At 37.6% G+C, this 138,302-nt stretch overlaps 1 protein-coding gene and 2 long non-coding RNA genes across 3 annotated transcripts; 2 read left to right on the top strand and 1 right to left on the bottom strand.

Annotated features, from left to right (window-relative positions):
• The first annotated feature begins 423 nt into the window (after positions 1-423).
• LOC125326623 lies at positions 424-13,085 on the top strand. Its single transcript, XR_007203911.1, has 3 exons — positions 424-1,210; positions 4,770-4,872; positions 6,734-13,085. It is a non-coding gene; the product is annotated as an uncharacterized LOC125326623 (long non-coding RNA).
• Positions 13,086-17,278: 4,193 nt separating this feature from the next.
• On the bottom strand, positions 17,279-63,204 carry LOC125325865. The gene is made up of 5 exons (XR_007203589.1): positions 62,956-63,204; positions 61,043-61,317; positions 25,720-25,899; positions 23,352-23,608; positions 17,279-21,798 (listed from the first exon to the last, which is right to left on the bottom strand). It is a non-coding gene; the product is annotated as an uncharacterized LOC125325865 (long non-coding RNA).
• Positions 62,624-127,256, top strand: GABRA2 (gamma-aminobutyric acid type A receptor subunit alpha2). The gene is made up of 10 exons (XM_048303373.1): positions 62,624-62,642; positions 63,251-63,336; positions 65,880-65,995; positions 88,453-88,520; positions 101,029-101,249; positions 103,560-103,642; positions 106,489-106,632; positions 107,439-107,591; positions 115,922-116,124; positions 120,159-127,256. The coding sequence occupies exons 2-10, from the start codon at positions 63,269-63,271 to the stop codon at positions 120,465-120,467; spliced, it is 1,365 nt and encodes a 454-aa protein (XP_048159330.1). The 5' UTR covers positions 62,624-62,642; positions 63,251-63,268; the 3' UTR covers positions 120,468-127,256.
• Positions 127,257-138,302: the final 11,046 nt, after the last annotated feature.

The following is a 138,302-nucleotide window of genomic DNA, read 5'->3' as shown; positions in this document are numbered from 1 at the left end:
GTGCAGAATTTGTAGTTCAGCAGAGTATCTGTACTGCTTAGACACATCTTACACACAGTGGTAGATACAGTGTAGATGGTACCTACATACAACTAAATGCCATTGTAAAGGAGGAGTCTTTCAGAGCCTTCTCTTTTGTGCCCTGAGCAGCCTTGCTGCTGATGTGGCTGAGCTGCTGGGTACCGACCATATGCATATGGGATATGACCATACTCTGAAGCCTCTGTAAGATCCTCAGGTCACTCCACCTCTCTACCTCTGATGAAAGCACCCTCACAGGCATGTACTCTAAGTGCCCAAAGACTTATGAGGGATCAATAAAAGCCTTGAGTCCTATGGAAGTGCCTTTCATATTAGTTGTTGTGTCTGTAGATTTTTCCATGATCATCCAGTGTTTATTTTAATTGTAATTCAAAAGGTAAGCAGTGGGAAGCAGGCAGAAGTACCTTCCTGGCTCTGCAGAGTTCCTGAAAGGATAACTCTGAGAGGTGTGACTTGCTGGTGTTGAACATTTTCTTAACTCTCAGTTTTAGTTGTTACGACACATTCAACACCTCTATTCAGTCTTCCAGGCAAAGCATGCAAAAAAAAGGTATTGGATAATCTCTATATTTTACAGCAAGTAACATCTAAATTGGACACTAGAGTGAATAGACCCTGGTTTGTTGGCAGGGTATTACCTTTTTCCCCAAATGTAATGTCTGATTTGCAAACACAACTCTGAAAGAAAAGCTGCAATTGTAATTAAATAAAATAGCATGAAAGCAAAGTGTAACACAAGTATGTAAAACAGGAACACTTGACATTGTTTTTGTTCTTTAAATTCTTCCCAAAGATGTCATAACCCGTCAGACTGCGGCCATTTGTCTGATTTGAAAATCTTTCCTTTCAACAAAAAGTGAAATGTTTCCATGGAGATCAGCCAGAGATAGCCAAATGACGAACTTCTTGGCTGTACTTTCAGTTTGGTTTCTATGGTTTCCAGACAAGGAGGGGATAATGTGAAGTCACTGAGCTTTCTTTCTTTCTTTCATTCTGTCATTCTGTCATTCTTTCATTCTTTCTTTCGTTCTCTCTCCTTCTTTCTCTCCCCCATCTTATTTTTCTGCAGGTTAAAGGTTATTGTAAAACAAATTGTGTGGGCCCACAACAAGCCCACAACAAGCAAGGGTCATCATTGTCATCTTGGTCCTTGAAAAGCCTTACATAGGTCAGTTCTGCAGTTTTACAATTGTCCTTATTCTAAGATAAAGAAATAAAGTGATAAGACTTTCTTAGCATTCTGAGCAAAGTCATAGGGAAAATAAGTTTATAATGACTACATTTACCTTGACTGTGGACACAATGAGAAAATGGTAGCAGGATTAACACCACACACTTATTTTAAAATATTTTTATTGTTATTTCATAACAATGAAATACTGCATCTTGAAAATATCTGAAGGCCTTCAGAATAAGAAATACTGCAGGTCTCACTAGCAATACTAAACAGAATGGAAAAATTTAGGTATTAGAATAGTAAGCAGGGTAGCTAATGGATTTCTATACAGTGTCAAGAGAATTCCATAAAGCAAAAGAAAATTGTCACCTTGACATCTAAATTATCATTTTTCCTCTCACTCTGCATGCTAAAATTGTTTTCTTCAAAAAGGGTCACATGGATGTTTGGAAATGGTAAATCCATCCTTTCCACGCTACTTCACAGAATGTTACAAAGCACATATTCCTTCTTCATAGATCCAAAATGTATTTTTCTCTCCATCCCACTTCACTGTTTCTTCCTTTCCCAAGAACAATAATACAAATTTATTTCCACTTTTTCTCAATTTTTTATGAGGGCTAATTAAATTCTCTCCTAACACCTCTGCCATGTTTCTGAGAAGACAGCTTCTGTCTGTTGCCACCAAATGCATCCTTCTTTTTCTGGCTCCCTTGCAGAAGCAAATTTATGGTATTGTAGAAAGAGTCATAAGTAAGAATGAAGAAAACAAGATGTGATGCTGTTGCTATTTGGAACTCCCTGAAGTAAGGACTGAGTGAAGCTTGATGACTTATAAAGGCTCTTGTATCTGCCCCACTTACTCTGCAAATTTAAGCGTTCTTGCTGCCTCCAGGCAAGAAACTGATGAAAAATTAAGTATGTCACACAACCTGTTGTGATGCCTAAACCAATTCTTTTCAAAACAAACAAACAAACAAAAAAGAGTAAAGAGTAGGACCTAATTTTACAATTCAAACTACCTCCTTTCCATAGAAACGCCTGGTTAAAGAATTGAAAAAGCTGGCAGTGGCCCAACAACTTTGTGGTTCTAAATTTAAAAAAAATTTAAAAAGGTAAAAAACCCCTAGATAAAATACATATGGCACAATACATATTGAAAATAAGACCACAGAATATTATTCAGACATAAAATCTATTCTTTCTAAAAGCTTTGAAAAGTATTTGAAATCTCTGCAGAAAACAGATGGTTCATGCTAGCAGAATATGAGAAAGAGACCAGAAGACATCACCAGCCTGACCCACAGTAACTTAGCGAGGGGGCTACAATACCTTAAACATGTGTGGGGCAATAGAAGGTGGCAGGTGCCGCTGCTTACCCAGCAATTGATTCCTGGGCACAGTGTTCCCTGTTCTGCTGGTGAAATGAGAAGAAGAGATGGGAATAAGCCTTGTAAAAATGGCTCAGGGAAGGGTTGTCCCTTCCACTTATTGCAGTCTCCCCCTAAATAGTCTTGTGTATGACTACAAGACTGCAAACAGCAGCAAGAAGATAAAACAAGCAGTGGGAATCTGGTACAACGGTTGTCTCAAATACCCGGAGGTGAGATGCAGTTTGCAGAATCATCGCTAGGGGAATCATGCTGAAATTGGTCTGTGTGGTACAGGATCTGATTAATACAAACATCTAAAGTATTCATCCTTTTCTTCAAGATCACTGTATAAAAGGAATTTTTTAGGTAATGAAATTTAATTGTTACCTTGATTAAGTAATAACAAAATTAGTTCACTGATATGCATCTATAAAGCATAACAAAACAGAGTTTTCATCTATGCAACAATTTCTAATTGTGTGCAATACGAAGTAGAACTTATTACTGGCTTGCAGAACACCATCTTAACTCTTGTAGAAAAGATTCTCCATGATGGAAAATATTTTCCTGGAGGGTATAGACTGCATGTTGTTTAGTGGATTAGCTTTAAGTGAAGACTGTGCATTGTGTTAACCTTTGACATTACTCTTCTTTCCTTTAGTTATATAACCTGTTGAGAATGATAGATAATTTTCATATTTTTTGCTCATCAAACCAGTATTAGTTGAGATATGGTCCATGTGCCAGATGCACTTCATAGCAAAATTCCTCCCTTCTACAGCGTGATTCTGTTGCCATTGCCTTTGTGCATCTAAGAACTGTCTCCTGTCTTTGTGTCTGGGAAGGGCTCACAGATCCAAAATACTGTGGTGTCAATCAGAAGCTGCTCTGATTTCACAGAATTACAGAATTGCTAAGGTTGGAAATTACCTTTAAGATCACCTAGTCCAACAGTAAACCTAACATTGTGAAGTCCAACACTAAACTATGTCCCCGAGTGTCACATCTATATGTCTTTTGAATACCTCTAGGGATGGTGACTCAACCTCTTCCCTGGCCAGCCTGTTCCAATGCTTGACAACACTTTTGGGAAGGAATTTTCCCTAACAATCAGTATAAACCTCCTCTGGAACAACTTGAGGCTTCTTACTATTTTCCTGTCACTTCTTACTTGGGAGAAGAGACCAACTCCCACCTGGCTACAATCTCCTATCAAGAACTTGTAGAGTGTGATAACATCCCTGAGCCTCCTTTGCTCCCGGCTAAACAACCCCAGGTCCCACAGTCACTCCTCATCAGTCTTGTGCTCCAGACCCTTCACCAGCTCCATTGCCCTTCTCTGGACTCACTGCAGCACCTCAGTGTCCTTCTTGTAGTGAGGGGCCTGAACTGGACGCAGGATTTGAGGTGTGGCCTCACCAGTGCCGAGCACAGGGGGACAATCACTGCCCTGGTCCTGCTGGCCACAAAATTTCTGATACAGGCCAGGATGCCATTGACCTTCTTGGCCACCTGGGCACCCACTGGCTCATGTTTTACCACTGTCAACCAGCACCCTCAGGTCCTTTCTGCTGGCAGCTTTCCAGGTCTCTGCAGCAGTTTCTCTGCTGTGACCAGTCATATACCCCCTGTGTGAAAAGCAATGCTTCTTTTCAACATGTGCCAGATGTGCAACCTGCAACACCCATGACCTGCAAGGACGAATAGAGGAGCTAGCTGTTCTGCCTGCTCCCCCACTCCACAGTCCCATGACTGATGCTGCCACACAGCAAGGATGTGACTGCACTTTGACTGGGTACTGGATGTGCAAATAATCGTGACAGGAGAGGGGGATGCAGCTTCCAGTGCAGCAGAAATAGATCTATGGCCACCCTCTGGCTGCAAGTGTAGGTGTCACTTCCCTCCTCTGCACATTTTTGATAAGTTGAAATAGAATTGCATACCATAAATTATCTTCAACAATCCATATCTCCATAGTCATACCTTTCTGCAGTGATCTCTGTTGCTTAGAAAAGGAGAATAAATTAACAAGCATGAGGGCTTTTACCTCTGATTGCAGCCCCGGGCTATCTCCCTGTTATCAGAACTTCACAGGAGAACTGTTGGTTTTCACCCTTCTGAGGAAATCTTTTCCACTTTATCTCATGACTCTCTTTTGCCTCTTTTCATCTTGGCAGAAAGTCCTCCCCAACCTGAAGCTTAGCTAAACATGCTTGGAGATGACTGAAAGAATACTTGAGTGCTATTCTGCCAGGGTAAAAACAAGGAAGGAGTTCTGTGGTGAGTCTGAATATTTGGCTTTTGCATGAAAGACTGGGGAAAAAAAAGCTTCAAGAAAACAAGCCTGATGTCATCTAGCTAAATTTAAAGACAAGGTGATGTTAACTACATGATTTTGAAATCCCCAAAGGAATTCTGAGAGAGATTGTGACCAGTGAAGTCAGAAGAGCCCATAAAGCAAGTGGATGATACAGGCTTCAATCCATGGTGAACTAGGTTTATCTTAAAGAGGCAAAGAAAAAGTCTAAAAAAAAAAAAAAAAAAAAAAAAGAAGAGAGAGAGAGAAAAGAGTTCTTAAACCTGCTGGGAGAGCTGGGTGATGTGCTGAAGCATTTCCACCTTGTCCAGCACATACATTCCCCAACCTTGACCACAAAATGAAAATGTTAGATCCCTCCATGAGTGTAGCCATCTGCTTCAAGCTCAACTTATCATAACACCTAACAAGCATACTATGACACTGTTGATTAGAAGCCAGAATTTAATGTTGGCACTCATAGCACTTTCTGCTGTAGACATACAGCAGACTGAAAGAACTCTAATGTATATGAATGGCACTACCCCTGTTGCTGACATTAGGACTGATTTTAGGCATCCAGAAGCGATGCTGCAGACTTTGCATTTTAACTCAGTCAATATCTGTGCAAGAAATTGCTAATTGCTCCAGAACTTGGGAGGCCTTAAGCAGAAATAAAAGATCAGCTGCTGAAAAGAATAGCAAAATATTTTTCTTCTTTTGCAAAATTACTTCTTGAAAGTATATAGCATGGTGCAGGAAATTAAAGGTCTTGAATTCAGTGTTCTGAGTCCTTTTAATATTGAAATTGAACAATGATGTTCAAGATTCTTAGTCTGAATGCTTTGAAGAAGGTATCTTTTCCTCTTTTACTGGATATTATCTGTTCAGGATATTATATTGAAACATCCTTTGTGTGAAAAAAATTATTAATGATCTGCTTTAATAGTTTTGTAGCATAAATATTTACATTTATGAGCAGATATATCAAATATCATAGTAAAAAGTGTCTCCCTAGCAGTCCCATCGCAGCATCTCCATTTGTATGGCAGCAGCAAGGCTCAGTCATATTCCCATTTCACACATCCTTCAGAGATCACCAGATCCCTTGGCCAGTTTTCATAATCTGTCTGACTCCGTGAATTTACAACATGCTGGACTGCAAAGAGATGATTTAATGTGAAGGTTTTCACTCTAAGAGCATGAGAAATGAATGAAAGGAAAAACAGACAGGAAAAAGGAACGTTAATGAATGATATGGTGGGGGGGGGGGGGAGGGGGGGAGAGAGAGGGGGGTGTCCTGTGTGGAGAGTGAGGAAATGTTATTTGTGATTAAAGAGACATTCTGTGAACAGAAAAAGTATTATCTTGAAAAGTATATTTTTGAATAGAGGAAGTGACAAAACAGGAAGCTAAAAATTTGGTCCAGACAAAAAAAAGAGTCACATTGAGTGCAAGGGGGGTGGGGAGACGCAGTAATTTTGAGACACTCCTGAAAGACTCATCTTTTCTAGGGAGAAGTTTTTTTTAATGCACATTCAAATTTTCATGTAATATAAGTTGCATCTTTCTACTAAACACACAAACTGGTCAAACTGTGTAGTGGGCTATTCCAAAGTCTCACCGCTTGCGAGTTAAAACTTGTGGTTTAATTTGTTGCAAAGGGCATCCTGACCTGGTTCGACTATTGCTTTCTCTCATTGCTATACACCATTTTAGGACTTCCACCCACACCAGTAAAGTTTCAAGTGGGAACTTTATTTCAGTTCCTGTTATTGACCGGTTCCAAATGTACTGCAAACATTTTACTGAAGGGCCATCTGCATACTTCTGCTTTGTTGCCAGCGTGCACCGAGCCATTCCGTGATGGGCCGAGGCTGTTAACACCTGCTGCGTGCACTCTGTTGGAAAGCTGGTCCTGTGTTCCCGCCGGGAGTATGTTCCTCGCGCGGCGCTCGGGAGAGACGGAGCTTCTTGCTGCCATCTATTGATAGCACGGCGGAAGGGTCAGGAGCCGCCGCGCCCCGGCCGCCTGCTTCACAGCGCCTCTGAGCTCCGTCTGCAGCCGTAACGAGGCGGTGCTATTCTCAGTGGTTGAATAAGCAGAAAATGGTTTGAATTTGATGCAGGGCGAGCGAGGCTTCTGCATAACCCAATCTCAGCCCCGGGTCACGGGGTATGAGAGTTCAGTGCCTCAGAAATGGGGAGAGAAGGGAGAAAGGTCTCTGGGGCTTCGCCAGAACCAATTTCACAGCGAATTGGAGTAAGAGTTAAAATAACTGACACAGAGATCATAATACTTGTAAAGCAATGATTGCTAGACAGTTTGGAAGTACGAAAATCACTTTCCAGGGCTGTACAAAAGGCAGGGGACCACAAGAGCTCGCTCGGAGACAGCCAAGAGGAGCGCGCAGGAGCAGTGACACAGCCAGCCACGGCACGATGTGACAGGGACATCTTCCTGGACATCTTCCATTGTAGCGTTGTGACGGGCTCCGTAGCTTCATTGACCATGGATAGTGTGCAGGGTTTCTGAAAACTGAGAGGGAATTATGGAACCAGAGGTCTTTAATATTGGATATTCACACCAGTAGGTGGGGAAACTGAGTCAAAAGACCCAGAATGCCTGCGTTGTGGAAGTGTGTATTTTGGTTTTTGTGCAAACACCTTTGTGATTATTGGTGTTTAATTCCCTGAATTGATCTCAGTTTTGTTTCCATATGGCTTTTGTTTCATACAATGATTTTCATACACAGGAAGATTCTGCCTGCAGGTTTCTGTCATTTTTCTATATGTTTCAGGGAATGGCTACAAGCTGTTTGTCCTTTGAGTAGAAGGAATCAAGAGATATTTTATCCTTACTATCTTTGCTCACAAATACCCACTAAGAGTAAAGTGCCACCAAACGAAGTTTAATGATGTTGTACAAACATTATATGTGAGCTGCTTGCTGTTAACTTAATATTCATATAAAAATGCTAAAATTAGAAAGATAATATGGAATAGATGAAAGGAAAAACTCTACCTTTAAAAATTAACCTAAAACCAACACACTGAGGTGTACTTGAGCCAAGTGTGGTTTTCTGTCTTACAGAGGTTTTTAGTATTTTTTTTCTGTTGTTAATGTAATTAAAGATAATTAAAAGATCCTCAACAACTGCAGTCTAGATCTGAAAAGCTAGCATATTAATGCCATTTTAATTTTTTCACAGGTCATTGGGGTAAAGCAATATTGGATATTGCACAGATTATCTTTGTGTTGTGTTTACTGTCAAAGTGGAATGCATGTAGGAAAAAATATCTCTCTCAGAAATAACCTAGGCTTTATTTCTAGTAAAATATAATTAATAGAGAAGAGTAATAGTATTAGTGTTTGCTTATTAAAATCATACGATTCCTCAAAGGCTGTGATCTTCCCCTCAGGACATTCATAACTTCTTCATTGAACCAAGCCTGCTGCTGAAGACAACACTTGGCCGAAACATAGTTGCTGATACTCACGATGCATAGTCTGGTCTGCGTGTGTGCCTGATCTCACAGAGCATCAAACCCTGGCCACCAGAACAAACACAGCCTCTGAGTCAGTGTTGCTGCTCTCATGCAAATGTGTGAGTGCTCTTTGGTAGAGGTGGGAGGGCGCAGTTAGCGCCGGCTCAGAGATGGCCAGGCTTTGTGGCCGCTTCGCCTAATGCCTCATATCCTTGTTTGCTGGCTGTCTTCACACTTGCATACTTCCAACTCATACTGCTGGGGACCTGGCCCACTCTCCTGTTCCAAACACGTTGTGTAGGCATGCCATGTCCTCTTTACTGGGAGACACCTAGGCTGCCTCTGACCAGGTGAAATGAGCAAGGTGCTGCTGAGGTATCTCCTTTTTTGCTGTCATTCCAAGCCTAGCAGGAATAAATTGCTCATGATGATCTGCCTCTCACTGTCCACTCCCAGTGTCACCTTTACCATCTGCCTCCCCAATTTCATAGCTCCTCGTTCAAGTGAGTCAATCCACAAAACATTTCACTTGGGTCCATTTGGTTAGAATCAGAGAGAACAAGTATCTACTATACAGTAATTAAGAGAAATAATATTTTTAAGATTGCTTTTTCATCAGTCTTTTCAGTTAAACCCAGCTAAGCTCCTTCCCAAAGAAGAACTGTTTCTGGAAAGCAGGTAATAAGAATGAAAGAAATCAAAAAGAGCATGTGTTTTTCAAAAAATGTGCTCTAGTTGTTGTCAGTGACAACCTGAAGGGTTGGAAACCATTTTGCGGAGAACAACAGAATGGGAAGGTTGTGCCGAGAGAACTGAAACCCATGGAGAGGTTTTGCAAAATAAATATCATAGGGAGAATGTCAAATTGTTTTTTTAATGATGTATTTTTCCACTGAGAATCTATACATGAGCTTAAGGAACAATGTCAAGATGATGATGTTTAATGCTGGAATTACATGTTCCTACTAATATCTGGATTCCTTTTGATGTTGATAAGATTACTGAAAGAATGCTACATTCAGTTCTGAAGTCTAAAACAAAAAAGTATTGAAGAAGATTGAGAAAAGAAAAAAAAAGAGTGAGGGAACAATTAGGAAACAGGCCTTTAATTAGTTCCTAAAGATGCTCAGTCTGTTTAAATTATCAAGGAGAAATTTAAGTGCTGAAAAATCTATTTATAACTGTGAGAACAAACTTTGATAAGAGATGTTCAGTATCTGACTTGTGAAAGAAGAAACATTTAAACTTGAAATTTAAAAGTGAAGCTTCTTATTAAAAAGTAACCAGCCATTGCAATGGCTTGTCAGAGTTGAGCAGGTTCCTCAGCTCTAGAAAGTTTCTGGTGGTGTTTGGACACTTATTTAGATATTTGTTGTGTTTGTATTACATACTTGTTTAGTTTGGCTTTTGTTTTTGTTTTTACTATTAACATTACCTATCAGCATTTTACTGTCAGTCCTTAATGTTGAGCCAAACTTATAAAAATGTAGTACTATTTCAAGATATCAGAAGGTGGTACTGCCCTACTGCTATGTGCTCTCTGCTGAATTTGCAGAAGCTTCTGATAGCTTTTGGTGGCCTTTGTTGAATTTTTTTTAGACTAGGCACCATACTGCCTGACCATACAAGCGTCATAGATCCACAACACTGGACTCTCTGAGAGCTACAGGACTAGAAATTTTATCCATGAACTAATTGGAGATGAGAGAAGTAGTATTTGACATTCAATGTGTGTGTGTGCTCATGTTTTTCATTTGATCCTCATTAATCATTACATGTAGCTCACACTTACACACTGGTTATTTCATCTGCCATAAATCCCTGAGATATGAAGGGGGTGGTCAGTGTTGTGTAACAGGCTATTCCAGATAAGAACTACTTTGTACCAGGTGAATTTTAGCTGAAGTCAGTGCAGAGAGCAGAGGACAGGTCATAAAAATGTATATTCAGTGTTGCTAATGCAGTGGAGGTGTAACTGCTTTCACCTCAGGAGTAGGAAAGCTCTTGGGACATCTTTTGAATGTTAATTTTTATACCATCTTTCTTAGGGATCTATCTTACCTATTCATCAGGGTGAAGTGGTATCTTTATTTTCCTCTCTGCAGTTGCCACAACATGGAGCAGGAGCAGGGAAATATAATTCAAATTTGTTTGGAACAGAATTTTGCAAAAATGAGAGGAAAAAACATTTCCTGTAAGACAAATTTTGAAACCTAACCAGAAATACTTCATTTTGATTATTTAGAATTTTTAATTATTCTTTGACTTTTTCAATTACAGCATCTTAAAGAAAAGTATTTCCAAGTGTGAGTTTATCCCAAACTTACAGATGGCCTTCACTCATTGTACATAATCCCAGTTTTATTTATGTTTTATTTTTAAAAATATATTTATTTGTCAAACTATCTATTTTTTAAAACATAGATGATTCTTAAGCAGTTTTTAACTACAATTAAGAACAAACTTTCAAAAAGTTATGAATTGTTACACCATCATATACAGCATTTTACCAGTTATAGTCAAAGTTTCATGCAATCATATGAAAGCTTGAAGGCTTGCTTTTTAGAGTAAACATATCTGCAGGTAAAGCTGTAAAATAAGTGAGGACATTTGATGTTACAGCAACAAGAAAATTTTTCCTATTTTGGTAACACACAAGTTACACTGTTTTTATTTGACAAGTATATTTCTGCAGTTAATACTTGAACTCTTTTGTCTCTTTTTCAGACAAAAAGATGGATATGATAAACCTCTATGCACTTTCAGCTCATAATATCTCATGATTGGCTCATAATATCTTACCATTGGCATCACTTCTGTTTTTGTGGTTGCTGTCTGCTCAATATACTTCTTTTATACAGTATACTTCTTTTATACAGGCAGATCCCCTTCTAAAGCATAAGCATGAGTCAATGTTTTTGACAAGTTATCTCTGTAAGCTGCTGCTACCTGTACAGGAGTGATGTGTCCTGTATAGCGAGAAGACACTCCTGTTGTATTGTTTGGGTTTCGAACAAATAGTTTTTAGATTTATAGCCATTTCTAGAATGGTTAAAAGGAAACATCTACCTAATGCTGCATACTTGAGATGATTCATAGTGCCCCATTGTATACGTTCTTGTGTTTATTTAAAAACCTTGTTTAGAAAAGCACAGGATGTGAAGCAATGCAAAATTTCCAAAGCTTCCTTCTAGAATCACTTGCATTCCTTTAGATTGAGTACACTTGGGTTCAGAGCTAAGAGGGTGGCTTCCCTTTGGCTTATGATAGTAAAAACCAGATTGCATATTGATTTCCTGGACTTAAGTATTTCATGTCACCAAGAAAGCAATCAAAATATAAACACATGAGAAATTGCTCTTTGAATGTTAAGGTGATGAAATTCATTGGAAAGTTTCTCGCAATGCAATGTTAAGGCAAAATCAGGATCAAAATAATGGAAGTTATATGAACAAAATGATCAGTTTTGGTATCAATATTGAAGTATGTTGATTGATTGTATACTTCCAGAAAATAAAACATTTTTTATTTACTACTGACTCCTTGATTGGTATTTATCACTAATACCGAATATGAAAAATGGGATAAATATTGTCACCTATAACAAGATAAAATCAAAAATTTACCTCAGGAAAATACAATGTCCTTATTTAAGCAGGAAAGTCTGATTTATGCATCTTTTTCCTCATAGTTTTTTCTTATTTTGTGTGCATGTATGTGTGTGCACTACTCCTGCAGCAAATCAAAAAGTGTAAGATTAAGAGGGTGGTATGTCTTAGAGAGGCTATCTGAATTATTTTAAGATTATTATGCATCTGTTCAAAGTCCACAGACAATGGAGAAGCTATTCATGTGCAAGTTGTAAAATTATGTTTATTATCATAAAAACAGAGATACTTTTGGTTTTCTGGTTTCATTGCTTGTGAATACCTTAAAGTTGATCTAAAGGCTCTGAAATTTTTCCTGAATTATTTTTATGTCACTTTGACATAATTTGACCTATTTTGAACTATTAAATGTGACTTATGAATCAAATGACTTGCCCACTGGATTTCATTGTTCATAAAATGCACATTTTTTAAAGTGTTCTCCAAGTTGCTTTCTATTCAGCTTAAAGTTTGGATGTTTTTTGCCTTCTCCTAACACCAACGCTTAGTGTTATGACCAATAGCTTTACATGCCAGGTGAGCATCTCTCCAAAACCAGGTGCCTGCCATGGAAAGGCAGTGCTAGGAAGGTACGGAGGTCCTGGGGCTCTGTGGGAGCTATAACAATTAGCTGCAGGCACATGTGATGTGTGTGATTTTCGCCAGGCAACAGCACCAAACAACTTGTTACTTTTTCACATGCTATGTCTTTGCAGCACACATGCAACAATATGAAGTACTTCATTACCTGCTTTAAACTGAGATGTTTTTCTACATGGTAATACTTCTGTTTACTGCATCTGGTGGGCTAATAAAATGCTCATTCCTCAAAAACCACTGGCCTATGGAACTACACAATGCTTATTCTGTAGGAAGAACTGGAAAACAACCGGCCCAGTTGTGCCAACATCTACCAATTCACCAGGCAGTCAGGGATGACTTTGGGGTCATTGACCACCAGGGACCACCAAAGAGACTCCCAGAACAGAAGACTGGATGTGTAAAGGGGAGAGAAAATAGGTTAACAATTTTGGGGAAATGATTATCATGTGTATGTTTATTCTGGGAAAATCAATGAACATGTATGTAACGTACAGTACATGAACAGGAGTTCTTCTCTACTCAGCATGCATGATTTTTGGGGGGGATATCCCCTTGTGCATCTGGCTGAATAAAGAATGACTTCTTCTTAATGCTACATTGTGTTAAGGAGTATTTTCATTTTTGTTGATTTTTGGTAACACTTCCTTTCATTGCTGCAGTTAGAAAACCTAAGTAAGTAACAGAAGAGATTGAATATGGCAATTTTAAACAGCCAAATAATCCATTACTGAAGTTAATGTGAAGGTTTTTTCTTCCATTGCACCAATTTATGCTGACAGAGTTGCCTTGGTAGAATATTATGCTTTTATACACAAGAGTCAGATCTGTCCCAGAGGTTTCAAAGTGAATATGTCTGCCAGACAGGAACCATAAAGTGTGCCAGAAGTCTGAGAGCAAATTAAGACAAATGTTCTTTATATCCTTTGTGATTATAAGGATTAGCTGTATGTAAGGTTTCCTTTATCTCTTTATCTCTCATATTGCCTTGATGAGTGTTATATGGGTTAGCAAACCAGCAGAGTGTCAGAGGAACTGTGCTCTGTTGGTAAGTTTTAAGTGAAACACGTACTGTGGTTGTTGCTGTTGGTATCCTGCCTCTCATTTGTGTTGAGGTGAAATGAAGCAACCAAGAGAGCTTAGAATTCTCTGATTGCCTGATTCTGGAAGAGGACACTTCTGCTTCATGCCAGGAGATACCAACACTTTTGGGTGCTGTGTGTGGGTGGGTTTTTTGGTCTGTCTCTGGGAAAAGTGGGGAAAAGTGGGGAAAAAAAGTGGGGAAAAGTGCATGAAGCTTCCTTATAGAGACTGGTCCAAAGCAATCTGAAGACCTGTGAGCACATCTGTGATGAAACACACCACTCTGAGACACTTATAAACTCTTGGAAAGAGTGGCAGAATAGGAAGTTACACTAGGTAATAATCTGTTGTACTTAAAGGAGAGGTAATTATTTATATTGCATAAATGCAATAGAATATATTGTAAGTGTTAATCATAGACATGGCTGATGAAATTGTGTAAAGGAATAATCAAATATCCATGGTTACTTTGGCTAAAAATCATGTGAACATATTTTGATACATCTGAGGAATTAGAGACCTTCATTTAGAGACATAGCTATCATTAAATGTTTATTATAAATAATAATACAGATGCAAGTGGTTCAAGAGCCAGCCCTGCTCTGAAGCAGAGTAATATCTCCATCATGTAGGGTGTGGTAGGTAGGTTGCCAATTGTAGCAAAGGGAATTGTGAGACATTTATCAATGAAAATTAAACATCTCAAATCTACATGTTTTGATAGCATATACTTGGACCTTTAAAGGCACTCATTACGTGTATTTTTTTTTTTACTCCAAACTATGTTTCTTCACCCAGCAACCCATGAGGATGTTGAAACAATACAGCTGGGTGATATTAAAAAAACCCCACCAAACAAAACTCCACCTTCCTCCCTCCCAAACACAGCATTCAGTAATACCTGTGACTTGACCACGAAGAAAGCAAAACATACAATTGCTGAGAACATTATACTAATCTCCACCAGCGAGCCACCAAACCAGAAAGCATTTCCTGATCCACTCCTATCTCCATCAAAACCCAGGGGATGTAAGCTGAAGTTAGAAATCTCCAGTTTCAAAGCAGAAGGCACCTTCATATGAGGATAATTCAGTATTTCAAAAGAGGGGCACTGGAGATATGACACTGCACCAATTTCTGATACCTTAAAATGGATGCAAAATATTTCCTACAATGGTTTTATGTATTCTATTTCTCTCTCTCTTTTTTTTGTTTTAAAAAAAAGGATGCACAACTAAAATCTGTATTTCACTTAGGATGTTTTTAACATTTTCAGCTACGTAAAAGAGAGAGCTGGATATGAGCTGGCAATTGTGCACTTGCAGCCTAGAAAATCAACCATGACCTGGGCTGCATCCAAAGCAGCGTGGTGAGCAGGTCAAGAAAAGTGATTCTGCCCCTCTGCTTTGCTCCAATGAGACCCCACCTGCAGTGCTGTATCCAGCACTGTCCCCAGCACAGGAAGGACATGGACCTGTTGGAGTAAGCCCAGAGGAGGCCACCAAGATGATGAGAGGGATGGAGAACCTCTCCTATGAGGAGATGTTGAGAGAATTGGGATTGTTCAGCCTGGAGAAGGGAAGGCTTTGGAGTTACCTAATTGCAGCCTTCCAGTACCTGAAAGGAGCCTACGAGAAAGATGGAGGGGGATTTTTAAAAGGGCATGTAGTGACAGGACAAGAAGGAACGGCTTTAAACTGAAATAGAGTAGGTTTAGATTAGATATCAAAAAGAAATTTTTTTACTCAGAGAGTAGCAAAACACTCAAACACGTTTCCCAGAGAAGTTGTGGATGCCCCATCTCTGGAAGTGTCCAAGCATCTGGGATGCTGCCTTCCCTAGGTTTGGCTGGCAGGGATTTTCTCTTGAAACTGAAGGTAGTAGTGGGGCTTCTGTAAATGATTTTGGATGTTTCATTATTTCCTTGCCTTGGGCATTGTTGTCTTGTTTCTTGTCTGTAAAAAATCGGTTTATTTATTCATCTAAGAACTGTAAAACTTCTGTATAAATCAAGTGACGAGTCTCTGTCTAGGTGTGTCTGCAGGAAATTACAATGATCCATGAGAGTGGTTACCCAATCTTTAAACCCTCATACATCACTGTGAAGCATTAGATTTACTTGTAGCCTACATGCAAGTCATAAAGAAATGAAGAATGTGTGCATTTTGTTGTTTAGTAAGCTGTAGATCAGCAGTAATAGGAAGGCCAGACAGATGAATGGAGGTAAAGTAGTGCCTTTCTCTTTGTTTAAGCTCTGTAAACATGGCATGAAATTGGAGCTTTCTTTCTCTCTTTTGTTTAGTCACTTATATTTTAATTGGCTGGCCGCTTTCTGCCCCCATTTCATTTTTTCTTTATTACCCTCTTCACCATTGCAAGAGATTGCTTCATAGATAACTAGACCAAGATTGCTGTTGGTAAGAAAGGACTTTCTTTCAAATACTTTCAAATACACCTGTTAGTATTCTTAGAGAGCAAAGAAAAGTGGCATCCATAAACAAATTTCTTTCTTTTTGTTACATTTTGTAGAAAAAACCAGTATTGAGTCATCTTTGAACCTAAGGGCTTTGTCTTTAAATTAGGTGTAGTGTGTCTGAGGGAAGACATTTGGAAATATTTATTGCCTGAGAGACAAGAAAAATAGGAGAAGTGGTGATCTAGTCAAGAGTAGAAAACATAAATCATAGGAGTTTGGCTTTTCTTTTCCTCAATGAAATAAGAGCAACCAGACAGTCTTATTGTTAGTCTTTGAATAAACTACCTCTGAGTGCCAGTGTTCTAGGTAGTCCTGTAAAAACTACTGTGGCTTGAAAAATGTGTGGAAATACTCCATGAGTGTTTGTGCATCTCATTTGACACAGAATAGAAAGCTATCCCAGAATGACTTCATATTAATTGCTGCTATTGTTCCAGTTAAGAAAGGTGCATACAAAAAAAGGGCTTGTCATTATAACAAAATATTCTCCATTCTCATTACTTTCATTGCTCAATGAAGTACGTTAAATTTGTGATTTTTTTCTGTTGAAGGTGGTATTTGACATACTAAATTATGCAACTGATCTTTGGGTGGTGTGATTAAGTGTTTTGTAAAAATAAGTCTGCCAAGCTACTTTACCTTTCATGCCTGTTCAGATATATTTTAATTTAGGTACAGCTAAAGATAAAAGCTTGATGACATAAACTTCAAGTGATTGATGCATGTATTTATTTATATTCCTGGATTACTGATCAAGGGCAGTTAATTACTAAATCCAAAAGTCCTGCCTAATTTGAGTCTGAAAATCTAAAACATGTTGTGACAGCAAGTTCTACCCTCTGCTGTGTCTCACTGTGTGGCTGGAGCTCTCAGGTGTACAGACACTGTGCAAGGGGCTGGAGACCCTTCATAAAGATGTATACTTTAACTAGGAGAGAATGAAAGAAATTTTTCAGTCATTTTGGAAGAAACCTAAGAGAGGAGCGAAGCTAGGACTTTTTTGTGAAACACACAGCGTTCTTGGTTCTCCAGTGACTTGGGCAATAAATAATATTTTGCTTTAACTATTTACTTATGTGCTTATTTTAAAATACATAATACATTTAAAAATATATATAATATATATATTAAGTATATGCTTATGTGTTTATTTTTAAATATTATACATAGACATCTTTTATGACGCCAGTATTACTGGTGGTAATTTAACTAGTAGTACAGCCTGCGAGGTTATGGGAAGAATACCATTGTGGTATCACAGTACAAGGTCAGAATGATTGATTAAGAAGCCTGTATGACTGAATTCTTGATACAATGACATTAGTGGTATGAATTTGGTTTTGGTGCTCCTAGATGGGTAGAGCCTATTCTGCAAAGTGATTGTTTTCATGAGGAGACTTCACGTTAGGCAAAATGGCTACTCCTGTGAAACTCAGTACAGCAAAGCTCCAATTTTCCCTGAAGTGCTGCAGAGTTCCATCAGAACTGCCTGGTTCTTTTCACCAGAACAGTTAATTTTAAATAAAATGTCTGTTATAAATATTTATTCATTTTTTTCTCCTTCTAAACACCAAAAAGGGAATCCAGACGAAAAATATGCTAAACTAACATCAAGAGTCTGATTAAATTTGGAAGATGCAGAGGTAGGACTCAACAAAACAATTCTTATTTTTGTGCTGAGTTATTTTGCATTGTTTAGTTTGCAATGTTCCTTTCCTGATAGACTGTAACAGCTGCCAAAGCATAACTTTAATGAGGTAAAGACTGGTTTAGCCTTGACTGTAAATGGTTCGTATGTTATGCATCCCTGCATTAGCTGTATCCTTGAGAAGCATCCTTTCACGTAAAAGAGGTTTAGAGAATAGAATGAGAAAGAACAGACTATAAAATGAACATGTTAACAGGAATTTAAATTTTAACCTCCACTGTTGTGCTGGTATTATGCTTGATGGAAAGTTACACTTGAGCATGCTCACTGCAGAAGTAGTTTTTGACTAAACAGGACTTTTGTATGAAAATAGGTGCTTTCCCCAGGAGGAGAGACTGACCTACAAAGGACAGCTAAAGAATGAAGCACACAAATTTTCCTGAAAAAGCTAAAGCAGTGTTTCCAAACTTTGACCAAAATATTGAGATTATTATATTCTCTTCACCTTTGTGTAAAATCTAACATTCTGGTTATGGCTACAGGTACAAAGTGAATTCATAGATTCACTGGAAGACTTAAGAATGAACTACAATAATGCATATACGTCATTAGAAACTAGGTAGCAATGAATTGAGTCAGAAGGGACTGCTGCGCGCAATATTTTGTGCATTGCTCAGAGAAGCAGTTGGAGGGCAGATCAGATTTGGTAGTGAAAAGCTGGAAACGCTCTGAGTAATGAAGCTATACATCACGAGGATAAAGTATGTTGTATGAGTACTGACTTAGTGAATGGCTCTAGACTACGAAATTTGCTTCTGCAGAAGCTTGCTTCAGTACAAATGTATAGAGAAGTCAGCTAAACCTTTCCAGATATCTCAGGGTTTGTTCATCTTGTTAGATGAGCAAAAAAATTTATCACTTCCCTGAAGTTGAATGGGCTCTGACTCAGCAAATTATCTTGGATCCAAAAGCCATTTGAATATTGTAATCAGGCTATGCTTAAATTCATAGCCTTTTTGCCTCATCTTCTTTCCCACCAGAAATTTTTCTGGGAATTTTTTTTTATTGTTCTTGAAGTCAGCCCTGCCTGTCATTCATTCTTTTGTAGGAAGGGCAGCAAAAATCTCTGTGTGTCTTTACAAATAGCAGGAATTTGTCCCTTGGGACAAACTGTAGTCATGACTTTAAACTTGAAGCTGAAATTATGCTAAATGCTACCCAGGAATCATGGCACTGTTGATGTTGTAAAGATAAGTGAAATTGGCTATTTTCTGTAATGGCCCCTTTTGCAATTTAAACTTAGTAGGAAATATTTAATCCTTACCGAAGATAATAAAAGACTTTAATTTCTTTTCAGAAAAAAAAACCTATCAGGTGATGTTTGTCCATTGTATACAACTTAAAATGACAAGTCACAGACTAGAACATCCTTCTAGTTGAAAGTAAGTGGTATTGATGTTTCTCTGAGAGGAGATTAATCTAGATGATTTCCTGGGGTCTCTTTTAGTCCCTCATGTTCACAGTTCCTAGATGCTGACAACAAGGAAACATTCAATCAGTTCAACATGAAGCTAAGTAAAAAATACTTACAATTTTTTTGCAATGCATAATTAAACTCTATCACATATTGCCCCAAGATATCATTGCAGACAGATGGCAAACAGGAGCCCAAAAAGTCTTAAAATTTTATATCTCTTCACAGTATTTACAGTTGCGCTAGAAGTGGGAATTATAGAAGGGATATAAACATTCATACTTCTGCTGTTTATCAGATGGGAATATGAAATAAAATTGGTTAGTGTCAAATTTTCTTATTTTAGAAAACCATACATTTTTGTGTATGAGACAAATTGTCAGGATCTGTGTGCTAAATTCTGTGCTGTTTAATTGAGTAAATGGCTTTTGCCTGGCAAAGGCCTATGGAATTCAGCCCAGTTATGTCTTTTCTATGTGAGTCCTTTTTCATGCAGTGCTGTGTGCTGCAAATTAGGAGGCATTAGTACAACAATGCAAGTCCCAAAAATTTTACTGTTTTCATGGAAAATTATGTCTCTTGCCCATCATTAACCAGCAAACAGTGGCTCCCATTCAGTATTTTATACACCACTGAATAGTTTGACATGTCTTTAAACAGCCATTTTAGCAGTTTAGTTTTAAAAGATTCTGTGTTGCTGACAGAGCAATTGAACAGCTGGCTGACTGGCTGTACTTTGAGCACTAGTGTAGTTAGAGCACAGCTTTAGTGAAGTAAATAATAAAAAAATACTAACTGTTAAGTCTTGTTTGTGATAGAATGAAGAGTGTGTTCCCATAAGTTTGGGAAGACAGAGATTTGGAGTTCTGTGATACTAAAGCAGAACTAGCATTCATAGAAGATCTAAAAATTTTTTTCTGTGATGAATGCTTTGAAAAATCTGTTCAGAATGTTGCTAATTTACACTACTGGAATGAACAAATTTAGAGGTGATTTGTATGTACACTATTCATAGCACATCTGAGTGCTGCATATGCTGAGCACCAAATTCCACCAAAGACATCAGTGCACTGCTCCTAGATGAGACTCTGCATTAAGGAAAAGACACTCTGCTGAAAGAATGATTATTGTTGAGAGAATATGTGCAGACAAACCGGATGGGCAAAGAATAGATTTTCAACCCAGGGCTTATTGGAAAGAAAAAAAGGAGTCAGCTGTTTCTTAATATCTAATATTGTAACAGAATATACAAGTATTGTACTAATAACTTTATATTTTCTGAAGTGTGTAATAATTTCAATGACTTTAATGTGTTGCCAATGTTTAAGCTGACTTAATTGGTATAATCTTTTTAAATCTTTCAGAGCTATTCCATCAACTTAGTGACTATTCCATGAATCAGTCAGGGAATGTGGAAAATACACCTAGGTTTTGGAGGAGAAAACTTCCACTGTAATTTCAGAAATTCTCTTCAGATCTTGGGAGCTGTTTCTGAGTCCTTTTTTGGTTTTTTCCAGTATCATATTTTATTTGGATTTCTTTTTTTAATTATTATTTGTGGTAGGTAACCTAAAAGGAGCAGAAATGCAAGGATGACATATGCCTCATTGTGTATATGATGACATATGACCAAAATCTGGTTAGAAAGCAAAAAAGTGCTCTGGAGGGCTCTAAACAGGCAATAATATAAATATTTTTAAAGTGGAGGAAAAGCAGAAGTTCGTGTTGCTCTTTCAAGCTTCTGTAGGAATACATCAGCTGTAGAAAAAAATGGCTCATCTTCAGTGGTTTTTAGTCCAGAGAGAGCTGTCAATCACCTTGACTCCCTTGAGCTACCCACTGCGGAGTCAATAACAGCAGTTGCCAGTGTTGTTGCCTATAATTTGAGGACCCAAATGGCTTTGGTTTGAAATTAATTTATAGAGTTTTGCAATTTTTTTTTTCAGAAACATTCCCTTCTTCTGGTTTGATGTCAGTTGAGAGGAAAGAGGAAAACACTGTGCACATACACATACTGAGGTGCACAGGTCTCCACAAAACCACACCCAGCAAAACCTTCTGTAGCTTTCTGTCTGGGACATCATCTCTACTAGATGTGCCAACATAGCATGAAATTGTCTTTCACAAATAGAGCAACTGGTTACTCTGAGAAGTTTGGTGAAAGCAGAGTGAGACAAACAGCAGAGAAGAAAGGGAATTTTCGGGAGGGTCAGGAAAAGCATTCAAAGTAAGAAGAAATCAAAGTGTACCTTCAGGGCTGGAAAACATTTTAGCTATTCTAGAAAACACTTTGGCTTCCTGCTGCTTGATTTCTCACCAATAACACAAAATCTCACACTCTCCTTGAAGACTGGAGACTCAGCAAGAGCCTCTTTTCCTTAGCTTGTTCAGGCACCCACACTTCTGCCCATGGCCCCAAGCACAATAGAATTGGACATGCTCCTCTTCCCATAGGGGTGCTGAACATGTGGCTCTGGATCCTGCTTTTGAAACCTGCTTAAAGAGAAATGCAACAGGAAGGAGACTTGTTTTAGTAACTGGCAGTGCAGAAGGAATGAAGGAGTTGTCATTTATTATTAGCTATTTTAATCATAAAAATTGCCTATAGCAATCACCAGTCTTCTGGCTGGAATAATCCCTGTGTGATGGGTTTGGTTCATTCGTCTATACCTCCATGCATGAATAAAGTGCTGTGCTATGTTCAGTGGTGTTTACATAGCACTGGCATTCTGGGATGAATGTAGCCAGAAAAATATTATAGGTATTTCTGAAAGAACCAAGCATTTTCTTTTGAAATTGATGTGTTCAGTGCTTTGAAGTCCCTTGAGAACATGACTGGGATAAATTCGTCATCATTAGATTGTGGGGCACCTTTGACAACTGCAGCAAGAAACCACACTAAACTTGAACTGAGATTTTCTAAGCTCACAGGGCGAAGTTTAGGTCTGGTGTAGCCAGTGTCTGTATTTACAAATACAAATACTTTGGCTTTGTATGTCTTACTTGCTAGTACTTCCTAAAAAAAATGTAATATCTTTAAAGAACTTGGTCCATCACTAGTTTGTATTGATCATCTGTAGGCAAAGAAGGGTGTTTTTTGTAGACATATGTAGTTAAAAATAATAAGATTCACAACATTGCACAGTACCTGATGCCAGATAGTTTCACTGTTGGATTTATATGGGTATATTAGTACTGATAATTCAGTGCTATTAGATCCACTTGCATAAAGAGCCATTAGTACTAAGAAGTAATAATTAAAGTACTCAACAACTGAATTATTTTTATTATGAGAGGAGAAAGAAAATGTGTTATTACTACAGATGCTAAGAGGTTAATACTTGTAGTAAGGCAGCTCTGCACAGCTTTGTGAAAAGAGTGGAGAATTTTTTCCCTAGAGGGAACAGGAAAACTGTCTAATAATTCTATTCTTTAAATTTGCTGATGGCTATGCATAGTTAATGAAGTTAAATCAGTAAGAATTTTCCTTCTATTCAGGAGAAATAAAGCTCATAACATAATAAGTGCTTGACATATTGCTGGCTGAAAAATGTCCAAGAGATTTAGACCCATCTTCCCACATGTAGTAGGATTTAATAGCTTGTTCCAAAGTACCTTTTCTAGTTAATTATTTCAAAAATATACTCTTTTTAACAAAAAAAGAATTAAAATTGTATTTGAGCTTAAAATTATAAGGATTATTTGTTTTGCATAAAGAAATAAAGTTGGAAGAGCCATTTTCCATACAGAATTTGATAATTATTCCAGGAATGTAGGAATCTTTACAAAAAATGCTTAAAATTCTTAGTTAATTATATACTAACTGGCTAACATCCTGATTTTCAAGAATGGCAAGAAAGACGACACTAGAAACTACAGGCCTGTCAGTCTCAATTCAGTGCTTGGTAAAATCATGAAAAAGATTATTCAGGGAGGTATTGAAAACACCTCTGGACAATGCAGTCATTGATCTCAGCCTACAGGGCTTCATGAGGGCAAAGTTCTACTTTTCCAACCTGATTTCCTTTTACAACAGGCTAACCCACCTAGTTATCGATGAAATCCAGTAGATACAATCTTTCTGGACTTCAGCAAAGCCATTGATGCTGTGTCTCACGGTGTCCTTGTGGACAGAACATCCATCCCAGAGCTGAATAACCGCGTTACGTGACAGCTGAGCAACTGGCTCACAGCTTGGGCACAGAGAGTTATAGTGAGTGGTTGGTGTCTGGTCATTCGTGGGGTTCCACAGGGCCCCATCCTCAGCCCAGTGCTCTTCAACATCTTCATTAACAGCTTGGATCTAGGACTCAAAGGAATACTAAGTAAGTTTGCTGATGACACTAATTTGGGAAGCACTGTTGACTCCCTCAAGGGCATAGAGGCCCTGCAGAGAGACCTGGACAAATTAGAGAGATGGGCAATCACCAATCATATAAAGTTTAACAAGGGCAAGTGCTAGATTCTGCGCCTGAGATGGGACAACCCTGACGTGCCTACAGACTGGGGAATGAGAGGCTGGAGAGCAGAAAGGGATCTTGGTGTTGCGGTGGCTAAGTCTCACTTTACACCCCCTTAGTCGCCTTAAAAGTGGTCTCTCCTTACAACACTGTGCTAGGAAGTTCTCCCTTTGTCTAGATTCTGCTGGTCACTGGCCCTCTCCCCCTCCCATCCCTTTTCCCATTGGCTCCTGTTACGTCATTCAACCTTGCCTCTGCCCCCTAGCCCTCAGACTATTGGTTTTGGATGCTCTGCCTGCCTTTGGGAGTTTTCGGGATAAAACGGGCACGGGCTTTTGGTTTGGTTGTTCTTTCTTGCCTCTGCTCCCTTTGGGTGTGTTGCCGTTAAACGCCTCAGAATGCATGCAGAGAACCCCTCTTGCCTCTTTGTCTCCGGTTCGTGCACAGACTGTGTGAGGGGCTGTTTGCAACCGCCTGCAAAGGTGAGACTGTGTGCATGTGTAGGTGCTGGCAGAGTGCCGCCTGAGCGGTCCACGAGGGACCCAGTAGGGACAAATGTGGCACCGATCCACTGAAGCCGTCTTCCATATCTGGGGGTCCTGGTTGATGCCAGGTTGAATATGAATCAGCAGTGCCCTGGCAGCCCGGAGGGCCAACCATGTCCTGGGGTGCATCAGGCACAGCATCGCCAGCTGGGCAAGGGAGGGGATTGTCCTGCTCTGCTCTGCGCTGGGGCAGCCTCACCTTGAATATTGTGTGCAGTTTTGGGTGCCACAATGTAAAAAAGACATTAAGCTATTGGGGAGCATCCAAAGGAGGGCAGCAAGGATGATGAAGGGTCTGGAGGGAAAACCTTATGAAGAGTGGCTGACGTCACTTTCTTTGTTCAGCCTGAAGAAGAGAAGACTGAGGAGAGATCTCATTGCAGTCTACAACTTCCTCATGAAAGGAAGAGGAGGAGGGGCAGGAACTGATCTCTTCACTCGTGATAAGTGATAGGACTCAAGGAAATGGCATGAAGCTGAGTCAAGGGAGGTTTAGGCTGGATATTAGGAAAAGGTTCTTCACCCAGAGGATGGTTGGGCACTGGAACCAACTCTGTCAGGCTTGGTGCTGTGGCCACCCAGAGAAGTGGTCACAGCACCAAGGGTGACAGAGCTCAAGAAGTGTTTGACAATGCTGCCAGGCACATGGTGTGACTCTTGGGGATGGTTCTGTGCAGGGCCAGGAGCTGGACTTGATGATTCTTGTGGGTCCCTTCCAACACAGCCTATTTTGTGATTCTATGTCTATAAATTATATCTTGTGTTTTTTTCTAATTTGAAATACATCAATGTATCTAAGTTGTCATCTATTTTAAACTAAGGCAACATGTGCTTTAATACTTTCAGAAACCTTACTAGTTGACTATGTCAAACTATCAAAAGAATTGGCAGAATAAGTGGAGATAATGATCCCTGTAAATGACCTTGAACTGTGGAGCCATAAATAGACCATAAATGCCATTTTCAAAATATGACATGAAATTTTATTCTCATTATACAGTATGCATGTAACTCCTAAAAGTGAGTCAAGCAGAGATGATACATTCCCAGACTATACCAGCTTTACCATGAGAACAGAATGGGAAGTGAATTATAGTTTCTTCAGTTATAATATCTTAATAAGATATATATGACGAACTGATTTATATGTGAAAAACTTAAAATGCTGACTTGTTCCAGTTGAGCTGCCACACTTCATGTTTTCACATTTATTGTTTTCACATAAACTGGTAACACTTTCAGTAATCCCTACTGAATCCCTTTAATTGCTACATGGAAGAAAAACAGAAATGTTACTTCAGAAAAAACTGATAAAGCACTACACTTTGATTCAGATTCAGATCAGGTAGGGACAATGAAATTTGTATAATGACCATGTAATTGAACTTTGTTCTGGTAACATACAGTACCTGGCAGGAAAATGCTGTCTGTATCCTTGTGATGTGTGGTACACAAAGGCTGTCCCTTTGTGGCTGCTTTTTGAAGCCCTCAGAATAGCCACAAGGAGTAAACTTTTTTTTTTAACTTTTGCTGCTAGGTCTATACAACTTTGGTCCAGTGGATATTTCCAGGCTCTTTTCTTGTTTATCCTAAAATATAAAGAGAAATAGAGGTGCTGAATTGCTTGGAACATCTGCGCAAAACTTGAAGGGACTGCAACAGAGGGGTACGAGGAAGGCTGCATATGAGTGTAACATGAACAAGAATAGGAAAAAGGGAAATGGCAGTTGTTTTCTTTCTGGACAGCAACTGTGGGAAGGCAGATAATTCAGGTGCAATCTATAGGAGTAACTTAACAGAAACCAACAAAAAAATTCTGGTTTTGATGTCTCGGTTCCTCAAAAATTACTAAAAGCTGTGGGAAGCAAGTTATTGCAATTTGTATCTTGTATCTTTCCCTGAGTTCAACACTAGTGAAATAAGTTTCCTTCAAATATATTAGGTCGATTAATGATTTCCTGCTCTAAGTTTATACAAATAAAAAATCACTGACAATTTTAAGTATGAATTGACTCAAATCCTAATATAATTTTAATTTGAAATGTGAGTTTCAGCACCCAGTAACTTGTTTCCTTGCCAACAGTAACTATGATCTCTCCCTTACAGCTTGTGTGTCTGTGTATAGAAACACAATATAAGTCTTCAGTAACAAAGCAATAAAGAAATCAAAATGGATAGACAATCAAATTATACTCCACTTTGAACATAGCTGAAGCAATCTCCTCTTATGCATCAGGCTTTGATTATAACTCTAATTCCTTCTTCACATAGTCTGCCTCCTATATTAATGTGTCAATTCAAGTACTCTTTACTCTTGTCCTACATTTGATTAAAAAAGAAAAAAATCACATCTGGGCTATATAATTTTAGAATAGGCTCCATTAGTAATGGTGACCTTGGCTGACCTTATTTTTTGTTTTAGAAATGTGCATATCACATAGTCAAATGAGCTAAAGACCCATTTTCTAATAGAAATGAGAACGTAATGGTAGTGAAAAGAGAGTGAGCCTGATCTGAAATCAGTGTGTAACATTCAATCATACAAGAGGGTAGGGAGAACAGGAGGCATGGATAATCCAGTAGATGTGGTTAGCGGCATGCAATATTCAAAAACTTCTCTCCAAGTAGTATGGATAAAGTATCTTCTCTTACCCCACTTCCCCTTACCTTGCAATATATAGGAAATAATGTGTAGCTCAGTATAATGATCAGACTGTATATAGGGGAGAATTTATATACATAAATTTTGTGCCAAACCTGCACAACTTTATGGTTCCAGCATGGTAAAAGTTGCACTGGGACATACAGTCTGGTATACCTGTATATTTCCTGATTTAGACCCCTGAAATCTTGAGCTTTCCATTCCAGGATGCTAATGATCATAAAAGGTATTTTGTACACAAATTCAAATAATTGCTTTCATGATCCTCAGAAAATAAATACTATCCACACATGTGAAGGTGGAGAGGCACATCTTCAAAAGCCGTGAGAAAGATTTTGTCTGCAGATGTTTATAGAGGAATAGTTGAGGGGGTTGTTTTTGTTTTCATCTTCTAAAGAGTCTAATCAGACTTACATGGCTTAGAAATAAGAAGTCCCAACAAGTCCAAAACAGATGTCAGGTCCCAGTTTTCCCAACCATTCAGCTTCTGTTATTCATTGCTGTAGTGTGTGGATTCCTCTGGGATTTAGGCCACCAAAACATGTTTCTTTACTGATGGCTGGGAGCCCTCCATGCACTGAAAAAGTGCTGCCTTTTTTCCTTTTTGAGTAACTTTAACCTTAGCAAGAAATTAGTTCATTAATAAATGAAGAGGAGTGAATTAATTATGAATTGAAAATGGCAAAGATTGAGATTCTCTGCAAGATTTCTTTGTCGTATATGCACACACAAACTAGAAATAAGGGGAGGTCATACAGAAATAATTTCAGGGCAGGACAAGGGAGCAAGTGAGAAAACAATTGAAGAAACAGAGCCTGGGGGATTTTCCGCTCTGGAGAATTTATGGCATTCAGTTTTGGGGTGAATACTTAACCTGTCACTTGCTTGAAAATGGGAGAAAGCACACCTGGTGGTACTGATTAGTAATTTGGGAGTAGAGAAGAAAGGGGTAGAGGTGGCAAGATAATCATGAGCCTTCCATAAATTTAACTTCTGCTTCTAGAAGCATAATAGAATTATAGCAAAAACCATCTCTCTACACATATAAAACCATTTTGAGCAGGAAGTATCATGATTCTTATAAAAGTTGCTTTTTATCAGGCATGTTTTGAATTGTTCTTTTGAAAGTACAGTAGAAAATCAGTGGCTGTACAGACTGCAGCAGATGAAATAAAATATCTTTGGATTTAATTTCAGAGTTTAATCTCATTCTATGAAATCAGCTGACAAAAATTAATTTGCATTTACTTGAAAAGAGTAATAGCATATGTTCCATAAACAGAGCTGAAGGACTACCAGATGTATTAAAAATAACAATATATCAAACAATATAGCTATTTAATGACCTGTTTTAGGGACTAATAATTTAGCAGCATAAGTAACGTATTTCTTATGGAAATGGTAAAACATAACCATGAGTTCCAAACATCCAAAGTAAATCGTAGAGAAAACATTGATTTAGAGTCAAGAGTCTTGATATACAGGCAAAAAAAAAAAAAAAAAGAATGTGACAATATGGAAAGATGTCTGTTAAAATGGGTGAAATAATTTTGTAATTACTATAGACGCAGAAAAATTTAACTTATCCCTCTCAAGATTGTCCTTAAAAAGGAAAAAAAATGCACAGGTGAATGAAAGAAAACCTGTCCGGAAACAGTTTTCTCTATTTTGCAATTTTGGCCTTAGTGTTTGTATTATTATGTTAATTCCACAGTCTTCAGAGAGCTTTTTTTCCCAGAAGTGGAATGCCTTGAAAAAATATCTTTGGAGGGAACTGTGAAGTTTCCCTCCTCCAAACCATCTTAATTAAAGATTTCATCAGAGAATCTGTCCTTACGTGGTTATAGATGAATCAGGCTTTGCTGGAGAGTGAATTACCAGATACATCATCAGCTTAAGGTGAAGAAGAGCAACAGAAATAGATGGAGTGACATATGGGAAAAGATAAAATGGCATTAAAAAATGCATAGCTTAGCTTCAGAAATGACTTCATCTGTGATGGGCTTTGACAATAGTTTGCAGCTATTGGGAAAAGTGTGAAATAAAAAGAAGGAAAAAAATTGTGTGAAACTTAGAGTATTTTTGTTTACACCAAGATTGAATTCAGCCATATGTTTTCTGTAGAGGTGGCTGTACATTCCTTTCAGCCTATATCCACTAGATATTTCAACAGTTTGTGCTCTGTGAATAAAGAGGGTATACAGACCTAATATTTCCCCAGCTCTTTGCCATCCATATCTCTTCCCAGATCACATTTTTATAGGTTTTGGAAGATTACTGTCTTCATTCAACAGATAGGAAGGCTTCCAGTGTGACTGCAGGAGCATACAGGTACCCCAGTGCAGGCTTGTGCATCACCTGCAGAGCCCATTGGAAAGCCATGCCAAGAATATGATGGTATACTGGAAGGAGTTTAATTGCCTAAATTGGCTTATAAAAGTTTACACCAGAAGGATGTGACAGGGCACGGAATTGAACCTTCTTGACTCCTCACTTCCCATATTGATGTGTCATATTTCCTCCCTCTCTTTAGTTAGACGTGGTTTTATGGGGAGATTGGCATGGTAGGAAATACTGCTGTGGTGTGAAAGGAATCCTATCCTATGAACAGAAACACCACTCAATTCAGCCCTTTTACAAACAGGAATAGGTGAGCAGTTAGTCTGAGGTGGTAAGTAATCCTATTCCTATGACGATACCTCATTTTCTCCAAAAGGAACACAGATGTTTTAGCACCTGGAAGTCTCTTCATTTCATTGTGAATGCTGCACTAAACTGCATGAGGCTGTGGTCAAAACTCAATTAGTTTCAAATAATGTCTGCAATGTGGCCAAAATCTTCCTGCAGCTTTACCTTCAGGCTTCCCTTCTTCCTGCTTTTTCCTCTCAATACTTATAATTTTGTTGGGATGTGAGACTGGTTGTTGTTTTCTTCTCAGTGGTGCCAGGTGGTCACTTTTCCATCGTGGCAGTTTTAGTTAAGAGTCGGCTTCCTGGTAGCTGGATGTCTTTCCCCATTAGTTGGCTGTTGCTTGTTAATGATTGAGCTGCTGCTTCATGTTTACCACTTTCTTTTCACAGCTCTCATCTTGTTTCATCAGTTGACATGCCAGTAGACTCCCTGACAACATCAAGTATCTCCTTGTGCTACCTCCCCTCCTCTTGCTGCTTCTTCTCTTTCCTGTGCCTGGCATTCTGGTTGTTGTTCATTGGGTTTATTGTTTGGAACAAAAATCTGCATATCTTTGCTGCTTTTACTTCTGAGTTTTTATTGAGCTATTACTTTATGTTCTGTTGTATTGTTGGCCTTAAGATCTAGAATTGTACTATAGATAGGTGGGCTATTTGGAATTTTTGTTGCATATTTATTGTACATAGTAAGGCAGTGGATAATTCTGGGTACGCCATGGTGGTTAAATCATGGATGTTTTATTTGTGCAAATGATTTGGACATTTTTTGAGTTTCTGTTCCTAACCAGCTCTCTGTGAATTTTATTTGTTAATGGTGTTAACAAAGACTTGAGACTGGACTTTGCCATCTATTTCAGAAATGCAATACAGGTAACATAATTAAGCCTCTTTCTAAGGAAGCAAGATCTGTTTTAAATTGAAAGATATAGGTTAATTAGCATGGAATTTAGATCAGAGACACTGCACAGCAAGACTTTGTTTTTCAAATTCTGATCTTCAGAAGTCAATATGTATCTCTATTGACCATGCCAATGAACGACTGAATGGTGTGTTTTACAAAATCAGACTTTAAAGTAGGCCGCTACTAGTGTCAAATCTTTTAGAGGAAGAATTGAAGCCAGAGTATTTACCTCAGTGGAGAGCATTAGTCATGCATTAATGGGCTTCTCTAAAATTTTGTATCTGTGTCACACAGTTCCATTTTTGTCAAAAAGGGCTCTCTGCTTGCCCTCTGTTTGCAAGGAAGGTGTCCTAAAACTATGACTGCTTCATGTATGCTTATAATTATTTCTGTTCTGAGGAACAGAATAACTCTTAGGCCACTAAAAAGCTTTTGCCTTTACATGCATTGACCATGTTTTTGAGATGAAATGATAGCAGCATGAGAGAAAATGTCCTGGGATATAGTGATTTTATTTTATTTTATTTTGTTTTGTTTTTTAGAATTTCATGAATACTGTATGTGTACTTTATTGTATTGCCACTATGTATAGCATTAATATGACAGCAATAGCTTATACTAAGTTATTACAAAACCCTGGGTTACAAGGGGTCTGCAGTAGCACTGTCTCCAGTGCTTTCCTGATCACCAGCACATGACTAAAAGGTTAAAATCATGTGACATGTGACATCCAAAACCAGCTGGTGGGACTTGGATGATGAAGCCATCTTTGATTGTCTGAGCTTCAGTTTTGAATTAGGCACTAAGCCAGAAGGAACCTTCTGACTTATGCTAGGAGCCAGGGTGTTTTTTATCTTGAGTCGGTGGGTACTAGCCCATGACTTGGGCATTGGATAGTTGTGTCCCTCTCACCTTTTTGTGTCCCTTTTCATGATTCAGACTGCTTGGCTCTTCCCAGCCTATGCAGAATAAAATGTCAGCTATTCTTTTGTGCTGTTCCAGAGCTTTACCAAGACTCAGGCGCTGTCAGAGCTGTCTGCAGTCATTTGTGTGGGAGGTGTGTGAGGGGACTTACGCATTAACTGTGCTGAAATAATTACTGTATTTGACTTGACTAATAAGTGGTATTTTTTGCCAAAAAAAAATTCTGGACAAGGGATAGAAGAGTGTTTTACTCATTTAACTCTGTACTCAATAATTCCACAACGATGAAAATATAAAATGCTTTGATGAAAAGAAGCAATTACTTCTAAAAGATGTAGGAAGCACTATTTAGGAAATAGGCACCATTTGTTATGATTTTTTTGCGCAAAGTTTAAACTCAGAATACTGAAGTCTTTGGAGAATAAAATGTTAAGTAATTCTGCAGTCTTATTTTTTTTTAGATGCTGCAGTTTCCCTGTGTTGCCATGGTAACATACTTTCTGTATAATTGCCGGGCTGCCTTACAGTGATGCAAATAAGCAAAGAAGTTGTCACATGGAATGACCTAGGCTTATATTTGAGTGGAGATTTACTGCCCACAGAGCAGCAATAACACCAAAGATATCTGTCACCTGCAGGATAAGGAATTACATGTCGCTGAAGTGCTGCTGAAACAAATGGCAGTGGATGTGAAGTGCTGGGACTTGCTGTTACGCAGGAGGACTAGAAGCCCTCCCCCAAGCCTACTCCTGCTGAGATTATTTTTTCTTGTGCTTTACATGAGTGGAGGATCAGAACTTTTACAGCTAACACCAGCCCTAAGCATGTTATTTAGGAATTTAATTTGTCTTGGAGATACAAGAAGTCTGGAGCAAAGAGCTTTGCAAAGAAAGAGTTACAGCTCTTACCAGAAAAATCTGGCCTCTTCTCTGAGATGAATTAGTACTGGGATCCAAAGAACTCCTCTCAAAAAGGGATGAAAAAAAGGGGAAAATTGTGGGAGAGGGAGGAGAAAGGGGAAACCAAAGGGGAACAAAGGCATTAACAAGTTTTCCTTAGTTTCTATTTGATGAAGGCAGCATTTACATCTTGCACTCTTCTTCAGGACACTTTTGATGTAAACCACAAATCCCAGTGGTTCCTGGGAATACCCCTTTACAGGAATCCCTCTCTTGGCCAAGCTTTCTGCCCTCAGTCCTCACTATATTGTGATGTTTTGCTCCATAAGGAAGAAAGAGCTGGGGTAATATCTGGTAATATCTTAGTGATGAGCCCTGGGCATTTCTGACAAGCAATCTGAGAGTGCTCATCACCACATTCAGCTCAGGCTAAAAATAAGTTTCTTAAAATACAAGTTTTAAAACATAAAAGTCAGAAAAAAAATTAAAACCCCCAAACCAATAAGCCACCAAAAAGTGCGGTTCTGCATCAGTCTTGGCACTGTAAGAATTCCCTAGTTGCTCCAAATTACCCATTTTTAGGACACAGTAAGTACCTCAGATGTTCTGTATACTTTTGCTCAGAGGTTTTCCTCTCTTGTTGGACCTCTTTGTTCCTTTGTTAAGTATGGATTCTGCTAAAGCTCCCTTTTTCACTGCCTCAGCATCTCTGCTAGGATAGGTGCTGGGGGATTACCCTATTTTGTTGGGGTTTTTAGCAGTTTTTTCTGTAAGACGTTCTTTTGGTCTTTGTTAAAACCATATTGTCCCTAGAGTGAGTTTCTCTCCTTGTGCTCACTTGACTTCCTTCTTGGTTTTCTTATGCATGGCTGTGAACTTCCTCTCTTGTGAGGCTAATTGAACAATAGTGGTAAAAATGATGTTTTCTTATCCCTTGCTACCAGGGGTTAGGTTTATTTTCTCTTTCCGTCCAAATTTGCCTCTAATTATTTATAGTTGTAGCGACCTCACACAGATATTTCCACCGTGTTCCTTAATTAGTCTTCCTGGCTTCGGGCTCTTTCTTCAAATTATTTTAAGGCTGTAAGAGAACTTTATCTTCCTAGATTAGGAGGAGGATTCATCGTTCATGCACAACAGAGTGTCTGTGACTTCAAACGTCACATTAGCTTCTTTCTCAGAGACCATATGTGACAAAACAGTAAAAATAAAAAATCTGACATCTCCTGGTTTCTGTTTGTCTGGGAAAAGTCTTATCATTGAAATATGTATCATTGTGAATTGTGAGTTATTATGGATACATCATGACTGTTTTCTCCCTATGAAAGCAGACGTAGAATAAAAAAATAGAAGTGTAAACTAGGGGAGCTATTCTACATAAAACTACAGGATAGATTCAAATTGCTCGTAGCCCACAGCCTCATGGGAAGCACAATGATGTTTTTTCCCCTTTCTTTTTCCCCCTTTCTTTTTTTTTTTCTTTGAGGAGAAAAGTATGGTAATTGAATAGCTGTATTTCAAATCATGATTGGATTTCAAGAGTAACTTTTTGCTTTCACAGTATGGTTGGTCTTCGTACTGTCTTTTTTGCAGGAATGGATTATGGATCCAGCTGGATTGGCAGAATGCAAAAAACAATGTCTGAGCATATCTGACAGAGAATGTTACCTAAGAAAAACCTTTATCCATCCCTCCTATGCAGGAGCTGTGAAAACATCAGTATAAACATTCTGAGCATGCAAACTGAAGTCCATAGACTTATCACTGACACTCATGACAGGATAATTCAATTTTTGTTATTCAGGACACAGCTGTGTCAAAATCAGATTCTTCCTTTTTACTTATTTTAGAACCCTGATGTTTAAAAAAATGTACTAATTGTCACTGGATAAAAATGACCATGTCCATATTAATTCTCTATTAATCTTGCTTTAAAACTCTGGTTATTTTAAATGTAAGAGTTACAAGAAAAAAAAAAAGTCTTTGAAGTTTCTGTACATGCCATCATTTAATCAGGAAAATCAGTGCAATTCAGAATCGTTCTCATTATAATATTTTACACATCCCATTAAAAAGAATGTGTAATTTGTTTGAAGCAGGAATGATTTTGTTGTTGTCTTTATAATGGCATGTTGGTCTACTACTTGTACCCAATGCTAATAATAAAGATAATAGTCTATAATTGCTATGTTCAATGAAATGCTTGTAAATGGGAACACATAAAATTATTGGGTGAACCTCAGTAAGGTAGATGAAAACTTGCTTATATGAATCTGTTGGGGTTAAAAAGTGACTATTTCAAAAATAACACAGGAATTTTAAATTGCAAGATAAGTTTCTTTCCTCCTCTTTCTGAGTATATTCTGTTTTGCCCTTTTTCACATTCTCTTTATTTTGTTGTCCATCCTCTGTTGTTCAGATGATCCACTGATACTTAAAATCCCAAGGGAAAATATGAGACATTTTCAACTTATGCCAGCTCTTGTTTCATCCTCAAAATATCAGCAAAGAAATACTCTTCTCTCCCTAGTATTTCTGAAATAAAAAAAACCCCAAACAACCCAACTGTTATTTATTTTTTTACTTTCTTAAATCAGCTTAACTTTCTGTTAGTCATAGCACTGAAAATCATGAGGAAAGCTATGGATTTCCATCCTGAAAATTGCACCAATAATTTTTTAGGTATCTTTCTATGGGACTTCAGTGTATGAGATCCACTCTTAGGAACAGAGTGCCCAGACACACACACAAAATAAATGTGTGTGTTTATCTCCCATATCACTCTGGTTCTGCCATTTTTATGACATGAATGCAGAACAGAAACCCAGAACCTCAGGAGTTCTTGCCCTGCTGTTCCTATCAAAGTGCTATTTAGTCTTGGGCATATTACAATGACAGCTTGTTTCCATGCTTGTAACCCCTTCTGCAAACTGAGCAGGAAAATATTTCTTACAAAGTCGTCTCCCTGGGGTGTCCTAAGGATTAATTGCTTTAAGTGCAGTTCCTGGAACACATAAAGTTCCCTATAAGTATCCATCATTAAATGTTATATCGCCTCAAGTACTTAACCACATTAGTTTTTCTTACTTAAGTAGCCCCAGTGATAGCTGTTTCTATTAATTATTTTTACTATTTTGCATTATTCTTAAACACAAGCTAAATGGCTTTGGCTGTGAGAAAGCAAATTCACCAGACAGCTGCTTTCTTCTGTATTTAAAGTATACATACCACAGTCTTTTTTCATTACTTTACTCACTTAGGTTTATCTTTGTCAATGAATTTTTTACTCCAGTGATTTTCTGACTCTTATTTTTGTATTAGGGGAAGTGCTTTAAAATATTGGAAGTAAAAGATTTGCACAACCCAGTAGCAGAGAAATTAAGTAGAAGAGAATCAAAAAGCATCACACATCCTTGCAACTTGCAGAGGTTTCTCTACCAGTTTGAAGAATGAGGAAGGAAGACGTGGCAATGAAGATTTCAGGAAGCTATGACTTGAGCTGGCATGCAAAAAATAGGTATGTTTTTTAAACTGAGTTCATTAACTTCTAATTAATTTAGCATCCAGTTAAAATTTTGCTTAGAAGGCTGTTCTTAAAGCTCACTGCTTATCTACCATTTTTCTATTCCTTTTATTCACTAGAGCTGCCTCCTCTCTTCATGTGTAGTCTTACATATGCAGACAGAAATTTTTTGTCCTGGAGTCCTGCAGGCAGAGGGTTCAATTTCCTGCATTTTTCTGATTTCCTATTAGCATGCCTAGTGTATGTACAAAGGTTTCTAAACATAGTTAATACATTATCCAAAACCAAGTCACCCTGTCCTCTTGTCTCCACTCTTTCCACTAAACAAGTGAAGAGAATTTAAACAAGAGAATTTAAACAACTCATTTGGTTTAATCTGCATGAACAAACAGGTTGAGAGACCTAATGTGATGATCTAAATGCATTCCTCACCAACAAGGAAGGTACTTCATTCTTTCTGCTGATGTGGTTGCATTCCTATCTTCGGGATTTTCTTTGTTTCATTCTCCTTAGCAATTTATTTTGTAGTATTAGCAATGTCAGGATAACTCCAAATTTAGGAGTCTTGTCTCTCTCCTTATTTAAAATAAATAAATACTTTGATAAGTATCATCGTGAAGCTGGTTAATTACTTAGGACAATCATGGCTAGATCAAGATAACCCTGGTTCCTGATGTATATGAAATGTTCCAACCAAGATGTACTCCAGATCTTCCTTAAGAAGCATTTAATAGGACTAGAAAATAATTAAGGCTTAATTCCTCATATGTTTAAGCATGTTCCTTAGCTGGGGGACACAAGCAGTTCTATTGACTCCACATTCTTATCCGTAGCCTTTAATTTGAGTACCTTGCTGAATCAGAACAAATAATGAAGATGCTCAAAGGGAAAAAAAAGTTCATTTGCTCTAAATGAAAGAATAGACAAGATACATTTTGATTTTGGGAAAAATATGCAGTCCTTTCCCAATCCAGAGGAAAAAAACCTCAATGTATTGCACTTGCCAAGTACCAAAGGGATATTAAGGACTTATTACTTTCAAATTTAAGATCTGCCTTTGATTTATCTCAGTTCAAAGCCTTGGAGCTGTAATAAATTTCTGAATGACCTTATCTGGCTTCTGATACATCCTTGGCAAGGACACATATATGAGACAAATTAAAATCTTGGACATTCTGTATGAGAACTCTTATCCTGGGATTCTGTAAATAAATATCTTGCTTATGAATTTAAACTAGCCTATACTCATGTATCAACCTATTTGTGTCTCAGAATATGACAACATATTGAGCATATGAAGCTGCCCAGAAACTGAAATCACAGGTGTTTGGTATACCAGAGATCACAACCCACATTTTTCTGTACAAGCAATGATACATTCCTATGCAGCCAATGCTCAAGGTTCAACGGGAGAACTTCCACACTCCCAGACCAAGAGTCTTAATTACTCAGAAAAGAGCCTGAAATTAATCTTTCAAATTCATCTTTAATTCCTCCATGGCACCTTAAAAATTGCACTATATGTACAATTTTACAGCTGTCAGATCACCTTCTTTGAGTGTGAATATGGTTTTCTTGTGGCAAGCTAGTGGTTGATTAAAAGAGCATGCAATTCACTGTTCTTCAACAAAATGTTAAGTTACAGGTTTAGCGGCAATTCTTAGATCTCTGGCTAAATTAGGTTTTCCAGTAGGAACCTCTATGGATTCCAAACGTGTTCATATATAATAGTAGAAGCGAAATATGTGAGATAAAGATTTTGGCATCATGAATCAGAATTGATACATTATTTTTGACTTTAGAGTTTGAGCTTGTGCCCTTATGCAAATTTATTAAAGAATATTCCATTGATTTTGAAGGGTACTGTAACAGGGTAATCTGTTTTCTGTACACGTAACAGCATCTGGGACCAGCCAAACCTGTTAAAGACCTGCTATTTCTAAGAAATCAAATTCTGTGAAGCATCACCAGCCTTGGCTGGGATGGTGCAAGAAAGAGAATACAGGTTTCCTAATGTTGTGATTATCTGCCCATTGAAGGGCGTGTTTTTATAACAGAAGAATGTTTAAGATCAGGACAAAACTTTTGATGACTTACCCTTTAAAGTACTTTATGCATAAGCTGGGGTCAGAGACGATGCATTATTTGGATTCTATCTAACGGAACTCTTGTTTTTTTAAGCATTATAAGTTTTGATGTTGGAAACTTTTTTCCTCTCGTGACTTACTCATCATAGTGGTTCACTAACTGATGACAATGATCGTATATCATCCTTTAGGCACTGAGTCACTCTGGAAATGTGGATTTCCTGGCTTCTTCTCAAGAGAACAATATATTGAAAAGACCAAATAGAGAAGATGGGAGAACAGTTCTTAACGGTATATTTCTTAGGATATCAGTAGGAGAGAAATTATGATTATGAAACTTAGGGTTGACTTCCCAAATAGCTTTGTCCTTACAACGTATTAAGTCCGTCTCTGAAACTCTCCCTCTGGGGCAGTAATGACTTGCATTAGGAGTCTGAGATACATCTACCAATAGCCCGATAGCCTTAAAAAGCCCAGTGCACTCAATTGTTTGTACTAAGAAGGAAGTGCAGACACATTACATGTGATCCACCATTAGGCTAAAAATTCCTAAAAGCAAGCAAAAAACCCCAGGTGGCTGATGCTTTTGAATAAATAATATAGAAAGATTGTGAACCACTGTGGTTCAGTTATGGTCCAGCTATTTACTAAGTTTACAGAAAATGGATGTCATGACACCTTTTGGGCACACAGTCCATTCTGGAAAATTGATATTTTTCTGATCCTTTTGCTCTTGGGTGCACTGGAAGGCATCCTATGCTGTGGCACTTTTTTTGTCACGATAGATGAAATAAGCTCTTATTCTTCATGGCTTTTTCCCCTGTCTGTTGTCTGAAAATAAGTTTGCTGCTTGTGTCTTATATACACCTTTCCTCAGTCTTGTACTTGCTTCACAAATGTGGGCCAAATACAGCAAATTCAAGATAAACAAAGCCAGAAATGTACACCTTCAGACTGAAAATGAATCCTCTTTCTGCAAGGTATGGAGTCCTTTCCTCAAGCTGCCAGAATTAATTGAGTCAATGGACACATAGAATCACAGAATATTCTGAGTTGGAAAGGACCCACAAGGATCATCAAGTCCAACTCCTGGCCCTGCCCAGACAATCCCTGAGTCATACCAGCTGCCTGAGAGTGTTGTCCAAACACTTCTTGGACTATGTCAAACTGGTGCTGTCACTGCTTCCCTGGGGAGCCTGTTGAAATGCCCAACCACCCTTTGAGTGAAAAACCTTTTCCTGTTACCTAACCTAAACCTCCCCTGGCTCAGCTTCGTGCTGTTTCCTCGAGTTCTGTCACTGGTCACCAGAGAGAAGAGATCAGTGTCTGTCTCTCCTCTTCCCCTCACGAGGAAGGTGGAGACTGCGATGAGGTTTCCCCTCAGTGTCCTCTTCTCCAGGCTGAACAGACCAAGTAACCTCAGCTGCCCCTCATACAGCTTCCCCTTAGGATCTTCCTAGGTGAGATCCTGTCCTGATACTGGGATGAAAAGAAAGTTCAATGTGGCTAGTCAGTGGTTAATGAGAAAAAAATTCTTCAAATAAGAATTAAAAGATATGACCTGATACCTAAGTTCCTTTATACATAACAGTTTGTGAACACATAATTAAACACTCATTTGACTGTGGGCTTGATTTATGGCAGACCAACTCAGGAATTTACAATCAAGTTCCAGTCTTGCCTATTTAATTGACTAATGAGAAACTAACTTGTTGTAATTTAATAAAACTGAAAGCAAAAAACATTTTCAAAGTGTTATTATTTGTATTGGGATATGGATTATAAAATATGCAAGATGACCCTCATTTCTTGCTGGATTCCAAGACCCAGGCTACTTTTCATGCACAGCTTCTTTTTTTTCCTCCATAGTAAATCTCAGTCTTTCTTTTTCAACAGAGGCTCAACATATTCAAGCTTGAAGTCTTATACATTGTGAGCACTCAAACTGCTTCATTGTCTATTTTTCCCAAGATTACCATCACTTTCTCCTTTTCCCCAGAAAAAAATATGGCTGCTAATGTCATCTCCGTTCACGGTATCTGTGAATATATTGCTACTACTCTTTCTTGGAATCTCCATATCCACTGCTTTCCATATCAACATCTAGAGCAGTTTTTTAATGGAATAAGTAGCAAGAAGAAAAATCATTACCGTTCTTCATTTCTTGAGATATTCGTAAATGTTAACTAAAATCCTTTGTGCAAACATTTTTTTATATGTGTATGTAAGGTTATGACCATTGAAGAAATTGTTCAGTCAAAAAAAGCCTCAGAGCAGAAACGATATATCTGCTGGTGACACGAGACTTACTGTGTTTCATGAGTGAACACTGCACAGTATCACTAGGGCTTCATTGCAGAATGTTGCTGTATTATTGTTCAGTTACAGACAATAAATATAAATACGGTATCTAGAAAGAAAGTAGCTGAAGGACATACTATATTTGTTCCTGATCTTAGAGAAAGGTACAAAGAAATATATTTGCTACTGTCTTTGGCTTTTGAAAGAGATTTGGTGCTGAGGCATTATTTTTACTTTGAAAACTTCCTTCTTAGAAAAGGTATCATTGTTAAAAAGCCATGCTGGTAGAGTACAGCCCTCGTGCTGGCTGCTTTCCTAAATCAGAATGGCTGAGTGTGCTTCATATGTCTTGGCAGTGAGGATACCTTGCACTACTACCAGAGAAGTTGTGGATGCCCCATCACTGGAGGTGTTCAAGGCCAGGTTGGATGGGGCTCTGAGAAACCTGGTCTGACAGAAGGTGTTTCTCCCTGTGGCAAGGGGGTTGGACCTAGATGATTTTTAAGGTCCCTTCCAACCGAAGACATTTTTGGGTTCTATGATATGCTAGCACTCAATGAAAAATTAGCAGCAGAAGCATCTCTAGTGGCAGGTGGGAGAAGTGGGAAGGCATGACTAGGAAAATGCAACAGTGCAATTTCAAGATAAAGTTAAAAAGCATCTTTAGGGAAAGATCCAAACAAGGGGGCCAATAAAATGTCCAGCATGATGGTAGCAAGGATTAGCATTGCCTAGCAGCTATTTATTTTAGTGTTATATAGGAATTATAGCTGTGTGGCAAACCACGCACAGGGAGCAATTAGTGGATAAAAATAACATAAATCCAATCAAAAAAAAAAACAAAAAAACCCCATAAAAAAAGGTGGTTGGAATCCAATCTAACTTCAGAAACTATTCTTTGTCTAACTAGCTAAATTGAATTAGCTATTAATAATGCAGTGACCTTTTGAGACATTCAGCCCATAGAAGTGATTTACTCTTGATATGCCCAGAAAGCAGCATTCTAAAAGGATAAGCAGAAGTTTCAGACTACAGAGGTTTCTTGCTGCTTATGTACTTACGGCTCCTTCACTGAAAAGGAAGCAGAATGTATATGCTGGGATCTTACTTTTGACATGAGATTCAAGGTAAGACTGGATAGACATCACATCCTAAGAAATAGAAAGTGTTCCAGCTTCAAATTGACCCATGTATCTAAATCTATTAATTGTATTTTCAGGTCTTAAGGAATAAATCTTTCTTGTGTCAAAATGTATGTATGTAATAGTAGATATTGCTAGGTCCAACAAATCTCTGCTGAAAAAATTCTTCTTGGCTGACAGTATGTTTGGAAGTACAGCTGGGCCTGTCAAATAGCTGATGGCTGACACAAAGGCCAGTTCTGCTCCTCCTTCTGCCTCCCAGTTAAGCACCTTCCTTTCTGGGTTCCAGCACAGCCTCACCAAGACGGGGTCCTGTTCCATGGTTAATTTATTCAGGGACCTGAGATGACAGAAGTTAGGATACAGTAGTGCAGTTTAGGGTTTGAAACTGGTTCACTGCAAGTGAGACAAATGCTAAGGAAATAGTGTAAGGAGAATGTTGGGATCACTTGACTGCAGCTGGGGGTTAGTTTCTTTTAGCTGTAATATGAAACTGCCTCTTTCACATAAAAACATGCATGTACATAGACACAAATATAACAGATTATAAAGAAACAGTAAAGAAACAGCTGTAAAGAAACAGTCAGTAGAACTGGACATGAGATGGACATAGCTTCTCTGCCTTTATATTTACTGACATCTGTTGTCACTTCCCTTTCGCTATTTTCTTCTTCTTCTTCTCCCCTAGGACTGGCACATTTCCAAGTGGTATGGCCCAAAGCTTAGATCAATGTCCTAAGCCAATCCATCTCTGGACAGTCTGAGGAAAGAGGGAGCCCTGTGCCGTTGACAGAAGAGGTGGCTACTGAAGAAAGGCAGATGCTTGATGACTGTGACTTTAGCCATGGTTCTGTGCCGTGGGTGTACTGAGCATTTCTATCATGCCTCCATTTTGTTAACAACAGGCCCAGAAACTGAGATCAAATATTGGTCTCCTGACTATCTGAATTAACTGATAGCTTGCTACCTGATCCTGTTTTGGACCATACCATCTCACTTGCTATGTCAAAGTGTCCTTAAGCATGTGGACACTTGCCTGACTGACTTTTATTTAGCAATAGAGACATACCTTGAGTGATTAAGAGAAAAGTCTTCAGGGGAAAATTCTATACATATCCCACAGCAGTAATTTAATCCCAGTCCCTCTAGCAATAGTCACCTTTCATACTCCCTCTAATGAGTCAAGTACTTCAATGTGCAGGACTAGGGTGAACGCTCCCTTCCCCATGGCTTGTGACTGATATGAGTAAGTCTTGCCTCTGCAGGCATGAGGTCCCAGTTGTTGATCCATGAAGGGGCTGGGCTCTTGGCTGAGGACTTAAGTCACAGCCAAGCCCAATTTATGTATGAAGAGAAAGACAATGTTGCTCAGCTACTAGTAAATAAACCTGATCTCAGCATTCAAATTACATTTACTATCACATCTGTGAACCTGGCTGAAGTTTTGGATCAGGTCATGGAATGTGTTTCCACACTTATTTTCCTTCCATCAAATCAGCTATTGAAAGAAAACAGAATTTTATCTGAGTCATTGCATAATAAACCCTCAGGTCACATGCTGGCACCCTTGCATTCTAGGTACCACTAGTATCTAGGATCAATCAGCAATCCTACTGCAGTTAATAATAATAAGGATGTGACCTCAGAAAAACCAAAACCATCTGGACTCTCATGAGTATTTGGAAATGCAATTCTCTGAGATAAAGGCCCCACCAAATAGGGAAAGTGCTAAAAACTTTGGAAGAGTATTAAAGTTGGTATATTGTCTCTTGTTCCTCTTGTGAACCTCTTGGATAGGATTGTGTGGAGAAGCTGACTGTGGTTTAATTGAGACACATCAGAAAGCAGTGCTCTGGTGTTGCTTTAATTACAACATAAGGAAAAATAGCAACAGCAAAAAGTACTTGAGTAGTAATTTCAGCAGGTACATTGGCAGTAATAAGAAAACTCATTCTTGCTTATCATTGTCAACAGGGGGGACATTGTTCCTTCAGCTCTTTCCAGTGAATCACCAGATTATCACAAATCAGTCCCCAAGTGCTATTTCAATAGCACAAATTGGAGAGACAAGCAGTGTTCAGATGTATTTTTTATCTGTTGATTTTAACACCTGTTCATTTACAATGGCATTTTCCAGTGGATAATATGGGAAATTAACTTCCTGTGTCCTCCTGTTGCCACCATATTATTTCTGGGGAGCAATATCTCCCAGACATACACACTGCAGAGATTTCCACCACTACGTGTCAGCACAAAGACTACAATGCCAGTCATACTGATTCCTGTGCAATAGTGACTGGGAAACAAGAAACTTGAGAGCAATCTAGAGGCCAGAAATGCTTATTAAGTGTCCATGTAAAAAGGATGTTCATTTGGAATGGAGAGTAAATTGAGCTGAGTGATAGATATACAGGATTTCTATCCATTTTCTTTAGGATGCCCAAACACTTATCCCTGATGAGAGGGAGCTCAGACTGGTCACCAGGGTTGAACATTAAGCAATGAGGGCATGTTCCAGTTTGGTGAAGGTTTTAACTGTAACTAAGCTGAAAGACTCAAAATATTTTAATTGTCTCTTCGGATTTTTTAAGAGCTGAAATTAAAATTTCAAAGGAAAATGTGATCTTCTTTTTCAAGCTCTAGGAAAAAAAAAGATATATTTTTGCATAAAGAAAGGAAAAGCTTTCCTTGTAAAACTTACAGGGTGTACTTTGCTCATACACTTACACTTCTGCACAGCAATCCCTATGCCAGAGCTGTCTCAAATACATTTGAAGAAACAGCGTTACCAGTTAGAAAAGCCGGTGTCTATACGATGTCTGAATGCTGGGTTCCACTGAATTGAAATTTTTTATCAAAAGTTTCTTTCTTTCCTTTTGAGATAAAGCAGTTTCAAGAAAAAAAAGTGATAGCTAATGCCAATAATTCTACATTCCTATGTTCCTATCTCTTTTCTGGTACATTTTACAGTAATGTAGTGCTTTTTGAGTAGGACAAGGACAGTGAGCATGCTATGGATGTATTTCAGAGAGCAGCTGAAAAAGACAATAAATTCAAATAAAATCCCTTTCCTTCCTTATTCTGCTACTCAAACATTTAATTGACTCAGCTATAGATATTGTGAAGTGTCAATCTAAAATACTAAAATGAGATTATTGGAAATGCTTGTTTAAATCTCTTGACTACAAGCAGGCAAAAATAATCCAGGGTATAATTTTATAGCACAGTGTTAAAATTTGATTATATTTAACTCAGATTTCTTTACCCTGTATAGCTCTTGTGATCTTTGCACAAAAAAGTAGTAATTTATACCTTCAGTAATGTCTCTGGGATGGAAGCAAATATTGCATATCAGGGCTGAAATGTACAGTCCATATCGCAAGAGTTCACTGGTGGGTGAAGATACTTATGAGATGGAATAGCAGTAATGTCTCTTGAAATCAGAGACAAAAGATTTCTGTTGACCATGAGGACTGAATTTATTAAATGGCTTTTCAGTCTACTTAAATAAATTAATACTAAAGGGAACTGTATTGTGAAGGGTCCTAAATGAACACAATTTAATAATGTAGTCGGTTTCAAATATATCAGACATGTTTGTGTCCCTGGCTTGGTGAAATGTAAGATTTTTTTTTTACTCTAGTTGTCTGTTTAAACCTTTATTTTGACTGTAATACTTACTAAGCATGCAAATGCACCATAAAAAAACTTAAGAGGGTAATAGCAGAACTATAGCTATAAATTCAGAGGAAGAAAAACGAAGCAATTTCTTAGTTTGTTTCTTCCCACACTTATTGTAAAGACTGATCATTTAACACACTAATTCAACCTTATTAGTCACATTAAAACTTTACATAAAATCATATGCTCAGCATCTTAATATATTGAAACAACAAGGGATACAATCTCTTTGAAATGGCTGGCGAGACATTTGCTTTATATTCTAAAACGAATTTTTATGAAACTCCTACATGTGAATGAGAAGCTGGGTTAACAGCTCTTTTAAATACTCTCGTGAACTAGCTTTGAAAACCAGTGCTTTCTTTGCAACAACCTCAACACAGCACAGCTTGCATTTTCATGCAACACTTTCCTGTCTCATGTTGCATAAACCACTGGATTTTAAACTTTTTCTCCAAAAAATATTTTGTGTGACTTGTGTATAAGACACCTCTGACATTAGGAAGAGAATAGTATTTCCCTGCAGCACAGGAAATTCAAACACAAATTACTTTATTTTACAGTGGGTATGATTTGAAGTAACAGACTGATTAAAAGGGTTTGCACCAATGGGGAATGGAGTCTGTCACCTATAGGCAGAAGTTTGGGCACTAGGTTCAAGTAAGGATTTACAGGTTTTGGTGTTTTTACTTTGCTAGCTACTTACACACTTTCTGCTCTGCCAAAAGCAGAATGGATGCTGAGCTTTTCTGTACAATTGGAGCAACTGTCCCTGAAAATCCAAAATACCCACCCACCACTTTTCATCCAAATTAGAAAAATCTGATGCATATGGGGAAAAGAAAGAGTAAGTTAACGTTTCTCTCTCTATTTTTTTCCCCCAAGCAAATTCTTCAAAAATCTCAGTGAGAAGTGCAGAGAGTAAAAACCCTGTATGTGTGTGTCTGTGTGTGTATGCATGTGGTGGGGGGTTATTTGCTTGTTTGTTCTTGGGTTTTGTTTTTGTTTTCTCCAGAACACATCCCTTCTGGAAATAGCATGTACAAAGTTTATGGTAGCTGAATTCTGGACATGTCTTGATAGCAATATCCATGAATCTTCTCATGATCTCCATCCTGTTTGGTCATTCTTTTTGCTTCTACATAACAGCCTGTGGTCCCATAACCAAGATGGAGTTTGTTCTGTTGTATGTTGATAGACAAGTTTCCATAGTGTCACACAGAACTAGGACAGTGACTGGGGTGCCATTATGGGAGAGGTGGGTCAGAATGTATTTGGCAGATAAATATCCACCTACAATGTAAGAACCAAGTGCCTCAGTATTTTCTAAAAATAGAAAACAGCTTGGTTTTGAGAGTAGTTGTAAGCTCAGGAGAAGATGTGTGTAACTAACAGGCAGCTGCTCTGGACCTTGTTTGAGGTATCTAACATGAGGTCTAGATTCTGCTTAAGTCCTGGTTTGGATACAGCCTCAGCTGCTTGTCTCAGCACAGGGTGCCTAGGACCTAGGGACTGAGCACACACCAACTGGAAAAACGAGGGGACATGCCAGACTATGACAGGTCCATTTTCCTCCTGGGTGCCCTATCTGAGGTGACAACTGCACATGCAGAAGGGAAATTTTCTCTCCAGAATAATACTCCTCTGGCTGTAAAGTACATGCACAGAGTTAAATTGATTTCTTGAGTTTCCTGATATGTTTGCACTTGACCGATAGAAATAAAGAGACTCTAGCTGACTAAAGGAAGAATTCCTAATAGTTATATCCCTTTAAAGTGAATCACCATTGGCAAAGCTCTTATGATGAAATACACAATTGTCTTCAATATATGTAAGTCTATTCTCACCAATTTAATACTGTTTCAATGGGAATTATATCCTTGGGCCTTTAGGAAGGCCTGTAAAATCAAACCGTACAACTAGAACGTGTCACAGGACACATTCACTGGTTGGTTGCAATCACAGTAAGGCTTGGACACTATGGTGGGTTTTAATTTGTGAAGTCTATGGTTTCCTTCTCTAAGGGTCTGAGAAAGGGAACCATGAAATGTTAGCAGGCTTAAATTCACTATATATCTCCACGGGGAGGATTTTAGAGGTCTGCAAATTGAAAATGTTTGAAACCAAAGTGCATTAGGTCATTATATAAAAGGAGGGACAGAAAGATGATAAAAATACATATTTCAAAGTTTTCTGTGGAACTCTGGGCCCTTTATTGGAAACATAAAAGTATACAAAAGTTAAAACAGTGATCACTGTCTCTTCATAGTATTGGGAGAACTAGCGGCCCAGCCTGCACTTGTTAAATGAAGTAGAGAATGTCCAGAGAGGGCCAAAGGCTTGCCTGGCAGGTAAGGGAGGTAGAGGAAGGGAAAGGAATGCTGCACACTGGCTGACTACTAGTTTCAGGTTGCACAAACAGCCTGGATATTGCTGATATTTAGTTGTATTGTAGTTGCTGTATAATTAATTCATTTAAGCCCACAGAAATGTCTTTGTCATTTTAAATCTAAATAAACCCCTTCATCCATTAAGGCACGATCCAGCATTTTGAAGTGTGTGTGCATTTTTTGAGAGCTTGGGCACTTAACTGAATCTCCAGGTGGACAGCTTTCATGCTGCAGCTTAGTATCAAAAGCAAAATCTTTACCTGGCAGCAGCGCTGTCCTGGAAATGCCTTTCTGGCATAACTAAGGCAGCTTCTGCTGGGCACAGCATGACTCAGACATCAGCAGTCCCTCTCCTGGCCAAGTGTGTGAACAACTATTCCTTGAGCTGCAGGAGACATTTCCTTTTTTTTTTTTCCCCTCCCCGATTCTTAACTGCTTTTTTGCTGCAGAAAGGCATCTATGCTAACTTCAAGTTTTATGAGTGTCCTACTACACTTATCCATGTATTTCCTTCTTTAAAATAGAAGAATTGTCTTTTAGAAAATTTTAAAATAACATTTTGCAAAAGCTTTTCTGTATTTCTGGTTCGTAATTCTGGATAAGGACCTGGAAGTGAGTGATAGATGTTGCGAGCTACTCTGTTAACTGTGTCCCATAGTAATAACAGCCCAAAGTATTAGCAAACTGTTTGTTCTTTGTATTTAAATGTACCTATTTTTCTTCTTTAACTAATCAAGGTTAAAAACAAGGCTGTAGAATTTGCGGGGGAATACACCCCCTTGAGAAACAAGGAAGAGAGGGGGGATTCCTGACCATTGAGACTGGCTTTGACAGATGACCACACTGTAGGAAATACACAAATGTTCAATCCAGCTTTAATACAGCAAAACAACAGTATCCAATCCAGCTACTAAAGAAGCCTTTCCAATGGAGTAAATACTTCTGTCCCTCTTCCACCTCTGTAAAACTGACTTCTATCTACTAAAAGTATTTTTGTTCTACATTTTCTTGTTTTAATGACATACAATTCTATGTCCAGGTATCTCTGAATCTCTGGTTTCTACTTTTAGCCTTAGATATCAAAGTTCCTAATTGAATTCATGAGATAATTTTCTTTTGTTATTATGGTCTTCTATTAACCTTTCTCATTTCTTTGAGATTTATTATCTAATCTTTGCTTGCCAGCGGCTGGAATACATTTGCCATTTGCTCTTCAGAGTTCTGGGTAAAGTAAAAAGGATATGGATTGTAACCACATTCATTCTTAAATGACTTTGCTAATAGTTTTCATTCATCTTTTATCTTCCATCCCTTTTGGGGCTTAATCAAAATCAGGCCTAATCAATCACAGTTTTTTAGTGTGTCTATACATATATACACACACACACACACATATATGCCATGGTTCATTCTGTCTAATAGAGAAAAAGTAAATTTGAGCTGGTTGCATTTCAAAGAAATTATGGTGATGCTGTAAGGCCAGTAATTTTTACTATACAGTAAAATGAGATGCTATATTATGAAAAATATTTTTTTATAAATACTTCGACAGTTCTGTAAAAATGCTTTCCTGTTCAGCAGAAAAACTCCAAACTTGAACTTCACCCACGCATACATTTTCATGAACCTTGAGAAACCTCACTTCTTTCTGACTTCTGTCAGCACTATCTTACTCTTCTGAGGCATTCAGAATATATGTTGTCATAAAATATACAACTGTGATGTCACTGAACCCATATTGAGCCTTAAAGGGAAAATCCTGAACTTATGAAACAAGGGAAGGAACTGTAGTTTGTTCTTGATGTCTGTTGGAAGAAGGTAGAGTTTGCCTCAACCAGCTAAGAAATCTTAAAAAAAAAAAAGGGGTTAATTTTGTGTTTAAAAGCTCTAGAGCAGGCATGGTAATATATTTTAATACTAAATATTTTTCATAACCATAACAAGTGGACATAGTGAGGTTTCTTGGAAAAGGGCAGGTATCACATGTAAAGAATCAGCATACACATTATTTGTTTGAAAATACAATTTTCTGCAAGACAGCTCCATCCAAAAACTGGACAGTGGTGGTATTTAAATATCTGTGAAATAAATGCTACCAATGTTGCCAAACTAACACTCATCAGCAGTGTCTGTAGGCTCTTATGATAAAGTGTGCCCCTCAGTTTTGTACCATATTTATTATAAAATTGTTGCTATCATTAATTAGATTTTATTTTTCTTCTACCACCAAACAATAGTGCTGAAACATTCAAGATGTATAGAAGTAAAATACCTCACTCTGCCCCTGCCTATAGCTTTTCCAGTCTACACTGCCTTTCAGTAGAAAATATAGCTGAAGATGATAAAAGAGGTGTTTCCAGTATTTTCAAAGTTTAATCAAAAAATGAGAAATATATCCCAAAGCAACAATCATACAGAAAAATGATGCTCAAACATCTGGTTTGCTCCCTTTTGCTTACCAACAGTTGTGTTTTTCTCTCTCACAGCGTCCTGTTGCAGGTGTTCCACTTTGCTAGAAACCCTCTGCTTTCATGGGTACATCTATTCAAGACCTGTGGTTACCCACCCCTTTTTGTCCTTCAGCAGCAACATCTCTTTCTTGCTTTGGTGTTTCCTAAGGACACCTTGTCAGAGCTTCCTATCTCTCTTTGCCTCTCTTTTTTCAGCCTTCACTATTGTAGGCACAAGAAAAAAACTCTTGAATTTCTTCTGTAATACAAGTAATCCTGTCATTTCCATGGCCCTTTTGGACCGAGGTTCTGATTCCTTCTTCTGAAACACCCATTTAGAAGTTGATCATTATTATTCCTGACAGGACCACATAAGCATCTTATACTGAGGCACTAAAACTTTTATTTCTCCTGCAAAAATCTTCCTGGTGTGTCCTAGGATCACAATTGCTTTACAGTGCCACTTTACAACAGTGATTCAGAACCACCCCTCTTCTCTCTTTCTGATTAATGAACACTTACTTTAGCAACAGTATAAAAGAAGCTACTTGCAGACATAGGACACACTGTGTGCTGAAGATCCTGACACAGCAGCATATCCAGACCCCTGTATATGTTCCTTTGACAATCTCCCTGCATCCATGCCCCTGTTCATAGTGCAGTAGTAGTGGTCACTGTCACCTGAGTAGACTTTGATCTTGAGGAATCTTTCCCTTCTGTGAACACAATGAAAGCTCTTCCTTCTCTTTCCCAGTTCTTTTTATGCACAGATTTATTTCTGTTCCCCTTGCCTTTGATGTTTCATGCCTTCTGAAAAGAATATAGTCATTCACAAGGTCTTAACTATTCAAGGCCATAAATGCTTCATTTTAAACTGTTACCCTTGAAGTCTTTGAACTCCCCCCAGTTCAGCATTAATTTTCCTGGGTTACTTTCCTTGAGTTAATTAGTTCTCTGTGCTCACTGCCCACATCTTTGATTTGTTTTAGAGGTTTCCTTACTTGCTCAGAAAAAGATTTCTTCTTCCTGCATGTGAGTGAAATGTAAAAATGGTCTTCAGTATTTTGCAAGATTATTAATTCAGGAAGATGAAAATCATATTGTCATTCTCTACGGGGAAACCTATTATTATATCACCATTAAGTACTGATTAAATATACATTGTTCTTGTATAAATACATTATGTTAATAGTCCTTCCATGGTCTTATAATACTTCAGGATTATTCCAAAACCAATATATGTAGAAAATTCCATTTTTATTTTTGGTTGATAATGTGTTAATTTTCCTCTACATCCCCAGTCCATCAGATAACAGGTACAGAAGAGAGATTGTGGAGCATATGCAAAACTTTAGATCTTAAACATGTTTTATAAATACCATATGAAAATCACAAAGCTTTTAGGGGGATTCATCCTGATACAACCAGTATAGAGCAACCTGCAGACAAATCTGGGTTAATAGCACTAAAACCATGGAGTTACCTACCATCAAGTGTTCACCCTACCATCTCAAAAGTGCAAACATTATTGAGCAACTTTTGTTGCTCCTATTGCCAAATTACACACTGTTAACAGAATCTGAGCTGCTTTGAAGCTTCTTCACATTTCTTTCCCAAAAAATTGCAGTTTACAGATGCTCTTGCTCAGACACAGGTATTTGGGTGGAATAATGTGCTAGTCCCTGCCATTCTTCTGTGAAATATATCCAAAGAACTCACCTTCAAATCAGTCTCTGAAGTGAAAACTCTTGGAAAGAATTATGGGCCCTGTGGAAATCATGAGAATTGGTTGGGGTTTTAACACTACAGCTGGTTTGCCAGGTGACTGGAATGTAGGGATACATAAAAACTTGAGGAAACACAGCAACAATATGCAACTGGTTGCATATGATTAATGTTTTACAAAGTGCACTTTGAGAGAGTTGAAGTACAAAACATATAAAGTAATGAAAACTGCAAACAAGCAGTCTTTGTTTAAATAATATGTTTGAATAGTATTCAGGATCAACTTAAATTTACTCTTTCATTTTCAGCCAAATAAAACCATATTGTGTCGTTTGAGAAGACTTACATGGCTTTGCAAGCACTGTTTATATTTTTTGAGACTTGTTCTCAATGCTGCTGGTGTATTAGTGAAATACAAAATTCTTCATTGCCAAAACTTTTTTTCAGTTTAAGGGATGGAACACCAAAGACTCATTTTACATTCAAAATAATGTTCACAAAATTAAAAGTAATAACAATTAACTTTGAAATAGTATTTTTCCCAGTGTTTTGATGATGTAACACAGGAGCAACTTGAAGCCTGTGATATTTTTCTTAAAATGGAACAGGCTGGTAGAAAATGCAGGAAGATGAGAAGAAAAATCACCCTGAAGAAGAAAGATGATTATATAGCAAAGATGTATTTAAATAAAAAAATCTTTATCATCTCTTTGAATAGCTTGATGCATTTGATTTTTTTTTTTTTAATGCATTATAAGAATTAAGTAGACGAAACACTGTGTTTATGCTGAATTAAAGACAGACCTGCTGCTGTGCAGAAAAAAAAATAATACCCCCCATTTCTTGAATATATTCATGAGGGACTGGATTGAGTAACATAAAACCAGAGAAGAAAGATGTTCTCTGCAATCCAAACTACTCCAATGAAAGTATGTGAAAGCTACAAGTCTGCCAAATTGGGCTGCAGGTGCATCTCTAATATAAAAAGTGCACAAAGACTATCTTGCATGTTTTCTTCAATTTCTTGAATGTACACTGTTGGTGGTTTTTGGTAGACTGATCTCTGAGTTAGCTACAGATTTTATGGTAGGCTTTAGGTTCAGAGCAGTAGAAAGGTCTTATATAGACAGAACGTTCTGCTAGTCCTTTAAAATTTCAAAAACTAAATACGACTCCATTCAGCTACAATTTTTTTCCTTGAAAATAAATTGATTGGGAATTGTAACAGCCACCTACACTTTTTTTTTAAGGAAATAATCCTGTTGGGCAAATACATAATTCAAAAAATGCACAGCCGAGGATATGCTGCTATGAGGTTCCTGGTCGCCTGTGAAACAAAAGAAAGGAGTGGGAATTCTGTGAGGAGTGTAAAGTTGGAAGTTTAAGCTGTGTGACTTGGTAAATTAGATTAAAAAAAGACTTTTATCTTCCATGCCTCTTCAATCTCTTGCATCCCAGATCCCTGTCCCTCTGCCTCTGGTGTTTGTGGCAACAGATGGAGGTGCTTAGGCAGAGCCAGCACTGGGGAGGATCTTGTCCCAGCTAACAAGCGTGTTTGCGACATCTGGCCATGTTCATGCCTGCTTTTCAACACAGTGGCAATTTGGGGTTAGCTAAAAGCTTCCTTCTTCAAATGTGGTGCTGCACTCCCCAGGTAGGGTGGGGAAGGAGCTGTCCCTGTACAACCCAAAGCATCCCTTAGGGCTTCCCTGGAAAAGGGGACTTGCAATGCACCAAATGAAGGCTCTGAAGCCAGGAAGCACAGTGGGAAAATTGTGCAGAGAAAAAAGGGAAACCCAAACAGGGAAGAGGGGCCTGTTGCCATGTTCCCTAAACAGGGCATGCAACTTTGTCAGCCCATGCCAGGGACTGACCAAGCCAAGGTGAGAACCTGTCCAGGTTGTTAGAGAGACAACAGAGACCAGAATGAGCTCAGAGCACAAAGCCAGGTACCACAGAATCAATTTAAAAAGACATAACAAGCTCTCTCTTCTCAAATAATCTTGGTGATGTTTAATGAACTCTGGGCACCCCTTTTTGTGTGGCAAACTTGAATAGCACCATGCAGAGCTTTTGGGTAACACAGTGCTTCCTTTGTAGACAGTAGCATATTAATTTTATTGCAGATGCTTTCTTGTGTCCAGCAGTTGGTACCCAGAAGCTCACAAACACAATACTGTGTTGACATAAACTATCTGCCATGTGCAACTATTTATACATTCTCACTACATCCATGACACATGAGGGCAGCTGTTTTTCCTTGAAAATCCCTTGGCACTTACAAGCAGTTTTGACTCAGCCTTGTGGAAATGATTATTAAAATGCAGCCCAGTTTTTTCCCACTTTGGAGCATGGATGGCTACTGCAGACTCACATACGAAAGAGAAAGCATGTTTTGGATTCCCCTAGTGAGTCATCACTCTTTCACTGCTGATTCATTGCTTTAAAGGAGAGGAAGGTAAATCAGGACTGTTTATATGAACTGCCATCCGTTTATCTGGTTATTTATTTATTTTAGCCCGGGGCATTCTCAAAGCAATAGAATGCAGCTGTTCTGACAGCGGCCGAAGTCTGAAGCTTCTTCTCAGGCTCTGGGCTGTACTTGGCACCTGCATGTTTGGAAGTGTGCAGAGATGAGATGGAGAACCTTCATCCACATAAAGATCTCTTACACTCAAGCATGGAAGAGTGAAAGAAGGGTTCATACTGTCGGCTTAGGTGCATGCTAGGAGCAATCATTGGGTAATTCAACCTCCTCCAGCAGGGCAGGCTGAGAACCCATCTAATCAGCTCCTCAGGACCTGGGGCGGTTCTCATCTGCCCAGCTTGGAAGCTTCCTGATCTCTCTATCTGTTGGTGTAGGAAGGGGGAATTTAGGAAACAGCAATACATAGAGCAGGCACTGAAATCCAGCAGTTTGTTTATGCAATTGTCTTTACTATGATTTCATTGTCATCCTGCATAATATGTCATCTGCAGTGTGCTGAAAAGCTAAATTCTTCTTTTAAACGCATAAAAATATTGTAATGACAGTTAATTAGCCCAGATATATTTATATATTGCTCCATGCTTCTGCAAAATGTGAGCAGACTGTTATAAACTACAGCTACACCCCTAAGCAATTATGTGGTTTATGTTTTTTTCTAAAAAACATGGGACATAGCACAACACTTTTCCTCCTAGACTTCATCGATGAAGAAGCTACATTTGTGTTAACTCAAGTATGGAGTGATGTGATTTTTGTCGTTGTTTGTTGGGGAAGATGAAACAGGAAAGCCTTGGAAATATGATTGCCTGACAAAAGATTTTGGGAATATGAAAACTACAGGCAACATTGAAATGAAAGCCACTTTTGAAATACCAGGTCTTAGTTACTGAACAACTAGAAAACAATGGTATGGCCGACTGAAGTAATCCCCTCTTGATGGAACAATACCCTCTGCTTGCAAACAGGTCCAAGGGTCAGAGCAGACCCTACTAGCTCAGCAGAAGGGGTCCAAAGAGTAGTTTTTAGAAGTTAAGATGTAACACTCTATGGTAATATAAGAACTCTTATAGGCTGTATGTAAATGCTATAGGATTTGTATCTTGTATTAGATTGGTTAGTGACAATTAGAATATTCAGTGCAGAAGATGATTTATTGTATTGTAACCAGGACTTCAGACATTCTCATTCTCATTCACATTCTCATTCTCACTTCTATTCATTCTCTCTCTTCTATTCATTCCTCTCTTCCACTTCTACTCTTGCTCCTACTCTCTCTCTCTCTCTCTCTCTCTCTCACCCGTTCACTCTCTTGCTCTCTTGGGCCTGCTCAGAGCTGAGTCTACCAGCTCTGAGCAGTGCCCCAATACCCACGCCCTTTACAATAAACCGGCTGTGTCCCAAGACCTGCCTATAGAGATCTCTCGTCTCCATCCGTCACCGTCTACGTCCGGCCATCCCGACTGGACCCCCAGAACCCCCGTAACCTACAGTCTGGCGCCCACCGTGATTGCCGAACCCACACCCAGCACCTGCAGTCTGGCGCACAACGTGATTGAACGCCCGGTTCAGCTTTCTCCATCTGTAGGACTTTTCTCCATGGACGGTAACTAAAAGACCAGTTATAGCCACCTAGAACTTGTCGTGAGCACGGCATACCGATGCTGCGCATCGTAATAGCTGGAGCTCTGTAATTCTGCTGAGGCAGCCTTCGAGCACGGGGATTACCTGGAGCTCTTGGAGGCAATTGCCTGGCAGCCCTCGAGCACGGGCCGCCACTGCTGCGCAGCGGCCCCCTGGAGCTCTTTGAGGAGGTCTGCCGTATCACCCCTCGAGCACGGACACGCTGCTAAGCAGTACTGACCGGAGCTCTGCGGAGGGAAATCTGCCGCACGCCCCGAGCACAGGCGAGTAGTGCTGAGCACCGCCCGCACTGGAGCTCAGTGCGGACCTACCCGTGAGGTCCTGAGCACGGAAAGCCGTTGCCAAGCGACGCCTGAAACCGGAGCTCGGGGAAAGGACCGAAAAGCGGCGTCCTGAGTGCTGAGTGGAGTGCCTGGCCAGCCCCCCACGACAGACATCTGAGTAAGGACGCTGCTCCTGCGACATCACCTAAGTGAGTATCATACTGGTCTAAAAAATGGGACAAACCCACTCTGCCCATGACAGAGATCTCTATAAGCAACTTAAGCATTTACTTATAAGCTCTGGTCCAAGTCAGTTGCCTAAACACGAGCTAAAAAATCTTTTGTCAGGCAATCATATTTCCAAGGCTTTCCTGTTTCATCTTCCCCAACAGTTGTTGTTGTTGTTGTTGAAGCTAGGCTAGACATTTCATGTTAGAACTGTCTTTCGATTATTTGTTGTTAGTGATAGAAGAACACCTTTGTGTGTGTTTTAGCTAACATTAGTCAAAGACAGGAGGAAATTCTTTGAAGTCCTGGGAGGCAGAATGATTTTTAAAATGCACGCTTTTTGCCACCCAAGATAATGTAGTCTTGGATCAGCAACAAAAGCTTTTCTGACTAGGAGAAGTTACTGAACAGACTGCTAACTGAATTCTGGCCATTTTCTTGAGCAGCACTGAAATTAGGCCAAAGGACGGAATTTATTTTATATAAGGAATTTAGAAAAGCATCAATTTTTTTAAATTTAAAATTTGAATGCACTCTTAGTAGGAATAAACACCCCATGATTATTTTCCACTCAAAAACTGGTACTGCCAGAACAGCCAATTTCAGCAATTTTCAGGCAATCTGAAGGTTTGTTTTGTGCTTCTTGTTCTAGAGAGACTTGTGCTTGTTTACAAAAGACAGTACTTTTTGAACCAGTTTGTCTGAAAAGTTCATCCCTCCTTAATCACTTTGTCATACGACACTCCATTTAGCTTTCTGCTTCTTTTTACTGATCTTTCATATTACTGAATCTCCAGAAGCAGAATTTAAGTAATTAAATAAATATTTTAAACATAGAAATCTCACTCCTCAGTTGTTTCATCTGCCTGCAGCCTGCATTATGGTGGGGGAAAGAGGTGTGCAGAAGCACATTCTCTAAGAGGTTTTCTGAGGCCCTGAGGCTTTGGTAAATCCTGTGGCCATTGATAAATTCGTGTGCATTGAACATTATTTAGGGTGGCCAGTATCTGCAAGTGACAAGGGGAGATGAGGCCTTTGCAGAAACAAAGATAACCATTGACAAATGATTTATCATATTACCAGGCTGCAAAGTCAGCACATGGCAATTTTGTAGGCCACACAAAGTGGCAGAAGTCTAGTGTCTTTCCTTTCTTTGTACTCCTAGAGAAAGGGTTGATCTGAACTGGCCCTACCTCTGTACAATTTTCTCTGAATATCAGTTTCATTGCAGAAGTAGAAATGGATTTGATTTTGAGCTTCAAAATATATTCAAACAAAATGAAACTCAAAGTGGTTCTGTGTTGTAACTCTGATTTTTAGAAATTAAGTATATTTCTAACTTTCTAATAAACAAGCTCTACTTGCCCCAAACTGGACACTTGAAACATGAAACATCACAGATCTGTGTTGCTTTACACTAAAAACATCTTCAGAGTCCAAGGAATACTTGAGTGAACAGCTGAAAGATAAACTGTATTTATATAAATAACACAAAAGTAATTATATTTATAGAACAATTTAACATATATTTTCATTTTCAGCATTCTGTCTTGTCTACTCCAGCAAAGGTCTCATTTTGCTGTAAACTCATTTTAGCCATAGCTATAAAACAGAAAACAGGGATTTGCAGATGAAGAAAACTGTTACTTTTATAAAAGCAGATCTCCCCTTCCTCTCAACTCAGACCAAGAGCGATTAGCCAGTTCTATTTACGTGAGCTTTCCTGTCCCAGCTGGTGAACGTGTTGTATCGCCCTCTGTCTCTTGTCTTACATTTCTCCCGCCAAGGAAGAGCTACTCTAAAAGGATGATGAAAGTTTCACTACTCCTGATAGACAGCAAAGACTCTCTGCTAACTCTTTCTGTAGATATCTGTGTGCTTGGAGAAAGCTAAAAAGCCTCGTGAGGTATTTAAGGTTCAGATCTGGGAGAAGTATAATCCTGGGAAAGAAGAAACATTCATCAATGTTCAAGGTGGGAAAGCTCATTTCAATTTCCTGTTCTGCTGAACTTCTCAGTGCACATTGGAAAGTAACTTAAAGCTGATTACACACAGCTGAAATGAAGCTGGCACTGGCACTTTGCTTTTGTTCTTCCATCAGGAAGACTGTATGGTAGCTAGAGCTTTTGAATGAGCACAGCAACTCTTCCCAACCCGTAAGTGTCACAGATTGAAAACTCTAAGATTTGCTCAGACCCTTACAAAAGTGGGTACTGCATAAAGTTGTAAGATTTTTCTTGCTTTCTTGTTACACTAGCATCTACTGTTGGGTTGTGCATCTCAAAATAATTTCAACTCTCTGAGAAATTTGGGCTGCAATTTTGCATAAGGAGGAGGAGTTTTGGACACCTGAATCGTCTCTTCTTACAGAAATCTGATTTCCATCATCATTCTATGGGGTTCCTGAGAAAAGCCAGCTTCTTCCTTCCTTTCTCTCAGATCAGCAGTCATGTACCTGCATAATGAGCCAGTTTAGGGACTGACTAGGTCAAAAACTAATTGCCCCTTCAATTTTTTTTTTCATCATTATTTACAAAAAGAAAACAACATACATGTTTAAAATTACGTAGAAATTATGTCTTGGATACATATCTCAAACACTTGAGCATATATTTAACTATTTAATTAATATAAAGAGAAGTTTAAGAAGGATAAAACAGTCTATAAAAATTAAAATAATATTGAAATGTTTCATGCCTTTTTAGAGATAAAAGCATTTTTAAAAAGCATAATTTATACTAAAAAAATCCACTGCATATCACATACAAAAATTTCTGATATATCACTTCAATTTTCACACATATGCATCACTTCATTGAACTGCAATGATTATTGTTTATATCCTTACAGCTCAGAGTGCTGCTGGCCTAGATATAAGGGTGGGGATTATTCTCAAGTAGTACAAAGTAAATGCTGATTACCTCAATCTGCCACATTTTTTCTGGAAATGTTATACTGCAGAATGTACCCCAGATCAGAATTATGTGTTAAGTTCTGTTTTGCATTACTTGATTACGTCCATGACAGAAAATGATTACTGCCACCTCCCTAGTGGCTACAAATCAGAGGTATTGTTTCTGAGGAATTTATTTTGCCTGAAGGATGGTGTAACTTTGTCATATAAATGATTCTTTTAAGCACAATTTTAAAGGAAGCATTCAATCTAGTGTTTTGCAGTCTGGATAATGACTAGCCTTGGCTTAACCTCTCCTGTGTTTCTATTACCTCTCAACTGTAAGAAGTGCTTATGAAATGTCACATACCTACCCTGCTATTCAATTTGTGCTCACAGAGGAAGTCATTCCAATCTCACAAAAGAATTCTGAAACATCATTTATCAGCCTGTGCAGAGTTTTGAGATCCTTGGCAAGGGGGAATAATAGGATTGTAAGGTCCTTTGTTTGTTTTTAAGATTTTTAAAATATCAAAACAGGGATTGAGTTCTATTTATATATTGCAGCAAATATAGCACAAAAGAAATAAAACCTCTTAAGTAAAATATTTTATTTATAGTTTGAAAGAAACCATTTGTAGACCTGCTGCCTTTCTATGGACTATTTCAAGCCCTATTCAAACCAAGGGCACGACTCCCCACCTTCCAGGGTGCTTGCATCAGGACTCAGGAGAGTCTCACAAACCCAGGTGACGTGTTAGGTGCCGCATATCACTTAGAGTTAATTGAAATTCAATAATGAATGACAGCATTCAATACCATACCAGAAATTATAACACAGAAAGGGAGAAGGGTTCCCTGCTGACTGTGCACCTGAGGGGGCTCAAGCACACTTTTTCTAACCAACTAGAGCAAACACGTCTAGCATTTGTTAGCTATGCTTGCATGTAACCCAAAAGACCCAGTAACACCCCAGCAATACCATAGTTTTCTCCCCAAATGCTTTCTAGCTCACCAGCAGCACAGGTTATAAGTGTGTGGGACTAGCAGAAAAACCTTTCTCTCTGCTAGTAATTATACTGCCTCTGATTTTTCACATTGCCACAGGAGTTTGTCCCTGTACTGAGCTTTCCTGTGATATGGGATACCCCATAGGGCTGCCCAGCTTGTTTAAAATGGGAATGAGGGGTTATTTTAAAATTTCAAATCTGAGGCATGACTTCAGTGCATGAAGCTATGGTAAATCTCAAAGAACATCATGGGTAATAATTGTGGTTAGAGCCTAAAACCCAGCACATTTTTCTTGGAAAAATGTATGAGCACAAGCTCATTATAAATACATACCTACCCCATGTGGCCTTTGAAGAATGACAATATCCTATCACAGCAACAAGGAGCCACTGAGACTGCTTTCCTTAATGAATGTGGTTTTCTATTTTTTGATGCAACTCGCATATGAAAATTAGATTATAGTTTCAGTGTTATGATTACTGGAAGTGTGTTTTGAGAAGGAATGCCATGAATACCTGTGGAAAAAAACCATTCTGCTTTGATTATATAACGTGTTTCATTTAAGAATAAATCATGAAGATTCTTCACTTTCAGTGATTCTTTTTTGTCCTCCATTTTGATATTTGTGAAGTCACTTGTTCTTAGGACAAGTAGTTAAAACTAGTTTTCTTTACTGTGAGGGTTGATTCTGCATGTAGTGTCAGTCATTAACTCCTAATACATGGGACATACAGGCAGATCCAAAGAAGACTTTAGATTGACCATAGATACCTAACTGACAATGAAAAGAGCACATTTTCACATCTGGACAGGGAAAGATGAGGGCTTTGTACCTTAGACACAGCCAGGGTTAGATGGCTGCTGAATGCGTGTTTTTCAGATTTCAGTTTTTGCTCCTGTGTCCTTATCTTTGTCATTTTCCACAGTTCGGGCTGTCATTTTACTGGTTATTTGAAAACAAAGCCATTCAGCTTATTCCCTCTCTCTTCCCAGTCTTACTCCAAGTCATGAAATATTTCAAAGTTGGAAGGAACAAATTGTCTTGATAGCCCAAGTGTTTTTCTTCCTTCTTTTGCTTCTCATCCTCTATTGTGGAGTCATTAAACCTCTAAAGGAGAAGGAAAACAAGGACACCTCCAATTGCAAGCTGCAACAATTAGGAAGCAGGAACACCCCATTTCTACAGGCAACATAAGAAATTTTTTCATCTTTTTTTCCCCCACTTCTTTCTCCTTCCCCCCCTTTTCCCTCCCCCTCAGCCGCCCCCCCCTCCTCATCCCCCCCCCCCCCCCCCCCCCCCATGTCTGTGCATCCTATTTCACATGTTAATTTTGGAACTAATATTGGTTCAGAACCAAACTGCATCAGAATAATTTCAGTTAAACACAATAAGCAGGCCAGTGACATTAAGAGAGGATAATTGAGACGGTGCTTTGGGCAGTTAAGAGATTGAAAGGAAAGGAGATAGACGAGGATTGGTTTAAAAAGGAAAAAAAAAAGCTGAAATGTTATTGCCAGCGTTACTTAATTATTTCCGAGTTAACAACGCAAAATGAGGGTACACTAAATATAAATCCTTATCTTTAATTATCAAGCCTGTCCTGTTCTACTTGTACTGGAAAACCTGAAATCAATGGGAATGAATCCTAGCAGCGATCCAGTTACTACCAGAGCAGGACTACATATACGAAAGGAGACGAAAGGAGGGCAACGTGCTTGAAAAGACAATACAACAGAAAGTAATGCAATTTGAGGCGGGGGGGGGGGGGGGGGGGGGGGGGGGAAGGAGGGGGGGGAAAGCGAGGTTTGTTTCCTTGTCTGCCTGCATCCTGAGCTCACTTTAAATGATAGACTTTTCTTCTCTCTGCATTCCAATTAGACTGTGCCAATGGGCAAGTGGGGAAGGGAATGTTAATGAGGCAGCCGTGAAGCGGGGTGGGAGCCGGGGTGGCGGCTCCCCGCTCCCGCCGCAGTCCGGGGGAGCTCGGCGCGGCTGCCAGGGCTGTAGCCAGGCAAACGCGCACTTGACCAGAGGCGATTGAGAGGCTGAGGAGGGAGGCCCACGGGAAATGTGTTGTACCGTTCTGGGGAGCGCTTTTCGCTCCGTTTCCCCTTCGCGCACCGGCGACGCTGCCGCGCCCGCCCGCTCCGGGCTGCCAGGCCGCGGCAGCCGCCCCGGGCCGGTGCCGGTGCCGCCGCGGGCGGGGACCCCGCGCCCTCCGTGCCCCGCGGGGCAGCCCCGCGCCCGCGCCCCGGCACGCGCAGGCACGCGCGCGCGCGCCCGCCGCTCGGGAGGCGCTCGGTGCCGGCCGCGCTCGCCGCCGCCGCCGCCCCGCGTTCCCCCGCCGCCGCCTGCCCCGCTCGCCGGCGGCACCCGCCTCCCCTCCCTCCTCTCCCCCTCCCTCCCCGCCCCGGCCGCCCGCCCGCTCCCAGGTAGGGTCCCCGGGGGTCCCCCGCGGGCGCGGGCAGCGCCTGCCCGTGTCGGGGGCTCTGCTGCGCTCCGCAACTTGTCGCCCTGCGGGGGCTGCCCCCCTCCGCCCCCTCCGGCGGCGGCCACCGGTGCTTTGCCGAGCAGCTGTCAAACGTGCTGGGCGCTCGGCGGCGACGGGGGGCGGCTCGCCCGCGGTCCCCGCACCGAGCCCCGGCGAATGGCATGACTCTGCCTCCCGCCCGCCCCCCCGCCCCCCGGCTGCGGTGTGCCGTAGTGAGGCGAGGGGTGGTTAAGCCCCCATCCTCCCATACATACGTTTTTTATTTTTTGTTCCTTTTCGTCTCGGGGCTTTCACATCACGGAACAGGAAAGCATCTGATGCGCCGGCTCACATGCCACTTCTGATCATACGTTGCCTCTTTGCACAGAGCAGGATCGTTGGGAAAGATGGAGATACAATAAGTTGCTAGTACTGAAAAGTGCTGCGGAAATCCAGTGGTTTCCTTTCTCCTGTGAAGTGGCATATTTTTCCTCGGGTTAAGTTGAAAGCACTGCTTGGCGGAGACTGACTGTGGCTGAGAGTGGGTTTGTGTTTTTCTTACACCGTTAGGTTTTGCAAAGAGCAGCGATGAAGAGGAAGCTGGCACTCTCCGAGATGCAGTTGGTTCTCGTTTTATTGGTGTGGCTACCAACAAGGTGAGAGGATATTTAGTTTTGTTGTTCACTGCAAACATGTATGTTACAATCTACTAAGGGTAAGCTTGTGTGAGTGGTTATAAAAGTACAGTATGTAGTAACGTAATAAAATACCTTTCTTAGCTGTTTGAATGCAGTATTACATAGTTTCTTGAGCAAATGCAGTAGAATGTAGTTTAGGGACCAAAAAAGCCTGATCTCTTGTCCTTAAACGGTTTTTGAATTGATGCTTTATTTCACCATTAAAATAACAATTTCTTTAAATGCCTTATTGAATCCTAAATAATTATTGAGTTACTATATCACTGTGATTCTGTACCATACAAAATGGAGAGATAGATTATCATGAAGTCACGCTGCAAATCACAGTCTTTAAAATAATGCTCACATATTTAGTAATACGGGCATGCCTTTTTTTTTTCTTGTTTTTTTTTTTTTGGTCAAACATAATAGAATCCAAAATGATGCTTAAGCTTTAAACCTCTAGGTGGAGATAGCATACAACTTCACAATCACATATAATAAAACAATAGCATCATTTATTAATCAACTTTTCTTATGTTGCTTAAAGTTCTCCATTTCTAAAGTGACAGTATAAGAGGAAGTAATTTTTATCACATTATACTTTTGAAAGTCCCGAAATATGTAATTAATCGTAGTTTGTAACTTTGATTTACTTGCTTTAGTTCTGGTTACAGTAGGTCTTGTCCTGATATAGTAAGAATTGTATGCTAAATAATGCAAGTTTCCTATGATTAAACAAGTCTCCAATATGTTTGTTTGTTTCCCAGTGATCAAAATATTTCCTGAAACTATGTTTTCTCTTTCACTTTATACCTAACTATGGTGCAGTATTAGTTGAGTCACAGTGGGCCAGATCCTGCAAACCCTACTCAAGTGAGTAATCTTACTGACGTCAAAGAGACTACATGCGTTATTAAGGACTTTATGCCCGAGTAAAGTTTGCGGGATTCGACCCTAATTTGATGTAATTGTATTGATCTAATTTTTTTTCAGTGGAATCTTGAATTCAAAAACTGCTGTATCTCAAAAAGAAGCTTAAAAATGGCAGAGATGTACACTACCATGAGTACAGTGATACATTTTACAAATCAAAAAGGAACCATGCAGTAATTGCAATTAATAAAAAACTGACACATGAGTAAAATCACACATGATGTTTTCATGGGTTCTTTATAAGTTATCTGATTTGGGTCGATTCTGTAGTTTATATGATGGAAAGCACAGACTGCAATGATTTACATTTAAATACTTCCTTCATGCTCCTGAACTGGGGACCAACAGACAACCTTGTCTTTAATAATTTTGTAGCTTGCTTTAGAGAAAAGATCACCCAAACCTACTTTTGGTTTGGAAGAGGAGGAAAACATGCTTGCTGTTATGGCATTCAGAATGCCTTCATCCTGAAATGATTAATACTCAAACATTTAAGGTTAAAAATTTAGGTGGCTGAAAAAGGTCTAAATGGTAATGTGTGTAGCATATGATGCTTTACTTCCTTGATACTAATATGCTGGTATTAAGTAGATAAGACTGATGAGCTCATGTACTTCACATGCATAGTGCTTAAAATTGTTGGCACAGTAACATTTGCATGTGTAAGGCTTTCTGCATGTCAGGGTTTCCTTGGAACAAACCCTTTTGGTCTGGGTGCCCAGGTCCCGGAGGACTGTGGAACACCCCAGCTGCCTGGGCAGCAGGTTCATATTCAGCCCGTAGCATGTTCCACAGAGATTTGATCCATAAAGCCTGTAATGTCTCTTTCTTTATTGGGGAAGTTTGAAACAATCAGTGATCTCTAGATTCTTCTTGATATGTCATTTATGATTCCTTTTTCCATCCAACTTTTATAAGGTTTGTCTGCATCTATTGGGAGATCAGACAGTGCTATTTATGACAAAATAACGTTTTAGAAAGATGAAGGCTGTCCACAGCTATCCTGCAGCTTGCTAGTCAGCACTGGTGTTCCCTCCCACCAACTGCTGGCGTCAGAGGACTCCCTGAGCATGATCGCTGGAGTTTTCCCTCATGTTAGTTCTTCTGGTCATGTACATTACATGACCATTGGGTGGAAGCAAATCCACAGGATTTATCCAGAGATAGAGTATAGCTAGGTGAGGACAGATAAGATAGAGCTGGAAGGAGATGGGTTTGTGCGTGCGATCCCGGGCTATCAGTCCAGGGGTAACATGCCACCAAAGCCTGGGAAGCTCTTCCTGGGTTTTGCACCAGCACAGCCCCCACTAACAGTGTTAGTGGAGCTTGAAGTAGCACTCACAGTAATGCAATGATGACTACAAGTAGAGGCTACTGGAAAATGATTGCCTGGGTATTTTAAATAGTGTGTTGTTGACTCTTACATGTCTGAACTTGTTATATATAAATTGTGTATTTGTATACTGTTAAATACACCCTTCCTGTTAGAATGCAGCAAGTTAAAGGCCAGCCTGAAAAAAAAAATGCATGTTGAGTGTATGTTAAAGCATACTTAGCACCTTCTAAAATGTAAAATATCCATTTAGATCAGTGCTGGCTGACTCCCTGGAAGATGAAGCTAAGAATAACATCACCATCTTTACAAGAATTCTAGACAGACTTCTGGATGGTTATGATAATCGCCTCAGACCTGGATTAGGAGGTAATAAAACCAATTAAAGATTGATTTAAAAAATCAATTTGAATGTTCAGATTTTATGCAGTGATATTCTTCCTTCAGGGTTTTTTTTCCCCTAACAACTGGTATGTATCTTGATAAATTATTTATAACTACATTCACCCAGATGAATCATTTGAAGTTGGAGAAAGATAACATCTATGAATGGAAAGAAGGCACTTTCACACATTTATCTTAAGTAAAAAGAAAAAATATCTGGTGTTTTAACATAGTAGAACAGAATTTGAACAAAAATAACATCTAAAGCTGTTATTCCAGTCAGGGAATTTTGGTTGAACAAGGAATGCAGGCTTAATTCCCTGCAATGCGATAGGTGTATGTTTTCAGAAATCTGCACAAGTGTTTTGTATGATGTTTATAAATTCCACATTTTAGATTCATTCCTGGGCCCAGTAAATTCAGTGAAAATGTTGTATTTTGTCTTCTTTGAAATTAGGGTTTCACTGGTAGCATGCATTTTGTTTCTGGGCATCTTGCACTTATTTGGGCATTTGGAAAAAAAATACAGGAAAAGAGAATATTGGAGGACAGAGGTCACTGCACTCTTGTGCCATGACTGTCAGTTATTTTTCAAAATGTCAGTTCACATTTTGATTTTAAAGCTGTATGCCATCTTATGTCAATATGTGTTATATAGGCAAGAAATTGAAATAATTTTTATAGTTTTGAAAATATTACTGTGTACAGAAAAATCTCTATGGCATGGGGAGGGGCTGAATATCTTAGTTTTGACAATATTTTATCTACTATTATTGTTTATCTGTATTTATACTGTCTAACATTGACATGTATGATTCAAATATACACTCCTACTGCTATTAATATTTTTATTTGTAACAGTTTTGGTAATTGTAATTTTCAACCTGGAGACTGTTTCAGCTTGGTGAAACTAATTCTAGTGCAAAATCCTTGGGACCCATTCCTGTTCCTGTTGATTTCAGGAAGGTCAGGCCCAAAGCTGATGCTACAACTTCCATGGAAATTACAATAACGATTACAATTAGAATGATCAAATTAGGAATTAGTTAAAGCTCAGAGGTTTTATCCCACAATATTCCATGCTGACCTGTGGCTCTGTTGCTGTTCTGGTCCTGGAGAACGGTGGCTTGCATCTGACACAGCAGAAAGTGGGAGCTGACGCTGACTGAAACAGCTTTCTCATTATACATTACTTTTAACCTAGGATGTCTTTTCATTTCCATTTCTGGCCTCTGTACAGAGGAGGCTTGTAAAATATTTTACATTCAGAGAATTTTTAATTTAGCTGACATATGAGCACTGTTGATGTGAGAATTTATATAGTGATGTTTTACATGGAGTTTTGATTTCTTTGCAAAATACTCAAATTTAAGAATTTAGGCATGGTATAAATATACAATGACTTGCACAAACATTTCATATCACCAAGCCCATGTTCAATTGGCAGGGCTTTTAAAATAATATATTTTATTAGAAAAATAATCAAATTTTTCTTGCTTACAATGAATGAGCCATTTAATGAGAGTAGTCTGCAGTTCCTTTACATATCAAGTATTTTTGTTAATATTGAAATTATATTGTTGAGAACATGAAGTAAAGAAAAAAATTGAATGGATTTTTCTTTTATATTTTTCATTAAATTTGCTTCAAAATAACCTCCCTCTTTTTCTTTATGAAGCCTCATAGGTAATTAAAACATACTCTGAGAGCAAAAAAATTAAAGAATTAACATCTGTTTGATATTGGTATATGTGGCAATCAACCCATGCAGAATATGTGTGAAATGAAACTGTGTCATGCATATTAAACCATGGTGATTCATGACACATTAATCTTAATCGTCAAGAATACTTCAGTTGTGGGTGGATGGATTCTTACAGTTTAAAAGAACACTTGTAAATGGCCATTGTGATAATTCACGACACAAAACATACCAAACAATGCTTTTGTACATAGTGCATAGTAATTATGTAGTTTCATATTTCTGGAATTTTCTAGCAGTTTATTCCTTTTTCTATATTGACCTGTAGTCTGAAAAGAGATGTAGAAATAATTAACATTTTTTTTAACACTACGTGCCTAGTAAGACCTGGGAATTTCTGAAAGTGTTTTTGTGAGAGATTACTGCATTCTGACCATGCCACACATCATTAATCTAAGATACTTAGTCTCAGTTATGTTTCACTTCCATTCATATGAATCTGAAATAACTCATTTTAAACCAGTAGAATGTTTACTTTGGCATAGCAGTTTGCATTATTGTGCACATATCACTACTATGACTGGGATCACAATCTGGCCTAACGTGCTACAACAGGAATAGTTCAGGGTCTGAGATGAATTCTTCTAAAGTCATCTGAAAGCAAGAGCTGTTCATCAGCCCGCTTTCACTTCCTGTGAAAGACATTCTCAGAGATGTCTTACAGCAAGAATTTAGCTCATTGTAAAAAATGGCTCATTTAGTAATGAAAAGTTTTAGGTTAATACTGGCATTTTATCTAGTTATTGACCAACAAAAGGGAAGTGTATAGGCTTCTTGAAGGACTGTATATTAAATTCAGCTAAGTAAATGTCTGGTTGGGAGGTAGTTCTTGAATTCAGGGATAGATTTGTTATTCATTTTACTGGCAGACTTGGTGTGAGTACTGACAGTTTGTAACTTGATGCTTCACTGATGCACTTCAAAACTGAGTGCTATATTCTATAGACTGCTGAGGAAGGTTTAACTTTTACTGGTGATACACCTCTGTCAGATAAACAAGTTTTGGCTGTTGGCTATTGGCTGTCCTAGCAGCTGGGATCCTTGAATGATGTATGAACACTACAATGATGCCATAACCTGCAAAATGGGTGCGGGCAGGTAGAAGACGACACTGCACCGTCCCCTGAGGCCAGAGACATCTCATATGACTTAGATATATTCCCCAGCCTACTGTACTGATATGGATAGGCATGGGTTTATTCAAGGGGAGATAATTTTTTTCTCTGTACTCATTTTATGCTAAGCACAGGATTGCAGCTGGAACACTCTTGACTGCACTTTCAGCTCTGAAATGAACTATTTTACCCAAACATTCCATGCTATTTCTGTTTAGTCATCAAAATAAATTACAAGTTTGACTTCAAAACAAATTCCCTATGTCATTAGCATTAATTTGTATTAAATACAGCCATGCAAATGGCAAGTCATACAGACCTTTATTGTTTTTGGCTTTCTACAAATCATGAAGGTATTTTTGTCTTTTTATTTGCTGTAATATTTGCAAGACACTTAGGGTAGCACTTTTTCATAAATACTTTGCTTTTTATTAGCATGTAGAAAAGGAAATCCACAAAATAATGGGCACTAAAACTAAGCAAGGGACCAAAAAACTGGAAGTGATTGAATTACCTGTCTGCTCTCCTCTGCCCTTTGAACATGATCATGCTGGATACTTCAGTATTCTGATTATCTCCATAAGCTTTTTAGGCTTCTTTCTCATATTTGATATTGGTCTTTCCAACAGCTATAGAACTTTTGTCTTTTCTACTCTCTGAAATTTATAAAACATAATTGAATAGAAAACTTAAATATTGGAGAAAAAAAACCAAAAACAAAATCAAAGGGAAGTTACAAGGACAGAGGACTGGACTCCATAGCCTAAAGTTTCAAGTTCCATATTGACATTGAAAAGATCTATGGAAATGTGTACAAATTGAGGACCCTTCTGCAAACTCTGGTCAGTCTCACCAGCTTCAGGAATGGCATTCTTATTGTAACCAAAGAGGTGAATGCTGGTTGTTTAAAAAAAGAGGAAGATAAGTCAGTAGGCAGATGGAAATTAAATGCACTGTGATTCCATTTTGAAGGAACCATCTCTGCTTTCTAAGGTTCTGGTTGCTTTATGCAAGCATCTGCATTGCATTTCTCTTACAGACTGACCAAAACCTCTTTTTTCCCCACATTTTGTAAATCAATTGAACAGGACTGAAGAGAATGGAGGGGAATTCTTGCTGACTATTGCAAGTCAGAGAGATGGTCAGCCATGAGCACTTGCAGGTGTGATCTTTCATCTTTGGAGCACTGGATATATTATTGCATAGAATCAGTGTAATGGTGTAGAATATCAGACTTGGTGGTTAAAAGCTGTGCGATGTGCTCACCAATATGAGCACAAGGGAAATCCATTTTTTCACAGATTACCCTTGTCCCCTGCTCAGATCAGGAGAGCTATATGCATATGTGTGTGTGTGTGTTTATGAAATAGTTGGATGTTTTCAGTTGCCAGGAAACACGGCCATGATCATATGCTGATGATCTGGAATATGTTAAATTTAGGGCACTGTATTTATACATCTCTATGATTCAGAGTTTTTAATGAGCTTGAGAAGAGTTTCTAGCTGTAGCAGTCCCTAGCTGGGGGACCCTAGCTTGGCTAGTGCCCTAGCCAAACCTAGCAGTGTTTGTCAGCCCCAAACATGCTTAATGCAAATTCAGAGTATCATAAAAGAAGGTTCTTTGACTATTTTTTTCTGCAGAATACTACTGGAAAGCTTTCACTTCTGCTTTTAAAGGAAAAAAGTGCAGTTCCCCTGCTCAGTTCTGGTTGCTTCCCTAGCCTTTCTTTGCTCCAGTTTCATCTTTTGGAAATGGTAATATCTCTCTGCCAGTGCTGGTGCAGAGCTATTCAGAGCAGCACTTGCATCTTCTAAAAGCCCACTATCTTTGTAAATTCTGGGACACAAAGGAGTAAACTACTGTATGCTCCTTTTTTGGGCATACCTGGAAGGGCCACATGGAATCTGGCCATAATAGTGCTTTCAGAGGAGTCAGCAAGAAACTCAGGTTAATTATGTTAGAGCTGTGGATAATGTATATTGGCAAAAAGCATTCCTTGTAAAAAATGGAAAAGCAATAGAGAGGAGGATATGAAAATCTCATTAATAACTTATCCAGGGCATGCAGACGGTGCTTAAATCCAAGAACAGAACTAACTCAGTAGCTATAAGCATTCCAGGGAATGATTCATTAGGAAAGTGGAAGGATAAAAAACCCACAGAAACCTCTTTGATACTAAAGAAAAAACCAGAAAAATGGTGTAGTACAGGATAAGGACTGAGTAGCTGGCAGAGGTTGTTTGGTTATTTATTTATTTATCTATTTATTTATTGAAAGTCTGTGAATAAATCAACAGTGAAGGTGTAAAATTAAAATTAATGCTACAACTGTGCAGAGTACTACAACTGGGGAAAGTGTTGCACAATGTAAAGTGAAAAAAATCACAGAAACACAGAATAGGCTGAGTTGGAAGGGACCCACAAGGGTCCCAAGGAGCCCAACTCCTGGCCCTGCACAGCACCATCCCCAAGAGTCAAATGCTTTGCATCAGAAGAGTTAACAAAAATGTAGGTACTTTACAGTAGCGTTATATATGCCTATTGAGGAGCTAGTCTGGGAGGCTCTCCCAGTTCACGGAACATGTATATTCAGTACTTTTTTTCCTCTCCTGGCAAAGCATCAGCGTTTGCTTCTAATGCTAGAATTACTGCTGACGACACGAAGGGTGAATTAGAGCTTTGCTTACTTTTTTCTCATCTACAAGGAAGATGTGAGAGCAGATGCTGCAGATTTCTGTGTAGCTCGTTGGTGCTTATTGTAAAGCAGACTGATGGGGTGGTTAAATTTTTCAGCCAGATTTGATGGACAAAGACATCAAAACCATCACCTTTTCTCTGTGCTGCAATTATTCTGGGTTATTTAGGAAATGCTTGAGAAGCAGTGGTCTTGCTGATATCCAAGGTATTCTACTGTTGACTGCTTTGCATTAAGGCCTTTTATCATGTTACATAAATCTTGCAATGATTTTTTTTTCTATCTGAAATATACAACTACTTCTCATTCAGGCTGACTAGTTTAAATAGCTAAGTACCAAAGGAATGCAATATCGTAGTTCCAAAGTTTTCATTACCCTTGTGTAATGATACAATTTACATAATGCTACCTGAATTGGAAATAATTATTATTTAAATAATCTGACTCTGAAACATTTTCAGAAATATTTAAGTGCATTAGAAATTCATCCAGGATAACTCTGGGGATTTTAATGGATTTCATCGATTTTTAGCAGTGGATTTTAACCAAGAAAAAAGTGAATTTAAAATGTAGTAATCAATGTATATGTTGCTTACAGTGAAAAATACTGTTAATCTATAGGAACAAAGAGATTTTGTAATACAGAAAAAATAGTATTATGGGTTATGCTAAAAGGTATAAAGAATGTCAGGGAAATCTTTAATATTTGCTGCTACGATGCATCCATGGAGTACTCAGTTTTGTATATTCTTTTTATAGGAGACACACAGAAAATTACATTTCAAATATTTTTTTTAATAAGATATCCCCAAAAAAAAGTGCTAATTAAGAATGTAAGAAGGAAGCTATAGAGGTCTCATTCAGTTACATAATCACCTAAAGATGTAATGAACATTTTGGTGAAGAACTATTAAACCAGTTATAATAAAGCATTGATGGTCTTTGATATTTTGTGTTTAGCTGTATAGGATGCAGACAATATTTGGAATACACTGCCCTTCACAAAGGTGAAAAAATGTACCTTAAGAATATGTTATTGTACTGTGATATGGTTAGGCATCACTATTTTAGTGATGTCGATTTCTGTGTATGTGACAACAACCAATATTTAAGCAAATAGTCATGCATAACTCTCAAGACAATTCATTGGCAAGTTTTGACATTTTATTTTAAATGAAAACTAAAAACCTGGGATTAAATGGAAATGGAGAACTCCTTCAGCTTCTTCGTGTAGAAAAGGCTGGGGTTTTTTAACCTTTGTTCTTGAACCCTGTAATGGCAAATATACAGTTAAGTACATTTTCTGTATTTTAGCACCCATAAAGAAAAAGCTGCCACAAGACATTAATTCTGCACAGCGCAACAGGCTTCTACTACATTCAAGGGCTGATTGTGGAAAAAACAGTGTAACAATACTGTCTTTCTTTATGAGACATAATCTAATAGGACCAAAAAAATGAAGAACAATTATTTTCTTCTCCTCCTTAGCTTTACTAGGCAAACTCATAACTATTAGGCCAATGATGGCAGTTTTCAACAGGTGCAGAGATAATGGCTGCTCAGAGTTGTGGTGGAGTTTCCACCTTTGTGGAAACCCTCACAGTTTGACAGAATATGACCTAGGCAACTTGATCTGTCTTCAGAGATTGCTCTGCTTTGGACCTTCCAGAGGTTCTTTTTAAACTCAGTTATTCTAAGATTTTTTTACTGACGGCCAGCCGGACATTGAACTAATGGCTGCAGCTTTCCATCTTACTTGGAAAAGGTGAAAAAAATTAAATTTAGTGTGTTAGATCTTGAAGACATAGCTGAAGGAAAACATCTCTGTAAATGAAAGGTTTAAACTGCTTCTGAATTGCGGGATGCACAGTCTTCTATGACTCTTGGGCTTATTATTCGTAAACACTCCACTGATAAATATAAGATTTTGGGTAGACAGGAAGGATCTTCAAAAATGAAGAGGAAATATCCTTGTTTATGGTCTTTGCCACATTTTTCCTATTATCACCTTAAGGTGAAGTCCTGAAAAGGGTTAAATATATGAAAAGACAGTGTTTTAAATGACAGACCCTGTATTTAATTGATTCCTTCTCAGTTTGCTTTGGCAGTGTACAGGGAACTGAAATGCTGCACAGCACAGTGTATCCTAGAGATCAACTCCTCCTCAGAAAGCACCCAGGAACCTCTAATCACTACCTTCTGAAGTACCCTGAGACACCTTCCAGAGTTCCCCCTGTGTTTTTCTTCTGTTCTTATATAGCCTTTTTCTTTTCTAAACACCTATTTTGTCCATTCTTATGGAAAACTCCAGCTGTCTTTTTTGACCAAAATTTGATGAATTTATTTAATTCCACCTAAGTATGGTCTTACCCAAATCCAGGTGAGACATGCCATGTAGGTGGCAGCTATCTACTTTTTTTTTTGCAGCATGAAACCCAGCCTTGCCTTACCCTTCTCCCAGGTACAGCCACTAACATCCAGCTGCGTGAAAGATTTCTTATCTAATGGAACTGGATGGAGGAGGTTGAAATGATGCAAAGGCAGACTCCTGGGTAGGTAGAAAGCAAAGGTTATCCTTTACCCACAGATTGCGTGGCCTTCCTTTTGTGCCAGAAGAGTTTTCTGGTGTTGTTGACTGGTCTGAGATAGATCTGTTGCTTCTGGCAGTACTCCTGACTACATATTCCTGTTTCTGTTTTCTATCAGTGCTACCATTTCATGACTGTCTTTAAGAATAACCTTTTCAATGCACAATCTAGTGCATCCAATTTTTAGAATTAATAGTGTGGAGAGAGAGAGGGGTATTTCATCAGAAAGGATCATGCAGAAGGACATTGTAATTGTCCATATATTAAAACAGCACATGGGGTTTTTTTTAACAGTATTTTGGTCTGTATTAATTGTCAGTATTAGTGGCTACAATTAATATCTAACAGTAGCTTCTAAAGACTCCAAATAACAAGTAAGAAAAAAAAGCTGTTTTTCAACAACCTAGCATTAGGGTTATACAAGCCAAGGTGAAAAACCACTATGAGCAAGAAACATGGGAAAGGGAAGGAGGGCAGAACAAAAGAGATGAAGAGTGAAGGAAGGAGATAAAATTGTCATACTAAACATTGAGCACTTTTAAACAACTGGCAGGTTTAAATAGCTGTGTGCTGTTTTTTTCAAACATCCTTTGGAAACTTGAAAGTAGAATAGATAAGCAGTTTTATCATTATGGTATATGCATGCATTTAAATTTCTGATATTAGTGTTGTTCAACAATGAGTCATCTATCTCAAGAAACAGCTATAGAGGATGTGTTGCTGTACTATTCACCAAACTGCTAAATTAAAGCATCAGCAGAAGATTTTGAATTAATACTGTCAAAAGTCTAATAAATTTTAAGAATCAAAGCCCTTTAATATGCCAAGATTAATCTTTAAACACATTTTTGTATCTGTTTTTTTCCATGTTAATGCTCTAATGAAATTAATCACAAGCTAAAGGAAATTTTGTTTACCATTGCCATTCTATTAGTAGTTTGCTTTATAGTGCAGAGTATTTCACCACAAGTTTGCAGAAATGTTGTGTAAATCAGAAAAGTATGATTCTGCTAGCCTTCCAGAAGTGGTGTTGCTATTTGGGAACCATTTATGTGATTACTATGTAGCACATGGCTCCTGATTTACATTTCTTAATTCCTTGCCATATGTTGAGGGCTATTTAATAATTAGAGCATTTAACGTTGTGAAAGCAATGTAAATCAATTTCCCTCTTACCTGCTATTATTGTGCACATCAGAGGATATGAAACACTTTAGTGAAGTTGTGCAGCTGCAGAGATTGGATCTAGTCTGAACAAATTGCATTAACTTTTAATGTGTATACGTACATACTTGGTCCTCCCCATGCATTTTTTTGCTGTTGTTGAACCAGTAGAGATCACATGTCCTTATCTGCAATTTGTTTGGGAAAACCTGGGTGTCCCATGTTCCATCTGCTTAATCTGTGTTTTTTTGCAGACTGTAAATTAAGTATTTTATGATCTTGTAGTGTTATGACTGATAGAGTTGATTGAAGTGCAAATTCAGTGCCACGCACCACTGACCTTCACATATGGTTCAATAGAAATCAGTTAAAAACTGGTGTGTGCTGTAAAATGACATGATTGTTTTATAGACTACTTGCATTTATGGTCTTGGATGGGAAAGTACTTTCCTGGAGTTACCTATCTTCATTTAGCACCTTCTTCTGCTTTAATTAAAAAAATTGCATACTCTCCACCCCTTAAATACCTAGATGGCATGAAAGCAATGTATCTTCTGACTGAGTGATTGCCCTGAATGTTGTTAGTTCTTCTTTGTTGGTCTCAGTTGCTTGCTGCTGATTCTCTCACTCAAGAGAGGTAATGGTCTTCCAACACATTCCTTCCTTTTTCTTTCTTTTATCCATTCTCAGTTGTTCTAAGACAATAGGTTCCTCAGACCACTTCTATCAGGAAATTGGGAGTTATTAGAACTTGTTCTTGTTGCCATTCTTTCAAGTATGTAAGCCTCTCAGCACAACATCAGACAGCAGAAAAAGAGTGGAGCAGGTAAGAAAGTCTGTGTTTAAATTCAAGAGTTTAGAGGTGGGTTGAAGGAACTAATACACCAGCATAATGTTCTAGGTATTTCCTTCTGAGTGACAATCTAAAGGCTACTGTAGATGCCTTTTTATTCTCATTATTTGAAATAATAATTTAAAGGCTCACTGAATGAGAAGCAGTTGAAGAGAGAGTTGTATTGTGGTGTATATAAGTGAGAAAACCAAATGTTTTAGGTGTAGATGCAGTGCTGTGTTTGTATAACCCCTCTGCCATCCTGAAGGCATTCCATAGCATTTCATGGACTTGTTCGTGTCAATAGTTTCAACTGAGCTTCTAACAGTGAACTTCTTTTTAACAGATCTTTAAATGTGAATTTGGTACTGCATTGTCTCATGCAGTTTCTGAAGAAAAGGGAAGAGACTTCCACCTGGGAAAATAAATAAATAAATAAATAAATAAAGATGAGAAGGGAGAAATATAAATGCCTGTTTTTTGAGATAAGGAAATGGTCACATTTTTAATAATCCCTTTCCATCTCCTGGGTGCTAAAACCTGTCAGAGAATTCCTTATGTTTTACTAGACATTTTGTCTTTAATGACCATAAAAAAAAAAAAAAAAGAAGAGATAATCTGGTTTGCTACTGCATAATATGCTGTTTTTAAAATAACCAATTGTTTTAAAATAATATCTGTGGAGATGTTGTCCGCATTTTCACAAAGCCATAGTTTCTGCTTAGGAGAATATTTACTTTAAGAAACTGGATTCTAATTAAACTCATACCAGGCATTGTTTCAAATTGAAAGAAGAGACCCTGTTTTTAAATTTATTCCTGTAAAAAGTCCAATCTGTTAATATTAAAAGCAGATTCCAGTCCCAAATATAAAGTCTTTCCACATATAGAAGAAGCCTGGTAGATTCTGAAAGTCCCATGGACAGCCAGAGGCAAATTCTCTTGTCACAGGCAAAAATAAAAGACAGATTTGAGGCTGCTTAATCCGAGCTCTGGGAGTATGCTGGGACTATGTTTTAGAGGAGATGCTGGGAAACACTGTTATCTGCAAAGTAGCTTGGAGACATTCAAGTGACTCAGCTGTGGGATTTTTTTAGTGCTACAGTACACTTCTTGTAGACAACTGCACAGCCTTAGAGGAAGACCTTTTCTGGTATTAACTGGATAACAGAAGAGTAACTGACAACTCTGTAACGTGTTAAAATGGGACTCAAAAATGTCTCCATTGCTGTCCATTTCAGTATTTTTTGCTTATTTGGAGGATGCTTGTTTAATTGAAATGATTCTCTGTTGGATCAAGCCATGAACTCGTTTGTCAGGTCTCCTGTTTAGCAAGAAGCTTATTACCCAAGACCATCCCAAGAGTTATCCTGCCAAGCAAAAAATGCTAAGAATAAAAAATAAAAGCTTGGCAACTGGTCTGATTTGTCCTGTGTCTTGAAACGTAATTTCTATTATTTCTATATAATTCTCTTCTATTCTTCCCTCTCTATTCCTTCTTTCCCTGCATTTTAGCAACTGTAGGGCTCAGGAACGTGTAAGGAAAGTGTGTGTCTACATGGTCTTAAGCACACTACGTATTTAGGGTGTTAACATGCACACAGCCTCTGTGATTTTAGTAATTCCATGCTAGCTTTTTTGAGAATATAGAGTAGTCTGAATAAATATTAATTTCCTGTACTTCATAGTTATTTTACCTGGCTTAAAATAGGAACTGCTGCCTGGTTAATAGAAGGACTAAAATGCTGTCTAATTTTTGGGTTTTTTTTGATAGTGTGTCACAGTCTTCTGAAATGCTATTATAGAATTTCATACAGCATTACCTATTAAAAATATATTTGAGGACCCTGCTGCAAAAAAAAATGCATTAAAAGTACCCACTAATACGCAACTCTATTAAATAAAGGCACTACCTCTTTCTGCCGTTGGTTCCTGTCATGCTTGAATGCAAAGTACAAGGCTAGCAAAAGATAAAAGAACTGCAGCTCCATTTTTAATGACTATACAATCCAGGACTGTAGTATCCAGGCACTAAGAACAGACAGTAAAATTAATCTCATGTCTGTTGATCTCTAGACGACCTCCATCAGCCTTTGGGACTTTGGAATATGTGAGTTTCATGCTTTGTTCTGATAGCAGCAAGCCTTGGGAAGATGCCAGCTTCTGGTGACATGAGTGCTTGCCACAGAACAAGCAAGACAGTCCTTCCCAGAGCTTCGTCACAGTTTCTGTCAGCTCTAGGATGACAACTTTCTTGCCATGGCTGACCACAGAGACAGACACACTCCAAACGCTTCTGCTGAAGCTGATAATCACTAGGGGAAGACTTTTTCACTGACTTCGGTGGGCTCTGGCATGCTCTTCATTAAATAATTAACGAGGCTAATAAGCACTGTGACAGTGTCTGTTTTCGATTAGACAAAGTAGTGTGTAGCCAAAGAATGAAATGTTCTGTGTGTATCTATGTATTATCACAGTTTCTTGGCCATCCCACTGGATTCTGTGGCCATTTCACAGGTGCTTGATGAAGAAGGACTTTGACTTCGAATGTTCTTCCAGGAAATGATGAGAATTTGTGTTTTTCTAATGTTTAGAATGTGGGAAGGTCCTGAAGGACAGCCTCCTTTCATAACCTGTACTTTCACTGGCAAGTTGACATGTTACATATTTAATATATATGAACCAAAGTGCCTTCTGAAATCTAACTTGGATAAAATCTAGGATGAGTGATCTTGGTTAGAAAAGCAGCTGGGCCTGTGTAAGAGATGTGCAAGCAAATAAGCTAGCAATAAAAATCAAGTGAGTCAATAGCTACTATTCAACAAAAGCATTGCTTAGGAAGCCCAGATTTGGCTGTGTTATGACTGCAAAGAGAAACTGGAAGCTGCTCTTTTTAAAAATGATACTGCTGTTAAGGGTAGATGTGGTTTGAAATACAGGAGGGACTGTCAGAGTGAGTGTATCAAATGGGATGATTTATAAGTGACTTGGAATGAAGCACAGAGATTAAACCTGAAATTAGCCTAGAAGTGTAATGCAGCAGAGTTTGCCAAGGTGTTCCATGACTTTAAGTACTGAGGTCATAAAATTCAAACATTTAAAAAAGGGAAAAGAGATAAAGACTTCTAAGTTTCTACAATCTGAAATAAATTGGGGGGTTTTTCTGCCTTACCTACATGTTATGGTTTTTTTTCCTAATAGCACAAACCTCTAAGCAGAGTAGACAGAAATATGGTCTCATGCGAATAATAACTTTGCCCTCCCTACTTGTGTGATGAGACCGATTCAGGTCAGTTCAAATAATTACTGCTTTACTTTATCAAAGTCTGCTCCCTTCCAGACTTCCAGACTTGTTTGAGTGCTCTTTTTGTCTTCTTCTGTCTCATTCTTTAGAGAGTGTTGGGGCAGTCTGTTCATTTTAGCTCTGTCATGCTCATCCAGTTGATCTGAACAATGCAGTAGTCATATTTGTTACTTGGCCTGGTATTTATAAACACTCTCTCTGCATCCTGATGGAAGCTGTAGTGTCTAAAGGACAAGGTTTAGTGCTGATGTTTTATTTTTTGTTTGAGTAATGTGTAGTTTTGGTTTGCTGCCAAATACGTTGTGTGTTAGCTTTTACCTTTAACCTTTTAAGTAACCCATTTCAGGAAGATCAAGTTTCTTCCAGCCAAACTCAACTATGTTTTCAATTTCACATTTCCATTGAATATTTTGTGCAACTTTAACTAAAAATTACTCACATTGGTAGTTTATTTTAGAGCTGAATACTTTAAAATTATTTTTCTTTTTTTTTTTTTTAATGGTATGTGAGGATGTAATGAAAAGGGAAGAAATGGAGATTTGGCAGATTTCATGGCAGTCTTATGGGAACAAGTTTCATATTGCCCATGAGTTTAGACTGTCCTTCCCAATGATCTGATTTATTTCTTTGCAACATTTTCTCTCCTTTTAATTGTACCATAGTCTACACTACTGTTCATAATTACCCAGTTATCGCAAGTATTTATACAACCAAAGCATCCATATTGTATTAATATCTTTACAATGAACCTGTAAATTGGAGGACTGCTCTGTTTAAATGATAAGGAAAAAAATCCAAAAAGCTGTCTAGATAGTTAATTGCTTTCTTAATCGCTTGGCAGTCAATACCTCTGAGATTGTCAAAATATTGCCGCAGGTGACAAAAGCCTATGAAGTCCAACAGTAATGAGTGAGAGTGTCTAAATATGGTCTTTTCCCAGTGCAAAGAACCAATTAAGCTATGCACTTTTGGGTTGCTTTGAAATCTCTCTCATGTTGAAGTACTGGCATTATTCAGGCTAGACACTGGTTGATTGATTGGCCCAATGTGATATGAGCTGCACCAGTCAGTACAATAACCTTCTCATCAGAGATAAAGTACATTCTACCTTAAATGTCTTAGTTAATCCCTGTCTGATTTGGAAAGGAATCTGAATTCATGTTTCTCACTTTCCAAACCTTTTATGTAGAGACAGGGCTTTTGTTCATTCTGAGAAAGTGGCTTCTTCCACTGGAGATGTTTTACTTATTTATTTGTATAAAATAGCTGCATATGTGTCAGAATATGGACTGAGATCTCTTTTTCCCACTGGCCTCTAGAGGCATTCATGGTCTTTGGCCAGTTGGCCCCCCAGACTGAGGGCTTAGGTTTGTCAGTTCCCACGTATTCTGGACCCCACATACAGTGGAATTCATTGCTTCAAACGGGTGGGCATCCTGTGTGGAACATGGGTAAAGCTGAGCATGTTGGCACAGCTCAGAAATGGTGTGGGCATAGCCTTAACTGTCTACAAATGTGGTTCGTACAGTGGATAAACTGAGTAGGAATCTGTCAAGCTAAGTAATTAAAAATGCTGAAGAGAGGCATGCAGCTGAAGCCTTTTTCTTACCAACACACGTGAAACAACCAACTTTGTGTTTGAAAACATTACCAGTCTCCTCTTCATCTAATTCAGAGGGATGTTCCCCCTCTAGAGCCCATGCCATTCGTCCTTTCCTGCAAAGGGCTATAGGGAAAGCTGATAGTCGGGTTTAATGGAAACTTTTAAAATAGAGAGCAGCTCTTGTCAAGTGCATGCTCTAATTTAGAGCAGAGACATGAACTCAGTTATTGTGTGTCAGGTTCTGTCTTGACCACAAAGGTGAATTTTCTGAGGTAGAGCATGCTTCCTCAGTCTTTGGAAGGAGTTCTGTTTTGTGTAAATAATTAGATGTTGAGCAGAGGCTTCAGTTTATGTCTTCTCTATCCCACGAGTGCTGCTAGGCTGTGGAATCAGTCTCTTGCTTGTTTTCTTGCTTTCTCTCTCAAAATCTTTCTGGCTCAGTAAATTTGTAATTATTTATAGTTTGAGGAACTCGTTGGGTCTTGGTTGAGAGCCAGTTCTTTAGGCTGCTTGGCAGCACTGGGTTATTTTTGCCTTAAGGTAGAAATATAAGCAGCCAGGGAATTTTAGGTACTGACAATGTTAGACAGCAATTTAGGAATAAAGGGGATTCAGACAAATGTAAGTGCAAAATTTAGTCATTATGATCTGGACCACAGAGACATTCAGATTAACTTTTATTGATTTAAATGGAAACTTGGAGCTTAAATAACTTTGTGGAGCTTGTCCAATATACTTTAAGAGATAATTGGGCGCCAAAATCAGTCTTTTAGCTCTATCCTTGAGTGACTTTCTCAAATTTGTGGAGAAAGCATATAATAAAAACTGTGCCTCAGATGTCACTTGTGTCCAAGGTTCTTCATTCAAAGGACTCTATGGGTATGTGTTTAACTTTGTGACCTGAAGTAATAAGGTTTGCAAATTAAAGGTCTCTTGGGAGAGAGAGAAGAAAAAGTAGTAAATACAATGTTTGTATGTGTGATCTGCACACTTCTTTTTGACTGAGAGTTAAACCCCAAATTTTTAATATGTGAAAATTATCTTGGTAATGTGTAAGTGTTCTCTAAGCACAGAGGGAATTTTTAATTTTTTCATTTGGTATCTGGTAATGGTGTTAAGGCAGTTTGCACCAGTGTCTTTTACATACAGGACAAAGAGTAAATACTATGATAATAAAACATTATTTGTGTTACAGATGTGCCTGCATATCATTCTGTGCACATTTTGTGGGTAACCTACACCTAAAAAAAGCTGTTAGTTTAGCTAAAAACATATCTGAGAATGTTTTCCCAAGTAATTTTTCCTGCTATTTTGGACCAGTTTTATTAATTTCAGAATAATGGATACTACTTTGCTGAAATATAAGTGTGGGCTTGGGCAATGTGGGCTGCCCAAGTATTCTGTTAGTGTAAATGACATAATGGTATTTATGGTATTGCTTTACAGGACTGCCGAATTTCCTAAGTTCTGAATAGGCCTTTGGAGGGCCCCGATAGACTTTACGTAGAGTTGTCAGTTTAATAAGTGATATAATGTCTGTTAATAGATATGAGCTCTTCAGAGGGAAGTCGGTTGGGGTCTCTGTGTCTACTGGCTTTCAATTCCTGTCTCTTCCTCCAGACATTTTCTCCAGAATATATTCTTGTTCCAGTCAACACCATGAGAAATTAAGTACAGTGTCTGATTCTGGTCTTCTTTACACCAATGTGAATCAAGAATGAAACTGTTAATAGTAATACTTAGAGGTATTACTGCTCTTACTGGTAAGCTTATTCTACATATACTTTGTTAAAGATGGAGATTGAAAGAGAATCATGGCTCATATTAAGATATTTTCTTGCTTGTAGTTCATGGATAGAGTGAGGCCATTGGAAGTGAGAGAAATGAATTCTTCTCACAGCTGACTTCAGTTTAAAAATTGGAGGTGGTTTTATGTAGGGCATATGTGGCTTTGAGACTGTTGTAATTTAATAGTGGATAATGAATGAAGATGCTGAAGTCGGATAAATAAAATTGTCGCATATACCACCAAAACCAAAAATAAAGAACTGTCAGAACACGATTTTGAAATATCTGTGTTCTCATGGATTTTGCTGCTTTTACATCTCCATGTTGCATGACCTCCTCTGACCCCCATTCCCTGCCAGCCAGTCAGTGTCTTGAGCTGCCAACAGACACACTAAGGAGCTTGTCAGATAAGGGCAGCATGTTGAGTTGGAACAGTGTTTGATGGATTAAGACCCTGGCTGTTTCACCTGTGCAATTTCTGACTCGTATTATGAATGACATTTTCAAGGCCTTTGGGCAACATTGCCAAGCATGCCCCTGGAGACCATATTACAATGTCAGAACAATGTCAATTCCAGTTAAATAATTTTTTTAGAAAAACAATTAAATTAACATCAAGCTTTTGACAGCATTTCCACAAAAACTCAGAAATCCTCAGTTAAGGCTCCCATAGCACTGCAACTTGACCTTTTTTGTTGTTGTTGTTGTTGACTATTAAAGAGCAGTATTTTATTTTCACTTTATTTTTGGCATGCTGTAGCAGTCTTTCAGTTACAGCCTTGCAGTGTTCTCCCAGGCACTATTAATTCTATGTTTAAAATAGTGTTTGTCTGAATTTTTTTGTAGTATACATTAGAACTGCCTATATATATTTTAAAAGCTCTGTCCCACCAATAACACTTTTAATGGTTTTGGATTACCTCAAAGAGATTGTCTTCTATTTTAGCTGCCCAAAACCTGTATTTACAGCTTTATTGACTGAAAATTCAAATTAAAAAGAATAAAAAGTCCAACCCAACCTACTAGCCTGTTTTCTTGTGAAAACAGCCTTGACACATTAATCAATAATATAGCCAGCTTCATGCAAACAAACATCTGGAACCTTTCTGATGGTTCTTTCTGAAGATTTTGCAATGATCACACTCCTTTCTTCTCTTCTTTTAAACATACATAGAATGAGCCATTAATGTTTTGTCCCTACTCTCTGTGAAGAAAGGACTGTAGATTATTTTGGCGCAAGAGGGAATGAGTAATATCCAGGTCATTCTCAAATATGAGAAATACTCAGAAATTTATTTCAAGAAAGATAGTGATGTCTCAGCCTTCTCCAGAAAAGGGAGAGCTCTCAGGTATGCAGAATCCTGCACGTCTAGCTACCTCACATCACAGACACTGGAACTCTGTGTTCCCTGTCAGGGGTGCAGGCAGCTGAGAAGGGACATACGAAAGAATGCGAAAAAAATTTAAAAACTACTGTCAGAAAGCAGACCAAAAAAACTCATTGAAAATTTATATGCCTCTGTGGAATCTTCCGATTTTGACAAATTGGTAAATGCTCATGAGGAACCTTTTCATCTGACTTTTCTGATCATCTCCATTACTCAGCTTGAGCTGGTTTAGACTTCAGCTGCTGCAAATTCTCTGCCAAGCAGCCTACTTCAGCTGAGCCAGCTCTTCTACTGAGGAGCAAGACAGCAGGATTTTGGACCATCAGAAAGGGTATCCTGACAGCAGGAGAGTTGGCATAAAGGAATTGACAATACCACTGATATCAACTCTAGCTGAGCTCTGAACCACTCTTCTAATTTTGACAAGACAATGATGTTGACATTTTCCAGTGTGATTATTTAGTGCTGGACAGCTGTAACCAGACTTGGCAAGCACTTGTACTTCACCTTACTTACAATGAATTTAATCCTTCTGCCTCAGTTTCCCAAGTATGGAAAATTGAGGATAATAAAATTATTATCTTCATAGAGGAGTTGTTATAATTAACATTTTTAAAGTCCTATATGTAATTAAAGTGCACAGCAAACCTTCCAGCTAAGGACAGATAAGGATGTATAAATCTTCTGCAGTTTGGTATATGTGTTGCTTTTTCTTACTTTCTGTTTGTTATTTTTTCCAGTAATGATACCATGTCAGTTCAAGTAAGAAAAGGGAATCAGAAGAAACCAGTGCTTGAGAACCATGTGCAATATGATCTTAATAATTACTTCCATGGAAAGTGCTTTTATTCCTGCCTTTATTACTAACTTTATTGACTATATTTTGTCAGTTTACCTTTGGCTTGATCTAAGTCAGATAGAGCTTCTCTTGTAACATTTCTGACCAAAGCAAGTTAGAAATGGTGCTGTAATAGCATTTGCAGAATTTTAGAGGACTTCATGTGATGGTGGCAGCTATATGTTATATTCTTTGCCTAAGATTTGTTCCCCTAAAAGAAGCATCATAAATAGAAATTAAATCCTTACCCTTTCCTGTTCCCATTTCTTTGTATAACCTTCAAAAGCAGTGATTCAGAATAACTAAAGAGCCCACAAATATAAATGAGGATCCTTTAAAATCTAGACTGTTTTTCAATATGGGCTTCCGTTGATTTAAGCACTTTTGAAAATCAGGCCTTTTAGTTACGTGCTTGCATGTCACTTGAGGAAACAGATTTTATAATCCAAGTGTAAAAAGCTTGTCCTTAACTTTTCTCGAAAAAATAAGCTAGATTTCACAAACACATGTTGCATTGAACATCTTTTAGCTGAGTATATTCCTTGGCTTTTCCAGAAGAACTGATTATCCAGAACACTTTGAATCTCTAGTGGGCTAAGTATGATGACTTGTGCTGTTCTTGACAGAATATGAGTTATAAAAAGCCTGTAACTGTGACGCCTGCTGGATGAATTTTGATTAGAGAGTCCATTTGAAACTGTGCTTTGTGCTTTTGAATTGTTTATTTGACAAGCATATACTCCTTCAAAGCAATAGCTACAATATTTGTTCTAAGAAAAGGAGGATGTATTTTTTCTTTTTGTAGACATTGATTCTGAACCCCCAAGTTCAATTTTTTAATTCAGAGGAACCTTTGTTGTAACAATATGTAAAGTAACAAGGAAGAAACAAATGCAACACTCAGGCTGCTAACACCAGTGGATGGTAACATGAGTAATTCAAGATTTACTACATTTCAGCTTCTTTTGTCCTTAAGGACTTGTTTTCTTGAAGGTAGACTAGGAATAGAAAGTTCTTAACTATGCAGAATTTGGAAAATAGGAGGCAGAAATAAAAATCTGCCATTTCTTCTGTAGTGTACTTTTCTCTTTCCTAACACACACCAACAGGGGGAATCTACAGACTGTTTTAATAGCATAGGTTGTGGTCAATATGTTTGTTCTCCTCTCTGTCTTTGCTCATTTCTGATGGAAGGATGGATCCAGAATAGTGTAGAAATCATATAATAGAATATGTGATTTTTTTTTTAATTAAAACTTTGAATGCAAGGCAAGCTTGAAGATTCCATGCCCTGTAGTTTGTTATATACAAATATTAAAATTATTCCTCTGTGTCAAATAATAAATCAGATGCAAATAACTGATAGCAATAGAGCGAGGTTACAAGAGGACCATGCTTCCAAGCATTTGGGAGGTGGGGCGTGTGCAGGTAAAGATTTGCCAAGTGACCTTGTTACCTATAGTAGGGTCCCTTCAAATTATACAAGTATATTTGAAATTAGTCTTGATACTCTGCTGTTGGGATACTTGATTGCCAGTCATATTTTAGTAACACCAGTGTTTTTCATGGAATTATAATTAAGATTCTGTACAGTCATCGCAGTACAGGCCAAATTTCCCAGTTAGTCCCTGCAGCACCATTTTACCTCCTGAACAGTAGCTCTCTTGTCACTCTTCCATTTCATTCCAGTCTGTGCCAGGTAACCATTTGGAGATAATAATTTTTTTTTTTTTCCTGGAGAGTCTCCCACGGGCAGCATGAATACTTCAGCCAGACCCATACTTTATCCTTGTTGAATACCAAGAGCAGTGCAGACTCAGCAACTTTTCTGTCCACTGATTTAAAATTTGTTTGTAGGATGTTTGGAGTAGAAATCAACTCAGCTTGCGTAAGGATGCTTCATAAGGGATTCCAGAAGTCTCTATCACACAAATAAACATATCTCAGGACATGCAGAGGAATTGTAGGAGTCAGTCTTTATTTATTCGCTTGAAAAGCAGACATGATCCTGGGAAAAAAGATTCTTTTTGCTAGGAAGGGATTATGAAGTCCTGTATTCTAGAGTTTGGATGAAGAAGGAAGTTTCCTTATAGATGAGAATGGATGAATATTCCTCGCCCATGCTCTGGAGGGTGTCTGAAAGCACTGTATCTTTGCAGCTACATCCCTTTGAAAATGCACTGCTCCCCATGCAGCTGCTCATGGATCAGTCCTGGCCTTTTCCTGGTGGCTGATAGAGACTCTGCTGTCGTGAGTGAGCACCATTGGGTTCTCCTGGTAAAGAGCAGGGATTATACTGTTGGCCTCAATATAATTAGAAGTAAAATTTGCTTACATCACATATTTGTTAAAAGGTAGCTTTTAGGAAAGTAGAAGCTATTAATTACCTGCATTTAATGGTGATTAAATATGGAAATAGAATCACAATATAACATACTATCATAATGTAACAGCAGGATCACTCATGTAACAGGCAGTTGTATTACTTTCAGGAATGGGAAAGTTTGTGATGAGTCAAATTGCACCTAGTTATATTCAAATTTTTCTTTTCCAATCAGCAGCTGGCTTTAAGGCAGAGAATTCCTTGTGTTGACTGTCTAGAATGCAGACTTTAATTGGCAACTGCTGTAAGAAATTTCCTGTGTGTACTACCCCTCTTAGTGAATATCGTTCTATTTTGAGCCTAATTGAAAACTGAAGATAGGAAACTAAGCAATTATTTTTCCTTGCAGTACAATGTCTAATATTCTGATTTCATGGCTGTCTGGCTACAGTGATTAGGAAGGACATTTTCTCAAAGTGTTCACAGTACCACAGCAATGTATCAGGAGCATTGTGTATCAAGGAAAGGAACTATTATGTTAAAATACGTGCCACTTAAAAACACACCCAATTAAAAAGCAGGATGCTGTTCTGTTACATTTGGTGCAGTCAATAATTGCTTTTTCTTGTCTTTTTTTTTTTTGAAAAGCTGTTGTGGATGTAGAAAGCAGCCTTCAACTAGAAAAGCTTTAATAGGAGAGATCTGTGACAGCAGAGATAACACCTCTGCAACAAAGGCGTTTTGTGTTTAGAACTGTACTTCCATGTTAAGTCCAAGATGCTGTGGTTATTCTTGTTGGTAGAGAAATGGGATATACGTGTGTAGTTGCTGATGATTGTATAGTTCTTTAACTGAAACAAACTACTCTGTGGGACAAACTGTGTGTTAACCTCCCAGTATTTACAACAGGATACTGGCTAGGGGTAGTAAACAAGGAGAGAAATCTGTTCAAAATGTCCCATAATCTTGCATAGAGAGTTAGAAAAAATACTATCAATTTAAAATGTTTGCTTGTTTTTTTTTTTTTTTTCTTTTTATATCAGATAGTATTACTGAAGTCTTCACTAACATCTATGTGACCAGTTTTGGACCTGTGTCAGATACTGATATGGTGAGTTCCTGAATCTTTTGCATATGTGGGTAAATGGTGTAAGATATATATGAACTTCCTTTAAACTTGTATTCTTCTTTTACTTATTGTGGATGAATTTAAAAGTTTCACTGAAATCAGAAAGTGCCTAACCCCATGTAGTTCTAAATTTGGAAACTGGTTTATAGACTTTATGATAAGTGTGCTTGTATTAGCTGTTTAGTTTAGACCTGTAAATCTTCAGACTGTCCCACTGACTGTATTTTGGTTTGTATTCTGGAGCAATCTTGAGATGGATGAACTGGATTCCTCTTGGATGAAAACCTGGAATGAAAGGAGCACTCTTAATGTTGGCAATAGACTGAAGGACCTGATGGGAGTCAAATCTAAATTAAACTTCTTGAAAGACATAGCTTGGAAGCTGGGTCATCAACATGGTTGTGGTGTTTTGCAGATCTGTCCTTTGTAATTTCATTTCAATTCATAATTGTTTAGTAAGCATCTAAGGAAGTCAGTGACATTAAAAAAGAAAGAAAGTTTCAGATTATTGCTCTGGATTATAAAGAATTGTTTGTAGGCTCACTGCAAGTAATACAGAGATGAGGGAGAATGTTTCACACTGGGTAGGAAGACCTGATGGATATAGCTTCTCTAAAAGGGAAGGGAAGGACAATCTCAAACTTACTTTAACTACCTCTTATGCCCCTGTCCACTTGACAGGTTTAGGGCAAGGTTGTTTAATTTACTCTGGGCAATGTGTAGGAGAGAAAAAAATTCTCTGCAGATTCAGCAACAAACATTTACTTGCAAAATTTAGAACATTAAGGTAGAGTAAGGTACTTGACACATTTTAAAACAATATCCAGGCAAAGTAAGTACTTCATAAATTTTAATTTAGCAAACTTAAACTTAGCCAGCCTTAACAAATCCAGACACAAGGCACTTATTAAGGCATTGACAGGAATTTTTTAGTCTGGCTTACAATGTATTTTGAGAAGTTAGGAGAAAAAAGGGAGAAAGAGAAAAAAAGATAAGAGTAGAATGATATCACCATCTGTGGATTTAGCGGCAAGACTTGATTGTTGCAATTTTAATGTCCATTGGTCCAAGTAGTGGTCGCAATCTTGACCCATCAGGGATGGCGGAAGCCCACAAAACACAAAGTTCAGTGGGTTAACATGTGCTTAGCTTTAGGTGGAATGCCCAGGCACCTTTCCCGGGGTGGGGGAGTTTTAAACTGTCTTTTGCCACACGGTGGATCTGTTGCAGCACTGTAGATCATGCGCAGTCCTCTGGTGGAAGGCCCCAGAAATGAATCTGGGGCATTTCAGGGGTCTTTGGTTTATGACACCTTCTAAGACATGACAGCTGCCTCTCAGTCAGCGTAGTTGAGCCAGTTGTGCCCCATCAGAAGGGATGAACATCAGGCCTGTGTGTGAATGTCCCAGGTGGGGGGGAGTTTTACAACTGAGCCACTTGTGTAAGGAAGGACATCAGCATGATAAAAAGTATTAATCCACCTCACAGGATCTGCTTCTTTTTGGCCTCTTCCCTTATATGTCTCAAACCCCAGCTTCTTGCTAAACAAAAGTTGCATTGTTGTGGTCATCTCCTGGGGCTTGAACCCTCTGTACCTGGGCTCATCCTCAGCAAAGCCCTGGCTGCTTTTTCAAATGGCTGATTGTTTGAGCCATTAACCATTAACATCTCAGTCTCCCACACTACCCTTGCCAATCCTGCACGAAATTATTTTTTAAGTGTTTTGAACATTCATTATTATATATGAGACATATAAAACAGTACCTAGATGTATCCATAGGTATTAAAAATGAATTTTTTTTAAATCAGGCAACATTTCTTTTTCTATGAAAAAAGTCAGGTTATGCATCATACAAAACAGGGAACATTGTGATGTTATGAACAAATTTATGAAACTAAATTTTTCATGGTACATTGTATATTTTAAAAGTTATTTGCTTACTAACTAGCAGGTAATCATAGCTTTGGAGAATATATTCTGGTGGGTTGTTGTGTTTGTTTTTTTGTGTGGGATAGTTTCAATTTTCAAGTTATGTTTTGATATTTATGAATACATTAGTGATGTTTCACATGAAAGGCCATTTCGTAGGAGAAATACACTTTTTTGTTATTTTTATTACATGTTGCTGATTCTCTTGAGGTGTTTTTTCCTAATGATTTTAGGTTTTTGAAATTTTTATTTTATTAATAATTTTGTAAAAAAGGTATCCACAGCTATTTACAAAGATGATATGAACATCTTGACCTTGTTGGTCTAGTATCTCATGACTTTACAGGGGTAAAGTCTTGCATTTATTGTAGTCCTGTGTAACAGGGACATGATACTAATCCACTTTTAAAAATGAGTACTGAGACACGAGGAGACTTACCCAAGGCTGTGCAAGTCATCTGTGCTTAAATGGAAATGTAATGAAAAGCTGCCTGAGCCTATTCCCTTGCTCCCAACACACTTTTGATATCAGTGGATAAATGTGTGGAGAACTCTGGGTGTCTATTTGCATAGACATATAGACAGTGCAGTAAGGGGTCAGGTCCTTTGATGCTACAGCTCTAAGAGATCTATGCAGAGGTGTTAATCAAAGAGTGCAGTGCATCAGAACGGCAGCTGTTGCTGTAATGGGTAGGTTTATTTGCAGATAAGTAGATAGATAAGTAAGAGCAGTTTAATTCTTATTACTACAAGCTTCAGGGTTAATTTAGCTTGTTCTGTTGATAATTATAAAATAATTTTGAAACGTATGAGCAGTCAATTAGAAAATTTCAACATGTGAGTTTTGAAATAATAGCTTCCAAACCATCACGTATTCTGTTGAACATGAAGGTGACATTAGAGTATTAACCATGAGGACTTTTTCATTTAGGACCTGCATGACTGAATTGATAATGTAAACTATTGTACAGACCATTCATTGATATTTTCTTCTGTAAATGTTGGAAACCCTGGGATATTATAATTTTTTAAATTTCCTCTTTAAAAGGCTTCATTGGAAGAATAGTTTGACCCTTGCCCATGTCCTCCAGAATTTTCAGAGCATCCCAAACAGATTTTTCAGGAAGGTTGGGTCCCATTCCCCCTGAGGTCCTCTGCTGTCACAATGTGAATGATGAGGCCCTCAGTCACATGAGGTTTTTAGGCTGAACATTGCTGTTGCCCAAAACTCTGATGATTATTGCTGCCCCTAGGATTCCTTCAGCTGGGGTTTCTTATAGTAAGAAAAAGCATTGTGTGTGTGACTGCACCGCTTTGCATGATCTATTTTCCAGTTTGTTTTTTCCTCCTTGGTTAGTATCTTGTGAAGAATAATGGTGCTTAGAAGAAAAGGGGTGCTTTTGAAAATAGGAAGGGGACTCACATACACGGGAGATGATTAATATGTGTTTAGAATATGGAAGAAGGAAGTGGCACACAGGCAGTGATGGGTTGGATTGGAGCTAAGGACACTGTTCTCACGCAGCGATGATTCACGAAGCTGATAAAATGTAAGTCTAACCTTTGTTGTTGAATTGCTATGACTTTGTGAGGTTTCTGTTTTCCTCACAAGCATATTACCATTAATGATAATATAGTATTGTGTACAATCTGTGACTTGGTATGGTTGCTAGAATGTAGGTTTTTATTCACATTCACTGTATTTTTCCAGTATCACAATTTTGCCAAAAAATAATTAAGTCCAGGAGAGTTTGGTCTTTGACTGATTTTAAGTTAGCTGAAGTTGCCATTGATAAATTCAGGAGGTAGAAGATGAGGCTGAGGTTTTTCTCCAAATGTGTTCAGAGTCAAAAACATTTGGTCCTTGTTGTGGATTAACATTTTGACAAAGTTAAAAAGATGCTACTCTTTGTTCTGACCAAAATAGTCAGCTACCAAATCTGTTCACTCTTGGCCAGGAGAATGTTGCAAACTGTGCTTCAAATGAACAAAAATATTTGGGTATCTGTATCATTTGTGTCAAAGAAATGCTGTTTTATGTCAACCACTCTATTTAATGTCAAATATACAATGCCAATATATAAGAATTTTCAACTTCCTTTTGCAAACTAGTGAGAATCAAGGAAGGCAAAGCAAAACATGGGATCAAACAGATTTTACTTTCACTCTTCTGTCTTTTTGAGCTGTTATTTCTCAGAAATGTTTAAGTTCAGTATTGTGGTGCTATGCCTTGTAGGCTTCTAACCCAATCAGTGATACAAATTTATTTTGACATTAGCCTGAGAGAAGAAAAGCTGCATTGTTTAGAAAAACAAACAAATGAAAAATTGGACAGAACAACTGAAAAGCAAAGCACCTCTGAATTTTCTAAAGAGTTATAGGATTAAATTATTATTGCAGATGCTAATTAAAGCATTTATTGTGAAATTAAAATATTTAATATTTGAAAATTCACAGGTAAAGGATAAACTTGGTTGAATTGTAATTTGTAGGGTAAAAGGGATTGAACATTAAACCTAATTATTTTTTCTGTTTTTAAAAATTAATTACTTGAAGTCTGGTAAACTCTACCATCATTAAAACTCTATATGCTGCTAGCTTGAATTTCGGCACTGAAAGCATTGTACTTTGACCTCTTTTTCTCAGACTTGGTGGTTTACAGGCTCTTCTGACACTTTGGCTCTGAAATTTCCCCCATAGCCATAGACATAGTAAGTGCTGATGTCCATAACTGAAAAAAATATATCTACAATAAATGAGACCTATTTACTCCTCAAGCAATAGTTATTTTATGTAAGACAGATTATGTAGGTACTGAGACCCTTTATATAAGGTCTGCTGTGGAAAAAGCTTTGCCAAGATTTAGCAAATTTTGCCTCAGAACAGTCGTTCTGATTATCACGGGAACATCTTCCCAGCTTTCCTACAACACACGGTTAGTAGGTGGCAGGACTTGAATCAGTTTAGCTTGAATATTAAAAACTAAGAAGCTTTCTGAGACTTTTGTACTCCAACTTTCAGTCTTAGATTTTCATTGTTATTGGGGAGTTTTGTTTACTGTGGTTACACCTTTGTTCCCAAGTTGTTTGTAAACAAGTTTTTCCTAGTTTCTTGATGATAGACCTGCAGTTTTTCACTTTGAAGTCAAGGAACAGGAACATTTCTCTGTAGAGATTGTCATACACAGCTAGTTCATCACTACACATACTTCCATCTCGTCAAGTTTTCAACTGAAATGTCAATAAATGTTTCTGATTTTTCAAATTATAGCCAGAATAGAAATTTTCAATGAAGACTGAAAGTCAAATACAGAAATGATCAGAAGGGTTACAGCATTCCTCACTACAACTGAGGATGGTTCTTTAGAGATAGTGACTGAACTTGGAACCCTATTTCTTTTTTTCTGTCTGTTTTTCAGATTTCCTCATTCCAGTTTGCATTTCAGATTTTGCTTTGGTTATTTTTCCTATGCAACTTATTTTTAGCTCTTTCAAAGTCTAATTATTAGCTAGGATTCCTTAACTTAAGAGAAGTTTTACAGGAGTGGTAGGATATATAATTCTGGACAGAATAAGGGAATGCATCAAGATTTTTTTTTTTCAAAAAGATTAAGAAAAGTACTGCAATTACTTTTATGTAGTTATTATTTGAACTCAGTAAGAGAAGACTAAAGAGTAAAAGAAATGGTAAATACACTTGGATTTTTTGGGTATTGGGGAGCATTGGGGAGCATCTAGGTTGTGTTTTTATAATTGATATGTTTCTGAAAAGTCAATGAACTTGTTGCTTTATTCCCTTTTAGTACTGGCTCAGGTAATTACCTTTGCAAGTTAAATCCATACGCTGAAATTTTGATGAGAATATCTCACATGATCTCTTGCAGAGTTTCTGTCCTTTTATTCTGTTGGGAAGTCTTTTTCCTCAGGGTGTGCAACATCCTGCCAAGTGGATCAGTATTGGAGATTGATTTGTCAGAGGCTGTGTCCAAGCCTGTCACTGCCGTTAGCTCTCTCTGTACCTTTGTTTGGCTTCCTGTTCCTGTCACCAGGCATCCACTGTGTTTCAGGGTTGCTCTTTCTCCAGGTCTGAATAAAAAAAGGATAATGAGAAGTGTTTTTATTTTTAGTGACAGTAGTGGGAAAAATGTCCCATAGTCTCTCTTCTAAGTAATCCCTATTCATATCTCTTACATGCCCCTCTTATCTCTCCTTGGTGCTTCTTTTAGACTCAGAGTTCACTGTACATCAGCTATTTGGAAAGAAAGAGACAGAAATTTATTCAGAGAAGGTCCTTTTCTTACATTAATATGAATAGAAAGACATTCTCTTCCCTAGACACTATCATTCAAACTGGTTAAACACATTTTTTTACAAATTTTTAAAAAATACTTCATGTTGCGATTAAATGCTTAGACAAAAATGACTGAAGTTGACAGATTAGGCAGAAATAAAAGGCTTGAAATGAGTTACTCAAATAGAGAAAAATCATGCTGCAATTCCCTAGAAATATTCCACATTTTCTTGATAGTATTAAAGGTCATATGTATCTGGCAGACATTACTTTATGTATTTAAAAATGAATACGTGTTCCTTTGAAATGCATTCATGGGGTAGTGTTTCAGTTTTTAACAGGGCTGTTAAGGGTTTTGGTAAAAAATAACCAACGAGGCAGTTTCAAACCACAGTCCTCCTTCATCAGAATATTTTCAAGGATTCTATTCACTAGTATGTAAGGTCTACACTCCGAAAGACCTGAAGGGAACTTCTGGCTGTCTGCTATTTCCTTCTATGTTCTGTGCTGCGCACACATCAGAAAGTAAGTTTTGGAGAGAGGAAATGGACTCAGTTTACTTATCTCTGCAATGGGGTTTGATGTTGATACACAAGTGCTTGTGCAGAGCCTGAGTAGTCAATGCTTGTGATTGGAGCTTTGAGGAGGATCGGAGGAGAACTCTTTCAGTCCTCATATTGTTAGACAATTGCTTGCTTTTAGAGAAGAGATAAGTAGCAAGTGAGATAGATTGTTTGTCCAATCTGGTGGGTGGGCCTAGGTGAAGCCAAGCCGTACCATGATGAACTAGTTTATGCAGACTGCTGTAGTGTGTTATTCCTTCAGTGTGCCATCTGCACCCTGCATAGATCTGCCCACAGAGACAACCACTAAGACAACCAACTAATGATGTGATCCTCCTACTGTAAAGCTAATTTCAGCATTCACTGAAAATGTCTAGTGTGCAGGTTTAATAAATTGAATTGCAGAAGTTGCATCACAAACTTACACTCACCACACTGACGAATATCATCAGTGTGCATATACCGGGCAGATCATTTTGCTTTGAGTAATTACATTTTTTGAGTCTTCTGTCTAAACTCCTTCTTGGTTTTCTTGAAAGTGATTTTGATGCTCAGATGCATACCAATCATGCTAGTATTCTACAGCACCAGTTACATACTAATATTGTTAACATTTTTAAACAAATCTGAAAGTAAAATTACACATTTCCTTAAGGCAGATATGAAAACTAGAGTGTACATTTTAAGAATTAAAATTAAGAAATTATACCGATGTAAAAACAAATACTAATATGCAGTTCCTATATTATCTAGGTGAGATTTAGGTCCATGAATCTGAACTGTTTATCTCATAGTGTGTCAACCACAGTATTTCTAACTGTTTTAAGGACTCAGTGAAAAGCTGTATATGCCATTTCCCCTTCGCTTGTTTTTAATTTTTTTTTATTTGCCTTTTAAAAGTCTTATATCTTATAGTATTTAAAATTTGTTTTGTGGTTATATATATATATCAGTTAATGGCTTTAAGAGTGGTCAGGAAAAAGACAAACATACTTTAGAGAAATGACTATTAAAAATTTTTACAAGTAGGGAATGAGGAACTCTGGCTTGAACTCTTCATTAAACAAAATGCTGTGTTTTAGAAGGTAATAAAAAAAAATGTTCAATCTGCTTCAGGACAATATTGCTTGCTAATGGACACTTACAATTTTTGAGATATTTGGAACATGTCCATCTTTACTCCAGATGCTAAAACTGCCAAAATCTGCCAACCATTATCGGAAAGGATAGGAGTATGGTTTTTGTTTTTTGAACTTTTCCCATACAAGTCTGGCCTTAGCAAAAAAAAAAAAAAAAGAAGACTACCATGTAGTGGAGATTGCTTATACTCAGGTCAGTTAAATCTTCTCCCAGAGATACTAATGTCTTTTTTATGGTGCATACTGTTATGCACAACAACCCCATATTAAAAGAGGAATGAAATTTCCTCACCATTTTGTTCTTCTGACCATTGAAGAGGGTCAAGTGCTTCTTAAAACTGCAGTAAGAATCTCATCATCTGTACCTAAATTTCATGGAAGGTGCTATAATACATATTTGAAAGATTATGTTTAATTGTACTGTGTTAGAGTCTAGCTGTGTAAGCACCATTTTAGACACCACACGGTAGGAAACACATTCTTGTCTAGAAATGATCGCAGGAGTCCTTTGAAGACCTGGAATTATGCTCCTGTGATTTTGTGGAGATACTGCACTATATACCGGAGAGTGGTTAGGTCATGTCCAGAAAGAGCACAGGGTTTTTTACATAGTTTTTTTTTTTTTTTTAACATCTGCAGAATGAATGAAATTAGTATCAGGTATTAATCGGAGTATTTTTTCCTAGAGTCCAGATTTGCATTTCTCACAGAATATTAGTCTTGATTGAAAAAAAAACATTACACAGGATTTACCACAAAGTGGCATATACATCAAATAGGAATTATTTTCAAAATCTTTACGTAGCATCTTTTGATAAATGCTGGCTTTTTATCATGTTGATTATGTTCAAAGTACTTCAATACCTTCCTATTTTTTCATTTATTTTATATGGTAACATCAATAGAGATATCCATGATCATAAGTAGAATAGATTTGGCACGGAATGGAACATGGGATCACTGAATACAGCACTGCAGAGGCAGAAGTTGTATTTTGCTTTTCATAATCATTTTAAATGGATCTTGACAAATTAATTTCACCTCTGTGCCTTAGTTTCCCTTCATACAAAATTGAGATCCCAGTACTTCCACTGAAAAAATGCAAAGAGGTCTGTAGAAAGTTAAGTTATTTAAGAACTATGTGAGATTTTACTACTATTGTGGTAAACAGAAGCAGAAGGTGTTCATCATCATTCACACCAAACCTTGGTTTATTCTGTGTTTCCATCTTCTAAATGAGATGTTCTGAAATAAAGGTCTCCAGCACAGGCTGGATGGTGTTACAGACCACCCCAAAGGTGAGGGTAACTCAGGTTCTATATAAAAAAGTTAATTTTGGAAAATTTTGGTTGCAGGGGAAAGGAGGTATGTAGCCATTTTGGTTATTAATATCTATAGCAATATAGCAATACAAAAGCATAAAAATAACACTGAAGAAAATTTACAAGGAAAAGAAAGAAATAGAAAGAAAGGAGAAGAGCAGAAAGATATCATCACTCGTGGATTCAATGACAAGACTTGGTTGTTGTAATTTCAGTGTTTGCTGGTCAAAGTGATGGTCTCAGTTTTGATCTGCCAGGGTGGAGGAAGCCCATGAAACATAGAGTTCAGTGGGTTAATATAGTTCAGATTTACATGGGAATGCCCAGACACCTCTCCTGGGGAAGGGAGTTTTATACTGTCTTTTGCAACACCATGGATCTGTTGCAGCTGTGGATCGTGTACAGTCCTCTGGTGGAAGACCCCAGAAATGAGTCTGGTGGCTATGGTCTCTCCCTGACTGACCAAGCCAGGGCTTATTTTCAGCACATCTGCTGAGTTGGGTTTTCTTGTGGATACATTCTTCTCAGCCTTGTTTACTTCTCCTTAGACCTGAGATAATTGGACAAAAGCAGCACCTTTATCTAATCTCAAGTTCCCATCAGGAGGCTTAACTTACTGTCCAGATTTCCAGGAATTCACAGAGGCATACCGGGGAGAGGGAGAGAGGGGAGTTCTGTGGTCTCAGATGAGCAGTTGCTTCTTCATGCAGTTTGCCATAGTGGGCAAAGTCCTTTGGTGGTTACCTTAAGAGTGTTTGAGCCATTAACCATTACCTGTGGACCAGTCAGAGATTTATCAGCAGGATCTCTCAAGGCTGCAGTTCAGATTCTTTCCTGCTCATTCTACTTCCTTAGCTGTTGACTTGCAGCAGATGCGAGCTTTTGTGAAATGTTGCTGTTTTGATTTATTGGTGTTTCATGTCTGCTTTTTTTCCTGTTTTATTTCTCTTGTAATTCTTTTTATGTATGTTGGAAGACAGTTAAGAAGCAGGATCTTTGAAGTTCTTTATTGATGGAAACATTGCAAAAAAGTCCAGATTTATATTCTAATCATTTATGTGCAGGGGTGTTTGTCAAAAGAACCTGCAGGACATATCACTCACTCCTGTTGAATTTCAGTGGAATTTCAAAGTCTTACTCCCTCAGGCTCTTATTCCCAATTCTTTATACCTCAAACATCAATCTTACCACAAAAATGATTTATTGGTAAGCCCCTCAGACAAAAACCATGAGGAAGCTCTTAGGGCAATTGTTTTCCTTTAATTACCTGGTATTTCTATCCAGATTTCATATACTCCCCTGCTGCTCCTGATCCTCCATGATACTATGCATTTTGTCACTTTCCCTTGTCTGCAACTGCTATTTGTAAATGGGATTTTAAGTCACATGATGTTTAACAACTAAAACAACATATAAATCAGCAAATAAAAGAGGACAATTGAATGTGGTCTGTCATAGACAAATGAGCAAACCACTTGTTATGAGGCAGTGTCTCTGGCAGTGATGAGGGACTGTACAAAATCGAGTATAATATCAAAGTAAGATGTTTTAGAGGTTCGTAATTTTGTATTAAACAGATATATTTACTGAAATATTATTAGAGATAATAGAAAATGGAGTTAAAGAGAACCAAATTAATTTTCAGTGTATTGTCACATTAGTTTTATTTAATATTATTTTAAATATTTAAAATCTTAATTAGAAAATTCACAAAATTTTATCACATTAACGTACGACCTTCTGGTATAGTTAAAAATTGAGCTTCTGTTTCTTGTCAGATTAGTTTATAAGTATCCATAATTTCCAGAATATCTCTTCCCACTTGTCACAGTTCGTAATGAGAACTGCTTTCTCTCCTGCCCCTGTCATGCTCCTTCACATAAAAAACTTCTCTTTCCTTTATTCCACATGCTCTCCTTAGCCTCTGGCCCTGACCTGGAAAAGGTCCTCACAGCTCTTTGGCTCACAGACCAAAGGAGCTGAAGAGAGCTGTCACTTGTCGCTGTCTAGTCAGCACTCCTTTTGTGTTGCTGTATGATTGATGGAGAAGAACCTTAATGCTTGTTAAGCAGCACACGAGGGAGCCAGCAGAAAATGATAGAGGCTGATGAGTTCTTTGAAGTCACTTTTATATTGAAATCCCTTGAAAATTTTATATTGGTTAAATTTTATCAGGCCTTTTCCATTCAAAGACCGTTTACTTGAAAATGGTTTGTGCAGAGCAGTTGCAGTAGTACAGACTGCTGCAGCATACTAATACTTTGAAATCATGAGACCATTTTGTACCTGTCCAACAAAACAAAATTGCACCAAGGTAGCATTTGCCAATATGCTGAATACAGTTTGCTTCCAACATAGTTTTTAAGCTCTCCCATATCCAATTTATGTGCTGTGCTGACAGTAGCAAAACATAAATCCATTTACAGTTCCATTTTGAAGATAGTTGATGAATTTACATTATCAATGTTTAGTCAGTTGTTTACTTGTGTTGTGGTTTAACCCCAGCCAGCAACCAGCTAAACAGCAGCAAACCCCACCAGATGGGATACCCAGCACTGGTTGACACAGGCATCTGGTCTAGGTCATCTATTTTTGCTTGCATCCTTTTTTTGCAGATTATACTGCCTTCCCAAGACTAGGCATCAGAGTAATGCTCACCAGGCAGTGAGTGTCACCTGTTAATCATCAGCTATTGTTTCCTACCCACGTACTTTTGTTCATAAAATCCACGCCACTACAGAGCCTTACATTCCTCTTTGGAGAAATCTTACATCATTCTGCTTGTATATACTCTACCCTTTAGGGGTTGCCTTGTTTCCTTACTTCCAGTCTCAGCCATTCTCCATGCTCTTGAAATGCTGGGTTACTCTACAGGAGAAGATGCTGAAAGAACTATTTAATGTCTTCCTGTGTATTTTTTCCTTACTTTCCTTCCTTACTGTGTTTAATGAAGATACCCATGTCACAGATACTTTGTGTATCAGATATACAGAAATATAAATATTGAAAGAGTTCAATATAAAAACAACATGAACAACAAACCAATCATGAAGAAGAATGTCATACCCTTAATGCATTGACTTCCTGTTTATTATTCTCAGTATTACACAATTTCTTGTGATGATTGTTCTCCCTTGACAATTTTACCAGGGGAATTTTGCAAACAGAGGTTTTCTATTCTTTGTTCTCAGAAAGCAGATTAGTGTTTCATTGTTTCAAAAAAATCATGTATTTTTTCCATTACAGGAGTACACGATAGATGTTTTCTTCCGTCAGAGATGGAAGGATGAGAGATTAAAGTTTAAGGGCCCAATGAACATTCTTCGATTGAACAACCTAATGGCCAGCAAAATCTGGACCCCAGATACATTTTTTCACAATGGGAAAAAGTCAGTGGCACATAACATGACGATGCCAAACAAGCTTCTACGAATCCAAGACGATGGGACACTCTTGTACACCATGAGGTATGTCTGTTCATCTGTTCATCTCTTCTCCACTCAAGCTACTTCTTGATGTGATTTTTCCATCGAACAGTTAAATCAGGTTTCAGGAGAACTCTCCCGTGTTTTATTTCTCTCTAAGGAGAAAGAAAGCTAGGAAAATGTGTGTTTAGTTTCCAGTTCTGTTAAAAGTCTCTTGGCTGATAATGAATTAGATCAGTTTTCCTACCCATGCCTCAGTTTTCATATTTTTGTAATATATTAAAGATACTGAACACCTGAATAAAGTTATCTGAGACCTTCAGATAGTGTTTACCAACTCTGTCTTAGAATCATTAAAATAGTATGAGAGTTTTTCCTGTTACTGCAGCCATGGTACTGAATATGTGAGCCCCTTAGTAAATTTATTATTAAGGTCAGGAGCAGTTAAAAAACAGAGAAAGAATAAAGAAGTAATAAGGTCTCAAACACTTTCCAGCAAGAGCTACAAGGAATATATGTCTTACTCTGTAATTACTGTTTCTTTATGTCTAATTATAATATTTTACTTAGAATTTTTTTTCATCCTGTGCATCATTAGTAGCTAGATAAATATTTAGCTGATAAAATGTTAAAATTTGCTTAGAAAATAGAGTATAGAATATGCAAAATTATAAAAAACCATGTATACATAGATATAAAGCAGCATTTTTATAAGACTGATTTCTTCTTTGGTAACTCTTTTTGCAATAATGTTACCTATGTGAATTTTTTTGAAATTTTTAACCAAATTGCCAGAAGCCCATGACTTATTTTCTTTCTTTTTTTTTGGACAGTACTTAATAAATTGAAGGTGAATGTAGACTTAAAAACCCCAGCCTAAGTAAGATAGAAAATGTGAGCTCTAAAGTGAATGTGTACCGTGGTACTTTCTCCGTGCAGCCATGCCAGCATCCTTGAAGCCCAGTTTCACTACACAGCTCTGAAACCCTTACAGTATTGTTGATGGGTAGGCTGCTAATGATGCTGGGTAATGTAGTGGTCAGAGAGATTCAGAAAAGTTTGCTTGGTGTAAATTGAGACCTCATGTGTTGTATTTTTGCTGGGGCTCAAATCAATATTTGAGCTATTGTCATTCTCTTCTTCCAGAAGGTATAATAATCATATACTATAAATACAGGAAATACTGTTTGAAGCCATTGTGAAGTATAAGCTGGGTCAGATTAATTATAATTAACTAACCATTTTCATTACTTGTAAGTCTGTTGGTTGTCAGGGTATGGGGTTAATGTGTGCACTGTTCTAACTGTTTTGTCTAGACTTTAAACAGCTATTTTTATCGTGTCTACATAAAATGATTGTGTGATTTATATCAGAGGCTCATGCAGTTCTTTCCTTTGCCTTCAGCTGTTTGCTGATTCTTATCTCTCAGTGCCCCTTGAATTTAGAAAAACATTCCTGGGGAGTGGAGGAATAGAAACATGAAATATCTTTTGGTGGAAGGCTGGGAGAAAATAGCAGAGAGTACAATGACTAGGAACCACTGGGAGTACAGAAGGATGTAACTGATGTTTGAGGCTGAGTGAAGAGAGGCATACAAAATGAGAGAAGAAATCTCTACCCAGAGGAGACTTACAGGATAGGAAGGAGAAACATAGGGGTGTTTTTGGTTTTTTTTTCTTAAATTAACAATAGTGGGGTAGTCCATGAAAAGCTTTCTTCAAACTGTTTTAAATTATTTTTTATTGTACTGATCCCCATATATGAAACTGGGATATTGCTGGGGTTTTTTCACAGAATGAGCAAAAGTGGATGCTTTGTTAATATGTGGCCACACTTTACATAAATATAAAGAATAATCACAAGTAACATGGAGAATGAGAAGCAGCAATCTTTTGAAAGAACCCAAATACTTTTTCTCTGTATCTTCCATTCAAACTGTAAAAAAATGAAATTCAGAAGACTGGAATACAGCTCCTTGGCAAGTTAATTGTATTCTAGATGCTTTTATAATGAGCCTTTTTAGAGCCATTTTAGCCCACATGTACCTCAGAATATTATGAGAAGAAAATTACTGTTCTTAACAACCTGAAAATACTTAATTTGTATTTTTCTTTAAATGCCCTTGGCTCATAATTTTGAGGTCAGCTTTTACAGGTTCTTGATATGATAAGTAAATGCCTTTCAAAGGAACACATAAAATGGGAGAGGTAAAAGCTGATTTAAATTCTTGTTAGTTTAATACAAAATTTCAATTTAATCTACTAGATCGGCATGAACTCTGTTCACTTCTGTGGAACTGATTTTCTTGTCCTGCTAAATGACTTAAATGCAGAGCAGTCTTTTGCCTTTTAGGCTTACAGTCCAAGCCGAATGTCCAATGCACCTGGAAGACTTCCCCATGGATGCTCACTCATGTCCACTGAAATTTGGCAGCTGTAAGTATGTAATGTGAAGTACAGCCTTTGATTAGTGCATATCTAACATTTCTCAGCATAATTTTGTTTCAGTAAATTGTTACATGAGAAATGTAAACCGCAAGATGGGACTTTTTAAAAAAGTTGTAACCTGACACATCAAAATCTCTTTTGCCTGTCCAGAGTTGTGTCTTCTAGTGTATTTTAAAGATTTCATGACTCCAGTTATCAATAAACACCCTGCACCTGATCAACTCTGCACTGGTGTACTTTGATTGCAGTGTGCAAACCATACAGATGAACACAGAGCTGGATGCACGTAGCCCGTGCAGTATTGACAAAGAGCAGATCAAAGTCTTCAATGAGTGGGTTTTCTCATTTATCACAACAGCTTAGTTTCTCCTTATTGTTAATGATATTTTTTATGTTCTTAGTCAATGAAGGCAATAATGAATGGCATTATGTGATAAAAAAATTTTTTCCTTAGTGCATCGGCATGTTATAGACAGGTGGAATTTGACCTCACTATGTATTATGTTAACAGCAGCATTATTTCACTTTCTTAGATTACAGCCATTCTTCTTCTTCTTCTTTATTATATATATTTTCTGGATCTTTTACACAAAAGTTTTCTCTTTTTTTCCCTTTGGCTGCAGCCTACATTCTCTTCTGGGCCCAGGAAAGGAAATGGGGTCTTTTTGAGGCAACAAGTTAAAACATATAAGTTCTGGCTGATTTTACAATAATTGTAGCAACCCCAGAATACAAAATGGGATATGCTGCCGCTAAGGACATCATTAACCAGATGATGCTTGTCATAGCACTGTGCATTCTCTCCACTGTGCTCATATCCCTTTTCCTTGGAGTTTGTAGCAAATTAAACCAAGCCTGCTCTTCTGATGATGTTTCCACACTTGAGGGAAATCTTAGCTATGGAGATAAAAGATCATTGAAATGAATATAATGTGCATCATGGAGCCTTTTCTTGCCCCCTCAATATTATATTTATAATACATAATGCAGCCTGAATAACTAACACCAGAGATGTTAGCCAAAATTGGCTACTGACTGATAATATTTACATATACGTGCCCAGCAAGGCATGTTTGATTTATAAGGTGTTGCAGGAAAAGAAGACTCTTATGTAGCCTGAAAACAACTTGAAAACTCCTGTGATAATGAAACTCATACTCAGGCCAAAAGGCTACTTTCTGCATGTGCATTTTTAGATTGGAAACCCTTATGACTAGGTATATTGGACTTTGTGTGAACCGCTTCCTTTTTTGTCTTTTTTTTCAGGCTTGATTGTTTGCTTTTCTTACCAGCTTGTCCTTTATTCCCTGCCTATGGTTTTCTAATAATCAGAGGAATTTTAAATGTGAGCAATGTGATTTTAAAAAAAGCCTGTCTTTCATTTCCCTCAAAGTCACTGTGCTCCAGCCTGTTGGCACATCCAGGGGACTCTTATTTCTGTTCATTTTAAATGGCTTCACACACATTTTATTTCTTTATCTAGGAGTTATTTCTAGAGAACTGTGCATTTTTCAGCTTTTATTCTGGGATAGAATCTGAATGATGAATAGTGGTGAAAATAAGCAGGAATCCTGAGGATTTTGGTTTAACTAAGGCAAGTTTGCCTGTGATATACACTGCTAATCTTACATTGCTAGGAGGATCATCAGCATGTACGAATGTCTCTTTTTATACATAAGAGAAAAGCCAAACTGAATGTATGGGAGAAACTGTAGCTTAATAGATTGGTTTTCTTTATTCTTTTCAAAAAGTTTAGCTGACAGTGAAGAGAATGGGGACAAATCAACAATTTGCCATACTGCTGGTTTGCATTAAAGCAGAGATATTTTTGTGGAAAGCTGGAAGGATAGAGGGAAGTGTTAAAAATCTCTACTTGCTACCCACCTGCTAGATTTTGTTAGTCATGCAATTTATGGCTAGTTGCATGAAGAAGCTACTTTCTGAGCCTCCAGAGATTTCTTAAGTGAAAATGTTTGCAGACCAACAGTAATGATGCTTTACTTTTTAATTGCACTGCAATTATTGTGTAAGATTTAAAATGCACTTGTCTCAGTCAATCAAAATGAACACACAACTTCTTCCATCAGTGGTTTACTCTTTTCCTTTCAAACTCCATTTGTTAATAGGATATTAGACTGGAAAAACTTTCATACTTTTTTTTTTTCTTAGTGGAGAGGCATTAACGCTTTTTAAAATACAGGGTTGATTTGCTTTCATACTAGTTTATCTTGACAGACCCCAGGCTAAATGTATGTTTGAGCAAGAATGTACTGAGAGAGCAGCCTGTTTAATGTCAGTGTGTCCACCAATACAATGGCAACTAACGAGATTTAAGAGGGTAGGCAGGGCAAGGTACCAGGGTGTTGTCACTGCTGGCTTCCCATGTTTAAGTCTGAATTTCAACTAATAATAAAATGCTTGTGATATGTCCCTGAATTTGAGAGTGGAGACAATGGAAGGTCAGAACTACACAGCAATGAATTTTCAAACTGCTTGTCTAAATCTTACAAATTGTCATTCTTTTCATCTGCCTTATCACGAATTATAGGATACGTATAATATCTAACCTCTGACAAGTCTTTTAACAGTGTAGAAGAGATGTTGTTTGTAGTTTAATAAATTGTGATTAATAAGCCCTGTTCCTGTGCTACAATAGGCACTTACTTTACAGTAAAGCTATTTTAAACAGCCAAATATATTTTTTACCATATCTTTTAAAATTCTTCGGGGTGAGTTTTTATTTGAAAAATAAGTATCTCTTGTAATTCTGTGAGTTTTGATGGTAACTGTTTAATTTGAATTACTGACGAAGTATTTTACCTTGTTTCTCACAGATGCATATACAACTTCAGAAGTGACATACATTTGGACTTATAATGCTTCAGATTCAGTGCAAGTGGCACCAGATGGCTCAAGACTGAATCAGTATGATCTTCTAGGCCAAACAATTGGAAAAGAGACAGTTAAGTCAAGTACAGGTTAGTAAAAGATATTTTGGAGAAAAAGGCAGTTACTGACTGTGAAGACTGTATTTTAGGTGGTGTTAAAAGCTACTGAAAAAGAATGTTGCAAAATATGATCTATTAGGCATGTACTGTACAAGTCATAGTCAATGTACTGTACAAGTAACACAAAACAGCACTTTACTGATTCTTTCAAATTATAATTAGCTGGTGATAACAGACGTGAACTTGTCCTCAGTAACTGGTTTTTTAAATGCTATCTGGAGCTCCATGTTGAATCCTAATATTTGTAACCCGGGATTGGGATATTTGTTAAATTTCATATTGTAAATGACATAGATTTTGTCTAAAGCAGACAGATTTCAACCGTGTTTCCCTTCCATCATAGTTTTGACATTAAACACTGGAGTATTCTACTAGACTCTGGACTGTTTTCCTGCATGTGCCGGGCTGTGATGGACCCCCATCTAGTCGTGCTTTCTAGTCGTGATTAAGCTCTCAGGGAGCTGTTGTGTGAACACAGAGTGCTGCTTATGAGCAGAAGCCTTCAGGGCTGGAGTTCTTCTCAGTGCATACAAGAGTTCCTGGAAGTTCCTTAACACTCACCTTTCATGGAACGCAGTGGGAATAAGATATAGCTGTACTCAAAATCTTTCTTATATTCTGTAGGATGCTTCCTATTACAAAATATCTGTGCTACAATATAACCCCAGAACATTTGTTTCACATAAATGCAGCAAACTTTCTCTTATCAAAGAAATGGACATTCTTAAGATGATAACGTTTTGTTTCATTGTATTTTGTTTGTTTGTGGCACCTAGGTGAATATACGGTAATGACGGCTCATTTTCACTTGAAGAGAAAAATTGGTTATTTTGTCATTCAGACTTACCTCCCCTGCATCATGACTGTCATTCTCTCTCAAGTGTCATTCTGGCTGAACAGAGAATCTGTACCTGCCAGGACAGTCTTTGGTGAGTATACTGAGTAGCATTGTCTGTTTGCAACAGCTGAAGATGCTAGGAAGTACTTCTGAAGTGAAGGGCTTTTCATTCAAGTTAAAGTGTTTGTAGAATGTGATACAATTTCTAGTCCAAACAGCTTTCAACTGCATTTTACACATCTCCTGAGAATCCCAAAGATTTTGGAAATTAGTACATACAAGCAAAATGTCCTCATATATCCTTGACTTTTTTAAGAGGAAAAAAAATTCACAGAATAGAAAAAGATGACAATGTTTCTATTTTAAAAGTAAATTTAGTAAACCTAGATGATTTTCTGAAATATCTTACTTTCATTGATATTATCCAAGTATTCTTGTACTTGGTAGATAAACAAATTTCTAAATTTATCTGTAAACTAGGCAAATTGAATTTGAATTTGCTGAATTATTTGTGTTAAAGTTTTCAAACTGCAGTTCTTTTAAAGAAACCCTGTTCTGGGATTTTGGGCAACACTTCAAACTCGAGATTACTATGAGGCAGCAAACAGATTCAGCAGAGCAATATAGTGGTGTTTCTCTTACAGTGAGGTTTGGCTCTCTATTTAAGCAAAGTAACAAATGTCTTTCTTATTTGCAAAACAAAGTTCATTTTGTTTGTTTGCTTTTGAAGGAAAAGAGAGCACAATAAAATTAATGTCTGTGTGGAATCAGCCATCAGAAATGTTGCATAAAATTGTATTATTAGTCATCAGTAAACACCATGTACGCTTCAAAAAATAGGCCAAACTCAAATGCATATTAAGTATGATGCACAACAAAGCATTTACTGTTGCTCCTGGTAGAGAAAATGCCACAAAGCATTGTGAAAATTGCAGGTTTGAATATGAGCCTTATTGAAGTCAGATGAAATAGGTCAGTGGTTACAGTGGGACCAGAATTCTATCATGGTTTTCCAGGCAGCTATCAGGAACACTTTTTTTTTTTTGTCTCTCTTCAAAATCTTCTGTGAATTTATCCATTTTTGCTTATGAAAATGTACATTCCTGTTTTCCAGCTTTGCAAGTACACTGTCAAATCCTTCTAAACCTGTGTCTTTGCCCTTTTCTGTACCCACTCCAATACATTTAGGACAGTGTGACTGGTTTGTCCAAAAAAAGTCTCACATCTGCTCTTCCTAAAATGCAGTTTCTGTTACTGTGTCACTGTTAACAAGCTACTACACCCATAACAAGGCCCTGGGATAATTTTCCTGAAATGTGTCCTTTCCTGCAAAATTCTTTCTTGTTCTTGATTTATTTTTTGTTTACTTTTTTTGGAAATAAGTAGTATCTTCACGGCAGCCTGATGCTTAGTTCTCCTGGGGTTTAGTCTAATGTGGATAATGAAGTGTCCTGCTTCAGGATGTCTTGAGGGAAGTGCGTAGGAGGGCTGCAAGAACAGAATCACACCACTCAGTGACATGAATCCTGAAATCTGTTTACTAAGAACGATGGGTTTATTGCAGGCATAGCAGTTCTGTGCTAGTATTTTATTCCTGCCACACAGACATGCACCCTGTGTGCCACTCAGGGCTCTGTCCCCTCCAGGCTATCTTAGCCTGGCACACTGAACCTGGGGAAACAAGACACATCCAGTCTCTGCCTTATGGAGAAGCCTTAGCCCCAGCATGTGGCATTTGCTCCTCAGACTTAGCCTTTTTCATTTCGTTGGGCTGGATTTTCCCTGAGGAGCTATTTCTTAACATTCTTCTACACTCTAGATGCGATTGTCAGCATAAGCTGCCAGTGGGCTCTCTAAATCCACCGCCTCAGGTGGATCTCCCAGTCTTTCTCCATACCTACTGGCAGCAGCTGTCACTGGGATTTCTGATATGCTCTGGCCTCTTGCCAAATGTGTTACAAAAATGTGCAGTTAGCCAGAGTTTCAAAACAAAGTTCATCTATTGCTCTTTAATGGTTTTTGGCTGTACTGAATTATTCTTGTCAGTTAGAGCTGGGCAGGTACACTCAAGTTTCATCTGGGTGATACTTTCAGGTAGACTCCATCCAGTGACACAAGAAGTCCATACTACAGTTAATAAAACAACCTACATTCAGCAGGGAATATAAAAATTGTAGGGGGTATTCCTTTACACTCTTACTGATTATACTTAATTTTTAGTTTTTATATAGAATAGTCGCTTGCTAGATACCCATCTTTGCATTGTATATTAAATATATCCATATTAAAATATAGTTAAACAGAAGTTACTCATTTTTGACAAAGTGTTTTTGAAAATTAATGAAAATGAATGAGAAATTTATTTCAATGACCTTCTTGAGAGCTAAGGACTAACTACTGGAATAGTGTTCCTTTCAAAGAAACATAACTTCTAGTTATTCAAAGCACCATTGAGCATGTATTATTTCAAGGGTGAAAGAAGTTACTTTTCCCTTTCTGTTCACTTGCAATGTAGTTTCAAGTTCTAGGCTAACATTAAGGGATTGATATAATGAGGCTTATTTTATAGTTGAGCTCTTTAATCCCTTTACTTTATGGTATCTATTTAATACTGTTGACCTACCCTATCCCAAATGAATTATGGCCTAATGCTATATTGCTTCAACTTTGCTTTAAATTATCAGAAGATGGAAGTTTTGTCATCGTTGATTAAATGAGTCTTGAATCTGTTTTCTCTAGCAGATAAATCTGATTGCATTCTTAGTGAAAGAGGATAAGCCTGGTTCATAATGCCTTCGTTTAGTGCAAGATTACAATCTGTTTCATTTAGTAATGTGTTTATTGTTATGCATTTAGTGTCAACAATATTAGCAAAACTAATCTTGTACAGCTTATTGGATTCTTGCTTCATTTTTAATGGGTCATAGCATTTGGAAGCATCACATGTATTTGAATAGCAGCATTAGATGCAGGTGACAGTAAGTCAGAAATTAGTTTTCTTAGTGCTATAGTTATCTATGTTTTAACTCACCTGGAGTGTCAATGAAAATGACAAAACAAATGTAGTTAGGTATATGTTCTTTTCTAAGTGAAGCAGGAAAGAACAAAAATTAGTCTTATTATTTAGTATATTGTCCAAAATGCAGAATTTTAGATTCACATAGTTATGTTCTTTTGTCAGTTCACTGTGATAATTTTATTGTTACTCTGAGTTGCTGTGTCTGTTTTCACTTGTTCTTGATGTGGGTCCTTTCCATGGGGTGCAGTGCTCCAGCAACAGACTGATCCAGCATGGTCCCCTGTGGAGTGACTGGTCCTGCCGGAAGCCAGCTCCAGCGCAGGTTTTGCATAGTGTCAAAGCCTCCTTCAGGCATTCACCTCTTCTTTTATGGGGTCCTCCGTGGGCTGGAGGTTGATCTCTGCTCCACCTTGGACCTCTCTGTGAGCTGCAGGGGCACGGCTGCTTCACCATGGTTTTTACCACAGGCTGCAGGGGGATCTCTCCTCTGGTACCTGGAGCAGCTCCTCCCTCTCCTTCTCCACTGACCTGGGTGTCTGCAGAGCTGTTTCTGTCACATATTCTCACTTGTCTTCTCTGGCTGCAGTTGCTTCTGCTTAATATCTTTTTTTCTCCTTCTTAAATATGTCATCCTGGAGGCACTGCCAGTGTTGTTGTTGGCCTTGGCCTTGGTCAGCAGTGGTGGATCTCTCTGGAACTGGATCTCTGAGACATGCGGGAAACTCCTGGAAGGTTCTCACAGAAGCCATTGCTGTAGCTCCTCACTGCCAAAACCTTGCCATACAAACCCAAAGCAACTTTATAATTGTGACACTACAGAAAGAGGAACCCAAGAAAAGTTCAGATTTGTTCTCTGGTTATTTTTACAAGGGAATTGAATAATAGAGACCCGTCCTTTTCAACAGTTCTATATATACAAAGAACCTTTTCCCACTTCATTGAAAAAAATCTCAACTGTCTTTATTCTTCTCTCCTTTCACATGCTGCAGATTATCTTTTGTGCCTTTAGACATATCCTACTACTCACATATTTCTGTATATAATTTCTTAATTGGGGATTTCTGCTAAATGTAGATATAATAATATAATGGTGGACAGTGAAAAACTAGCCCTGAGTAAAGAGACTGAGCTGGCTGCAAACAAACTAGTATGTCTCCTCAGCTCACTGATGTGTGAAGACACTAGCTCATATTGCAGTGGCGGCATAATTGCATGCAACTTTTACTGGAGTTGGGGTAAATAGCGCTTGCCATTCGGCTTTGGGAATAAGCTTGTCTGTTGCTCAATGGGAAATTGTGTTCCACTGCTCAGTATTGATACAGTGAAGCAGCATGGTAGCAACCTCACCATATGGATATGTAGCTTACGCAACTGATTGAATTCAACTCTTCTAGAAACAGATGATGTTATGGTTCTTGCCTCCCAAGCTATTTAAAAAGGGTGGTTTGTTGTTCTTTTAGTAAAAAGGGTAGACAAAGTGCTTGAGCTATTTTCTGTAATCTTTCTTTCAATCGTTGTTCAGACGCACCTCCTGGTGTTCGAGCAAAATCATGGTACACTCCTTTTGTATTGCATTTTCTAGTAGCACATACACATTGAGTAAATAAAAGCAAACAACATAGTGGGTAGCCAAATGTTATGGTGCAATACTTTAATATCATGCTGCATCCAGAATTTTCAAGCTTTTGTTTACAGCTTTAACCAGTTGCTCTTGGAGTGATAAAATGAAGTAGTAATCTGTATCTTTGAAATGGTCAAAAGTCTTTTCTTTCTGCCGTTATTTGTATTTATGAATCTATTTGGGTTTTGGATCAGGTTGGGATATCTAATTACCAAAACAAATTTGCACTTGCTGTTAAAAAAAAGTAGAACAATGAAATTACTTTCCTAAATTAAAAATAAAGTAATTTATCAATCCTTTTGTGATATGTTCTTCAACCATTATGTGTAACTTTGCAAACTTCTGTGATAAAATGATAAAATAGTGGGACGAGTAGCCTGAAATTATAAGAAATAGAGCACATTTTAAACCTTTTGTACAAATTATTTGCTAGGATGCAGTGCCTCTTTATTACAGAAATGTCCTTTGGTAACTCATTAATTAGGCCTTTCACTTTCAAAGAAGGTATCTACATTCTAGCACAAAAAGGCTAGGATATGTTTAGTTGACTAACATCTCTTCAAATTAGAAAAATCAGACAATACACAAAAGGTGAAATTAGGGTCCAAAAATTTGTCCCTGTCAAGGAGTTGCCTGACTTTTGCACACAAATGTGGGCATAAAGTAGTCATCATAACAGATTTTAACTTTAATATATATGTGCTAGCTCCTCCAATTTCCACCCTATGCTTTTAGTTAGACATTTCTAGTTTTTCAGGTTACCTCTTCCACTGTTATAAGCATAACAGAGCTGGTGTTTTCCAGAGAGGTGAGTTTAGTGCCAGTGAAAAGTGTTGAATTTGCAGCTCTGGAGATGGATTTTCTCTCTCTAGTAAGCAAATGCCATTTCAAAAGCAGCACCATAAAAAAAAAATTCCCAGGCAATCAAATAGCTCCAGTCTTGGCTTGAATGGATAAACCTGTAGTGACAGAAGATATTTAGCTTTTTAGCCATGCACTGCTGAGTACAAACCTTGTAAGGATGTTTACTGTCAAGTAAAAAATGCTTCGTCTGCTTTGGAGAAAGGAAATGTCAACGGTTTATTTTTTGGATCTTTTTCAAAGACAAATTGATGCTCATGGTCCCTTTCAAAATAATACCTGACCATCTCTTCTGGCATCAATTCAGTTGCCACATCTGCTGGGTGCTGGGCTATAGAAGATGGTTCTTGATCTGTATGTAAACTGTGGTTTTTTCTTACATCATAGTGAGATATCATGCAGTTTTTACATAGACTTTTAAATATTTTTTTGACTACTTCATTATAGGGGTGAAAATCTACTCACTGTTTTTTATACCAATTTTAGTTCACTAGTGCTATGAATTAGATAAGCAATGAGGAATGCTTTTGATCTGGTCTTTTAAGTTAAATCTTTGTGAAATAAATGAGGGGTTTTTTACAAGTTGACCATGTTCTTCCACATTAATAATTTTTCAGTCCTCTCAGGTTTAGCAGTGGCAAGGAGGCAGGTTATTTCCATTCAGTCCTTTTTCATAAAGAAGACTTGATAATACTGATTTTTTCAAATTAACTATAATGTGCAAAATCATCTGTCTTTTCTCTGCAGAATAATAGCAATATAAAAGGACTAGAGAATCCTAAACTGACAAGTATTACAGATTAAATTTTCTGTCCAATTTTTTCCCATTCAGTTCAGCTTAAATAACTGTGGTGGCTTGAACATCACTGAATTTATAGAGTGAAGGAATAAATGGAATAAATAAATAAATGGAAGCATGTTGACAGCGTGCTGCTTGATTAGCATTTGGGTCACAAAGTGGTGTAACTTGCCGATCTTTTTAGAGAAACTGGCAAGTGGTAGCAAGATGCAAGATATAAATTCACAGTGTTTTAACTGATACTAGGAAAGGTCAGCAGTAAATCTTAATCAGATTTCTGAAGAAGTCATTAGGGTTTCTAGAAGATTAATTAATTCTATAAAGTGGGACTTAAACAGAGTGGTACCTTAGCAACTGTATATATTTACATGTGGATAAGGTCACCTTATATCTGAGAAACATTCGCTTTACTGATACTTCTGTATAATTATAATGATTTATCCGCAGCTCAGGACCAGTGTTAAAATTTACATGTGATAATTTTAAATGTAAGATAGGCTGTCTTTTCTCTGAGCTGCTGAAAATAATTAAGCTGTATGTTGTGTAAGTGTTAGGAGAGACTAGGTTCTTTACAAAATATATTTTGTCTACACATTTTCATCTGGTACAGTTGATAGCTGCTTCCTTTTCATTGTATAGTCTAGTAGATTCCATCAGTGTCATGGCTGATTCCAGGCCAAATCCACTTCTTTAATTTATGTTGGCTGAGAAACAGCAATTAGAGATTTATGTTTGCTGAGGCGTCTTGATACTGTGTGACTCAGCAGGATGCTTCCGTGCCTTGTTTTCCCTGCTGCACAGACCTTTGGAAGCACTGAGGCTGAGTCCATATAGCTTTGCTTTGTCACCCTTTTTAGCACCTTCAGAGATGGAGATTCTTTACTGGAGGGATGAAAATTTGTGAAGCCTGAGGAGGTCTCAGTAGATGTAATTGCTGCCTCTCTTCCCTTTCACACAGTGGTTAAAATTGCTTCTCTTGTAGCAGAAGGAAAATCAGAGCTATGTCAATCCCCCAGAACCCAGGTGACAGATTGCTGACATCAGATCTGGCTTAGGGAAAGTGACTTTACTTTCTCTTGGGAAGCCTCCTACAAGAATTTTATGAGTGTGTATTTGTTGAAGCTGTGATGTGCTGTTACTAATATTTCTGCCATGGCATCTCCTTTGCCTGTCATAGTGAAGTGTAGGTTTGCTGATCTGTGCTAAGTATATCACTTTGTGTCACTTTTAATTCTGGAGATGTACTTAATGGTGTGCCACAAAGGGAATAGTTTAGTTTGTCTAAGTGTGATTCAGCCTGAGGTGGGAGAACTGATTTACTTAAGGAATGGAGACTGTGTTTATGGCTGTGGGTTTCTGCTTGCTAAATCTGATTCAGAAAAATGTTCTTCTCTTCCTTTCCTCCCATGTATATTCTTTCTGGATTCTTTTGGGAGGCTTTTTTTTTTTTTTTACTGGGTCCTCATTATGTAAAAAGTACTGCAAACTTCTTTTAGTAACTGCCACAGTGAATGAACAGTCTTCCTGGATCACCAGCTCTTGTTTTCTGACACATAATACAGTTAAAATAATCTGTCATTTCAAATCAATGCTGTTCTAGAAAACAATCCACGTTACCTGAATGAAAACTTACCCTGTTTATGTCTTCAACTATTAGTTAGACAGCTACTGTAAAAAAAAAAAAATTCTCATAACAAAAGTGTATTTGTGTGGTAATTTCAGTAAATATGGGTGCCAGACCTGCAGCCATTGCAAAGAAGCCAGCTACCAAACATTAACATATTAATCATTATCACTCTAATGTTGCTAAATATCATGAATCCATTAAGAATTGTTAATTTTGTTCCTTACCTGCCCTGATAGGTTAAAATAAATACATATTTTCTGTAAGATCATCAGCTCATTAAAAAAGGGAAGTTTAGACAAGAAATTGAACTGAAATTACGTCAAAGGAAAATCCAGATACAACCTTTAATATAATTGTAGCAATGTTTGTCACCAACTTAGATAAAAAAAAATTAATTGTTTCAAAATCATACCTTAATATTTTTTGGTTTATTTTTGCTAACATTCAAAATCCAAGTGAAATTGTTGATGTTCTGTTTTTGTGTCCCCTTGCAGGAGTAACAACTGTGTTGACAATGACAACACTAAGCATCAGTGCTCGAAATTCACTCCCCAAAGTAGCATATGCAACAGCTATGGATTGGTTTATTGCTGTTTGTTATGCATTTGTATTCTCTGCATTAATTGAATTTGCAACTGTAAATTATTTCACAAAACGAGGATGGGCCTGGGATGGAAAAAGTGTAGTGAATGATAAGGTAAGTCCTAAGGAAATAGTCCTATTTCTAGTCAATTTCCTAAACCAGCTCTAATATATTGTTTTGATATTTTGCAATATATAAAAAAATAAAAAGATGCTTTAAATCAAAAGAATGTAGATGTATTTTCTGTCCTGAACAGAAATATATCTACTCCTTTTGTAGCTAATCTTACTTGGTTTCACTAATCCAGATTTAGTTATCAAGAACTTTTTTTTTTTTTTGGGAACTGTCTTGTCTTGTTTTTTGACTCCTCAGATACAACTGTTTATCTGGTTATTCATGAAATTTAATCCAGATTATATTGGTTGATCACTTTTTAAATTTTTTTAAATTCAATTGAGATGGAAATAAGAAAAAAACCCCCAGAAATATATAATGTATATTAATCTTCATGGTACATAAGGTTTAGGAAAACAAATTAATGTCCATATATGTAAGGACCATGAATAACAAAATCTAGAGCTTCTGAGCATTTCCAGTGTTCTGAATCCTATCCCTAATCATAGGTAAACATTAATTTTAAAACTAATTTAGATAGCAAATGTACAAAATTCTTCACCTATGATGTATTGATGCTTTGAGTACACAGAAACACAGTCACACCTTAATTTTCTGGTCTTTATAGTGGTGTAGCCATGATAACATGAAGAAGTTTTAACCTGATAGAATTTCCCATTTCATGAAAAGAATGAACTGGTGATACACCTAAATTCGTGTATTTGCAGTTTAGAATTGGAATAACACAGAAAAAATATTAAAGCTCACTTGTTTTGACTGACTTAATATATTATATAATTTTGTCCTTTCCCAGTCCTTGATTTTACCAATGAAAACAGATTTCTTCTAACAAATACATAGATTTCTGTGATTCTTCTTAAAATTAGGATAGAATTTTATTTGCTTCCTAAGTGATTATAGTAAATGTGAAGCAGGATTCATTAACTGATTTCTCATCATTTTGAATGCATAAAGAAGCAAAATGTTCAGTCAATAGTAAAGAAGAATTAGAGGAAATGTACATTCTTCATGATTCCCTGTAACTTCTGGAATGGCATGAACTATCCATAACTTCAGGATCTGTTACCTCCTGCTAGAGGTAGATACCAAATTACTGCAAGTTTATCATCATGTCATGAGTGAAGCTTTTCAGACTGGCACACTTGCCCTGGCATTGTAAGAATGTAGGGAGCCCTTACAAACTCCCTTACAAACATCCTTTGTTTATTCCTTTAAAGTTGTACAACAGTGTTGTCTCATGATCTTAGGAGTGGCAACTGTTTAACAGCTAGGCAGTATTCCTTCCCTAGGAGTGACAATATTATCCATTACATTCTTAGATTTACATACCATTCACATGTCCAGTTCTCTACTTTCTTCAAACTGACTTAACAAAACCCTAAGCTTTTAACATAGTCATAGTTTCTCATACAAAAATATGGTTCAGCTTTATTATGCAGGTCTCATTAATGGTATTACAGATACCTTTTAAAAACGCTAATTGCGTCTGAAAGGAGGGACTTATAGATGAATTAAAGTGTTCCGCATAATTTGATTTGGTAATTTGCTCTTTTTTCTTGCTGAATGCATCTGTACACCTAAAGCCAGGCTTACTCTTCACCAGTTAGAATGAAATATGTTTCCTCAGTGACAGTCGTCTGTATTCACATTATATGCAAATTCTTGTCTAAGTGCTGTTGACATGGAATTTGTCTCACAGGAAAGCAGGTGCAGGAACAAGCTACATATTTGATCAACTGTTTTCCACACTCCAGTCAATAAGGAACAATGCTGAATTCCCAACTGATTCCCAGATTCTCTTTTTATGTGACACCATCTCCTAAGACAAGGCACCTAAGACAAGGCATTTTGGGCACAACATCTAACCATGAAGATCTTATCAAGATTTTTAGATGGCCCAGATAAATATCAAATTGGATGTAATTTAAAACCACAATTGCAAATGGAGTAGATGCCTCCCAGTGGAAGTAAAAAATTGAAATGCACGTGTATGAGAAATGTCACAAGAATTCTCTTACTTGTGTCACTTCCATTAGATTAAAAATCATAAGAAACCAATACAGCAGCTGATGATTTCTTATATGATCCAGAAGTTAACTATTTCTTCATCTGCTTAATTCTGTATTTCGTGGAAGAGATTGACTAAATCTATTATTTATTTGCTTGTCTCTAAATTATATACATATATTTTAAATGACATACTATTATTGTATTGTATTTTATATATAAATAATATATGTTATATCTATTTAAATAATATATATTGCTTCCTGAGAAACTGCCTTCCATTCTTTCCTGTAGGTTATTAGAAATTCCTCAGTTTGAGATTGCTGCAAAGCACTGGATCAATTTATAGCATTATAGTTTTATTGCAGAGCTAGTTTGTGAACCTATGTAGAGGTCTAAAACCCCAAGCCTGAATTCACTCCCTAACATCCCTGTGTCCATGTGTACACATGGACTCTCCATTGAACTGCCCCTGGTTAAAGTTTAGCCCTTCGAAAGCGTACACAATCCTATAACAACACAGAATTGGTGGAGTTTGGACTTGATCTCTGGAGATCATCAAATTTATCTCCCCTAGTGCAAGCAGGGTCAGCTAGGGGTGGGTGCTCAGGGTCATTGTCAAGATATTTTTTTAAATGTCTTTGAAGATGAAGGTTTCACAGCCTCTCTATGTTACCTGTGCCAGTGCTAGGTCATGCTCACAGTAAAAGTTGGAAGGTTTTTTATATTTAAGTGGAATATTCCGTATTTCATTTTGTGCTCATTGCTTCTTGTTCTTCCACTAGATTTCACTGGGAAAAGTCTTATATCTTCTTTATTCTCTCCCATCAGATATTTATATACATTGATAAGATTCCCCCTGAGCCTTCTCTTTTCCAGGCTGAACAGTCCTAGCTCTCTCGGCCTTTTATATTTCAGATGCCTCAGGCTTTAAATCATCTCTGTGGTCCTTCACTAGACTAGTTTCATTACATCCATGTCTCTCTTGAACTTGGAAGCACAGAACTGGATCCAGCACTCCAGATGTGCCTCACCAGAGCTGAGTTGAGGGGAATGATCCCTTCCCTTGCTTGGCTGGGAACACTCTCTGTAATGCAGCCCAGGAGGCTGTTGGCCTTTGTTTCTGTGAGGGCTCATTGCTGGCTTGTGTTAACCTTGATGGCCACCCAGACCCCCAGGCTTTTTCTACAAAGCTGCTTTCCAACCCATTAGCCTCAACCTGCAGTGGTGCATAGCTTATTCCTCCCCAGGTGCAGGACTTAAATTGCCTTTTTCTGAGCATCATTAAATTATTTTAATTCCATCCCACTCTTCTTCTACAGTTTTTTAGGTTCTTATTCCTGTTTTCATCATTGTTATGCATTTTTTAAAACAATAATCTATGAATAACCCTAGAAATAGTTCTAGGGCTAAATCTCAACTCAGTTCTACAACTATCAGTCTGGAGTCCTTAATTCACTTGCAATCTCTTCCTGATCTTTCTGTATGTGTGTCTATGTATATATATGTGTAAACACATTTCTCCAGAGTCTCTAAAAAGTGTACACCCTTAACTGAAATTCATTTATTTATTAGTGGTATGTTATGACATGTCCAAATAATAGTGATGTTAGTTTTATGTGAGAAAGGTGGCCTAATTTTAATTTTACTACAATGACGAATAATTTTCACAGAAAACATTGTAAAGACCTTGCAATTCTATTGTAAGGAGATAGATGCAAAGCCACTACAGAAAGACCAACTCTTTTCCAGTTATGCTTACAATCACAGTAACAGAGACTTCTTCACATAACTTCGGTTGGGCATTTGATGGTGCAAGAGCAATCTTATGTCACCTCAACCTTCTTTTTGGATAGACTGGAAATGTCTTTCTTTATATCTGAATTTTTCAGTATGGTACTATTTTAATATGCTCACTTGTTTCTTTTACTTTTGAAATTATGTTTTACTAAGTCTATTCTGGCAAATATACATGAAATATTTAACTTCCTGCTGTCTTCCAATAGAAAAAAGAAAAAGCATCTGTCATTAAGAAAAACAATGCCTATGCAGTGGCTGTTGCCAACTATGCTCCAAATATTACCAAGGACTCAGTGCTACCAACCATCTCCAAGAGCGCTACAACTGCAGAACCCAACAAGGCAAAACCAGAAGCGAAGCCACAAGAAGCAAAGAAGACATTCAACAGTGTTAGCAAAATTGACAGAATGTCTAGAATAGTGTTTCCAGTCTTATTTGGTACTTTTAATTTAGTGTATTGGGCTACATATTTAAACAGGGAGCCTGTCTTACTTGGCTTTGCGCCATCAACCTAAAAGCTGACTTGCACTGAGGACTTCAAGCATCATTCTAATCAGATAGGTTGTTCGCTATGTACAGTCCGACTAATAACTGCTAATCTGTGAACCATTATGTACAGTGTGTATATAAATGTCTTGTCTGTGTGTCTCCAAAGGAGGGACACAGCGTTAATTCATGGGTCTGTAAACAGATAGCACCCATGGCAAATACAGCCAGCTCTTTAAAAGTTAAACCCAGGGGACTTCTGTTAAACTAGGATTCAAATATACAGAATTATATTCTCTCCGTACAATGAAATGAAGATGTGATCCTACATAATTATTTAGGAACAGTATTTTTTTAATTTAAAGTTAAAATATTTTTCTATAAAGGAACTAATTCTACTTTAGTGAAAGAAACTGTCATTTAAAAAAGTGATTTTTTTAAAAAGGTGTAATTGTTCCATACAATAGCAGTACCCATGTACATAACAGAGTACGGAGGTCGTGCAGTTCTGCTCTTCACAAACATTCTGGATACTAGTTAGATTGAAGAGGTAGTAAACACTACTATATGGCAAAAGCCACAAGTTTCTTGCTTTTGTCCTTTTTGAAGTTTTTAATAAATTAACCTAATTGATTTCAGGGAAAAGGGTTAATCAAGTTCAGTATCAACCAACTTCTGCTAGTGAGATACTTGTTCTTTTCACTGTTTTATTTATTTGATGTTACTAAGCTGGGTTGTCTGGTTCAGCAAAGCAGGATTTTATTTTTATTTTTGATTTTGTTCTTAATTGGATTATTTTCAGGTTTATAAAAACACTCAGAAATCTTTCAGGGTTAAGTTTATCAGTAATATAATATACTTTTTTTCTTTGTTTAATGTTTTCCTAAAGCCTGCCATTAAAATATTTACCTGTATTTGTCCCAGGAAGCACTGTTTTCAAGAGAGACAAGAACCATGATTTAATTTCAGGAAATTGTCCATAAAATAAAAATTACTGCTGCTTTTGTAAATTGCAACTTTACATTTCGCTGACATAACTTTACAACAACTTTGTATACTAGAAATGATTTTGCTAAGATTTGAATGTTATTTTTTTAATAAAAGGTCATGCATCATCAGTAGGCATCAACTGTATTTCATATACACAAATCTAACAAAATTGGATCTGCCATTGGCAATTTTATAAGAACATTTAATACTATCAGTAAAATTGTTTTTCATCTGAGCCTTTGCAAAGATTCTTTATGCCCCTAAAGGCCTGGTAAATCATAACATGAATAATAATTGTGTACTGTATTTAGATTTTAATATACTTGGCCAATCAAAAATATTTTGATTCACACATACATTAGCAGTTATTAGTTGACCTTTAAAAAAGATACACCTTTATGATGATGTCTTCTAGTAGAGACATATGTAGTCGTATAGTGTCATTTATTGCAGTTTTGTACAGTAACTTGAGTATAGTGCATAAAATAGATATGTTCAAAGTTTAAAAAAAGTTGTACAAATATTTCTAAAATCAAATAAAAGAGTATCTTAAGACATGGAAATGTGCTAAAAACAACGAAGAGAAACACTGCTTTCTTTTGCTGTTTTATTTTCTTGCTTTTTCTTTGCTTTTGATGTGATTCTGTTTTGTACTTTGTGTGACAGTTTAGATGCCAAGGTCACAAATGCATATTATAAATAGAATTAATAGTTAAGACAGAGTTGACATCAGTAAAATAAAGACATTTAGTAGGTTATAAAAGAAAGGGAGAAGCATGGGCAAGGTGTGTATCCCTTGAATTTCCTCTAATTAAACTGTCAGACTAAACCTTTCTCATCAACAGTAGCTTAAAAATGAGCACTTTACTCAGAACATTAAAATAAAAATATCCTTATTTTCATATATATTTATATGTAAATGTAGATCTTCCATGTAACATGGAGATGTGTGCAATAGTGTGATTATGAACAAAAGGCTAGAAGGCAAGCAATAAAAAAAAGGGTTTTTTCATGGTACAAGCATACATTTTTAAAATGTTTCATTTGTAAATTATAAATTTTCCCTTCAACATCACATTGTCCAGGTATGAATAAATATATAAATATGTACATATGTACAAATAATTGTAAATATTAGGACTGTAGAAAAATCCCTTCACTTTTAACTCTGTTTTTGGAAAAGGGCTCTGACTGTATAGTTTAATGGAAGCCCCTGCTAAAATGCTCTTGAACTTGAATAGCTCGATTATGTTTTCTGTGGCTGAGGTCTTCTTCCTGTGACCTAGTGAGAGTTCTTACCTTATGTTCACATCAGCAAGATCTAGGGACCCTCCAAACCTCACCAGACTGGGGTATGAGAAACAGAGGTTTGTTTTCACCCTTGGCTACATCCCAGGTACTCAAACCCTTCACAGTGCTGAAACTGTTGTGTATTTCTCCATGCACGACACTGTATAGTCAGAACTCTCCCCATGCCAAATATGAGTGTGCTCAGTCATGTCAAATTACCTGATAAGGAAGGGTTTTGCATCCTTATCCAAGAATGGACCTCCTCAAAGGTTTTTAACAATAAAGTCTTCTCCAACAAGGCTTGTCTGGAAAATAACATCTGAGTAACTCAGAGCTGCATGCAAAAAGCATATCTTCAGTTTGCACAAGAAGCCCGATGCTGTCTCTTGTTAGTCAGCTCTGCTGCTACCACTTTTATTGGGTACAACCATTTTTTCACTCACTGACCCTTTTCTCTACACTTGCTTGAGTTGGTAGAAAAAAAAGGTGTTTCTCACATGCTAAAGTTACATTTATTGCCCACTTACATAGAAAAGTAGGCATACTATATAAACTCATTTAAAAAAAACCATTTAAAATATTTACATGCAGTTATTGTGGGCATCAGCAAGGCTTTTAAATGGGCATGCACCAGAAAATTTAGTTAGTTGTTCTACATTAAAGCAAACTCCTTCTAGGGAAGAAGGAGTATGCTTTACTGTTTCACTGCTGAAACATTTACAGTGGCCCAACTGAGTACACATAAGTTGCAAATTTGTAGGACTTCCAACTGGATAAATGAATATAAATGTAAATATTTACGTGAGTGGGAGCCTCGTGCAAAGGATACCAGAATACAAGAGTTAGGCCTTATTTTCATTTAGAATGAATCCGTGTCGTTTCATTTAGTATAGAATCTGTGTCTGGGATTTTAAAGCTAATGTCACAAATTTACGTGCCAAATATCTAGAAGTTTCATATAATTTGAGTAAAACTTGCAGGTCTTAAAAAAGTGGGGAGAATGAGTGAGAAAATGCAAGTCACTTCTCTATCAAAGACTTGCACGTGGAATCTGCCAGTGAATTTTTTGGTTGACATATTAATCTAATTTACTTCTCCCATTATTCTTGGGTCAGCGTGTCATATTTTATGGCTTAAGAAATTATTAAAATAAATACAAAGATAAAACATTGTGGTAAAGTTAGATTGGAATTACAGTAATTCTAAATTAAGTTTATGAAATAGGCTTCCAGTGTAGTACTGGGGCACATACTTCTGGATGCATGTGTCAGTTAATTTAACAGTAATTTATAAATCAGCATGAAAACTAGAGATCAGCACAGTTTATCAGCCAGAGTTGTCTGTTGGAGATGTTGTGGCAGAAGAGTGGCTTTGAAACTTCTCAGTTATGCTGTGGCCAATTAAATTACCTTCACCTGCCATATCTGGGCTAATTCAACTTGTTAAATGCTGCATTGTTGAGCATCTTTTAAAAAAATATTATGGTAGGTGTTCTGAGATATGAGCTTTAGTTTGGGAGACTACTCATACCACTGAACATTATTCTAAATTAAGGAGCCAATTTGCCCATATAGTCACAGGAAAGAGCATCTAGACACCAAACAGGAGCCTTACTGAATCACCTTCTCTTCCCAGTGATTACAGATAACATACAGGGTAGTGAGACTTTTCAAAAGTGACCAAAATCTGCCTGCACGAAATCAACCAGAAGCAGCAGGGAGGAGGTAGGGGTGTATGGGGGAGGAAAAGAGAAAAGAGAACACACAAATGGCTTTGTTACCATGGCAGTGGAATGTGAGATAACTGAGGAAGAAGTCACTGAGGGAGGTAATGTGTATTTTTGTTTCAGCTTCAGTTCTGAGCCTTCATTGCCACATTTGAGTTGTGGGACAGTAACTTCTAGAGCACATAAACTGGAAATACTTGTATAATTCTGCTGAACTTGGGGGACATGAGTTGTGCCTTTGAAAGTACTGACAGCTTTGAGAAAAGACCATGCAATGCTGTGTGTCTCCTGCTGTTTGGGACATCTTGGGTGGAGGGAGAAAAGAAGCTTCAGAAATTAAGTAGAATTTTGTTAATTCTACACTTTGTTTTCTTAAGAAGCGTGGCTTTCACTTAAGCACAGAGAGTCAGCATTCCTCCTCCATACCTCTCATTCCTATTGTGAAAGCTTTATAGTGCACAAGTTTTGCCTTGGCCTTCACAAAATAGATGAAGTCTATGCTGCTGAACGTTTCCATTTCTAACAAATTTTCATGAAAGATTATTTGAATGTGGATACGAAGCTATCATCATCTATGCCCGATTATGTGTAGACACATAATGCTAAAATTTATAAAGCCATGCAATGAGTTTAAAAGTAGAGGAAGAAAACATTTTAAAATAAACCCAGTAATTTAAATAGCTTCATTTAAAAAACACAGAATATGATAATTGTACAAATGTCTAAACATATCTAAATAGAGTGTGGTATAATTTCATGTCACATATAAAGTTTTTGTCTTAAACACATTAAAATGCCTAAATACTTAGGTGAAATTATGTGAAAGTCAGTTCACACTTCAGCCTTGAGTAAAGGCAATTGTCCTTTATAAAGCAGTGATAGGATTCCTTCCATCTTCTCCCAGCAACAGTGAAGCTCCTGCTAGAAAGCTCTTAGTGTGCAAAACAACTTCAAGTTATATCCCTTTAATATCTCAATTTTTCTTTTTTCTTTTTAGTCAAGGAAACTTCCTCCACCTCATTTCTCTAGATGACCCAAACTCCCTAACAAATAGAACTTTTAATTATTTTCTAAATCCAATTATTAATTACAGCCATCTGAGTATCAGTGAGGAACTTTAGGTCTTTAGTAGTAGAAGTTAGAGGCTCAAAACTTTGTTTCAATATACGGCTTTTGTTAATCACATAAAATGTTTTTTTTTCCCTCTACTTTAAACCACTTAATTTTCTAGATTCAGATCTTTCTCAGTGAATCTTTTAACTCATGTTTTTGGAGTCTGTGATTATATCTTACTGGAAAAAGGACAAACTTTGAGGGCTTGACATCTCTGATGGAGATCAGGGAAAAATTTGCACTGAATTTAAAATAAAACTTGTCCACATCCTCATCATATTTATCAATGAAGTAGGTAAGGACTTTTACAGAAGAGGAGTACACCTAACAGTACACGTGGGCTCTCCTTTGGATATGGGTTGTCAGTTCTTTAATCCATGAAAATAAGCCCTTAAAAGAAGTGTCAACCATACTGAAATATAGGAGTTTATGTCTGGTTTATTCTTGGTATTTATTAATGCGCTTTAAGAATATTGTGAAAGTGCTGTAAGTTAGGATGAGGTGATAACACTAACAAAAATGAATTTGGAGGATATTTTAAAATATGCAAGATGATGTATACTCTTCCTCTAGTTGGAGTTGGAGTCTACATAAATATATATGATTATATTTTTATTGTTGGATAATTTAAAACTTCTATTTTGCTTTCAAATTTTAATTCTTTACATAACGTTGTGAATACTTCACTTGATAAGGTGTTCTGGAGTGTTTCCTTACGCATTCAAGGTTTTTAATGACTGCAATGACTGCTTTCATTCATCTAATATTAAAAGAGGTGAGCTTCAACGGGTTGAAGAGTTGTATTTTTTTTCCAATACTTCATCCATCAAACTATGCCATTGAGGATGGATGGAAATAGTGAATGGAACAAGATATTACTTTGATCAACTGCTTTTGATATTCTTTATTAGATGTTCATTTTGGCTGACTTTATCAGTTTATAGGCTACTGTAGCTTAGCAATAGCACGGAATGCAATGCAGTATTTTACATCTATTAGAATACATATGCACCGTATCTATAAACTGTTAAACAATCAGTTCCTAAACTGCACCCCTTCACCCTCTCCCCTCCAAATAGTCACTTTATTAAGAAACAATTGAAGGCACTTTAATTTTAATGGAAGTGATTACACTAAATGTTGTTATATTTGATTAAAAAAATAGTAAAAATGAAGTGGGCTGTGAGTCATACATGGTTTGCGATTTCTCAGCTGGGCTGGAGTCAGAAAACATTTATGCATTGTATGACAAATCTACTTTAGTGAGTCACTTAGATGTGAAAGTGTATAGGACTTGGAAAACATGCACTCCCAGTATATTAAAAAGAAATAAGGAAATGGGAAGAATGAAACCAATCATTTTAAAATTAAACACCAATCAGATATGCACAGTAAGAAACTGCATGATAAATGTAAGTATACTTAACCTTGAACATCAATGTAATAAAATCTGCTGGGTGACAGTTTACTTATTTAGTAGGCTTCATAGTTATAAATAATTAAAGAGGATGATAATATTCTGTAATTTGTGACCTTGTTTTAACTGGGAAAATTGTTACTTTTCTAAAATGTAAAAGAAATAACTGGATTTATGTTTGAATGTGTCACTGCTTGCTGTTGAAGAATATTTATTAACCACATGCAAAATATTGCTTAACATTATCTTTTTGTACTTCTTATTAAAGTTAATTTAAATATAGCACATTTTGTATTTTTGTTTTTAATGCTTTGACAGCACAAATATTTAATTCCCTTCATGTCTTTTCTCTTAGGACTTGTGTGTGGGTTTTTCATTTTCTTGTTTTCAGACAACCCATTACAGCCTCTATGAAGGTGCTTTTTTATTAAAGACAGTATTTCCCACAGGAAACAAACAATACATTGGAAAGGAAATATTCTTCAGCTTGGTGAGAGTTTAACAGGTTTCCTATTTATATAATGAGAATACACTCATGTATTCATATTACAAATGACAATGTTTCATGTTTTCTGAAGGTTATAAAACATATTGCCGCTGGGTATACACTAGCCACCAGATGATGTGGAGCATAAGAAACCTCCTACCAGACAGCTTAACTCATCAGAGGGAGTATATAGGGTAACAAAGCTTACTTAGAAACAAACAAATGACTATACTGCTAGTAAGGTGTGGGTTTGGGTTTGGTTTTTTGTTTTAAAATGAGTGTTCTGAGTCCAAGTCTTTCAGTGGAAAAGCTATAAATTTTTCTGGGATGGCCATTTCTTTTCCTGTAAAGTCGCATCTTCTCACAACACATAAATGTTCATCTTGGATGATGAAGAACATGACATCCTTCTGTCCAAACTGGAGACACGTGGATTTGAGAATGGACTGTATGATGGGTAAGGAATTGGCTGGATGGACATAGACAGAGAGCTGTGGTCTATGGCTCAATGTCCAGGTGGAGGCCGGTGACAAGACGTATCCCTCAGGGCTTTGTTTTGGGATTGATGCTCTTCAACATCTTTATCAATGACAGAATGAGATCCAGTGCACCTTCAGCAAGTTTACAGATGACACAAAGCTGAATGGTGCAGGTGACACAATAGAAGTAAGGGATGTCATCCAGGGGGACCTGGACAAACTTGAGAAGTGGGCCCATGGGAACCTCATGAGGTTCAGCAAGGCCAGGTGCAAGGTGCTGCATCTGGGTTGAGACAGTCCCTGACATGAGCCCAGACTGAGAGATGTCATAGAAAACAGCCCTGCCGAGATGGACTTGGGGGTTCTCAGGGATGAAAATATGGCCATGACCCATCAGTGTGTGCTCACAGACCAGAAGGCCAGTGGCATCCTGGGCTACATCAAAAGAAGTTTGAGGGAGGTGATTCTCCCCCTCTACTCTGCCCTGGTGAAACCCCACCTCAAGTACTGTGTCTGGATCTGGGGTCCGTAGCACAGGAAAGAAATGGACATACTAGAGCAGGTCCAGAGGAGGCCACGAAGATGCTCAGAGGGCTGGGACACATCCTGTGAAGACAGGCGGAGAAAATGGGTTGTTCAGCCTGGAGAAGAGAAGACTGTGGGGAGATCCTGTTGTGATCTTCCAGTACTTAAAGGGGGCTTATTAAAAAGAGGGAGAGGGACTTTTTACATGGGCAGATAGTGATAGGACAAGGGGCAATGGTTTCAAACTAAAAGACATGAGATTTAAATTAGATGTTAGGAAGAAATTTTTTGCTCAGAGGGTGGTGAGGAACTGGCACAAGTTGTGGGTGCCCCATCCCTGGAAGTGTTCAAAACCAGGGTGGATGGGACTTTGAGTAACCTGGTCTAATGGAAGGTGTCCTTGCCTATGGCAATTTATGGAGTGCTGAGGGATTAACAGCAATGCAGAAAATGGTCTAAAATATAGCATATTTTTTTCAGGAAACTCTTAATCCAAAAATCAGACTGTAATGAATAAGGATTTAGTTTCAACAGTGTGCTTTATGTACAGATATGAAGCAAACAAGGACCTGACTAATATTTGCAGAGTTGACAAATCATATGGGAGAAGAAAACCATTTAACTAGATCCAGCATGGAAAACATTTTGAACAGTTGTCCTTTGCATTTGTGGTGGATAGGAGTGAGAGTAAAAGTGAAAGATGAATATTCATAGCATTTTAAATATTGAAAAGCAACTCTGCTTTCAAGTTCTTTGCAGATCTTTTGAGACCCTGGTATAAATTATTAAAGAGGAAGGAATTTGATGTCTTTTCAACTTTCCAAAGATTAGCATCACTTTTTGCTAATGCTGGACATGAGTGGCAAATACAAAGAATGTGACAGTTTTAGTAAGAATACTGTTTTGTGTAGAGCAACACATTTAACTGCTGCACTCCTCCCCCACCCACAAAATCAATTGTTAATATTGGAGGTAGTAAGAACTGGCAGTAAAAATTGCCCTCAAGCTGTGGCTTGGCATATTGCTCTTAAACCTTTCTGATGGAACACATTTTCCTTCAGAACACCTTTCTGTTACTCCTTTCTACCACAGCCACCTGACACTAAACAGGTTACTGTTTTCAGAAATGACAGTGGTGGTAGTTTAGAGTCAACCATGCTTCAAGTTTCACGATAGGTAGAGTTCAGCTGTTTTTACTGCAGGTTTTGTACAACAGTCAGTGTTTCTATTTTTAAAAAAAGAATTCTGAAATCATTAGTACACCAGAAAAAGTGTCCAGTAATGAGCCAGTGATGAGGTGGTACTGAAAAATATCAAAGACTAAATCCATCTGGCAACTCTGCCATTTACCAGTGGTGAGAGTAACTTCACACCTCACACTAAGATACAGTATTAAAAAAAACCAAACAAAAAGAGTTGAAAAAACCCAGGGAAATATAGGAGGCTTCTGAAGTGCATTGATGACAACTTCCTGGTAGAGGTGATGGAGGAGTAAAGAAGGGGCGGCACTCTGCTGCAGCTCATACTTACAAAAGGAATGCACAGGATGTTAATGTGCAAGCCTTGGGTGACCATGAGATGGTGGTGTTAAGGAATCCTTAGAGAAGGGGACAAGGCAAAAAACTGGATACCAGCCCTGGACTGCAAGAGAGCAGACTGGCCCTGATCTCTGCACAGTGCTAATTCCATTCTCAGTGCCAGGCAGCTGAGGGATAGGCTTGAAAGGATCCCTTGGTAGATGGTTCTGGAGAGCAGAAAGGTCCAGAGCATCTGGTTGATTTTCAAACATATTTTTCTCCAACCTCAATAAAAGTCCAACTCAGCAAGCAACAAGTCAAGCCAAGGTGGCAGGAGGCCTGTATAGATGAATTAGTTGGCCTTGACTAAAATATAAAATGGTGGAAGCTCAGCCAGATGACCTGGAAGGAATATAGAGACACTCTCTGAGTTTTTAGAGACAGCCATGGGAAAACAAAAGTCTGAGGACAGGAAGAAAGCAAATATTACTCCTACCTTCAAAGAGTAGGAAGGAGGGTCTGGTGACCTCCAGGTCATCTTTACTTTACTTTACTTTACTTTACTTTACATCTTTACATCTTTACTTGGTTGGTTTCTTTGTAATGAAACAAATAGTTCTGGAAGACGTTTTCAAGCATCTTAAATTCTGCAGACCCATTGAACTCCACGTGTGTGACATTACATGTGAAATTCTGGCATCAAGGAGTGCATCTTTTCTAGCAGTACCAGCATGTAGTATAACATTACTGTTAGGGGTGCTAGGATTTTTTCTAATTCTGCAGATATATTTTTCCTACATTAAGGAGTTTATGAAAAATTAGCTGTATCTCTGGCATTCCCGCAACAGTCAACACAGTAGGCAACCTCCACTATTGCCCCCTTTCTTACCTTGTGTGCTGATGTCTTATTTTGCCTTAAAACAACAGTTTCTATTCCTTGCAGTTACAAAGAAAGCCTCTGAAGTGTACGCTCAAGATCAAAAGATACAGCACTCCCTGAATCTGCAGACAATCTGACTCAATAGATCACTTCTGAGAAGTATCATTTTAGTGTGTTGTGAAAAAATCAGTTAATCACTTAATTGGTGCTCCAATTAAGACAATTTAAGTAATTTGAGCATGGAAGAGGGTTTGTTTCCTCTGCTAGGCTACAAATACATATTTTTAACTTAAGTGCTTAGGAGATGGGAAAGAGGAAATCATAAAATAAGAGCCAACTGAGATTTATGCAGTGCTACACTATTATGAATCCAAAAGAACTGAGTTTTGAAGGTTGCAAGGCAAGGAAGGACATTTTTAAAAGTACCTTCTAAAGTTGTAAAGCTATAACTCATGTTAACAGTACAAACACCTACCCTTTAATAAGGACTTTTTCCCATGGTAGGACTCATACTAGAATTGCAGCCCCATTTTGGTGTTGGTAAGGAGAATTCTTTTGCCCATCACAGAAAACAGTGTGTGAGAAGGCTTTTCATGTGTTTCATAACTTTAGTAGTTTCTTCTGTATTGAATGACTAGATCTCTTATTATACTTTGATACCTTACATTTATGACTCTAAAAGTGCATGAAATAGTCCTTTTAATGCTAAGATGATGCAACGGAATCAATGTTTTGCTTGTTATCCCTTCTCCATTTTCACAATGAATCTTTCAAAATTGTCCATTCATTTCTGTAGACGATTAATGGCAAGAGGATGATTTCTATTTATTGTGAGCTACTCACGATGTCATAAAGAGATGACTACTTGAAATTATTGCCTTTCTCACTACTCACGCATCACACTTGTTGCTATATCTTAAATATTTATGTCTGAAGTGTAATTGCTTTGTTGGCAAGTTATAATAACGGCAAAACTTTCAAGACCTTTGCACAGGATGCACATATCAATGTCGTTTTAATTATTTCAGTGTTGATGAAATAGTGATCATCAATGCTAAAGGAATAACCACAATTAAATGAGAATCTGCTATGAGTTTTGTTAATTTTAGCTGTGTATTTGGGTTATGACAAGAAATATGTCTCAGCTTCACTCCCCTCACTAACTCCCATCGCAGATCTTATTCTTTCCCACTCAGAGTTTCTACCTGGTTTTATTGACTGGATTTTTTTTTAATAAAGGTGATTTAAAAAGGGTGACTATTCCCTTTCCACATACAAGTATTACTTCTGACATTTATTTTTTTATGTATGTCAACATTTCATTTCTCACAGCAGTAATTATTCCTGAATCCCTTATACCTGCTCAAGCACCAATTACTATATCCTTGCATCCAATCCCATTTTTCAGTAACAGTTAATTTTTTTTCTTTGTGCTAAGTGAGGCAATCACAGATTAATACTACTTTGCAGAATATTTTTAAGTGTCCTTCATCAGAATTTATTTTGATCCATGGTGAAGGAGTAAGTATAGAATCCCTGATTAATAGATGATACATCTATTATACACATTTAATTTGCAAGTTCATTTATTGATTATAATTTCTAAAATGTAGACCATACCTAAAATCTGAAAAAAACCCCCTTTGTCTGCCTAAAGATTTCTTCAGTGGAGTAGTGGGTCATTGCATAATACAATTATGTATGTGTATTAGAAGGAATTACTACTGAGATGATAAAGTCTGCTTCCTGTCTATTCCTTGAGGAAAACCATAACACTTACCTGCCCTGGTGGGCTGTGAGGGCAGGTCTGCTCTACGTGACTTTGGTTTTCCCCTTCAGGTTCTCTGGTTCCTTTCAACACCAACAGGCACCTTGTGGGATCACTCTAGGAGAGAAAAGCTTAATGACTCTCTGTCCTACATCCTGTGGTGTTCTGGTGACCTGTGACAGTTTATTTGGTTTGATACATAGTAAGCGGGCCACCAAAAACTGACTGAGGAAGGTAAGAGCCCTGATGATCACCCTCTCATGGAGGGGGTGTACCAGTGGAAGGTCCATAGTTGTCTCTCAGCTATCTGACCAGCTCATTCATTAGCTTAACTGCAGTCCCAAAGGTAGCACAATGGAATGCAGAGAGGACGAGGCCAGTGCTCTGTCCTCTCATTGTAGTGGTGCAAAGCGTGGTCATATTGCCGCAAAGACAGTGACTTTCCATAGGTGTTGTACCAAGAATTGTTTTCAAACTACCTAATCAAGGATCAGTGCCAGCAGTTAAGCCTGAAGGCATTATCTAACCTTCAAGGACCATTATTTTTTATAGTTTGCCATTTTGCATAAAAGATTTTAAAATATAAAGAAGTGTTGAAGCCATAAAATAACTCGGGTATCTGTTTAGCAGCCCTTTGACCCAATATCTCAGTGGATTCCTCTACCCACGGACCATTCTCCCCCCCCAAAAATGGTTTAATTTTAAGAGCAAAGAGCTAAAACACATCTGTTGTATGGTAAAGTATCATAGGGAATTAAAGTGAAATATGCAAAGCATCTAAGAAAATTATTACTTTAATTGAGAAATAATTGGAAGGAGAGAAATCATTCAAGAAGAATACTTCAGTATAATGACTCGCACTATTTTCATAGCAAATTACAAAAAAAGATCTTGGCAATTTGGTATATTATTTGTATGTTTAAATATTTTGGATGGATTTTAAATTAAAATCTTAGAAAATGTTCTTGTTTCTAATCCAAACTGGCTTGTAGTCTGACACACCTTTAAAGAATTGATGCTTATCATTTTATTTTGCACTTCAGAAAATCTGACTACATAAAGGAACATGATTTATTGATACATGTTTTTTAAAAAGAAGTTCAGCAAAAAGCACAACAGACATATTTCTTGCCAAGCCAGAAGTATGGTCATTTCAGTCTTAAATTAGGGTTAAAAATGTAGATTGCACAAAGAACATTGTATACACAAGCATGACAACTAAGTTTCATTCATAGCGAGCATCTATAACAAAAATAAATGAGAAAAGTCTTCCATTAGAGAATCACTGGTTCTTTAAGGATTATTTTTAAAGTAATTATAATTAATATTTAGAAAAATAACAAGAAAACCTGTATAAGCTTTCCATCTCACCTGCTCATGCAACTGTGTTATACTCTTTAAAGCATAAAACTACTTGAGAGGCACCTGGATTTCAGTAAATTTTTTCTGGGATAAGAGTATGTATTTTCATTTCATGGACTATTTCCCTTATTGTGAATCAGAAACTCAGTCTAGGTAATTGTCATTAGATAATTGGGGAGTAACTCAAAGTTATCTCACACAGAAAGCATCAGAATGTGAATATCAGTACCTGTACTATTAGTGAATAATTTAAAATTAGTATATACGTGTTTAGAAAAAGTTATTGCTATTTTCAATAGGCAGTATTTTGAGGCAACTCACATCCTGATGAAGTCTCTGAATAAACAGACCCTTGACTTAATTTCTTCCTGCAAGCAGATGATGGTGCAGATATGCAGCTTCAACCTGGGCATGTTTTCCTCTGATAGAGGCATGCATAAAAAAGAAGAAATGCAGATTCTTTAAAATTAATGAACAACCATTTTTTGTGTGTTTCTCTTCTTCTATACTGTTTTTTCCCCAAAATATTAATACTTAGATCTGCTTTTTGTCTGGAAGCCATCCCACAGAGATTTTGGAAGTAGTTGATTAGACTTCATACTTAACAGGGAGCTTGTGTTGCAGTTGACTTTTAGAAAATCTTCCTCTACTTAAAGTGCCTCCCTTTTGTTCTTGCAGTGTTCTATCAGATTACAAGAGGCTATATAACAAAGGAGAGATTATGTAATAATGTACCACTTCAACTAAAATGTATTTCATATTCATTCTTCAGTACTATATATCCCTTTCATAGTCATATTTCATAGTCACCATAAATAAATTCAGGGTTAGATTGTACCTCTCAAGGTGACTTGTACAGGATAAAGGCAGTTGTTATTGTGTTTCAGCTCTTTGTAATGCATGTACAAGGCAAGGAGGGTTTTATCAAAAGAAAAATATTTCAGTTTTGTGCTTTTTTCCTCATAGCAGAGAGTCAGACAAACAGAGCTATTGAACTTGCACTTTCTCAAGGGAAACTTGCTGAACAATTGAGGAGGAAAAGCTTTTTTCAAAACCAGTTTGTTTAGATTCTATTTGGTTAAGGGGTTTCTGTTTGCTTTTGTTTTTTCCTAACACATTTAATCCCACTAAATTTTTCCTTAGTTTAGTTGAAAAGAATTTTTCATTAGGGTCAGGCTTTTCCAGTACTTTTCCAATTTTTTTACACCTTCAAACTTTTCTGAAGATAATTTGTTTAAATTCCATTCATTTGGGGTTTTGGGGGGGTTGTTTTCTATTAGATTTTGGTGTTGGTTGTTTTCCTGACTTGTTTCATTCCAGTGAATTTCTTCTTAGCTTAGTGAAATGAATTTTTCCTTGGACTCAATACACAATATCATATTTCTTTCTGTAAAAGTATGAGAGCTTGTAAGAGAATTTCTGAGTCCCCTATCTCCCCTCAAACCCAAGGAAGATTAGATTCCATGCACCTCTTATTTCTGAGGCACAGAACTCTGAGGAAGAAACATTTTTGTTTACAGAAACTTCTGCATGCGTCGGAGAGAAGTCAGGCAAAATAACAGGCAAACCTCAGCTACATAATACCCTCTGCAGATGGTTTGAAGGTATGAAGGCATAAGCATTTATAATATATGTAAAGCCATAATCCTTTCCTTAGCTTTTCTGAATCATCTGAGAAATTCTGCCTTGTTCCTGTAGGCTGGCTCAGCCTCTGGCTCAGGGAGGGGATGCTCAGAGGTTTTTGGAGCTGCAGGTGGTGCAAACAGCACAGTGAGCCTCCTGCTCCTGCAGGGTAGCAAGGGCAGGGAGGGAACTGCCAGCTGCCAGGGTGTTTGCTGTCTTCTCTTTTTCCCTTACAAACTGACTTAAGACTGCGCAGGACAGGATGCAGATTAGGACCCATCCTTCTGCAGCAGAAGAGAGGGCTTGTGTAAGATGAAATAGCAGCAATGAAAGTTATTCCAAAAATCCATGGTGGAGAATTACAGTAAGTTTGCTGGAGACAGTGGGAGAACTTATCAAGACATCAAAGAAAACACGCATTTAAGTCAAGCAGAGGATCCATATCATTAGATGTTTCTTTCTACAGAAACGAAAAATTTGCTCAGAAAGGGCCTAGAGACAATTCAAACCTTTATTAACTCCCAGAAAATCCCACATTAGTACTCTATAATGAAAATGATGGAGTACATTTGTTGTGTTTATAAGATAGCCAGGTGCCTTAGAAGCACTTTTGGGAATAAAATTCCCTCTAGATGCATCAGATGTAAGCAATCACTTTACCTGGTGTATTTTGGCAAAGTAGCGTGCTGTTTTTTTTCCACTGAGAAGTGATTGGGATTGCTTAAGTATTGGAATAATGTGGGAGAAAATTAGAATTGTAACAAGTGCTAAATATCCCTAAACGAGCTTGTTGGCTCAGTAAACTCACAACATTTTTATAAGGGATATTTAACTCAAATTTATTTAAGATATTTTCTACCTCTTCCAACTTGCATGGTGTCTCAAATTATTACTGAAATGCTGTGTGAGAGCGTATATTAATTCTTGCATATTAAACTGATCTCCAGGGAATTCTCTTAAAGCAGATCACATTGTAGCTCTTGATAAAATACCGCTCAGAGTTTTACAATTTCCTTTCCTTCAGTATTTCCATTCCCAGTTCAGTTACTATGAATTGCATGAAAAATAATTTTATCTTGTTTGCCCTTTAACTTGCCCCACAAGAATGCTTCCCACTTACTTTGCATGCACAAAGAACACATCTGTACTTTCTTGTCTGAGCAGGAAGACTGAAATGGTTCCATCATTTCCTTCTCTAGGAATAACAGCAAAGAAAGGTCAACCTCAAAGTCTCGTTCCCTCAGATACCTCTTCGTAAGTTTGATTTTGAGATTTATGAAGCTTTTGTTAAACCAAGAAGCTCTTCCCTCCAACATTATGAACCTCCTAGGAGCCTGCAGTGCCCTGCTGCTTTTACTGCAGCCATGGAAGGGTAATTGCTGGGGTATTGTGTCACAAATATAATTCCTAAGTTCTGTTACAGGTTTGTATTGCTAGTAAATTTACCTACACTACTTATTTGAATTTTAGTTGTGTTTTCATTGGTGTGAGCATTTTATGTTTATTGGCAAAAGAACATTTCTAGCTCGTTGTCTGTAAACAGGTAATTATTTTGTCAGAATGTTAGAGCTGCTGCACAATATCCAGTCACCACAGCATCTCCAAGATGCCCTGTTTAAAGCCCAGCTGGTAACTTTGCAATTAGTTTTAAGTGTGAATGGTTTGTTTTCCATTAGAGAGGCCTTTACATAGCAACAGGTAGAGCTGGGAGATGACTAAGCATTAGCTAAGCTCAGTGCTGCGTACTGTAAACAATGAGGGAGCACAGGCAGCTTTTTTTATCCCAGACACTTTCATTTAGGGTGTGAAAAAATACTTGAGACATATATTAATACCCAGGCAGTGACTTTGCTCTGCAAGAGCTGTCTTTTAAAAGACTTGTTTGTCTACTATAGTATCCAAGAGGATACTTTTTCTGAAAAGTACTTTTCACACTTAGATGTCATTTCAGTCTTGAAGAACTACCACTTTAATCTGCTGAATGCTGGACGGTCCCTAAGGGATGTCAGGACACCACTTAAAGACAGCTTTTATAGGTCTTTTATGATTTACGACTAAAACAGTATTTTGAAGTGGAAAGAATTTCTACAAAGTAGATACAGGGAAAACAAATTAAAAATTATGTTTAGGCAATTCAGAATGGGGAAAGTAACAAGCAAACACATTGATAATTTGCAATATTTAATCACAAGCTACTGTATTATTCCTTTTAAAGGGAATTTCCTGAAGATATTCTCCTTAAAGATTATTGATTTATGTTAAGATGCAGATTATTTAAGAACTCTGTAAAGGAATCAGACACATTAGGGACGTAAAAAGACATGGATTCTCTGGAAAGGACTTTTGCAAGGGTTATGTGTTCAAGGGGCTGCTATATATTATTTTAAAAAGTAGTTTGGTATACAAAGTAGTTTGTTGTTCTTCTGTAACTGTGTCTTGGTCTGACTGGCCATGATTTTTATAAGGGATTCCAGAAGTTCATTTCATGAGCATTTATCACTAACTTATAAACCCTTGTTTCATGTGGTATGCTTCTACTAGTGAAAAATAATAATTATACTCAAACAAATATCAAAGATATAAGGAACTTTTTTTGGTGTGATTTCCTCCCAGTAAAGTCTCAGAAATGTTGTAATTTTAGGTAGAAGTCTTCTGTAGACAGGAGGAAATAGAACTTTCTGTGCAAA

Source organism: Corvus hawaiiensis, chromosome 5 (assembly GCF_020740725.1).
Source record: "Corvus hawaiiensis isolate bCorHaw1 chromosome 5, bCorHaw1.pri.cur, whole genome shotgun sequence".
NCBI classification, from domain to species: Eukaryota; Metazoa; Chordata; class Aves; order Passeriformes; family Corvidae; genus Corvus; species Corvus hawaiiensis.
The sequence above is the reverse complement of the archived record's forward strand: the minus strand, read 5'-3'. Positions and strand labels throughout refer to the sequence as shown.

What these genes read in the sequence shown, in the direction of transcription:
- GABRA2 (XM_048303373.1), top strand. Translation starts at nt 63,269, where the DNA reads ATGAAGAGGAAGCTGGCACTCTCCGAGATGCAGTTGGTTCTCGTTTTA. An exon ending in CCTCAGACCTGGATTAGGAG is followed by an intron (nt 65,996 to 88,452) that starts GTAATAAAACCA and finishes TTTTTATATCAG; the next exon opens with ATAGTATTACTGAAGTCTTC. An exon ending in TCCACTGAAATTTGGCAGCT is followed by an intron (nt 103,643 to 106,488) that starts GTAAGTATGTAA and finishes TGTTTCTCACAG; the next exon opens with ATGCATATACAACTTCAGAA.